Consider the following 109,917-nt stretch of genomic DNA (forward strand, 5'->3'; position numbering starts at 1 on the left):
TGGGATGCAGCAGGCTGATAGTGCTCTCTCCAGGTTGGGTACCAGTCCTAAGGTGGAGATGAATCTGCCCAGGAGCACAGGTGGTTGCCTCCCTTCAGTGAAATCAGCAGGGCAGCTGTGTGAAAAGAAAGACCTGCATTTATATAGTGCCTTTCACGAACCCAGGATGTCCCAAAATGCTTTACTGCCAACTAAGCACTTTTTGAAGTGTAGTCACTGTTGTAATGTAGGAAACGTGGCAGCCAATTTGTGCACAGCAAGGTCCCACAAACAGCAATGTGATAATGATCAGATAATCTGTTTTAGTGATGTTGGTTGAGGGATAAATATTGGCCAGAACACCGGGGAGAACTCCCCTGCTCTTCTTCAAAGTAGGGCCATGGGATCGTTTACGCCCTCCTGAGAAGCCAGACGGGGCCTCGGTTTAACGTCTCATTCCAAAGGCAGCACCTCTGACAGTGCAGCACTCCCTCTGCACTGCACTGAAATGTCAGCCTAGATTATGTGCTCAAGTCTCTGGAGACAGACTTGAACCCATAACCTTCTGACACAGAGGTGAAAGTTTTACCACTGGTGTAGAGAATTAGAGCCAAAATGGTGAGTGTCCATTTGCCAAAAAAAGTAACAGCCATACCTGTGAGTCAATTCCATCCCCACATAAACAGTGAGGAGGAGTTTTGATCTGAAATGACTCCCTCTTGGAGTTTCCCTGATCTTTAAGGCTGAGAAAGAGAAAAGCTGCTTGGAATCTGTTGGTAGGAATTATCATCTTTCAGCTCATTTGAGTAAATAATTCAGTGATAGCTCCCGGCTTGTCTTGTGTTAAGGTTAAACAAAAGTCCTGACGCTCAATGAGAAAACAGGTCCTACTCCGAGCAAACCGAATGCCAGTGTATCGACAATATTCTGTGCTCAGTAAGGTGAGAAATTATTTCCTAGGTACAGGAAACTTCTTACCCATCAAGTACTCCCAGATCAGATAGCAAAGCCAGAAGCTGAGTGAATCTGCCTATACTCTGCCCACCAATGTGTGTTAACCACTACTGCACCAGTGTGATAGCTCAGTTTCCTACATCAGCTGTTGTTGTGACCCCTGAATAAGATTGGCAGTTTGTGCTGATTCATGGGCACTTTTGTAGACCACACCTAGGAAAAACAGGCTTTATATTGCACAAGATCCCCATTAGACCCCCTCCAAGGAGCAGGGAAGAGATTAGAAACTTTTATCCAATCAATCAGGGTTGGATGAAAGCCCAGGACCAAGATCTGAGAGGGGAATCTTCTGATTTGTTACACCACCCAGCCCCTTAATACTGGCTGCTGTGCGTGAAAATCCCACTCAACAACTAAACATCGCCCCTTTAATTAGAAACACAAACAGATGGAAACAATTGAACTTATGCCAACATGATACATATTCAGGTTGTACAGTATTCAGAAAAGGGAAATAAGAACATTTACTTTTTCTGTCTGTTACATAATTAGTCTCAATGAGTGGATAAGAGTGGAGTCAATTACCTCACAGCTGCTAATTGCATATCCTTAGCTCCCTGGCTGCACAATACTTTCTATTGGATAATACAGTAATTGGATTCCATGAAATTATTATTTTTCTTAATGTATTCGTGCCTCTGTGGCTCTGACCAGATCAGGAGCGGCATTGCAATGGAGGCTATTTCTTGGGCCCGTGTAATGCTACGCTTGATCTAGTCAGAGCAAGAGGCCCATCAGAGAGGCATATCGTGATTGTATCTCTAGGAAGGCAATCTGTCCTCCTGTCTGGGAAGGTTGGGAATTCAGGAATGAAATCGTTCCAGTATTTCTCCCCTCTCCACGCCCCCCCCAAGTTTTATCCCCTCATCTTCTGAAAGTATAGGCTGATGCCGTGAGATGGTTCTTTAGGCCATTCTTCATGTGGGAGACTAGACAGGCTATTTCACCATGGGGGACATCACAACGAGTCCCTTCCTGTCCTCACTCGACATCCTCAAACAGACCACTTTGCAACAGGGGCCATGCAGTGAGAGCCCTGGTTGAATTTCCTCCCCCAATCCAGCCCAGTGATGCTAAGGCCAATTGTAACATCCTCACATTATCCCCTTCCCCAAGTCAGTGAACAGCACAGATTTGAACGTGAGATCTGGGCCTAATTTTAACACGGAGCCGGGAAGAGGGCGGGGGGTGGGGGGGATTTTCTGACCAGAAACCCGGAAGAACGGGTTTCCCCGACGACCGTACGATTTTGACATAAGGACGTCCTTTATTTTTTTTTGTCTGTTTCCCACCCGACAGGCCAGCCAGATTGACAGGCTGGCCGTTAATCATACATGAAAGCATCCAGGGAGCGGATGTGAGAAGTTAAGTCTTAGATTGCGGGGGGTCATCGGGGGGATTGGTCATGGGGGGTTGGGGGTCATCGGAGGGCAACGGGGGTTGATCATCGGAGGTCCAGAGTCATCAGGGGAGGGTCCGGAATCATCAGGGGTCTGGAGTCATGGGGGGGTCAGGAGCCATCGGGAGGGTCGGGGGTCATCAGGGAGGCTCAGAGATTGTGTGGGGGGGCGGAGGTCGTTAGTGGGGGGGGGGGTCGGAGATCATTATTGGGGAGGGAGTCACTGCAGGTAGGCTTGTTGGGCCTGGGGGAAGCACTCCTGCTACTCCGGGCCAACAAGCAGTACGATAAAGGCACTTACCTGCTGTTTCGGGCCTTCTCGCCTCCTCTCACGTGGCGTGAAGTGGGCCCGGAATCCCGGTCCCCAGGAGTTAAAAATAAAAAAGCTGTAAAAATGGAGGCTCACAACCTCCTTGAAAGCTTTCGATGACCGACCCGTCCCCTAACAGCGGGTTGGTCGCCCGCCCCTCAACCCGCCTCCGTTAAAACCGGAAGTGGGCGGGTTGAGGTGGGTTGGGGTCGGGTTTTAGATTTTAAAATGTTTTACTGTTCCCTCCACCCCCAACCCGCCCATTCTTCTGGATTAAAATTTAGACCTTGGAGTCTTGTTCTTCTTTTAGTTTATTTTAAGGGCAACAAAAGAAATGCTAAATAAGAAATAATGAACTTATTTAACACCTTATCACATCTTCAGGATGTCCCAAAGGCTTCATCTCCAATGAATTATCTTTGACGTGTAGTCACCAATTTGCAAACAGCAAGATCCCACAAACAGCAAATCAGATGAATGACCAGTTAATTTTGTCCGTGTTGGTTGAGGGATGATAATTGGTCAGGATAACAGATCACCCCATACTCATCTCCGAGTAACTTCTATAAACAGGCAGACAGGGTCTCTGTTTAAAGTATCATTGAAAGACGACACCTCCGACAATGCAACAATTCCTCAGCACTGTATTGAAATGTCAGCATTGTTTATGCGCTCAAATTCTGTAGTGGGGCTTGAAATCACAACCTTCTGACTCAGGCTCATTATTTACTGTTTGAGATACGTTCAGACGATATTGTCATCCTTACTGACAGAAGTCACCAATCAGATCTTCCTGAAATATTGTTGCTTTTGTGCCTCTCAAGTTACCTAACATTAGAACTGAAGTATTTGCTTTTATGTTTACGGCATCTGTTGTGTAGTTTGAATTGAAATAATATTTTAAAGCATTCCTTGGTCAGGTCTAGCATTCTTTGTAATGATTTACTTGAGAGATTTTTGAATTCACATAATAAAAAGTGAAATATGCAGCTGAGCCAAACATTGGGGCTTCTCAATAATTTGCTGCTCCTCTGTTCAAAATAGCCATCAACTGAACAATGATCAGCTGATAGAGTGCCATAGAACATAGAACATAGAGCAATTGACTGTTTAAAAGCCCAGTGGTAGTTGGTGGGGTGGGTGCTTAGTGATGGATAGTACATTCCCTTTCTGGCATCCGATTATTTTACAGTTAATAATTATTATACGGTTAATTATAACAATTGCAGCAAAATCCATGCTAAACAGATCCTCTGCCAACGAGTTTAGCTGCTCAATCATTGAATTAAGTCCAGCTCAGCAGATGAGCTAATTCCTGCTTGGGTATTTTAAATCCCTGCAGCAGAAAACCGTCATATCTTTCTCTGAAATCTCATTAACAGGGGGCTGAATGAACAACAGCACATTTTCGACAAAAAAAACCATCGTCACTGCTGTTACTACTTTTCTTATAGGTCGGTGTCGGATGAGCACTGTTGGTACAGTTCAATTGCACTTGAATTTCTGCAAACCCAGTATTACTTTACACAAACGGCACAATTTGTATTGGTAATTTTTTTATCTGTGGCTTTCTCAGTGATCTTTCGAACAAGGAAAAGGAAACCAGCATGTTAAGCTTAACTTTTGGTTTTGCATCATTTTTTTTTAATTCGTTCACGGGATGTGGGCGTCGCTGGCAAGGCCAGCATTTATTGCCCATCCCTAATTGCCCTTGAGAAGGTGGTGGTGAGCCGCCTTCTTGAACCGCTGCAGTCCGTGTGGTGACGGTTCTCCCATAGTGCTGTTAGGAAGGGAGTTCCAGGATTTTGACCCAGCGACAATGAAGGAACGGCGATATATTTCCAAGTCGGGATGGTGTGTGACTTGGAGGGGAACGTGCAGGTGGTGTTGTTCCCATGCGCCTGCTGCTCTTGTCCTTCTCGGTGGTAGAGGTCGCGGGTTTGGAAGGTGCTGTCGAAGAAGCCTTGGCGAGTTGCTGCAGTGCATCCTGTGGATGGTGCACACTGCAGCCACAGTGCGCCGGTGGTGAAGGGAGTGAATGTTTAGGGTGGTGGATGGGGTGCCAATCAAGCGGGCTGCTTTATCTTGGATGGTGTCGAGCTTCTTGAGTGTTGTTGGAGCTGCACCCATCCAGGCAAGTGGAGAGTATTCCATCACACTCCTGACTTGTGCCTTGTAGATGGTGGAAAGGCTTTGGGGAGTCAGGAGGTGAGTTACTCGCCGCAGAATACCCAGCCTCTGACCTGCTCTCGTAGCCACAGTATTTATATGGCTGGTCCAGTTAAGTTTCTGGTCAATGGTGACCCCCAGGATGTTGATGGTGGGGGATTCGGCGATGGTAATGCCGTTGAATGTCAAGGGGAGGTGGTTAGACTCTCTCTTGTTGGAGATGGTCATTGCCTGGCACTTATCTGGCGCGAATGTTACTTGCCACTTATGAGCCCAAGCCTGGATGTTGTCCAGGTCTTGCTGCATGCGAGCTCGGACTGCTTCATTATCTGAGGGGTTGCGAATGGAACTGAACACTGTGCAGTCATCAGCGAACATCCCCATTTCTGACCTTATGATGGAGGGAAGGTCATTGATGAAGCAGCTGAAGATGGTTGGGCCTAGGACACTGCCCTGAGGAACTCCTGCAGCAATGCTTTTATGCCAGTGTCTGTGCTGCTAACATTAAACAGAGGAAAACATCGGGGGGAAAAATTGGATAGGGCCTGGCAGGACGAGACTTTTGTCAGGCCTGAGGACTTACCTGCAATCTGCGTTGGAAATCAGCGTTGAACGAGGCTTCCATGCAATTTGCACTTTCCACCAGCAGGGGGAAGCTCCAATCTCTTAAAGGCAGGCTGTCTGTTAGAAATCCCTTAAAGGTAGCTGGTACCTGTTATTTGCTGAATATAACAGCCTGCTGTCTGCACAGAGTCTGAACGGAGATCAGACATTGCACATGTAAAGCACAGATGCAGATCCCATCCCTATGTTTACATACTGATGAGTTATGTTAAAACATTGAATAAATGTTGCTCACCACTAAATCCCACATCCACCAATCTGCATCCTAGACCTCACCAATCTGCCGATCTGAGAATTTGTGCACCAAGGTTCTCTGCTGATGCACCAGAGGCCTTGGTGCAAGAGGTGGACAGAGGGAGGGACATCCTATATCCACCGGGGTGGGGGTGGGGGGTGCGGGGGGGGAGCAAGAGGCCCTCCAGTCATATACCCAAAAGGCAGTGGGAGGCAGTAGGGGACGAAGTCAATGCCAGGCACACAACATCATGAACATGGATGTAGAACAGGAAGAAGTTCAATGCTTTGACATGAGTGGTCAAGATGAGTGAGGTCAACTGTCAAGCAGCGTCTCCTATCAACTACACCACTAGCCGCGTCCATTGCTCCACGCACTACACCCCCATCACCCACATACCAACAATCTCTTCCCATCAGTACTCAACCCTCTCATCCTTACACATTACCACCGTTGCAAGCCGCCCACCCACAACTCACAGGCAACACACACTGGCAGCTATTCAACCATGATAGGCACATCACCCAGACACATGTCCCGCTTTCTTGCAGGAGAAGCTGGCACATATCAGGAGGCAGCAAGTGGCGGTGGCATTTTGCCCCTCGAGCCTGTTCCACCATTCGATCAGATCATGGTGGACCTATGACCTAACTCCATATCCCTTCATACCCTCGGTTCACCGAAATCTATCAATCTCCGATTTAGAATTCTCAATTGAGCTAGCATCAACTGCCGTTTGCAGAAGAGCATTCCAAACTTCTCCCACCCTTTGCATGTAGAAGCATTTCCTAACTTCACTCCTGCACGTCCTGGCTCTAAATGTTAGGTTATGTCCCTGTGTCCTAGTATTCAAGTGTAGCAGACTTCCAAAAACAGTTACAAATGTCTCAGTAGCCAGAAGCAATAATCCAGCCACTAATTTGTAAATCCTGCATGGTCTCTTTAAATAGCGCTGGTAGGGGGTCCTCCAGGCACTCTAAGACATGTTCAGATGGTCAGGGTTAAGACTGTGCGTTCAGTTGAGCGTTAAGTCCAAAAATGGTGTCTATCACTTTAAACCAGCGTTGTACACTGATTGAAGCCATTTTCTCCCTACTTTACATGATTCCAGTGTTCGGTATCTGCGCCCTGCGCTAACTCCTATACCAAAATGGCGCCCGGCGCACGTCACGCTGGAAACGTGCGTGCGCATCCAAAATGCCATCTTGGATGTCGAAGAGGCCGTGTAGCGATGAAACAATGGGCGCTACACGGCCCAATTTAGCGCCCATCCCCTTTAATATTATATGGGGACCCAAGGAAAAGAAAATCAGAAGTACTTTAAAGTGATTGACTTACCCTCAAGTAAATAGTAAGTGGAATCAGTTATAACTACAGTTTAGTTACAATTGACTTTATTGTTAAAATCCAATCAGAACTTTAGGTTTTTATTTTTATGATGAGTCAGGAATTAGCAAATATCTCCAAGTCCGATCTATCTCTACAATCACAGCACGAAGCTGGTCGCTGTAGTTGCACTGAACAAAACTAGCTCATTCATTCATCTGAGTTTTTGCAATTGAAGAAAACAGGGGCAGGCTGTGCCACTCACTGGCAGTTAAAGATGGATTGGTAAAGGCGACGCATGTCAGTTGTATGTTTGTGCTGAATCATACAGTCATCAGTTTAGGGAACAGATTGCCGACCAAAGCCGTAAATACTGACTGCATTCAAAAGGGAATTGGATCAATTCCTGATCCATTAGAAAGTGGAGGGATGTGAGTTTGGGGCTAGGAAGAAAATGAATAATTGCATCACAAGACCCAGATGAGCTGAATGATCTGAGGGAGGTTTCACTGCTCCTGCTAGTATATTGTGAATGGGAAGCAGATGCTGTAGGTCCAAACTAACAGCAAGAGTTGGTCAAAATCAGAGCATAACATTGATAGTCAGTCAAGAACTGATGTGGTATCAGCAGAAATGTAATTTCACAAACTTGAGAGAATGTCAGTCACTGTTGAGAATTGACAGCCTGGGCAGCTTCTGGCGTCCAGGTGAGATAAAGTCATTTTTCTCCATTTTATGGTCTATCTTTATTCAAAATTGCAAACAATTTTACAACACCAAGTTATAGTCCAGCAATTTTATTTTAAATTCACAAGCTTTCGGAGGCTACCTCCTTCCTCAGGTGAACGATGTGGAAATGAAATCCTCGAAATGAAGTCGCATTTATAATTCACAGAACAATGCTTGGTGATTACAGACAGTTTTTTCAACTGCCCGTTGCCAAGGCAATCAGTGTGCAGACAGACAGGTGTTACCTGCCAGGTCTCAGAATATACAAATCACCAAAAAAAAACAACAAACAAAAAAAAAAGAGATAGAGAGGTAGAAACATAGAAAAGACAGCAACTGACCCGTTATATTATTCAAAATGTTAGAGAAAATTAATTTCTCAAATCCTGTCTCACAGATTCATGGAAGGGATGGCTGGTTGCATGTCATGTGTTAAGGTTAATATATTCAGTCCCTATGGGGAATTATTTTGATCGATCTCATTGTGGTAATTAAAGGTCTGTTCTCAACAGTTGAGAATGTGAATCAGGAAATTTAACCAATATCTTTTGTGGCCCGAATGGCTCAATAACAACTGGGAATGAGCACCCTGTCAACTGTTGCACAAGGACTGTGGAGTGCCACAATTCAAAGGAAAAATTTGCAGGGCTATGGGGAAAGAATGGGGGAGTGGGACTAATTTGATAGCTCTTCCAAAAAGCCGGCACAGGCATGATGGGCTGAATGGCCTCCTTCTGTGCTGTTAGATTCTACGATTCTAAGATTCTATGATTAGGTACTTAACTCCTGAGTGCCTTTAAAGTAGTAAAACGTCCCGAGACGCTTCACAGGAGCGATAAACAAAAGTTGACACTGAGCCACATAAAGAGATATTAGGACTTGGTCAAAGAGGTAGGTTTTAAGGAGTTTCTTAAAGGAGGAGAGAGAGAGGTAGAGAGGCTGAGAGGTTTAGGGAGGGAATTCCAGATCTTAGGGCAGCTGAAGGCACGGCCGGCACTGGTGGAGCGATTAAAATCGGGTTGCAAAAGAGGCAAGAATTGGAGGAGCGCAGAGATCTCAGAGGGTTGTTGGACTGGAAGAGTTTACAGAGATGGGGAGGGGGCAAGGCCATGGAGAGATTTGAAAAAAAGGATGAGAATTTTAAAATGAGGCGTTCCCGGACCGAGAGCCAATGTAGGTCAGCGACCACAGGTGATGGGTGAACGGGACTTGGTGCGAGCTAGGATACTGGCAGCAAAGTTTTGGATGAGCTCAAGTTTATGGAGGGTGGAAGATGGGAGGCCGGCCAGGACAACATTGGAATTGTCAAGTCTAGAGGTAACAAAGGCCTGGATGAGGATTTCAGCAGCAGATGAGCTGAGGCAGGGATGGTGACGGCTGATGTTACGGAGGTGGAAGTAGGCGGTCTTAGTGATGGAGCAACTATGTGGTCAGAAGCTCATATGTGGTTCGAAAACAATGGCTTCGGTCTTCCCAATATTTAGTTGGAGGAAATTTTGCTGATCCAGTACTGTATGTTGGACAAGCAGTGTGACAAACCAGAGATAGTGGAGGGGTCGAGGGAGGTAGAGGTAGAGGTGAGGTTGAGCTGGGTGTTGTCAGCGTACATGTGGAATCTGACATTGTGTTTTCAGATGATGTCGATGATGGGGCCAAGGATAGAACCTTGGGGGACTCCAGAGGTAATGATGTGGGAGTGGGAAGAGAAGCCATTGCAAGTGATTCTCTGGCTACAACTGGATAGATAAGAATGGAACCAGTTGAACAATGGAGGAGAGGCTTTGAAGGATGATGGTGTGGTTAACCGTGTCAAAGGCTGCAGACAGGTCGAGAAGGATGAGGAGGGATAGTTTACCACGGTCACAGTCACATAGATGTCATTTGTGACTTTGATAAGGGCCGTTTCAGTACTGTGGCAGGGGCCAGTTTGACCTAGGACATGGTTGTGGAGAACCTTTACTGATAATTAGAATCCCAGGAAAAGATACGTGAGGTAGTGTAAATTGTATAAGAAGAAGCTTAATAAGCCAATGGAGGTAATTTAGACTTTGGGAGAGAGTGTAAATCGGGCAATATTGAATTAGTTGCCTGTTTTATATTTCCCCCGATTTTCATTTCTATTTAATTCAATGGAAATTAATATGAGGAGGGATGAATAATGAACAGCTGATGCGATATCAGTAGTTTTACACTATCGCCCAAAGTCAAAATTACCCCCAGGGAGTGTTCTGTTCAGTTGCCATCTAACTCGACAGGTGATTCCTAAACTTTATTTTGCTGAAATTATGCGCTCATCAACATCAGAGGCGTTAGTGCTGGAGAATGGAATACACGTTCCATTTTTACTCCCAGGTGAAGTACACCACAGCCAGATGAAAAGCAAAGTTCCCTTTGTTCTATTCTAACAATTTACTATAGCCCCAAACTCAGAAGAGCAGCTCCTGATGTAACAGGAATTGTTTCACTTCCCACACCGACCATCCTTACTGCATCTAATTGAAAGTGTTGATTAGCATCAAACTACGAGCAACATGTGCTTTGAGCCAGGGTTCATAGGAACATAGGAACAGGAGTAGGCCATTCAGCCCCTCGTGCCTGCTCCGCTATTTGATAAGATCATGGCTGATCTGTGATCTAGCTCCATATACCCGCCTTTGGCCCATATCCCTTAATACCTTTGGTTGCCATAAAGCTATCGATCTCAGATTTAAATTTAGCAATTGAGCTAGTATCAATTGCCGTTTGCGGAAGAGAGTTCCAAACTTCTACAACCCTACAACCCTTTGTGTGTAGACTGGCCAAACTCATTTCATATGGGACTCATATCCCACAGAGAGGGAACACTTTCACCCCATCAGTCTGAACTAGATGTGAACCCAAATCCTTGAGCTAAAAGATCAGTGTGCATCCAACAAGAAGAAGAAGAAGAAGAAGAACAACAACAACTTGCATTTATATAGCAGCTTTAATGTAGTAAAACGTCCCAAGACGTTTCAGAGGAGCGACATCAGAAAAAATTTGATGCCGAGCCACGTACAAACATACAAAATTGACAGGCAGGAAAAGACCATCTGGTCCATCAAGCCTGCCCCACACCATAATGGCCAGACTATCATAACTAAACACTTCTTCCCTCCACCCACCCACCTCCCACCCAGCCCCGCAGCCTTGTAATCTCCTGAGAGAGGCAAAAGAAAGAGAAAAAACCCAGGGCCAATAAGGGGAAAAAAAGGGAAAAAATACATAAGGAGATATTAGGACAGGTGACCGAAAGTTTAGTCAAAGAGGTAGGTTCTGAGGAGCATCTTAAGGAGAAGAGAGAGGTAGAGAGGTGGAGAGGTTTAGGGAGGGAATTCCAGAGCTCAGGGCCTAGAAAGCTGAAGGCATGGCCACCAATGGTGGGGCGGGTGCACAAGAGGCCAGAATTGGAGGAACACCAAGTTCTCGGAGGCTTGTAGTGCTGGAGGAGTTTACAGAAGTAGGGAGGGGTGAGGCCATGGTGAGATTTGAACACATGAATGAGAATTTTCAATTCAAGGCGTTGCTGGACTGCAAGCCAATATAGGTCAGTGAGCAAAGGGGTGTTGGGTGAACAGGACTTGATGCAAGTTAGGATACGGGCAGCAGAGTTTTGAATGGGCTCAAGTTTACGGAGGGAGGAAGGTGGGAGGCTGGCCAAGAGAGCTTTGGAATAGTTGGGTATGGAGGTAACAAAAGCATAGATGAGGGTTTCAGCAACAGATGGGGTGCAGATATTACACAGGTGGAAGTAGGCGATCCTGGTCCAGAATCTAAGAGTAAAAAAATTAGTTATCCGTACCCTTATTGGCACCTCACAGTCATCTTTATGCTTCAATAACTCTAGTTAGAGACAACCCAGGATAAATATTCAGGAGATAACTTTCCACCTTCGTGCTCCCTGTGGGGAGCCTCACCCATCAAGAGCACGTATCAAAATTTCAAGGGTGCATTACCCACTGTTTTCTGATCAAATGTTGCAAAATTGTGGGTAACGCATGTCTAAATTTCCATAAAACTCCCTACCAGGAACACCAGTTTTTTTTTATTCGTTCATGGGATGTGGGCGTCGCTGGCGAGGCCGGCATTTATTGCCCATCCTAATTGCCCTTGAGAAGGTGGTGGTGAGCCGCCTTCTTGAACTGCTGCAGTCCGTGTGGTGAAGGTTCTCCCACAGTGCTGTTAGGAAGGGAGTTCCAGGATGATGAAGGAACGGCGATATATTTCCAAGTCGGGATGGTGTGTGACTTGGAGGGGAACGTGCAGGTCGTGTTGTTCCCATGTGCCTGCTGCTCTTGTCCTTCTAGGTGGTAGAGGTCGCGGGCTTGGGAGGTGCTGTTGAAGAAGCCTTGGCGAGTTGCTGCAGTGCATCCTGTGGATGGTACACACTGCAGCCACAGTGCGCCGGTGGTGAAGGGAGTGAATGTTTAGGGTGGTGGAAGGGGTGCCAATCAAGCGGGCTGCTTTGTCCTGGATGGTGTCAAGCTTCTTGAGTGTTGTTGGTAAATGATTCCTTAGGTGTTAAATTTCCTCGACTGTGACACATGGGTCAAAACTCAGACCCAAACTACACCATCATCTGCACCTGACATTTGCATTAAAACCAAATATCAACACTGAACAATTTTAGTGCCACTGATTCATCAATACAATGTGCTGGAAAGATCAGCGAGGGACCCACAGTCTCCAGCTCCATGGATTATTGCAGGAGACTCTTGAATTTGCAAATTGACACCTGAGCTGATAAGAAAGCTACCACACAGCCCCCAGCTCCTGAATATTTTATATCTGGAAATAATGACATTTTGCAGTGATAAAATTAAATCTTATTAATATTGAATTAAATTGTACTAAAGTAAAAGGGTTGACAGTAAAGACAGATATAGCACAAATGAATAATATTAATAATAGCAATTAATTGAACTGATGTCAGGATTTTTTATTAGAGAAACCTAAGTGAAGAACTAAGGCCCACATTGCAGAATATCACCGCGTAGGAAAAAAATAAGAGAAAAGACAGGACAAATGTGATGTCGAGTCTGGGTTTTAAAAGCCGGCAGATTTTAGACGAAGGGGAAGACTGAAGAAGATCAGCAGTTCCACAGTTTTCTGGTGCTGAAAGAGGATGAGTTAATGTAGGGGGTTTGATTTCAACACAGGATAAAGGGAGGAAGGAAGGGTTCGGGTGGTCACAAGATGAGGAAGGCCATTTGGCCCATCTTAGTTCATCCAGAAAGACCCTAAATTCCCCTCATTTGTGGCATCCAATTGTTTCATAAACGATTTTAGAGATTTTGACTCCACTAGGAAGTCCATTTCATGTATTAATCACTCTTTGGGGGTAATTTTGACTTTAGACAGTAATGTAAAATGTGTGAGATCGGATCAGCCACCCATTAGACACCTCTCTGCATTTCATTGACTTCAATAGAAAAGAAAATCAGGAGAAGTGTTTAATGGGTGGCTGAGCAGATATCACATGTTTTACATTATCAGCCAAAGTCAAAATTACCCCCTCTGTTTGAAGAAATTCCTATCTGTCCTAAATGTGCCCATTACTACTCTTGTCCTACTCTCAGTTTAGTTTGAAGCAATTTTCCAGATTTATCTTTTCTAACCTTATATGTCTTTATAATAACAACAACTTGCATTTAAATAACACCTTTAATGTAGAAAGTCTGTTGTCATATCTCAGATTTCTAACACTACGCATCAGCCACAGGGCTCTTCTGCACTTCTCCCAACGCATGAATGCCTACTTCAATTCTCAGTGGCCAGAACTGGACACAGTATGAATACTGGGTGTGGTCTGACCTGAGAACTATACACTTTGACCATGACTTTCACTCCATTGTTTGGCCAGTGTAGTTCAACATTCTATTTATTTGTTGGACATGTTGAGTATTGCTTCTATTGAGACCCTTTGGTCTCTTCCAGTGTCACCTGTAGCTATTTCAGCACCATTCATGGAGTACATAAGCCACCCATTTCATCTTCCAATGTGCTGTGCTTCACATACTTGCCCATATTAAATTTCATCTGTCACTGTTCCACCCACCTACATATGTTGTCCAGCTTATTTTGTATTTTCCAAGCTGCATCCTCAGAATTAACCATCCTTCCCAGTTTGGTAACACCTGCAAATTTGATCAATTTGCATTGAGTTTCTAGATCTAAGTCGGCCCTCCCCATCTCTGGAACCTCCTCCAGCCCTACATTCCTCCGAGAACCCTGTGCTCGTCCAATTCTGGCCTCTTGCGCATTCCCACTTTCCTTCCCTCCACCACTGGTGGCCGTGCCATCAGCAGTCTAGGCCCTCAGCTCTGGAATTCTAAATCTTTTCGCCTCTCCACTCACTCCTTGTTTAAGACACTGCTTAAAACCTACCTCTTTGACCAAGCTTTTGGTGAAGCGCTTTGGGATGTTTCACTACGTTAAAAATGTTATATAAACGTGAGCTGTTGTTGTTGTTGTTGTTGTGGTGGTGGTGGTGTTGGTGGTGTTGGTGGTGGTGGTGGTGTTGGTGGTGGTGGTGGTGGTGGTGGTGGTGGTGGTGTTGGTAGTGGTGGTGGTGTTGGTGGTGGTGGTGGTGGTGGTGGTGGTGGTGGTGGTGGTGGTGGTGGTGGTGGTGTTGGTGGTGGTGGTGTTGGTGGTGGTGGTGGTGTTGGTGGTGGTGGTGGTGGTGTTGGTGGTGGTGGTGGTGGTGGTGGTGGTGTTGGTGGTGGTGGTGGTGGTGGTGGTGGTGGTGGTGGTGGTGGTGGTGGTGGTGTTGGTGGTGGTGGTGGTGGTGTTGGTGGTGGTGTTGGTGGTGGTGGTGGTGGTGGTGTTGGTAGTGGTGGTGGTGTTGGTGGTGGTGGTGGTGGTGGTGGTGGTGGTGGTGGTGGTGGTGGTGGTGTTGGTGGTGGTGGTGTTGGTGGTGGTGGTGGTGTTGGTGGTGGTGGTGGTGGTGTTGGTGGTGGTGGTGGTGGTGGTGTTGGTGGTGGTGGTGGTGGTGGTGGTGGTGGTGGTGGTGGTGGTGAGTCGATACAAATTAGAAACAGTAGCTATCACAAAATTGATCTATTGGGTAGCCCACTCAGCACTTCCCCGGTGCACTATTATAACTTCTCTAACAGGAATCTGCCTTTTTCTACACTGCAGTGAATTTCTTATTCAATCCAGGTTTGCCCCGAATCCCCACCACTGAGCTTAACTAGTAGCCTTTTGTGTGGAGCTTTGTTCAATGCTTTTTGAAATCTAATCGAGCCTGTTTCCAATCTACTAGTGTCTGCTCAGTGCCCAACGACTCCCTCATAATGATCGTCAATGCCTCACAAATCTCCACCCTCGTATCTCCTAGTGCTCTGGGATAAAGGCCCGGGATTTACTTGTTTTGAGCCCTTTTAAGACTTCCATCTCATTTATATTAAAAGACGTTACTTGTACTTAGTTATTACTACTCACTTTGTAAGGGTGGTTTGAAGGATGAGCAGGCAGTTAGAATTTGATCCTTTGATTAATTCAGTTTTGAAGTTGCAACTTGACAACCATTTCCTGCACAGACTGCTGCAGTTGTGAGGAGTGAGTCCAAATTGCATTAAATGCCTTCTGTTGATGATGGGTGATAAACGCTCCTTGTATTAATAAACATTTTACATGAATTAACAAGAAGCACAGTCCCTGCCATATGTTAAATTCATATGGTTTCTGTGATCTGAGGGTGGTATCGATGTTCTTGAGGTCTCCAGATGTCAGGTTCAACTATGCGGAGATAGCTGAGGTCAGTTGGAAGTTGGACTGTTGATAGGGGTGCTACAATTGGCCTCAGTACCCCCCAGGGTAGGGGGACAAAATGGCCAATTTCCCAATCACGATCGCTATCCAGTGGTTCCTGCTGGGATGTGTATGGGTGCACTCATGGATTTGGTTGTGATCCTTTGCCCAACTCTCCATGAGAAATAGCCAATGTTCACTGTCTAGGGCACTCACCTGGGTACTGGAGGGCTGCAGGCTTCTATGGAACCATAATCTTAGAAGAGCTTTCAGGAGAGGGGTGGAGTAAATCAAAGGGAAAAATAAGTTTTCAGTCTCTCACTCTTTCCCTATCACATTACACTCCTTTGAGTTCATTGTGTCTTTAAGCTGGAAACAAACTTACAGCTTCTTCAACATTTAAGTATCATTTCTTCATGGATTCTTCTGGTCTGAGTGTATCTATTTGCTGAGCCCTGTCTCAGGCTCCTAACATGCTACCTGCTGGATGGCCAGTTGAATTACAATGCATGATTACTAAATAGGAGGATTGGGGACAGTTCAGAATTCAGCAAAGGAGGACAAAGAGATTGATTAAGAGGGGAAAAATAGAGTGTGAGAGTAAACTAGCAGGGAACATAAAAACTGACTGTAAAAGCTTCTATAAATATGTCAAGAGAAAAAGATTAGTGAAGACAAATGTAGGTCCCTCACAGTCAGAAATGGGGGAAATTATAATGAGGAACAAAGAAATGGCAGAACAATTAAACACATACTTTGGTTCTGTCTTCACAAAGGAGGACACAAATAACCTCCCAGAAATGTTAGGGAACCAAGGGTCTAGAGAGAGGGAGGAACTGAAGGAAATCAGTATTGGTAAAAAAATAGTACTAGGGAAATTAATGAGGCTAAAGGCTGACAAATCCCCAGGGTCTGATAACCTACATCCCAGAGTACTAAAGGAAGTGGCCCTGGAAATAATGGGTGCATTGGTGATCATCTTCCAAAATTCTGTAGACTCTGGAACAGTTTGGATTTGCAGAAGCTTTTGATAAGGTCCCACACAAGAGGTTAGTGTGCAAAATTAAAGCACATGGGATTGGGGGGGAATATACTGGCATGGATTGAGAATTGGTTGACAGACAGGAAACAGAGAGTAGGAATAAATGGGTCTTTTTCTGAGTGGCAGGCAGTGACTAGTGGGGTACCACAGGGATCAGTGCTTGGGCTACAACTATTCACAATATATATCAATGATTTGGATGAGGGAACTAAATGTAACATTTCCAAGTTTGCAAACGATACAAAGCTGGGGTGGAATGTGAGCTGTGAGGAGGATGCAAAGAGGCTCCAATGTGATTTAAACAAGTTGGGTGAGTGGGCAAGAACATGGCAGATGCAGTATAACGTGGATAAATGTGAGGTTATCCACTTTGGTTGTAAAAACAAAAAGGCAGATTATTATCTGAATGGTGATAGATTGGGAAAAGAGGAGGTGCAATGAGACCTGAGTGTCCTTGTACAACCAGTCGCTGAAAGCGAGCATTCAGGTGCAGCAAACAGTTAGGAAGGCGAATGTTGGCCTTCATTGAAAGAGGATTTGAGTGTAGGAGCAGGGATGTCTTACTGCAGTTATACAGGGCCTTGGTGAGACCACATCTGGAGTATTGTGTGTAGTTTTGGTCTCCTTATCTGAGGAAGGATGTCCTTGCCATGGAGGGAGTGCAACGGAGGTTTACCAGACTGATTCCTGGGATGGCAGGACTGACGTATGAGGAGAGATTGGGTCGACTAGGCCTATATTCACTAGAGTTTAGAAGAATGAGAGGTGATCTCATCGAAACATATAAAATTCTAACAGGACTAGACTGACTAGATGCAGGGAGGATGTTCCCGATGGCTGACGAGTCCAGAACCAGGGGTCACAGTCTCAGGATACAGGGTATGCCATTTAGAACCGAGATGAGGAGAAATTTCTTCACTCAGAGGGTGGTGAACCTGTGGAATTCTCTACCACAGAATGCAGTGGAGGCCAAGTCATTAGATGTATTCAAGAAGGAGATAGATATATTTCTTAATGCTAAAGGGATCAAGGGATCAAGGGATATGGGGAAAAAGCGGGAACAGGGTACTGAGTAAGACAATCAGCCATGATCATATTGAATGGCGGAGCAGGCCCGAAGGGCCGAATGGCCTACTCTTGCTCCTGTTTTCTATATTTCTATGTTTCTATGTAATTCTACCTTGGATTAAGTCACTTTTCTCACAGTGTTTAGGGTACAACCAAGAGGTACCAAGTCCTGGACAAGAGGAAGAATGTATTTCCTCGCTGGTGCCTTTTATTTGAACCAAATACCTAGCTATCGAGAGTCAATGCTAGCTTCCTTGATACCTTTAATAAAGAGAGTTGTGAAGGAATTATTTTCTAGACTGCATTGTAATGCCGAGTGGTAGGCTATGTGTTTGTGCTGGGGATGTCTTACATGACTGGTTCAGCACTTGTGCTGAACTATATTTTATAAGTAATAATAACAGACATTGGCATGATTTAATGACTTGGACTTGGGTGTACAGGGCACAATTTCAAAATTTGCAGATGACACAAAACTTGGAAGTGTAGTAAACAGTGAAGAGGATAGTAATAGACTTCAAGAGGACATAGACAGGCTGGTGGAATGGGTGGACACATGACAGATGAAATTTAACGCAGAGAAGTGTGAAGTGTGGCAGGAAGAACGAAAAGATGCAATGTAAACTAAATGATACAATTCTAAAGTGGGTGTAGGAACCGAGAGATGTGGGGTCTATGTGCACAAATCTTTGCAGGTGGTAGGACAGGTTGAAAAAGTGGTTAAAAAAGCATATGGTACCCTAGGCTTTATAAGTAGAGGCATAGAGCACAAAAGCAAGGAAGTTATGTTGAACCTTTATAAAACACTGGTTCAGCCACAACTGGATATTATGTCTAGTTCTGGGCACTGCACTTTAGGAAGAATGTGAAGGCCTTAGAGAGGGTGCAGAAAAGATTTACTAGAATGGTTCCAGGGATGAGGGACTTCAATTACGTGGATTGACTGGAGAAGCTGGGGTTGTTCTCCTTACAGCAGAGAAGGTTGAGAGGAGATTTGATAGAAGTGTTCAAAATTGTGAATGGTTTAGATAAAGTAAATAAGGAGAAACTGTTCCCATTCGCGGAAGAGTCGAGGACCAAAGGACGCAGATTTAGGGAGATGGGCAAAAGAACCAAAGGTGACATGAGGAAAACTTTTTTACACAGCGAGCGGTTGTGATCTGGAATGTGCTGCCTGAAAGGGTGGTGGAAGCAGATTCAATCGTGGCTTTCAAAAAGGAATTGGATAAATACTTGAAGTGAAAAAAATTGCAGGGCTGTAAGAATTTTGGACATTGGGTCAAACCCCTTTTTACTCTTTTGAACTACTGGTCAATTCAACATAAAGGGTTAACCAGTCCCCTTAAGGATTTGGACATTCACTTGGACAGTACATTTGAAAGCAAGAGTTAACTTGCCCTGGACATTACAGTGTAAATGCACAAATGCAAAACAGCAAAGTGCAGATCGTTTATACTGGACAGTTGGACATCAGTTTAACACTGCAGGAGCAATACAATACTGAAACTGTAGACAGGCTGCGACTTTCAATAACGACTGATAAGGAGAAGCTGCTAGAAGGTTTTCAATGTCAACAATTGCGAAGGATAAAGAACTGATAGGACACCTGGCTTCACGTAGAAGGGAGGATATAAGGGGTTCATACGGTCCATGAGTGGTCCAACTAGCTGTCCATCTTAATGTTGTGGACAAATTGGGCCTTCTCATAACTTGGTTCACACCTATTTGCTCAAATGCATATAAAGACAAGGCATCGTAGCAGTCAAAACAACAGACAACATCGGAGAAGCTGGAAGAAGCTTCAAGAGTTAACGACTGCAGCATGAGCTCCTCCAACAATGAGCACTTCAACACTTTGCTTCTAAACTTTGAAAAAAGACTTTGATTCTGAGCTTTGACCAAACCACTTTGTCTCTCGACTTTGATGAAAAGACAAACCTTGACGAGAAGAACTTCGACACATCACTCAACACATCTCTCAATGACGCACCTGTTACCACAGCAATCAACTCCCTAAACGACTGCCTTGATGCATAAGGTTGTATTCGATACTTGCTCGCTTTGCTTCATGCCTGCTTTTGTGCTCTTTTAAATCATTAAATAGAGAACGTTGCAAACCCCCACTTGTATTATCGGGTAGAGTAATCTTCGTATTGATTGAGTTGCTTCATGCTTGCTAAGTGCTCTTATTAAATCACGAAATAAAGATTCACTTTGATCCACAAAACTACCGTGTCAGGGCGTCTTTCGTTGTCTGAAATATCGTCCAGATCCATGAATCTCTGGGAAAGACCATAAATTCCTTTCAAGGCTACAGGGAAAGAACGGGGAAATGGGACTAACTGGATTGCTCTTACAAAGAGCAGGCACGGACTTGATGGGCTGAATGGCCTCCTTCTGTGCTGCAACCATGCTATGATTCTATGATTTCAAGATAATAATTTAATGTTAGAGTTTTAAACCATGACCTTGAAGCTCAAGTAGTTTATGATGTCATCTGAAACCTTGTGTAAATTTCTGCCTTGCTTTTAATCCCAGATATTAGGGGGCCGGTTTTAGGATGGCTGAGTGGGTGCATTTGGGGTGGGAGGGCTCCGAAAATGGGGGAATCACGGAGCGAGTCCGGAGCCCGGCTCCAACCCACCCACTTCCGGGTTCCCCAATGACGCGTTTGGGTGCACGCGCAGTTCCACATGCTCCACTGGCAATTAAAGCCGGCGGGATTTAGATACTTACTTACCTAGTTAAGGTCCTTGACAGACCTCATTGACAGGAGATTTTAGCCGGGCTGCAATTCTCATGGATCCTCAGCGTGTTTCGTGTGCTGTGGGAAACACTCCCTGTTGGAGCAGACGTGTTTCAGCCAGCAGCCAGTGGGAGATGCAAAGGATTTTTTGACATTTGGGGGGAATACCTCATTTATTGCAGCAGGGCACTCTGTCACTTCAGACAAAGTTTTGGCTGCAACATATTTGTCTTTCCACTCAAAATTATTAATTTATACCCTAAACTCTGCTGTGCAAACACATTTACCTATTTAGCGGACCCCCTCAAACTCACACCGTCAGGATGGGGGGGGCGCCATAGCTGCACTCATCATTCCATCTGAGGACGAGCAACATCACCAGCCTTGCCAGGCATGTCGTCCACCTCCGCCACATGGAGCTCCACAACACATTACTGCACCACAGGCACCTGCACAAAATAGTCGTGCAACTACACATACACCCACTGTAGGGTGACCTAATGGGTGGCATCAAGTGTGGGTGTTCTTGGAGAACCTCATGAAAGGAACTTATTGCACATGCCAGTCAAGAATGGCCAAGACGTGGCGGTAGTGGTGACAATATAATATTTAATGTGAGTCGAACCAAAATCAATAAAAAACATGACAAACCGTCAAACACCAACGGGAAAACCTGAAGCCAAGGTAAGTGGCTTCAATTTACCCGTGATCGTGTGGGGAATGCACCGATTTGACTGGGCAGGTTACCCACACACCCAGTCACCCCCTCCGCTGCCAACCAGCCTCCCTGGTAATATTGGGGACTAGGTGTCATCACATGGCTTCTTTCCTCCAGCCACCCTGCCCCGCCCTCACACTCCCTCAATTGGTTGCCCGACACGTCCATCCTCACCGCACACCACCTTCCTGTGCCAATTGGAAATGGAGCAGACCGTTTGCTCCCTGATTGGATGATTCTTGACTGTCAGTCCCAGCTCCAATTTTTTCCCAACTGCAATATTTTTATAATTAATAAACCAAAGTGCTCAAAGAAAAGGAGAAAAACACATACATTTTTTTAATGCCCCTATGATTTTTCTCCTGGGTTTGCTCGCAGCAGTGTCCTGGAGATTAATCTTTAATTCCTGGAGACTCCAGGACAATCCTGGAAGGTTGGCGGCCCTATACAGTGATTCCACACTCTCCGCACACACTGGCGACTCGCAGCATGAGTTGGACTTTCCGCAGTAAAGGTACTGTCGGCTCTTGACTTACGTTACCTCTGAGGAATCGCTGCACAACTAATCATTCTGGAGACGGGTGCTTCCTGTATTGTGATTGACCGTTGAGTATTAGCAGAAGTAATTGTTTTACACCGCTGACAAGTTTCCATCAGTGAATGCTGGCAGGAAGCCTTTTTGGTACAGCGTGTCAAAGCACCTTGACTGGTGTGATGAATGCCCTTTGAAATGCAGATGCAGCTTGTTTAAATAGCAATGTGCTGGAATGAGATAACTGCGATCCTTTAAATGCATTGAAATTGGAATTTTACATTCAGTGTTGGTACTGATAATAAAAGATGGCAGAATTTAACCAGGCTTTCAAATATTAATGACATTTCATTATTCTCTCTGTAATGAGACGTTGATGAAGTAAGAGATCCTGATTTTTTTTCTCCCCCCTGTAAAGTAAGGTTTGACTTCTGGAGACCAGAGTGGTTCCACAGAACATTTACCACTGATGTCGTGGAGCTACCATTTTGCCACGGATCAGCATTCCAGTTAATGTTATAGGAGGTCACAAAGGTTGAGAAGCTTCAAAGGGTTTGTTAAATCATATCAGTGAGATATTAGAGAGTATATGGGATTGAGGATGATATGGAGAAGTGCTTGGTGGGTAGTTTCTGAGGTGTTGGTGTGACAAAAGGAAAGAATTGTTGTCCTTCAGACATGTATATCGTTTTTTTTTATTCGTTCACTGGATGTGGGCGTCGCTGGCAAGGCCGGCATTTATTGCCCATCCCTAATTGCCCTCGAGAAGGTGGTGGTGAGCCGCCTTCTTGAACCGCTGCAGTCCGTGTGGTGACTGTTCTCCCACAGTGCTGTTAGGAAGGGAGTTCCAGGATTTTGACCCAGCGACAATGAAGGAACGGCGATATATTTCCAAGTCGGGATGGTGTGTGACTTGGAGGGGAACGTGCAGGTGGTGTTGTTCCCATGTGCCTGCTGCTCTTGCCCTTCTAGGTGGTAGAGGTCACGGGTTTGGGAGGTGCTGTCGAAGAAGCCTTGGCGAGTGGCTGCAGTGCATCCTGTGGATGGTGTACACTGCAGCCACTGTACGCCGGTGGTGAAGGGAGTGAATGTTTAGGGTGGTGGATGGGGTGCCAATCAAGTGGGCTGCTTTATCTTGGATGGTGTCGAGCTTCTTGAGTGTTGTTGGAGCTGCACTCATCCAGGCAAGTGGAGAGTATTCCATCACACTCCTGACTTGTGCCTTGTAGATGGTGGAAAGGCTTTGGGGAGTCAGGAGGTGAGTCACTCGCCGCAGAATACCCAGCCTCTGACCTGCTCTCATAGCCACAGTATTTATATGGCTGGTCCAGTTAAGTTTCTGGTCAATGGTGACCCCCAGGATGTTGATGGTGGGGGATTCGGCGATGGTAATGCCGTTGAATGTCAAGGGGAGGTGGTTAGACTCTCTCTTGTTGGAGATGGTCATTGCCTGGCACTTACCTGGCGCGAATGTTACTTGCCACTTATCAGCCAAAGCCTGGATGTTGTCCAGCTCTTGCTGCATGCGGGCTCGAACTGCTTCATTATCTGAGGGGTTGCGAATGGAACTGAACACTGTGCAGTCATCAGCGAACATCCCCATTTCTGACCTTATGATGGAGGGAAGGTCATTGATGAAGCAGCTGAAGATGGTTGGGCCTAGGACACTGCCCTGAGGAACTCCTGCAGCAATGCCCTGGGGCTGAGATGATTGGCCTCCAACAACCACTACCATCTTCCTTTGTGCTAGGTATGACTCCAGCCACTGGAGAGTTTTCCCCCTGATTCCCATTGACTTCAATTTTACTCGGGCTCCTTGGTGCCACACTCGGTCAAATGCTGCCTTGATGTCAAGGGCAGTCACTCTCACCTCACCTCTGGAATTCAGCTCTTTTGTCCATGTTTGGACCAAGGCTGTAATGCGGTCTGGAGCTGAGTGGTCCTGGCGGAACCCAAACTGAGCATCGGTGAGCAGGTTATTGGTGAGTAAGTGCCGCTTGATAGAGCTGTCGACGACACCTTCCATCACTTTGCTGATGATTGAGAGTAGACTGATGGGGCGGTAATTGGCCGGATTGGACTTGTCCTGCTTTTTGTGGACAGGACATACCTGGGCAATTTTCCACATTGTTGGGTAGATGCCAGTGTTGTAGCTGTACTGGAACAGCTTGGCGAGAGGCGCAGCTAGTTCTGGAGCACAAGTCTTCAGCACTACAGCTGGGATGTTGTCGGGGCCCATAGCATTTGCTGTATCGTGCAAGTCTTTTTAAAGTGGTGGTAACCCAGTTCTAAAATTGACTCAAAACATTTTCTTGGAAAGTGAAATAGCTCTTTGGAAATACTTAGTTTCACAGATAGAGAACTCTCTTTAATCTAACAGGTCTGTTATTTTCATTCCTTTGGGGTGATGGGGCAAATGAAATTGCAGATTCCGATTATTGTCAGGCGTTAAATTAAGCAGGCTGTCCTGTGAGAAAGGACAACTGTTCAGGTCCAACATTTTATTGTTGACTGAAGTATTAGGTCTGTTGACATTTTGATGGATTAACTTGAAAGAAATTGCTTGAACTTCAAGGGGGGGAATATCCTTCTAACAAGAATTTCCTAGTGCTCTTCAGTTTCTGTTCATTATGTATTACAGATGGAGAAGGATAAAGCTCCATAAACTGGGCTTACAAATCAGAAACTGCATCCTTACAGGGCTTGACTGAGAGGAACTGGAAGAACAACGGACTCATTTAAATAGTTGACACAATTAAATAATTAAATAGTTGTACATAATGTAAATTGCTGATTGTGCTGTATATAATCTTACCTTTTTCTTCTTCACTAAATCATTGCACTGTCGGAGGTGCCGTCTTTCGGATGAGATGTTAAACCGAGGCCCTGTCTGCCCTCTCAAGTGGACGTAACAGATCCCATGACACTATTTCGAAGAAGAGCTGGGGAGTTCTTCCTGACCAATATTTATCCCTCAACCAATATCACTAAAAACAGATTATCTGGTCATTATCACATTGCTGTTTGTGGAATCTTGCTGCCGCGTTTCTTACATTACAACAGTGACTACACTTCAAAAAAAAGTACTTCATTGGCTGTAAAGCGCTTTGGGACGTCCTGAGGTCATGAAAGGTGATATATAAATGCAAGTTCTTTTTCTTTTCTTATTTGTAAACAGATCTGTGCAAAGTGTTTTAAGAGTGTGATATTTTCCAACACCCAAAGTAACAGGAGTTGTAGTGGACAATCCAACATGTTTTCCAGTCAACAATTTACAGTGATCAGATCTGGGCTGTGTTAAACCAAACATAGCAGAGACAAAAGGATTAAGCTTTCAATTCCTAAGAGACATGACCTGCTTATGGAAACAATGTCAAGCCCTTCACATCAGAAATAGATGATGAAAAAAGCCCAAATGGTAGGAAGAAACTATCATATCAAAGGCAAGTGACCTAGAATATATGATGCAGGATGGAAAGTTAGATAGGTATTCAGAAGTTTTGCTAGATTTACCTTTGGGGAACAGGGAGACATTTATCCGCAGAAGATTAAATGCATTTGGTAGAATCCATGAAGGAGCAGATTGCACATCAGGCTTGATGAGCTGAATGGTCTTTTCCTGTTTCATACTTTTATAAGTTAAGGAAAAATACCAAAATATTTTTTTTTTCTAAGCATGATATCTAAACCTATTGACTGAATCATGTCTGGTGACCTGAGTCCTTATTGTAAATGGAATTAAATTTTCTCTACCTTACAACAACTTGCATTTATATAGCGTCTTTAAAACAGCCCCAAGGTGCCTCACAGGAATGTAGTCAAACAAAATTTGACACCGAGTCACATAAGGAGGTATTAGGATGTGTAACCAAAAGCTTGGTCAAAGGAGAAGGTTTTAAGGACCATCTTAAAGGAGGAGAGAGAGGGTTTAGGAGAGCAGTTAAAATCGGGGATGTGCAAGAGGCCAGAATTGGGGGTGCGCAGAGATCTCGGAGGGTTGTAGGGCTGGAGGAGGTTACAGAGATAGGGAGGAGCAAGACCATGGAGGGATTTGAAAATCGAGGTGTTCCCAGACCGGGAGCCAGGTCAGCGAGCACATGGGTGATGGGTAAACGGGACTAGGTGTGAGTTAGGATATGAACAGCAGAGTTTTGGATGAGCTCAATTTTGTGGAGGGTGGAAGATGGGAGGCCGGTCAAGAGAGCATTGGAATAGTCAAGTCTAAAGGTAACAAAAGCACGGATGAGGGTTTCAGCAGCAGATGAGCTGAGGCAGGGACAGAGACAGGTGATGTTAGGGAGGAGAAAGTAGATGGTCTTGGTGAAGGACTGGATATGGGGTCGGAACTCATCTCAGGGTCAAACAGGGTGCCAAGGTTGCGAATGGTCTGGTTCAGCCTCAGACAATGACCAGGGAGAGGGATGGAGCCGTTGGCTAGGGAACGGAGTTTGTGGCGGGGACCGAAGACAATGGCTTCGGTCTTCCCAATATTTAGTTGGAGGAAATTTCTGCTCATCCAGTCGGACAAGCAGCGTGACAAATCAGAGACAGTGGAGGGGTTGGGAGAGGTGATGGTGAGGTGTAGCTGGGCATCGTCAGTGTACATGTGGAACCTGACATGTTTTCGGTTGATGTCACCGAGGGGCAGCATGTAGATGAGAAATAGGAGCGGGCCAAGAATAGATCCTCGGGGGACTCCAGAGGTAACGGTGCGGGAGCAGGAAGAGAAGCCATTGCAGGTGACTCTCTGGCTACGACTGGATAGATAAGAACGGAACCAGGCGAGCATTGTCCCACCCAGCTAGATGGAGGAGAGGCGTTGGAGGAGGATGGTGTGGTCAACCATGTCAAAGGCTGCAGACATGCCGAGAAGGATGAGGAGGATTAGTTTACCATGGTCACAGTCGCATAGGATTTCATTTGCTACTATGATTAGGGTTCTTACAGTGCTGTGGCAAGGGTGTAAACCTGATTGGAGCGGTTCAAACATGAAGTTGTGGGAAAGATGGGCAACACTTTCAAAGACTTTGGAGAGCAAAGGGAGTTTGGAGATGGGGCGGTAGTTTGCAAGGACAGAGAGGTCGAGGGTGGGTTTTTTGAGGGGGGGGGGTGATGACAGCAGATTTGAAGGGGAGGGGGACAGTATCTGACTACAACAGTGACTACATTTTAAAAGTACTTTTTAAAATTCGTTCATGGGATGTGGGCATAGCTGGCAAGGCCGGCATTTATTGCCCATCCCTAATTGCCCTTGAGAAGGTGGTGGTGAGCCGCCTTCTTGAACCGCTGCAGTCCATGTGGTGAAGGTTCTCCCACAGTGCTGTTAGGAAAGTAGTTCCAGGATTTTGACCCAGCGACGATGAAGGAACGATGATATATTTCCAAGTTGGGATGGTGTGTGACTTGGAGGGGAACGTGCAGGTGGTGTTGATTCCCATGTACCTGCTGCTCTTGTCCTTCTAGGTGGTAGAGGTTGTGGGTTTGGGAGGTGCTGTCGAAGAAGCCTTGGCGAGTTGCTGCAGTGCATCCTGTGGATGGTACACACTGCAGCCACTGTGCGCTGGAGGTGAAGGGAGTGAAAGTTTAGGGTGGTGGATGGGGTGCCAATCAAGCGAGCTGCTTTGTCCTGGATGGTGTCGAGCTTCTTGAGTGTTGTTGGAGCTGCACTCATCCAGGCAAGTGGAGAGTATTCCAACACACTCCTGACTTGTGCCTTGTAGATTGTGGAAAGGCTTTGGGGAGTCAGGAGGTGAGTCACTCGCCACAGAATACCCAGCCTCTGACCTGCTCTTGTATGTCAAGTGGAGGTGGTTAGACTCTCTCTTGTTGGAGATGGTCATTGTCTGGCACTTGTCTGGTGCGAATGTTACTTGCCACTTTTGAGCCCAAGCCTGGATGTTGTCCAGGTCTTGCTGCATGCGGGCTCGGACTGCTTCATTATTTGAGGGGTTGCGAATGGAAATGAACACTGTGCAATCATCAATGAACATCCCCATTTCTGACCTTATGATGGAGGGAAGGTCATTGATGAAGCAGCTGAAGATGGTTGGGCCTAGGACACTGCCCTGATAACTCCTGCAGCAATGTCCTGGGGCTGAGATGATTGGCCTCCAACAACCACTACCATCTTCCTTTGTGCTAGGTATGACTCCAGCCACTCCCCCTGACTCCCATTGACTTCAATTTTACTCGGGCTCCTTGGTGCCACACTCAGTTAAATGCTGCCTTGATGTCAAGGGCAGTCACTCTCACCTCACCTCTGGAATTCAGCTCTTTTGTCCATGTTGGGACCAATGCTGTAATGAGGTCTGGAGCTGAGTGGTTCTGGCGGAACCCAAACTGAACATCGGTGAGCAGGTTATTGGTGAGTGAGTGCCACTTGATAGCACTGTCGACGACACCTTCCATCACTTTGCTGATGATTGAGAGTAGACTGATGGGGCGGTAATTGGCCGGATTGGATTTGTCCTGCTTTTTGTGGACAGAACATACCTGGGCAATTTTCCACATTGTCTGGTAGATGCCAGTGTTGTAGCTGTACTGGAACAGCTTGGCTAGAGGCGCAGCTAGTTCTGGAGCACAAGACTTCAGCACTATAGCTGGGATGTTGTCGGGGCCCATAGCATTTGCTGTATCCAGTGCACTCAGCCATTTCTTGATATCACGTGGAGTGAATCGAATTGGCTGAAGACTGGCTTCTGTTGGCTGTGAAGCGTTTTCGGATAGCCTGACGATATGATAGGTGTAATAGAAATGCAAGATCTTACTTTATTTGAATGAAAGGTATTAAGTGAATTGCTGCAAAAAAATTCAAACTGCTTTAGGAAGTTTTCATTGTAATTTGCAAGTCTTTCCATTGGTAGAGTTTGTGCCAAATCCAAGATGGCTGCCATAGGTTGATGGAAATGTTTTACAGATCTTAAGAACAAATGAATATTGAAAGAAAAATATTGTGCCAGAAAAGAAATGTTCTACTTAATTTGGATTTTTTATAGACGTCAAGCAAAATAAGGTTACTTGCAAATGCACATATCACAGTTCATTCCACTATTTATCAGTTCATTATAAATAAAAATAGTAACCATTTAAACCTAAAAAGAAAATAATAGAGGAATATCACACAACCCATTATGCGTCCAGGCACCAACACTGATTTCACTATTTTAATGTTTTACAGAAAAGTAATTAGATATAAAAGTGCTGCTGAGCATTCAACAGTAAATAATGGGGAATCACTTTCTGCTTGGAGGTGTTGTGCTGAAGTGTTTCGATTTGGAGACGGGTGGTGTTGGAGGTGACTCAGTGGGTTGTGCATTGTATTTACAGCTCCTGTGCTGTCAGGGTTTTACATGAAATGAGCTTGCTGTAGTCTCGACCCAGTTCCTAATGGGGACCAGTCCTCAGGAACATAGGAATTACTAGACGAAAGAAGACCAAGGCCCATCTAGCTCACCTTCTACCATCCTGGTAGTTCCAGGATACAATGATAATGGAGTTGTTGACTAATCATAGCAGTCAATCTCTAACAATTAGTCTACAACAGATCCAGATATGAGGCGAGGAAAACCTTACCACATGTCATGTCTCAAATTACTCATACTGTATCCCAAAATATCATTTTCTGGAAAGAAATTTGTCCAATTTGTATTTGAATGAATCAATACTAACTCCTTCTTATTGTGATAGCGCATGTTAATCAATGCAGTGATCATAGTTTGCTTCAATTGAACTCATGGAATTCAGTGAGGGAGTTATTGGTCACATCTTGAACCTAGAACCACTGGTGCCCATGTCATGAACCTAGGACCTCTGGTGTCCATGTCATGAACCTAGGACCTCTGGTGCCCATGTCATGAACCTAGGACCTCTGGTGCCCATGTCATGAACCTAGGACCACTGGTGCCCATGTCATGAACCTAGGATCACTGGTGCCCATGTCATGAACCTAGGACCTCTGGTGTCCATGTCATGAACCTAGGACCTCTGGTGCCCATGTCATGAACCTAGGACCTCTGGTGTCCATGTCATGAACCTAGGACCTCTGGTGCCCATGTCATGAACCTAGGACCTCTGGTGTCCATGTCATGAACCTAGGACCTCTGGTGCCCATGTCATGAACCTAGGACCACTGGTGCCCATGTCATGAACCTAGGATCACTGGTGCCCATGTCATGAACCTAGGACCTCTGGTGCCCATGTCATGAACCTAGGACCTCTGGTGCCCATGTCATGAACCTAGGACCACGGGTGCCCATGTCATGAACCTAGGACCACTGGTGCCCATGTCATAAACCTAGGACCACTGGTGCCCATGTCTTGAACCTAGGACCACTGGTGCCCATGTCATGAACCTAGGACCACTGGTGCCCATGTCTTGAACCTAGAACCTCTGGTGCCCATGTCATGAACCTAGGACCACTGGTGCCCATGTCATGAACCTAGGACCTCTGGTGCCCATGTCATGAACCTAGGACCACTGGTGCCCATGTCATGAACCTAGGACCACTGGTGCCCATGTCATGACCCTAGGACCTCTGGTGCCCATGTCATGAACCTAGGACCACTGATGCCCATGTCATGAACCTAGGATCACTGGTGCCCATGTCTTGAATCTAGGACCACTGGTGCCCATGTCTTGAACCTAGGACCTCTGGTGCCCATGTCATGAACCTAGGACCTCTGGTGCCCATGTCTTAAATCTTGGACCGCTGCTGCCCATGTCATGAACCTTGGCCCCTTGGTGCTCATGAGCTATGCCCAAAGTTCCTCATCTGCCTGAAAAATGTTTTGGGGATGGAAGAGTGAGACAGGATCAGAGCCAGGAGTGGAGACAGGATAATCAGCATATGTGTGAGTGAGTATAGTTTCGTGTCAGACACCATTTTTCTGAATTAAATCCTTTCTTATTACACGGGCAATTGCATTCTGGAAAAGGGGCACACGCCTCGATCTGTAGGGCTGTCAGCACTCAGCATCCTTGGTAACCCAGCAATGGGGCAAGTCCATGGCAAGGCTAGGTACTAGGGGATTGTATGTAATATCATACCCTCCTGAACAAGGCAGTTGTAACTTGTAATGCATTTTAACACGATGAACGGGCTAACGTCTGTGAAATCACCAGGAGCTACCTGCAACATAACATTTGAATGCTGCTGTCACTCTAAGGGCTACTAGCAATGCGATGGAAATGACCAAATGGGATTCTAAGTCTCTCCGAATTTATGATTATAGCAACATTTCAGATTAGTTTGCTAACCCTGAATCACATATGAGGCACTGCAGTTTAGTTATAGCCAAGTAATTCTTATGGACCTGTATGCCCATCCCAATTTCATTATAATCATTGACTTTCCCTCGTTCTGCTGCCATCCATTGTTAGAACTGCTTCTAGTTGAACCATTTCTCAATCAGTAGAGACTCTGCCGGCATATGGTGATGAATATTGGAAAACATTTATCTTGAGAATTCAATAAAAAATATAAAGCAACAAATTTATTGTAAAAGTTCACTTGGGACTCCATGTGATTATTAGGGTTAACATTCATTATCAGAGTGAAAATTGCCTTCTGCTGAAGGCAGGTAGCAGCTTGATTAATAATTTAGTAATCAGGGGTTACTAGATTCTTGTGCTTTTCTATCCCTGGTACTATGTAGCTTCAAGGCCTTGTGGCTTACTATAATTACCAGGGATATGGGTATAAAGCATTGCGAACATAAATAGCATTTCTTTTATTTGTAAAACAGTTGCTCTGCGTTTATTACTAAGCCCAATGTAACTTGTATTTGTTAGTGGTTTGAAATGACACTAATGTAGCTACCTCTAAATGGCATTTTGGGTTAGAGTGGAGCCTATTTCATGACTTCATATTTTTATGGTTTCTTACAAAATTAAATCTATCTTCAAAATGGGAGATAGACCTAACCCAGGGAAATACAGACCAGTTAGCTTAATGTCAGTGGTGGGAAAGCAACCTGAACTTTTGCTAACAGATCAGGGAACAAAACATCTAAGATGCTGAATATAATAAAAAATAGTCAGCATGGATTTGTACATGGAAGATCATGTTCAACCAATCTTACTGAATTCTTAGAAGAAGTAACAGAAAGAGCAGACAAGGACAATGCGGTGGATGTGGTTTACATGAACTTTCAGAAGGCCCTCGATAAAGGTGCCACATAAGATTCAGGGGCCAGGTAGCAGAATGGATTGAAAGATGGCTACAAAATAGAGTGGCGGAGTCAAGAGAAGCTTCTGGCAGAAACTGGGAAGAGGTGTCCCGCAGGGATCCTTGCTGAGATCACTGTTGTTCACCATATACATAAATGAGTTGGACTCAGAAATTGGAGGTATGGTGTTGAAATTTGCAGATGATATCGAATTGGAGGGTATAGCTAATAACATGGAGGACTGCATCAAAATACGGGAAGGTATAGACTGGCTTCCAGAGCGGGCGGATAAACGGCAAATGAAAATCATTATAGTGACTGTGCGGTGGTTCATTTTGGTAGGAAATAAGGAGGCCACTTATTCCTTGGAAGGTAAGAAACTAAAGAGAGTAGAGGAGCAAAGAAGTCTGGGAATACAGATACATAAATCACTGAAAGTAGCAACACAAATTGATAAGGCCATAAAGAATGCAAAGTACTGGGATTCATTTCTAGAGGAATAGAATACAAATGCAGGGAGGTAATGTTAAATTCAGTTAGAACCTTGGTTAGGCCACATTTGGAGTACCCTGTTGAAGCAATGGAGAAAGCGCAGTTAAGATTTACAAGGATTTTACCAGAATTGAGAGGATGCAACTATCAGGAAAGATTGAGCAGACTGGGGCTCTTTTTTGCTGGAAAATAGAAGACTAAGAGGAGACCCGATAGAGGTCTTTAAAATTCTGAAGGGGTTTAATAGGGTGGATATGGAGAAACTGTTTCCAGTTGTAGGTGAGTCCAGAACAAGGGGGCATAAATATAAGATAGCAGTGGTGAGCATGTGGGACTCACCAGCACATAAGAGTGGTTGAAGCAGATAGCACTGATGTATTTAAGGGAAGGGTGGGAAGAGGTACTTAGAGTGGGAGGAAGCTTTTGTGAAGTATAATCACCGGCATAGACCAGTTGGGCCGAACGGCCTGTTTCTGTGTTGTAGATTCAATGTAATTTTGGTGGTTATTGATCACGTTGACTAATCAATCCCTACAGATTTTCCCTCCCCTGCCCTCCTGAAAGCGTGGGCTCCTGGATGCAGTGTAACTTTATGGGTGCTGGTTGCTCTCCCGTACCTCTTTGAAATGGGCGTTGATGTGTGAGCCCTGACAGTTTTAGGCTATTCTACCACAGGTGGCCTCCTCCAGAGGCACTGAGACCAATTGTAGTTCTCCTACCTGAGATTGGTTAAATCAGCACAAACTAGAGATAGAACCTGGGACTGCTCTAGTCTGTGCAGGCCAGTTACTCACTGAATAAACTCACTAGTTCATTGGAAGTGGCCACTCATACATTTGTATAATAAAATAGACACCAGGAAACATCTTGTGTAGCAGATTACTTAACAAATTGCTTCATTCCCGACCACTTAGGGTAATTTACTGTTGAGATGCAGGAAGTTATTGTGAAAATAGGTAGCAAGTTTGTAACCTAGCAACAGCAGATGTTTCCCAGCATTTTTATAGAGAGGTGTTCAGTCTCCTGTGTAATTGAGAATGCGATTGAGTTAAAATTGGAAAACAGAAAATGCAAATTTAAATATTCTGTGAGTTGAAGTGTAGTTCCTCATCTCTCTCGTCTGCCACATAACTACATGGCCCAGCTTCAAAATTCTATTGCATTCTAGGGTGTCAAACAATTTCAGGATAATGGAATGCAATCTAATCAAGGTGTTCAGTTTATAACAAATTGAGAGAGTGAAGCCCAAGTGATTTAGAAATCATCCAAATCCTGAGACGATTGCCTTAAATTCTCTATCTGTTCTATGACAATGGCACAGGTTATGTGCATCTACTTTTTCACGTTCATTGCCACTTTCCACTGTTGACTAGGGGGCTGTGAGAAGTTAGGAAGCTGGTGGAGACTGTTACTGTTAATGTTCAGCAACTGTGTTGCTGCTATTCTTGTGCTGATGGATAACAATGTATCTTCACTGGTAATAGATGAGGAGGGGTTAAGTTTGGTTGCTATCTTGTTTGAGATCAGTCAGAATTGCTCCTTGCAGCCGTCATATCTTTGCCAGGAGTGCAGTGGAAATCTCTTCCGCCATATAGCAGCACTGTCTTTGCCAGTGGGTTTGATGATGTGGGAATTAAAACTGAGCAAACTATGTGCTGCCAGAAATGGGGGATATTATAATGGGGAACAAAGAAATGGCAGAACAATTAAACACATACTTTAGTTCTGTCTTCACAAAGGAGGACACAAATAACCTCCCAGAAATGTTAGGCAACCAAGGGTCTAGTGAGAGGGAGGAACTGAAGGAAACCAGTATTAGTATTAGCAAAAAAATTGTGCTAGGGAAATTAATGGGGCTAAAGGCTGACAAATCCCCGGGGCCTGATAACCTACATCCCAGAGTACTAAAGGAAGTGGCCCTGGAAATAATGGATGCATTGGTGATCATCTTCCAAAATTCTATAGACTCTGGAACAGTTCCTGCACATTGGAGGGTAGCAAATGTAACCCCACTTTCCGGCCCTTTCCCCATCTTCACTTTGATCTGTTCCCCTACTCCTCTGGCACCTTCTCTTCCTTTGAGCATCTCACCTTGTTTCAACCCTGTCACCTCTCCTTTAAAAACTTCGTTCTCCAATACCCACTCAAGTACCACAGAGAGTTTCTCACCGAGATATCCTCACTGCTTTCCTCCCTCAACCTCCGCACTGAGCGACTTCTCATCCTCGGTGATTTCAACCTCCATCTCAACTCTCTTCTGAGTTCACTGCCCACCTATCCTCCCTTAATCTCTCCCTCCATATAAACTCCCCAACCCTTATTCACGGCCACCCCCTTGACCTTGCCATCTCACGTGGCCTCTCTACTCCCATCATGTCAATCACGGATAAGGCCATGTCTAATCACTTCCTTGTATCCCTCTCCACTCACGTCCCCCTTCCCCCTCCCAATCCCACTTCCTTCTGCGTCCGCCCCTGAAAAAAGCTCTCCCCCAAGTCACTTACAATTGCAATTTCAAATTCCCAACTGTCTAGCCTTTGGCCCTCCATTCACCATATTTCTGCAGCTACCGATCTGCTCACATACTTACCTCCACCTTTGATGCCCTTGTCCCCATTAAAACCATTACTCTCTCACCCTGGTTGCTCCCCCTGGTACGGCACTCATCTCCACTCCCACAAGTCTAAGGGGCGCAGACTTGAACGTTTATGGCGGACAACTGATTTAGCCATTCACCGCCAGATCTGGCTGGATCACAGAAAGCACTATCGGGTCCTGCTCTCCTCTGCCAAAACTGCTCACTATTCCAGGATCATTCTGGATTGCAAAGATAACCCTCAGCCTCTCCTTCACTACAAACCGTCGTCTTAAACCCCTCTCCCCTACCCCCTCCACTCTCAACTCCAACGAAAAGTGTGAGTTCATGGACTTCTATCACTAAGATTGAGACCATCCATTCAGCTACCTCTGCCGCTTCCCTTCCTTCCCCTAGCCCACCGAGCCAAACGTCCCCTAAAGCTCCCCCATGCCCTAGCCCTGAACTCATCTTTCTCTAGTTTCTCCCCTATCTCCCCTCATGCCCTCTCCAAGCTCATCTTGACCATGAGACCCACCTCCTGCTCCCTCGACCCTATTCTCATCAAACTGCTGACCACCAAACTTCTCTTCCTGGGCCCCATGTTAGCTGATATTGTTAACGGTTCCCCTCCCCTTCAAATCTGCCATCAAACCCCCCTCCTCAAAACAACCCACCCTTGACCACTCTGTCCTTCCAACCTCCCTTTCCTCTCCAAAGTCCTTGAATGTGTTGTCGCCTCCCAAATCCATACTCATCTTTCCAACAACTCTATGCTTGAATCCCTCCAATCAGGTTTCCGCCCCTGCCACAGTACTCCAGCTGGGTGGGACTTCCCTCACCTGGTTCTATTCTTATCTATCCAGTCATAGCCAGAGAATCACCTGCAATGGCTTCTCTTCCTGCTCCCATGCCGTTACCTCTGGAGTCCCCCAAAGATCTGTCCTTAGCCTCCTCCTATTTCTCATCTACATGGTGCCCCTCGACGACATCATTCAAAAATACCTAGATTTTCTTTGGAACAAAGGAGACTAAGGGGAGATTTAATTGTGGCGCATAAAATTATGAGGGGCCGAGATAGACTGGCTAGGGAGGGCCTGTTTCCCTTAACAGAGGGGTCAGTGACCAGGGGGCATAGATTTAAAGTACTTGGTAGAAGGATTGGAGGGGAGTTGAGGAGAATTTTTTTCACCCAGAGGGTGGTGGGGGTCTGGAACTCGCTGCCTGAAAGGGAGGTAGAGGCAAAAACCCTCAACTCATTTAGAAAGTACTTGGATGAGCATTTGAAGTGCCGTAACCTACAGGGCTACGGACTAAGCGCTGGAAAGTGGGATTAAGCTGGATAGCTTTTCTTCGGCCGGCACAGACATGATGGGCTGAATGGCCTCCTTCTGTGCCGTAACTTTCTATGATTCTACATGTATGCTGACGACACCCAGCTCTACCTCACCACCACCTCTCTCGACCCCTCCACTGTCTCTCATTTGTCACACTGCTTGTCTGTCTGCATGTGCAAAAATTTCCTCCAACTAAATATTGGGAAGATTGAAGCCATTGTCTTTGGTTCCCGCTGCAAACTCTGTTCCCTAGCCACCGACTCCATCCCTCTCCCTGGTCACTGTCTGAGGCTGAACCAGACTGTTCGCAACCTTGCCATCCTATTTGACCCCGAGATGAGCTTCCGACCACATATCCGCTCCATCATCAAGACCGTCTACTTCCACCTCCGGAACATCGCCCGTCTCCACAATTGCCTCAGCTCATCTGATGCTGAAACCCTCATCCATGCCTTTGTTACCTCTAGACTTGACTATTCCAATGCTCTCCTGGCTGGCCTCCCATCTTCCACCCTCCATAAAATTGAGCTCATTCAGAACTCTGCTGCCCGTATCTTAACTCGCACCAAGTCCCGTTCTCCCATCACCCCTGTGCTTGCTCACCTACATTGGCTCCCGGTTCAGGAATGCCTCAATTTTAAAATTTGCATCCTTGTTTTCAATCCCTCCTTGGCTTTGCCTCTCCCTATCTCTGTAACCTCCTCCTGCCCTACAACCCTCCGAGGTCTCTGCAATCCTCCAATTCTTGCGTCTTGTGCATCCCCGATTTTAATTGCTCCACTATTGGTAGCTATGCCTTCAGCTGCCTAGGTCCTAAGCTCTGGAATTATCTCCCTAAACCTCTCTATCTCTCTCTCCTCCTTTAAGATGCTCCTTAAAACCTATCTCTTTGGCCAAGCTTTTGGTCACCTATCCTAATATATCCTTATGTGGCATGATTTCAAATTTTGTTTGATAATGCTCCTGCTAAGCGCCTTGGGCCATTTTACTACATTAAAGGTGCTATATAAATGCAAGTTGTTGTAGCTGTCCAATTTACTCTGTAATGAGGTGCCCAAGACGGAACACAGTACTCTGTGGCCTATAATCAGTACCTTGTACAAATTTATTACCCGTTTACTTTTGCATTCTATGACCCTATTTATAAAATGCCTTTGCCTTTTTCATGGCTTTATCTACTGTACTTACACTTTCAGGGAATTATGTATTGGATCCCCTAAGTCTCTTTATTCATCCATGCCCTTCAGCATCTTTCCACTGTGTGTATTCTCCTATTTCTAGCTTCTCTTCCGCACAATTTACCTCCCACTTTTCTCCCACTTAACTTCACCCCTCCATTGGCGGTTGTGCCTTCAGCCACCTGGGCCCTAAGCTCTGGAATTCCCTCCCTAAACTGCTTCACCTCTCTCTGCTCCTTTAAGACGCTGCTTAAAATCTCTCTTTTTGACCAAGTGGTCATCTGTCCTAATGTCTCCTTCTTTGGCTTGGTCTAAATTTTTGTTTGATTATGCTCCTGTGAAGCACCTTGGGATATTTTACTATGTTAAAAGTGGAATATAAATGCAAATTGTTGTTAAATTGCATTTACCAGTTTACCCATTCTGCTGATCTGCCTAAGGCCTCTAAGTATTTCATAGTCCTCCACACGGTTTGCCATACTCCCTGTTTTTGTGTCGTTTCCTCTTGTATCATCTCTGCGGGATCTTGCTGTGCGCAAAATATTTGCTACATTTATGCACAGTAATTGCGCAATCTAGTTCAATTTGTATGAAATTCTTTGGGATATGTGAGAGGGGTGATAAGATGCATCTAACTCATTTAACCCAGGAGTGCTCGATTCCGACACTGAGTGCCAAAAGTTGAAAAATGTTCCGTCCACATGAAAACATTAAACAAATTCAACCATCCCACCCCTACAATAAATTCAGCAATGATGAACCATTGGAGTTCCCCTTTAAGCTCTAGGGAGTAATTGTTCAGCCCTAATTACACAACTTGTATGAATATATGACTCATGATAGCTGACAAACAGAGAGAAAACACTTCTCGAGGGAAGCCAGATTTTAATGGACATATATATGTATCAACTTTACTAAATCTGGAAACATTCAGAAGAGCATATTATTTGTCGGTAACCAGAATTATAATATCTGCACCACAAGAGCGTGTTAACAGTGGAATATTATGGGTAAATTTGGAAAATAATGAATTTTTACACATACCAGTACAGCAAACAAGTAATACAATGTGCTTGGAACGCACTGAGAGAGGACGGAACTTCATTAAGTAAAGTGTACACAGTCTTACTGGAACAGGGGGGACCCAGGATCAAGGTACATTTCAGTCACCTGTTGCAGCAAACGAACAAATCGGGAAAAGGTTCTCATTCTCTCAAAACAATGCTCCACTCAAATGCCTTGTTCTAAAGTCTTTGTTCCACTCTTGTGGCTGGACAGAGAGTCTAAGATGGATTACTCTAAGCTGTGCACCAAGTGGAAAACCTTCCCCCAAGCCTGTATCAATGACTTTCTATAACCATCCTTTAGGAGGTGCACCAGCATGGCCAGGGTTGATCCACCCTCTGATTTACTGGAGCCTCCCATCAGCTTGCTGTGTTCCTCTCCCACCATGATGTGAGACTGAGAATCCACAAGCATCAACCTGCATTCTACCAGTCAGGCAATCCAAACAACTCATATACATTAAAAATCATCCGAAGGAAATAACTCTTAATACAGGGTCCACATTAGCCATTATAGACTGCAGCGTGTGCACTTACGTACTGTTTGGCCTCGCCAGAAAAGATATTTTCATTAGTGAAATGGGTTTTGTTTGGAAAAGCTCCATATCTATGGAATCCTTTATCTTTATAAACTTTCCTCCAGAAAGAGAGATTCTACAGTTTTCAGAGACAGCACATTCATTTCAAGGGATTATAAAAAAAAAATCATTCTTAGGATATGGGCATTGCTGGCAAGGCCGGTATTCACTGCCCATCTCTAGTTGCCCTGAGAAGGTGGAGGTGGTGGGTCGCCTTCTTGGACTGCTGCAGTCTGTATGGCAAAGGTGCTCCCACGATGCTGTTAGGTAAGGATATTTTTTGTAGGTTTGCTAGGCCACTTCAGAGGGCAGTCAACCACATTGGTGAGGGACTGGAGTCACATATAGGGCAGACTAGATAAGGACACCAGGTTTCCTTCTCTAAAAGACATTAGTGAACCAGTTGGGTTTTTATAACAATCCAATAGCTTCATGGTCACTTTTACTGATACCAGCTTTTTATTTCCAGATTTTTTAAAAAAAAACTGACTTCAAATTCTTAAACTGCCATGGTGGGATTTGAACTCTGCTCTCTGGATTACTAGTCCAGTAACATAACCACTACAATACCCATATTCTGCAAAATGTGTGTGGCCGGTTATATATTTGTCACTTAAGGGATTGTAAAACTACCACCAGTTCCCTTAGAATACATGTCTGAACTCAAACATACAGAGCAGTTTGTTCAGCCTCTGGCTAGAATGTAATAATCTCAGTATACAAATAACTTTTTTTTACCTATCCAATTTCTTTCCTTCTCTCCTGAGTGCACTGAGTCTTGCTGGAATACGGTTCCTGGGTGGAGGTACAGTTCCAGCCCTCTTGATTCCTCATACAAGTCACTATTCTTCACATGGGCTTAGACAGTGAATATTGGCAGGCCATTTGAACACAGAGGCATCACAGTCTATCCTCATCACAGCTGAGATCCTCACGTGCATACTTTCCAACAAAAGTCACGGTACAGTGTTTGAAAGCAGGGACCCTGGCTGATTCATTCTTTACTTAGGAGGGCTGCTGCCAATTATGGAACCCCTACTGATGCCCCGGCTGAGATCAGCTAACTCAGCATAATGGATTAGACTCGACCCTATGCCTCTCTAGTCCCTGGGGCTTGGTATCACAGTCACTGAGACGCCTGGAGTGTTCACTGAGAGCTGGTCGACTTGCAAGGTGAGATGTTATTTTCTTCCTATGGTGAAGTGTCTAGCCTCCGTCATTAGCTGTACCTGAGAGATGGAACTATGCGTGTCGTTGTGTCCTGAACCAACAGGATGCTGCTCTTATCTTTCTCTCAACTTTAATTTTTGCTTTTTCCCGAAAAGTTTGGTTGGCATATCCCAAATCACCTGTGGAGTTTCCATTAAGTAATAAACTTGGTTTAAAATTGCAGCCGGATTGTAAACGGGGACACTTCAGATCCCCATGTCTCATTGCAGGGAAATCCACAGCATATGAGCACTAAGTTGCTGTATAGGTACTAATGCTGGTTTAGCCAAAGAAACACTTATGCTTTTCACTATAAATCATCATGGCTGAGCAAATCAACAAACCCATTTAACCCACGATAACAAATAAAATGGGCTGAAAGAAATGTGGAATGTGCGTTCTCATGCAAATAGTACTATGTTTGCATGACACCACCTGTCCTCTCCAAATACTCTAGAAAGTTAGGATATTATTCAGTTTTGCTCATTTGGGGTATGGTGGGGGTGTAATTAGAGAAGAAACTGTTAGAACGATACAGGAAGGTACTTTGTGCTGACAGTATCTTCTCCTGACCTCCCACAATGGGAGATTACCTCACTGGAGATCAGGAAAAGACTTCAGAAGCACTCGACACGTTAAGTGCTCCAATACACCACCTTAAAACAGCATGCAAGCTATGAGAACAGTGGCACTAAGTGATAATATGACCGGTATTTACCCAGCCCCTACTTCACCTGAGTGCTCCATCTGGTGCCAGAAGGAATCCTTGATGATTGTACATTAGAGAACTAAACCACTGCAGTTACAAGGACACAACAAAAATTAAACAGAAAATGGTTTAAAACCACCATGAAACATTTTTACACAGAAATAGGTTAAATGTTCTAGGAGATAAACCTGCTGTGACATTCTCCAGTATGTGGTTTTCTGATTATTGAATACAGTGCATGGTACATGCTTGCACTGCTGAGGGTAAGTAAGGCTCCAATACAACATGCGCCGCAAGTGATCGACAGGGATTACAATCACTATGGTCAAACTGGATTGTGCACAATAGTCATATAATACTTAATGATAATTCTTAAAACAGCCAACATTACGGATATGCAATAAAGACTAACACCCACTTAACAGGGATCAAGGTGCCATGGAAAACAGTCTAGCCTGAAAAAAGAATATACATTCATGGAAACCAAATCAAGAGAAATTCTCTAAAATCTGATCCTCGTTCTTGACTCACACAGCCCAGGCAATCACTGGAGGGGGACACATGCCAAGTCACCACTGACTCAGCCAAAAAAAAATCCAATTGATACTGATGCAATAACCAGCCACAACGATACACCTAAACATTAATTCCACTCACTAGCCCCCCTGGATTGTCAGCAAGACACTATGCAAGGTTCATTCCCCTTTATTCAGTATTATGTACACTTACATCAACAATATATGAACATACGACGTGTTGTATCTGAAAAAATAATTGCAATTAAAAAAAGACTGCCGGCAGTAAGGGTCAGCCAGTCAATGCATCACTAGCAAAATACAGTCAACAGCATTTCAACTAGACCTTACCGTCTGGTTTACCACACCACTGTTATAGTTTTGACAAATAGTTTATTGAGAACGGTGACGCATTAAAAAAAAAATAACGCTTCTGAAAAACTGTAGCAAATACAAATAATCCACTTTAAAAAATTGGGCACCTTGTACGAAGACAGTGCATGGTGAGGGATGTTAAGTGTAACTGCAAATAAAACCCTTAAAATGGGAGATACTTTTCAAGATGCAAACCTCCCACCCCAAAGTGGGAAAGCCCTCAAGTTTCAGCAGCGTTACAACATCGCCTCCTAACAAGTTTCAGGAGAAGTCGGGTGTCAGTGGCACTGGCACTCACCGGACACAACAACTTCCAGTTTCAGCGAGAGACACCAGCCCCTTAAAAAGACAACAGGACTCCGCCAATCACAAATTAGTATGGGTGACTGACACAGGAAATCGCAGCTTCTTCATGGGAATGCCTGTACAATTTTCACATCATAAACATAGGGGTCTCTGAAAGGACATTTTGTGCAGATTTGATTAAGTACAACTTGTGCAATTAAACAAAATCTTTAGCAGGGCTAGTAACTCCAGGGGGTTAAATACTTCATATCTCAGTATTTTCCCCTTGACATACATTCCCTTTTTAAGACACACCCAACATTTTGGCCATTCCCCCACATTTGATGCATCCCATGGAGATTAGCACGGTCCCCGAATTTCCTAGCTCAATTATACATCGAATACAAAGCAATTATTAAACCAGAACAAACTTGGCACAGAACAAATATACCAGATGGAATAACATCACTTTGCGATAGTGGTCTGAACTGTTTTTTTTTAAAAAAAGCAAACAAATGAACATAAATTTCTGGCACTAAAAAGGACCGTGGTTGACATCTTCTATTAAATGTATACAATTGTAGGTTTCACCATTTAATCAGTGCATTTCCATTCAAAAAAAAATATCACCAAAAGTGGATTTTGTTTCTGATCCATTACTTGTACGCACTGATAGTGATATTTGCAGAGTGGAGTGCAGTAAGACGGGTAAACTCCTATTTCGATTGGGGAGCTGGCTCCGATCTTCAGTTTTTCAGAAGAGTGTCGTAGACTTGGTAGACGTAATGTGAGACCTCGGGTGCTCGGCATTTTAGAGACAGCTGGGAGGGAGGAAGGAAACAAAGAATTAATTGAAAGTGAAATATCTACAGCAGGCACTGTTCAGGGAGATCTCTAGGCTCCTTAACAGCCGTATTGATGTATTTCACTGAGGCAGTCACTGAAACACCAGAGGAAAAAAAAATACAATACCAGAAATTCACAGCAGGTCAGTCATTGTCTGAGAAAGAAAGATGGGTTAATGTTTGGGTAGGATTTTTCCATCAGCACTCCATCCTAAACAGTCAGATGCTGACAGGCCAGCTGTGAATTTCCAGCACAGTACAAAAAATATTGGCTGTGACATACATTTACTAGCAATCCCATTTGCTCATCAGCACTTGTGAATTTGACCAATTCTTAAATAAAGTCTGAACTGAAGTCCCTTCTCTCAGGCTGAAATGTGAAAGTATGATTCGATCCCCAGAGTAACAGCAACAATGCCCCCATTAGTTAACGTGCCATGTAAAACCTAGTTGCAATCAGCAAAGTGCTGAAATTTACTCGTTAGTTCATTTCTCTTTCCCCTCCTCTCCTGAAGGATGTACCCTCTCACGCTGATGGTACTGTTCGACAGGTGCCAGCAATCCTCCAACCCAGGAGAAGCCACAACCAGTGCTGCCTCACCGCTTATATACTGCTCCAGTTCTGCTGCTCCAGAGGCACCCCTGGCCAAACGGGTGGGTTTCCGCACCTCCAGAGGCAGTAATGCCGAAGTTGGGGATGTTGATGCTGCCAAATGAGTGCTAGAAGGTAAATGCAGCACAAAGGAACTTCGACGAGTTAGCTGTTCTTTTTTAAGGACCACTCTTCTCATTTCAGGCATATTCCCTTTGTTCTGCAATTATTTTCAGCAACAGACTCAACCTTTTGAATTTTAGAATAATCACCATTAAGCGTTTGAGTGAAAAATGACTGCCCATTTACTGTATATGCAATTGTCAGTGTGTAATTTCATCCAAAGCTGTGCTGTCAAAAAAATTCCTTGCTACTTTCTCCAGTATTATGATCTTAAACTTTCCAGGTAGGAAAATTCTAAAGCAAATTAGATTCAGCTCAGTTTACATCTAATCCATTAGTTTCATTCATCTTAAATCTTGAACCTAGAAGGGAACTTGTGAACTATGGCGCACTACAGAATACTTCATTAGTGAAATTGAGCAAACTCTAATTGACAGCAATCGCTTTTTAAAAAAATTCATTTTGATGCAGAAATTAACAACCATCATCCTCTAAATGGGTTCATTTTGTCAGAGTGGCTTGCTGTATAGGTATAAAACGACAACCACAAACATCAGATACCAGGGTCACAAAATCAAACTGCCTCCATCCAGACTTGAGCAGATTGCTCCACTGGATTTACATAAAAGAGGCTACAGTCCCTTGAACCTGATCCACTGTAACAGGAGATCATAACCTCGCACCACCTGGGGGGGTGTACTCACGACCTGGGCGTGTGGGGGGGGGTGTGGATTCACCACCTGCGGGGTGGGGGTGGGGGGAGACCCACTACCTGCAGGGTGGGGTGGGGGGAGACCCACCACGCTCTGCGAATAACAGCTCGCCGGCTGGCTCACCATTGGAATAAATGAAGGAGCGTGAACTAGCTGCTCAGCTGCAATAAAGTACCCACTGAAATAGACTGAAAACGTTAGGGTTACACTGAACTGGCCAGAGGAGGTCGAAACTAACTTTTAACAGTGTGGTAACTATTAATGATTACCAGAAATTAACTTTTGGACAAATAAAGAAAACATTTTTTGAATTTAAAATTTTAATTTTTAAAACTTTTTCTTTCTGTCTCTTTTAATCGTACCCTCTCTTTATTTCGCTTTCTCTAACTGATTTTATAGTGAATTTACTAATCTATCTGACACTTCCTGGTTCTTAGTCTGCACGGCTTGTTAAGGATGCTTCAAGCTGATTGGTTGAAGGGACAGAAAGCTCCTTTCCCCACTCACACAGCTCAGAGAAGCCCAGGAAAGAACGCTGCACTTGATGAAGCTCACCATTGAAGAAAGTTGCTGCCAAAAAGCCCATGGATACTTGGTGGGTGAGTTTTTTTTTATTCACTCATGGGATGTGGGCATCGCTGGCGAGGCCGGCATTTATTGCCCATCCCTAATTGCCCTTGAGAAGGTGGTGGTGAGCCGCCTTCTTGAACCGCTGCAGTCCGTGTGGTGAAGGTTCTCCCACAGTGCTGTTGGGAAGGGAGTTCCAGGATTTTGACCCAGCGACGATGAAGGAACGGCGATATATTTCCGAGTCAGGATGGTGTGTGACTTGGAGGGGAATGTGCAGGTGGTGTTGTTCCCATGTACCCGCTGCTCTTGTCCTTCTAGGTGGTAGAGGTTGTGAGTTTGGGAGGTGCTGTCGAAGAAGCCTTGGCAACTTGCTGCAGTGCATCCTGTGGGTGGTGCACACTGCAGCCCGTGCGCCGGTGGTGAAGGGAGTGAATGTTTAAGGTGGTGGATGGGGTGCCAATCAAGCGGGCTGCTTTGTCCTGGATGGTGTCGAGCTTCTTGAGTGTTGTTGGAGCTGCACTCATCCAGGCAAGTGGAGAGTATTCCATCACACTCCTGACTTGTGCCTTGTAGATGGTGGAAAGGCTTTGGGGAGTCAGGAGGTGAGTCACTCGCCGCAGAATACCCAGCCTCTGACCTGCTCTTGTAGCCACAGTATTTATATGGCTGGTCCAGTTAAGTTTCTGGACCATGGTGACCCCCAGGATGTTGATGGTGGGGGATTCGGCGATAGTGATGCCGTTGAATGTCAAGGGGAGGTGGTTAGACTCTCTCTTGTTGGAGATGGTCATTGCCTGGCACTTATCTGACGCGAATGTTACTTGCCACTTATGAGCCCAAGCCTGGATGTTGTCCAGGTCTTGCTGCATGCAGGCTAGGACTGCTTCATTATCTGAGGGGTTGCGAATGGAACTGAACACTGTGCAATCATCAGCGAACATCCCCATTTCTGACCATATGATAAAGGGAAGGTCATTGATGAAGCAGCTGAAGACGGTTGGGGCTAGGACCCTGCCCTGAGGAACTACTGCAGCAATGTCCTGGGGCTGAGATGATTGGCCTCCAACAACCACTACCATCTTCCTTTGTGCTAGGTATGACTCCAGCCACTGGAGAGTTTTCCCCCTGATTCCCACTGACTTCAATTTTACTAGGGCTCCTTGGTGCCACACTCGGTCAAATGCTGCCTTGATGTCAAGGGCAGTCACTCTCACCTCACCTCTGGAATTCAGCTTTTTTGTCCATGTTTGGACCAAGGCTGTAATGAGGTCTGGAGCCGAGTTTAAATCTAACGAGTGGTGGGGACTGTTGGCTCACCGCTCAGAGCAATTTCCGAGCCATAATGTCTCTGGTGCTGACCTTGTGTACATGCTTGCATTATTAGCCCTTCATGGAATCATAGAAAGTTACGACACAGAAGGAGCCTTTTTGGCCCAGCCTGTCCATGCCGGCCGAAAAAGAGCTATCCAGCTTAATGCCACTTCCGAGCACTTGGTCCATAGCCCTGTAGGTTACGGCACTTCCAGTGCACATCCAGGTACTTTTCAAATCAGTTGAGGCTTTCTGCCCCTACCACCCTTTCAGGCAGTGAGCTCCAGACCCCCACTATCCTCTGGGTGAAAAAAATCCTCCTCAGCTCCCCACTAATTCTTCTACCAATTACTTTAAATCTATGCCCCCAGTCACTGACCCCTCTGCTAAGGGAAATAGGTCGTCCCTATCCACTCTATCTAGTCCCGTCATAATTTTATATAGCTCAATTAAATCTCCTCTCAGCCTCCTTTGTTTCAAAGAAAACAACCCTCGCCTAGGCAATCTTTTCTCATAGCTAAAATTCTCTAGTCCTGGCAACATCCTCGTAAATCTCCTCTGTACCCTCTCTAGTGCAATCACATCTTTCCTGTAATGTGGTGACCAGAACTGTACGCAGTATTCAAGCTGTGGCCTAACCAGTGTTTTATACAGTTCTAGCATAACCTCCCTGCTCTTATATTCTATGACTTGACTAATAAAGGAAAGTATCCCGTATGCCCTTCCTGCAAACTGGAGAGGTTTGCTGGGATGGCAAGAGGGCTTGTAAGCAAGTTTCACACTTCCCTGCCTGGTTTTTAATACTTTTGCCTGACCCGGTATATAGAGCCATGGAAATTTACAGCACAGGGGGAGGCCATTCGGCCAGCTCTTTGCTAGAATTATAGTGGAAATACATGTACTGGAGGAGAATATTGAACAATTGGCAGAACTAACTGTAGAAAATGAATTGATTCTGAAAGTAACGGCCATTACTAGAGATTAACTTCGATGGGCTTTTCTCATCCCTGTTTTTTTTTTATGTTCTTATAAAACATGTAGAATAATCGAAAATTTATGGCACAGAAGGAGGCCATTTGGCCTAATTCCACTTTCCAGCACTTGGTCCGTAGCCTTATAGGTTATGGCACTTCAAATGCATATCCAGGTACTTTTTAAATGTGATGAGGATTTCTGCCTCTACCACCCTACCAGACAGTGAGTTCCAGGCCTCCACCACCCTCTGGGTGAAAAAAAAAATTCCTTAGCTCCCCTCTAATCCTTCTACCAATCACCTTAAATCTATGCCCCCTGGTTATTGACCTCTCTGCTAAGGGAAATAGGTCCTTCCTATCCACTATCTAGGCCCTTCACAATTTTGTACACCTTAATTAAATCACCCTTTAGCCTCCTTTGTTCCAAAGAAAACAACTCCAGCCTATCCAATCTTTCCTCATAGCTAAAATTCTCCAGTCCTGGCAACATCCTTGTAAATTTGCATAAAATTATGAATGGTTAAGAGGATTCCTGAGTTGCTTTGACCCTATATTTCTCAGAAGCACAAAGTGGGAACAAATTGTAACCACCGTCACCTTTCCAGGTAGGTTATGTTACTTGTGCAGATGCTTAAGTTTTGGAATGCTGTTTTGGTGACTAAAAACAAGCATTTACTGGGAAATGTAATTAGCACTTCAGGAAATAGTATCAGGGTCTTTTATGTTAATTGTACCCATGTGATTTATATCAATTAGTGTTAATTGTATTCAGGTGGTGGGTATCAATTGGGGACTCTCTTGTATCCATTTATAGGAGTGTTTGTAATGTGGATCTCTGTGAATAAAGGCTTGGAAGCAACTGAAGACCATGCTCCAGTATTCGATCCTTCACCACAGGTCTATACAATTTCTAATGGTACAAAGACAAGAGACTGAAAAAATTAGGAATAAAAATCAGAATTAAATTTATACTAGATTTATTAAAAATGACAAAATGCCTGTGCAACTTCAGAAATCTATTTTGCCTCATAGTGATGCTTCTGTTTTTAAATCCCTCCATGGCCTCGCCTCTCTGTCTCTGCAACCTTCTCCAGCTCTACAACCTTCCGAGATCTCTGCGCTCCTCCAATTCTTGCCCCTTGCGCAGCCACGATTTTCTTCGCTCCACTACTGGCGACCTTCAGTTGCCTCGACCCCAAGTTCTGGAATTCCCTCCCTAAACCACTCCTTCCTCCTTTAATACGTTCCTTAAAACCTCTCTCTTTGACCAAGCCTTTGGTCACCTGTCCTAATATCGCATGCCGGTCGGTGTCAAATTTTGTTTAATAATGCTCCTGGGAAGCGCCTTGGGATGTTTTAGCATTAAAGGCGCTATATAAATGCAAGCTGTTGTTTTCAGCCCATGATTTCATATAATGATATAGCACAGAAGGATGCCATACAGCCCATTGTGCCTGTGCCAGCACGATTAATGCGTAGATTCGAATACAGCATTCCGAGTACTCCATTTAGATATATCCAATAGATGGAAGGGTAATTAGTGCAACATCGTCCAAATGTCGAACTTGAGGTACGGTTACCTCAGCCAATCAGAAAAATAGGTGTGGGCAGAATTTTGGTAGTAACTGGAATATAAGGTTATAAACTGACTTTTACTATTAGCAGCCCTAACCTCCTCGGCAAGTTGATGATGTTAAATCAGCGTGCCACATAATCCTCAGCTCATATGATGATTTACTGTCACGCCACCAAGTGTGGGTGGGACTTCTAACAGTATATAAATATGCAGCTGGAACAAGGGTTCAGGATAGAGGAAGACGGGAACTCCGAGCAACAACCAAGTTACGATCCCTATCCAGAGGATAACCGGGTAATATTCCTTATTCTGTGAAAAATTACTGCTTATATACTTGTATGTTTTAATCCCTGCTTGTGCTCAATATAAAAGAACATTCACTGTAACCAATTGGTGTCAGGCCCGAATTTGTCCTACATAATTGGAGATTGGGGCAGGATCTGACAAACAGTGCATTGTATTTGAGCAGAAAGATGCTCTTAGGACTGACCAGGGGATGTACCTAGTTAGTTAAGGAAGAAAACCTATGGGAGTGTAGGAGGGGATACCACCTACAGTAACTATGGAAGTAAAAACAGAGGTAGAAAAAGCCTTACAGAAGAAACTAGAGAGAATTTGCGTTACAGATTTAGTGTCAGTACTGACAAGTGGAGACGGAACATTTGAATCAACAGCACAGTGGATTCAGAGTCAAATAGATGACGAAGTTAAAGTTAGACAAAGGCAGACAGTTGTTAATACATGCAGCTCATTTCAGCACTTGGAGAAATGAGGAAAAATGAAAACAAGTAACACAAGAGTCAAAAAGACAAAGAATAAAAAGAAATGCGAAGAGTTAGAAAGTAGGAATCGAGATCTGACATGTATGATGACTCAGCTGCAGGCAGGAGCTGCTACTATGACTGCACAGGGGATTAGGAGCGCAGCAAATGAAATCTAGAACTGATGAATTAATGAGAGAAAACAATGTCGTGAGACAACAATTAGAAAATGCGCGAGGAGCTCTTAGAGTAATGGTGATCAGACCTGCCAGGGAGAAAGATCACACCAAGTGTCAGCTGAAAATATATGAGCTGCAGAGCAAATAGGACAACAGGCAGCCCTTGTATCACCGCAGGAAGACCAAATTGTGGGATAGGAGAAGGAAATGGAGGAGATGATGTAAACTGGGATTTTTTGGGTAGAGAGGCAGCATGTCAAAATAATCCTGACTATGGAGATTGGGGAAGCCAGCCCATAAATGTGATAACAACTAATGTCAGACTTAACCCTCAAGAAGCAGTCACAGCACAACACACTGAAAATAGACCCCTGAGGCTGGATGAAACGGTTGCCCTGGCTAGAGAATCAGGGTCCATTAAAGATGGGAATGATCCTATTGTACTCACTAGAGCCTGGGGAGATTTTAAAAAGAGTACACGGGGAATTGGAGGATTCAGACCTAAAAACTGTTCTGTTTGCAGCCCTTAATGGAGGCTTTAAACAGTGTCTCAGCCCCGCGGTTTATCAGCTGCGAATGGGTCTGACGTATTGTTCGGAGAGATGGTGGACTTATTGGGAATAAACAATCTAAATTTAATGCAAATTTGTAGGCAGACCATACAGGGAATAAACAGAACATCCCACTGCTTTTGGGAACTGACTGTTTTACGTGTGTGAAATGACACAACCTGATGCACCACCCACCGTGGCAGGCGATCAGCCACCTAATAGGCGCGATGGACCCTTCTTTAAACAAATGTTCATAAGTCAGTTACAGCCCTTAGTAAAAACTGCATTGGGAGTGGCTGTAAATAAAGGTGATAAATGGGCTGCTATCGCGAGACTTACTATCCAGGCATGGGGACATGTAAAAGGACACACTATTAGACCAACTCTAGGGTCACAAAACTCTAGAACCGGGGGATAAACCCGTAGTGGAAGGACCACAAAAAGGAAAGAACAACTGTGGCAAAATGAGACATTTTGCTAAGGAGGGTAGACACGGAAGGATTCGCTATCCTGCTGTTCTTTCAGCCTGATACTCAGAAAGGCCAATGTACGATCGACCGCGTAGTATCACGGAGGATAAATTGGACAAATTACTGGCACTAATGACACCCTGTAACATTATGGGAGATTCTAAATAAATGGCGGCAATTGCCACAGCTCCCACCCCGTCTGCACCAATTGAACGAGAAGGGCAAATTCAGAGTCAAAAGTGAAGGGAATCGGTCCCCCTGATACCGTCGGTAGTGGAGTTCTGACGTGATGGCCATTAGACCTATTGTCTCTGTCATCATTGATGGGGGCCAATGGTAGGTGATGTTAGTAGACACTGGGGCAGCAGCGACCATCATTCATACTCCACATCCTGAACGCACGCATGCTTTTAAAAGGCTTTGATGGATCATCGCAATATGCCTATCAGTTGAGCTCCACTCGAATATCTTTACAGGGTGCTGAGTGTCAACTACACACTGCAGTAGCTATGTAAACTAATGACAGGCATGGTATATTAGGAATTAATGCTTTAGATCAATACGGTATCGTTATTGATTATTCTAATGAATGTTTATGGTTTGGGACGAGTGATAGTAAGTCAGTTGTGAAAATTTCAGATATGCATTCGGTGTTTGCGATTAAGAAAGTTGAAGTATACCAACTTCCGTCCACATGGGCCCGGAGGTACAAGAGTTGATGCGACGAAAGACATCCACATTTGCCCAGAGTAAACATGATTGTAGGTGGATGAAAGGAGAGGAGTCCGTGAACAGACCCCCACGTCCGTTTGCAAAACAATACTCAATTCCAAAGGAAATTCATCCATATGTGGAGGCTACTATACAGTCGCTAGTACAGCGGGATGTTGTTAGTGCTGGCACGCTTACCACAAATTCTCCTATTTGGCCAGTTAAGAAGCCAGACGCTAGTTGGCGACTGACTATCGATTATTGCAAGTTAAATTCAGTAACTCCCGCTTGCTCACCGGTGGTAAGGGAAACACCAACGCTGTTGTCCCAAGTCCCACCCGGAGCCAAATGGTTTTTGACCCTAGACGTAGCTAATGGATTCTGGAGCATACTCATAAGAAAGGAAGATCAGCACAAATTCACCGTTACCTTTGAAGACCAGAGTCCGACATGGACTTGTCTGCCCCAGGGGTGCCATAACGCTCCAACTACCAAAGGCCATTAAAGGTTTCGCTAGACCAGGGTGCCTATTGCAGTACGTAGATGATTTGCTACTAGTGACAAAGACAAAAGAGCAACGTCTCCAGTTGTTGGACGAACTGCTCGAAATGTTAAAAGGAGCCGATTAAAATTAAATCCGTGAAAGGCTCAGCTGTTACAGGGACAAGTTACTTTTCTGGGCGTGTCCATCTCTGCTGCTGGACAGACTCGAGATCTGCACAAAGTGCAAATCATACAGCGATTACCTTTGCCAGAGTGTAAGACAGCACTTTGCTTATTTTTGGGCTTAGTGGGATACCAGAGAGCTTTTACACCACGGTTCGCCCCACTCAAACCATGCAGCACAAGTGCGTGCCACACTCAGCACAGTATGCTGAAATCTCTGCACTTTTGACAGCTGTAATTGAAACCTCCAACCATTAATATTTGGTCAGACAGTGCCTGTGCTAGCAACATCATGTTGTCACTTCCTTTGTATCATAGGAATAATTATCATATGACCGACGGTAAATTGTTATCGCATGCTTGGTTGTTTAAATTGTTATGGCAGGCATTGAAAGATAGGAAACAGCCATGTGTTATAGGTAAAGTTACGGTTCATTCTAAGGGAACTGCCCCACACTCCAAGGCTGATAGAGCAGCAAAAGAGGCCACCCACACAGGGTCGCCATGGCAGGTACCAACTCTTCCAGTTGGTGCCATAACCGTGGAATCACAAGAGTGTGATATGCACACTCTACAAGTCTCTTGGCCACCGTATGAACAAACAATAAGCTTGGCATCAAGATAACAAACCCCTACCTCAACCCACACCATGGGCTAACGAGACTATACTTATCAATACTGAACAGCCTTTGTTAATGTATCAACCTGATCCAGACTTGTTTCCGATCATTTGTGTACCCTAGTATGGCTGAGGAATTTTTCCATATGTTTCACGACCATGCTGTAGGCGGTCATTATTCTGCAGAAACCACAGCGGCCAAGATTCGAAAGATTGCATGGTGGCCCGAATGTAAAGATGACATCATTCGGAGAGTTGGGCCTTGTTTAGTCTGTTTACAGCACAACCCAGCTTTGCAAAGCATCTGTTCCTTCTTACGTAGCACTCCACCCCGGGGAGGACCATGGACTCATTTGCAAATTGATTTTATTGGGCCTTTGCACCATCAGGGTATCTGCATTGCCTAGTTATTATTGACAAATTCACAAAATGGATGGAAGCTTTCCCTTGTAAAGCTAACACAGCCACAGTTGCAGTTAGATTGTTATTGAGTGAGGTGATTTGCAGGTGATCAAAGGTCACATTTTACAGAAACATTTTTCACCTAATTACAAGAGCTTATGAAAATAGAGCATGAATTGCACATTTCTCACCATGCACACTCGGCAGGAGTGGTAGAAAAGGGGAAATAGGACATTGAAAACTATGCTAAGGAAGTCTTGTGCAGATAACCCAACTCAATGGGCAAACATGCTTCTCGTGTCTTATGACAATTAAATCAACCCCTTATGCCACCACAGGTATCTCACCATACCAAGCAACGATGGGAAGATTGATGTGTACCCCAGGACACCTTTGTGTCCACAATGACGCCTTTATTGTTGGGAGCAATTGGAAACAAATGGCTTACTCAAATGGTGGAATATGCAAATGAAACGAACAGATTTGCAGCACGGAATAGTGGAAAATCTAATAATCAGTTCTAAAAATATTGAAACAAAAAAGGTGAAACCTTCTGAGTATGAAGTAGGAGATGTAGTTCTGGTCTTAAATTATGGGAAATGAACCCACATGTTTAAACCAAAATGGAAAGGACCTTTTCCAATAGTGGACAGAGCTTGGCCAGCGATATATTTAATAGTGCACAGCAAAGGGAAAGAAAAAGGTCACGAGATGGTACCACATTAATCAGCTTAAGTCAGCAAAGGTCAGAGGTGAAACTGGTAATTAACACATAATATGCTTGGTCTTTAGGTTACGCCGATGATAATAAGATGTTCGGGGGAATTACTGCCAAAAAGGGTACAGTCAATCAGGGAATATGACATCACAGTGGAAGAAGGAATCAAGACATTGGGCCCCTCCCTCACCGGGGCTCATGACCATGGGATATCGACACAATGCAATGTAAAAGTGACAATTACCACATACCATGACGCGGAAGGAAAAGGGGTATGTCTCAAGTGTACCTGCCCGGATTGTGGGATGCCAGTCATATGGCCAGTCATAAATGGGAGTAAGGTAACCAAGCTCAAGGGAGGACATCTCATCCTGATCTTCTTCGAGGCAAAGACCTGGTCATCGGAATGGCAGCAAGTGGGAGACATTGAGGTTCCACATCAAGAAGAGCATAAGTTTTGTTGGCCCAGGTTCTGGCCCTTCAACAACAGGACATATATCTGTCACTGTTCACGAAGATGGATTCTGGCTTTACACCTGCAGCAACGACCACAATGGTGTAAGATCAAGATAAAATACACTCCTGCTTGTGAAGCAAACAGGTCCCAAGGAGCGGTAAGGCTGGAAAGCGTTAAGAAACTAAAGAGCCGCAGTCAATCTTAGGTCTTCTCCCAGGAACCACATGGAAAATCAGCTACCTCCCTGAGATCTAGACTTTTGTTTGTTTGAGAGGTGTCAGTAATAGGTTATAGAATTATTTGAAAAAGGGAATAAAAAAGGCAAATGAACAAAGGCCGTTAACCTGTTATCTAGGTAACCCCAGTTACTAGTTCTTTGGCTTTTACTTAGGCAACCTCAGAAATCAATTGGGGTGACCTAGGTAACAGTTTACAGGGGTTTGATAATTTGCAATTTATTACACCAGTAACTGTTTGGCTGTTCTATCTTGTGCTGTCATTTAATAGCTTACTTTAATAGTTTTTATATTCGTATTTAGTACCTTTTAACCTTTGCTGTTCTCTTTTGAAAACAATTTTGTAATTGAAGGAATCCATTTTAATGTGTCTCGAACAATAATTTCCAAGAAACCTTTAATTATCATTTTTCGTGTTCCTCCAACTTAATTGCATTACGTGTTGACTGACGCTCCAGTTGTTTCCACCAGCAACCCTCCTAAATGTCCATTCTTCACACCTGATCCAGGTCAAGAGAGTGTCAGCAAACTATTTGCCCACAGAGGGCATCACAGCTGAACCTGATGTACATTTTCCACCAAGAGCCACTGGATAGAGATCAGGAGTGGGAACTATGGCTGATTTACCCCGTCTTTCATAGCCCAGGGACCCTGAGGCCAAACGTAGTCGCTCCGCTGCCACTCTGACTGAGATAAGCAAATTCAGTACAACCTAGGGCTTGATGCTGAGATTTTCCTGTTCTACATGGCTCACAGACTCCTATAATTTAGCTCTAACACAGCAAGTCAAAGTGATCTTTAGTCGCAGTGAGGTGAGGTGCTCCTGTGGAACGATACTATAATTTGAGAAGTACATGGAGGTGCTTACCTTCATGTTGAGAATTCCTTCCTCCCATGCAGTCATTAGTGGGTCAATTCTGGCACGAGAAGGAGTTTGGAGAAAGTAGTTTCTACATGAACACTGGCAACTTTATGTATCATAGTAGGTACAGCACAAGAGATGACCATTCGGCCCATCGTGCCTGTGCTGGCTCTTTGAAAGAGCTATCCAATTAGTTCCAATCCCCTGCTCTTGCCCCATAGCCCTGTAAATGTTTTCCCTTTTGTATGGTCATAAATTGGCACTAAATCGCTTTTCGCTATTAACAGTTTTTTTGGCAACACTTCCCTGACAATTTTAAATACTGATTTTTAAATCATAAGTGCTAGAATCCAGTCCCGAATACTTGCAAGTAAGAGTTGCCATGGAAACCAACACCCTCTGGTTGACTGTGTACATTTCAGGCATCTCTCTGCCTCTTGAGCATCTTCTTTGCTCTGTTGTTTGAAAATGACACTCCTGATCAGGCACAAATGTGCGATGATTTATAAACAGCCAAGCCAAGGCCAGAAAAGGAAATCTAATTAGGTTTTTTTTCTTTTAAAAAGCTAATCAAATTTAGGACTGATCACACATATCAGAATGTACTCAATGCTGCTACTCTTCGAATACTAAGACCAATGAATAAAACAGCAACTCATGTGAGTACTTCAATCAATTTAATGCCAGCTCACCCTATGACCGAGTGGGTAAAGGCATACAGGCCCACGGTTCGATGCCTGGCCAGTGCTGATTCAACTGATCGCAGCGGTGCTAAAGTGGGCCTCAGTATCCCTAGGTTCGTAACCTGGGAATGGGGTGGCAGAATCAGCCAGGGGTCCAGTTCCTAATCTTTATCCAATGAACTACATGGAAAGGGCTTGTGTTTGTCAGTGAGGACAGGGTTGAGCTTGGATCTACATGGCCTTCATGGTGGGATGGCCAGCTGAGAGTCACCATCTAGACTCTCACATGAGGAATGGTCAGTTTCCTGAAAAAAGTGGAGGACGTACAGTGCTGATCATTATACTCCAGCAATAATGTGCATCTGCAGGACAGCAGCGAAGAAAATGCTGCTGGTAATCAAAGTAATTGCATCATTTTAACACTTTCACAAAGATAGAGAGAAGTTTCGTAATGTTCACAGAGATCGCGCAGAGGTGCTGGCTTGAATACAAGTGAAAGGAAAGAAAGATGGAAGCTTACAGTATGTGGAATATTAAGAGCTCGTGTGTAAAAGAAGCCTTCCATGATCAACAATAGAGTACGAGCTTCTGTATTTAAAATGCATCTTTTTGACTGACAGGATGCTCATGGTACTCAAAAAGGGAGGTTCACATTGCAACCTACTCACGAGTGCAGCAGGCCCACAGATGCATTTAATATCACTTGGATCTTCATAATAAACATACAGTATAAACAGAGTTAATTATGTAACCAATTGGGTAAAGTTGTGGGGGAGCCCAAAACTAGGGGCCATAAATACAAGATAGTCACCAAGAAATCCAATAAGGAATTCAGGAGAAATGAGAGTGGTTAGGACGTGGAGCTTGCTAGCACGTGGAATAGTTGAGACAAATAGCGTAGATGCATCATCCAAAAACACATCGGTTCCACAAGTATGCTGACGACACCCAGCTCTACCTCACCACCACCTCCCTCGACCCCTCCACTGTCTCTGATTTGTCACACTGCTTGTCTGACATCCAGTACTGGATGAGCAAAAATTTGCTCCAACTAAATATTGGGAAGACCAAAACCATTGTCTTCAGTCCCCGCCACAAAGTCAGTTCCCTAGCCACCGACTCCGTCCCTCTCCCTGGCCACTGTCTGAAGCTGAACCACAGTTTGCAATCTTGGTGACCTATCTGACCCGGAGATGAACTTCCGATCACATACCTGCTCCATCACCAAGACCGCCTACTTCCACCTATGTAACATCGCCCGTCTCCGCTCATGCCTCAGGTCATCTAATGCTGAAACCCTCATCCATACCGTTGTTACCTCCAGATTGCTCTCCTGGCCGGCCTTCCATCTTCCACCCTCCATAAACTTGAGCTCATCCAATACTCTGCTGCCTGTATCTTAACTCACACCAAGTCCTGTTCACCCATCACCCTTGTGCTTGTTGACCTACCGGTCTGGGTACGCCTCGACTTAAAAATTCTCATCCTTGTTTTCAAATCCCTCCAAGACCTCGACCCTCCCTATCACCATAGCCTCCTCCAGCCGTACAACCTTCTGAGATCTCTGCGCTCCTCAAATTCTTGCCTCGTTCTCATCCTCGATTTTAATCTCTCCACCATTGACAGCCAAACCTTCAGCTGCCTAGGCCTTAAGCTCTGGAATTCCCTCCCTAAACCTCTCCGCTCTCTACCTCTCTTTCCTCCTTTAAGATGCTCCTTAAAATCTACCTCTTTGACCAAGTTTTTGGTCATCTGTCCCAATAACTCCTTAACGTGGCTTGGTGTCAAATTTTGTTTGGTATGCTCCTGTGAAGTGGCTTGGGACGTTTTACTACATCAAAGGTGCTATGTAAATGCAAGTTGTTGTTGTAGTTAGATAAGTATACGGGGGAGAAAGGAATAGATGGATATGTTGCTAGGGTGAGACAAAGTAAGGTGGGAAGAGACTCGTGTGGAGCATAAACACCGGCATAGACCTGTTGGGCCGAATGGTTTGTTTCTGTGCTGTAAATACTATGTAATATGTAAGTTGACTAAGTGGAAGTTGGGTGGATTTAATGGCCCACTATGTCCTCTGTGGACTTGTTCCAGTGCAGCTGGAGTCAGTGAGAGTGCTAATCACGCTGTCATTGTGTGATGTGGGTTTACAATGCTTAGGCTTTGAACATTCTCTTTGAATGAGGTTTCGGAAAAGAAACAGTTCCAGTAATTAGAATGTGATGTAATGATATCTCTAGCGTACCAAAAATACTCCCGAAATCATCACGAATGGCATTAATAGTAAAAAAAAAAGCTGATAACTGCAGGCAAAAAAAAAATACCAAGCACAAAATATAATTCCCAGCCATCCTGTGATGTGAACACTGAAAGATTCTGACAGGAAGGAACGTAAATCTTTCAAACCATCACAGTTTAGTCAGTAGCAATGCAGCAACAACAACTTGCATTTATATAGAGCCTTTAATGTAGTAAAATGTCCCATGGCGCTTCACCGTGCAGCCAGTATTCCAGTACTTCGAAATAACAATCTTAGTAAGTAAGTATTGGAATCCTCAATGGCAGTCGGAGGGTCCCAGGCTTGATCCTCAGTCCGTGCTAAAATAACCGATCTCAGTAAGTGCAATGGCAGCAGTGCTATAATTGATCAAAGAGTGCCTGGGCTAGGAAGGGCAGGGAGGGGGTGGAGAATCAGCCAACGTTTCCACTCCTAATCACTACCCAGTGACCCGTACTGGACATTATAAATTAGAGGACAGGTTAGGGCTTGGCTATAATGGTCCTGACTGTTGAACAGTCTGCAAACACTTACCATCTAAGCTCACACGTACAGAATGGGAACTTGGGCAGGCCACTTGAGAGTGGGCAGCGTCCTTGGGATCATATTCCAGCAAGAGTCCAGTTCTGGGCACCGCACTTCAGGAAAGATGTGAAGGCCTTAGAGAGGGTGCAGAAGAGATTTACTAGAATGATTCCAGGGATGAGGGACTTTAGTTACGTGGATAGACTGGAGAAGCTGGGGTTGTTCTCCTTGGAACAGAGACAGTTGCAAGGAGATTTGATAGAGGTATTTAAAATCATGAAGGGTCTAGACAGAGTAGAGAGAGAAAAACTGTTCCCATCGGTGGAAGGGTCAAGAACCAGAGGACATAGATTTAAGGTGATTGGCAGAAGAACCAGTTGACATGAGGAAAAACTTTTTTTTTAAACACAGCGAGTGGTTAGGATCTGGAATACACTGCCCGAGGAGGTGGTGCAGGCAGATTCAATCATGGCCTTCAAAAGGGAACTGGATTAGTACTTGAAAGGAAAAAAATTTGCAGGGCTACAGGGAAAGGGTTGGGGGAGTGGGACTAGCTGGATTGCTCTTTCATAGGGCTGGCTCGGACTCGATGGGCCGAATGGTCTCCTTCCGTGCTGTAACCTTTCTATGATTCTAAGAGCCAATCACAGAGGAGGAAGGGAGGGGGGGGGGGGAAGAGGGAATGATATAATGAGAGGGCTATGCTCTTACAGTCTCTTGCCTAGAATTTCACTGAGATTCTCCCAATTATCCACCATAATTTCAGTGGAAACCCTGGAGAAATTGCATAAACGGGCGTTAACACTGTTTCTCCAGGATTTCCATCAAACTCACTCGGATGATTGGGAGAACCCCCGTGGAAATTCTATCTCTGTGTCTTCATCTCAGCCCTTAAACTGGGTAAAGTGCTTCCTGCCTACGTATCTATTTTAAAATTAGAATTGGCGCATTCTGCCATAATCAAATTAAAATTGTTGCTAACATTTACTTCAAATCAATTCTACCTAACACGCTGAAAACTAAAATTACATAGCGCCACAGTTCAATTGCTTATTATAGATTCTGAGTTAAGTGATGTATGGCTGATGTGAATTTTAAATTAAGTGCATTTCGTCCAAAGCACAGCATCTCGAAGAGCTCATCAGAGTAGCGAATGTTTAACAAGGGTAGTTTTGCACAGTGCAGCCTAATTAAATTATAGCCTCATGACATGCCTTATTCTTAAAATGCAGAACATCCTTCAAGCCTGGCTCTGCAGTTTGTTTGACAAGCCCCATTAAGTATTCAGTATGACATGTAAAATTATATAATTAAAGGCTGGTATTTTTGCCTCAGCCTATCAGTTTCTAACGTCTTCCAGAGGTATGCAGCAGTACTTAAAACATACTGTGAAGTCTGTTCCCTTAAACACTGTAGAAGTTGACGTTTATATGCGAGTAAACCCGACTTGCTTGTTTATTAATCCAGTCAGGCCATGGCTGAGAGAATCTTAAATTCTGTCTGGAGAATAACCTGCACAAATTCCAGGGATCCCTCACTTGTGGGTGTAACCTTTGGTACAAACCACAGATGGGTCGAGTAAGAGCTGATGTGGCCTCTCATGCTTTGGACAGAATGTAAGGGGACAAACTCTACTCTGCCTGCACACGGTTTCTGTGTTTATCTTGTAGCTAACATTAAAATAGTATAATTTTTTAAAAAAAGAGACTGGAGTTAAATTTGATCTCAAATTCACTTTTAATGGTCTAATAATTTTCATCCATATAGGTGAAATTTTGTATTCCCTCGAGTAGAAGATTAAGGGGTGATATAATTGAGGTGTTTAAGGTGATTAAAGGATTTGATAGTTTCTCTCTATCTACCCTATTTCCTTGGTGGGAGAATCCAGAATAAGGGGGTAATCTTACAATTAGAGCTTGGCTGTTCAGAGCTGATGTCAGGAAGCACTTCTTCACACAAAGGGTAGTGGAAATCTGGAACACTCTCCCCCCAAAAAGCTGTTGAGGCTGGGGGGGGTCAATTGAAAATTGAGATTGATAGATTTTTGTTAGGCAAGGGTATTAAGAACTACGGAACCAAGGCAGGCGGATGGAGTTAAGATACAGATCAGTCATGATCTAATTGAATGTCGGAACAGGCTCTAGAGGCAGAATGGCCTACTCCTGTTGCTACGTTCCTTCCTAAATACTATGGCAATCATTTCAATCAACTGGAGGGAACCATTTTACGCCTCTATCCAGGATATGAAAGGGTCTGTGATGAGGATGATCAGTTTTAGTTTTTCTCATTAAGTTTTGACACGAAGAGCTGGGACCCTGGGAAGCCCAAGGTGAGTCCTTGTACTGAAGTCAGGGTCAGACAGGCCTCCCTACACAGCCTTGGAACACAGCCACATTCTTCTCCCTCACTACCACCAGGTAACACAAGCACATAGACACCACTCAACTGCATAAATTCAGCACATAATTAACACCCAAGCTGCCAAGGCCAGCCAAAGAACAAAGATTCTAAGCAGCATTTTTATCCTCTTGCTTCTTTGACAATTTTGCCCTTATCGGAAGGCATTAACCCCTTGTTGGAGATGCTAGTCACCCTGCAGGGCCTTAAATACGAGTCAAGTTAGTGAGTGCCTGCAGGCTATTCAACAATAGGGGACATCACTGCTAAATCTGACCCAATCCACCCCTAACTTCATCAGGGGTTACTGGATATCGATCAAAAGCAGGAATCCTTGCTGGTTTACCCTCATAAACCACCTGTTGCCATTTATAGCACCCCAATCATGATGCCTGTTCAAATCAGGTAACTCAGCACATACTGGGGATTGGATCTGGGAGCTTCCTGGTCTGTATTGCTTATTGCTAATCACTACTTTAACCATCTGAGGCATAGGGGAAACCATTAACCACTCCTAAAATAGAGAAAAGCTTTCTGTTTTTTTTCTAAACGTGCTCAGCTAGGTGAGGGATGTTACTGCAGGGGAATGGAGCTCTTCCTATTTCAATCACCCAGCATCAAGCACTCCCAGGTCAGGTATAACACAACCTGACACACAGCAAAGCTCCTTCTTCTCTACACTAACAATGTACCTTGGAAGAGTGCCCCACACTGCACAAATCTGACCATTTCCCACACTGCTTCTTGGAGTGATATTGCCACAGTGCCAAACTAGGGATAGTTTAGTTCTGTAGCCTCATGCCCACTAGAAACTGGACCTTGCCAGCCAACAGATGGAGGAGATTTTCATCTCGTCAGTCTCAGCTGGATTGAGCAGAGCTCCCAGAGGTTGAAGACCAGTGTCTAACCGCATTGTACCACCCAGTTCTCCCTTCTTCCTTTGTTTTAAAAGAAACAATGAGGCAGCAAGTAAAGTGCTATGAATTGGATGTTGGGTAGTATTTTATAACAGGTCACCAGTTGCAGAAAAACAAAATGTGCTTTACAGAGAGGAAAAATATAGCAGGATACCAACTATATGTACAGCGACATTCAATAAGTGTGTGTGTGTGTGTGTGTGTGTGTGTGTGTGTGTGTGTGTGGCAAGGCAGAACATTGCAAATGGATACTCCATGCGAGCAGCTTTTTTTTTTATATAAGGGGGCTAATGGGAAGTTTCCAAAATTGCACGAGTCTTCGGAAATAAACTCTAAATGGCCACTTCAGTCTGCTCTGAATTTTAAGTCTGCTCCTGTTACACTTCACATATGCTGGGGCACAAAGCCACAAAATTCACTCTACAAAGCATTGACTACATGAGAACTTCCCCCCCTTCAACTGAGCTATTGGTATCTCCTGCAGAAAAGGTTCACGGCTGCACAGAGAAGCACGATACCATCAACCGATTACAGAGCCTAATTTTAAATCTGAAGCAATTTTTTTTTTACTTGTCAAGTTTGACTTCCTGGCATAGAGTATGATTTGTAGAGATTCAAAGATTTATGGCACAGAAGGAGGCCATTCAGCCCATCGTGTCCGTACCGGCCAAAATAAGAGCGATCCAGCTTAATCCCACTTTCCAGCACTTGTTCTGTAGCCCTATGGGTTACGGCACTTCAGGTGCACATCCAAGTACTTTTTAAATGAGTTGAGGGTTTCTGCCTCTACCACCCTTTCAGGCAGTGAGCTCCAGACCTCCACCACCCTCTGGGTGAAAAAAATTCTCCTCAGTTCCCCTCTAATCCTTCTACCAATTACTTTAAATCTATGCCCCCAGTCACTGACCCCTCTGCTAAGGGAAATAGATTCTCCCTATCCACTCTATCCAGTCCTGCCATAATTTTATATACATCAATTAAATCTCCCCTCAGCCTCCTTTGTTCCAAAGAAAACAACCCCAGCCTGTCCAATCTTTTCTCATAGCTAAAATTCTCCAGCCCTGGCAACATCCTCGTAAATCTACTCTGTACCCTCTCTAGTGCAATCACCTCTTTCCTGTAATGTGGTGACCAGAACTGTACGCAGTACTCAAGCTGTGGCCTAACCCTTGTTTCATACAGTTCTAGTATAACCTCCCTGCTCTTATATTCTATGCCTCGGCTAATAAAGTATCCTGTATGCTTTTTAAACACCTTAACTACCCTGTCCTGCTACCTTCAGGGTAGCATGGTCTTGTATCATGGAAATGAAAGCCTGAGGTTCCCTGGCGCTCTCCTGGTTATTATTCCAGAAGATGTACAGCAGTGACACGAGTGGCAGCTATGTAGAAGCCTAGCTCCTTCCCTAGTCTCTTTTTTAAATCATATACAGGTGAACTCTTACCTGACATTCATCCATTTCCTTTTTAATCAGTCAGACGGATAAGATGTTCCTCTTATTCACATCGGTCAGTCTATTCAATAAGGACTGCAACCAATTCAAACTCATTCCTATGCTTTTTTTCCTCCTCAAGGCATTTTACTCTTGATATTGTTTCTAATTTGGCAATCTCACTCAATGATAAATGGAAAAAGTCACAGATTTTTCTGAGGTTCTGATTTGGACTCATTGTTGGGTGGTATAATGCTACACTACATTTAACTCCAATGTCACTGATTGTGAAATGCAAACACCTTTCACCAGTGAGCAAGATAGATGGTCCACCTTATAGAATCTATTCTGTAAGAGTAAACCTTGACTCGATTGATTCTGAGACATCATGTGCTTTGCAGGCACACAAAAGTGTTGTCATGACATTGTAGATAGGCATTGCCACACGTTGTTCCCTCCTCATCCCACATCATATAAATCCCCAGGACTCTGTGCCATTGCCCCAGTTGATTCTGGCCTGAAGTTGAAGTTAAACTTAAACTAGAACCATTACTATTCTCCTAACCTTGAAACCTACACCTAGGATTGTGATTTTTGGATCGTGCACATAATTTGAAGAATGAAGACAGCTTTATAAGGTAGGCAGTCTTTCTTCATTTAAGCATCCACACACACTATAGGAACATGCAACAGTAGTATAATTTGGAGAGATGAGGGGGACAGGCCCCTGCAGAGAAGCTGTACCATTAGTTGTGAAGACAGACTTTGGGTACAGCAGTCAAATCTACAGTAATGATTAAAATGTGAGGATCATTTCAATAACAGCTTTGCAAATACTATTAATCGGAAGCAGATGCAGAGGTGAGCAGGTTAAACCATAAACTGGTAAACTGACTTTTACCCGGCCTCCTCCCTGTCAGATAGTAGCAGTGCAGAATACATTCAATCACCCCCTTAGCTACCTATTGTTTGTCCATCAGTTAGCCGTAGGAATCGAGACAATCGAGGCTTCCAAAGCTGCTTCATATGATGCCCGTAGTAACTTGAAGCATCTAGACCATCTACATAGTGGAAATGACTGTCCACTTTCGATTCATGTGGTGGTAGGTAAAACAATGGGAGAACAATATCAACCTAAATGAATAAGGGAAGCAATGTTTGGTAGGAACTGGGTGATTCTAGGGACCTACTTGATCAGAATGTCAAATTAGATATGATTGGTCTACAATAGGCACTTGCAATTCATTAACTTGGAGTTGAAACTAAAGCTAACACTGTAGTTTTCCATGTAAGAAACTTAAGTCCACTCAATCCAAGAGGATTGAATAGTTGGTACATTGAGTAGTGAAGAACTAAATTAAGGTCCCAACTGGGAAGCAGTGAAGTGGACATGATTTCCAAATAGATTGCATGAAAGAGGACACCGAATGGTCTGCTAATAAACCAAACATGAACAGGCCATAATATGAACTCTATTTATAAAATGCAACTGAACAAATGCATCATATGAAATAGCATTTTGTGGAATGCCATTGCACAAAACTTCTTCCACTTTGTATCATTGTATTGTTAGAAGACATCCATCAGGAACTGATCACAGTGTCCAAAGTTGGGAAACCCTGTTCTCACAGTTGCTGCCTTTCAATCACCAGGCCCTCAATTGCAAGGTTTTTGAGTTTGATCATTTTCTCCCCCCCACCCCAGCTCATTGAGATCCACAGTTTGGTAAGGCCACTGGACAAGATAACTTTCACTCTTCCTGCATCTTTTTTATTGTACATAAAATTTGGGAGAATGGAGGAAATTAATCTAGAAATCTTTGCCTCCTGCATTGGGGAAACCGTCCAGCCAGTTCACTGACAGGAACAGGAACAGGAAGGCTAATCAGCCCCTTGTGTCTATCCCGTCATTCTATTAGATCATGACTGACTTGGTTCCATATCCCTTGATATCCTTATTCAACAAAAATCTATCGATCTCAATCTTGAAAATTTCAATTGACCCTCTGCATCCACGGCCTTTTGGAGAGCGAGTTCAAGATTTCAACCACCATTTGTGTGAAAAAGTGCTTCCTGATTTCACTCCTAAATGGCCTAGCTCTAATTTTAAGATTGTGTCATCTTGTCCTGGATTCCCCTACCAGAGGAAATAGTTTCTCTGAATCTACATTATCCAATCCCTTTATCATCTTAAACACTTCAATTAGATCACCCCTCCACCTTCTAAACTCAAGGGAATACAAACCAAGTTTATGCAACCTGAACTCATGTTAAGCCCTGGTATCATTCTGGTGAATCTGCTCTGTACCCCTTTCAAGGGCAATATATCTTTCCCGAAGTTTGGTGCCCAAAACTGAATTCAAACAAGTCCGTCTCCCCAGATGGATCTTCCATGAGGATGAATCACGAGGCCGTAGAGTCTGCCCTGATGTTGTCTATCCCGGTTAGATATTGGGCAAGATCCATGTCCGCATTTGCCAAGGGGATGCCAGGGGACGTCAAATCTTTTACTACTGGGAACCAGTCTAGAAGCAGAAAGACTTTCTGCTGGGTAGTTTGGAATACTAGGTTTTGCATGCTATGGTCCAGAATTCTCAATTATCTCAGGTCCTGAACTCTATGGAGTTATCTGTTGGCCAAGCAAGGGACTCAGATGAGTCAATCATGCAGGTACTGATAAATGTGAAGGCGCTGCCTCTTGAGATGACTGCAGCTACAAATAGACTGTTTTACCTCTTTACTCGAGGTAAAAGCCTCGACTGCTGAGGAGAAGTCAAATTACAGAACTTTGTATGAATAACTTTTCCCTTTGAAGCAGGAACTTTTATTGATGCTCCTATGTAGTGACATAGAAAAAGGCATCTTTTGGTCTATGACATCCCCTGGGCACACCATTCCATAATCGGACATATTGTTACCCATACTGATCCTTTCCTACATGAGGAACCTGTTCAAAACCCTGAGGTCTAGAACTGTGTAATAGATTATGAAGTACCTGGAGCACTCCCCTGCTCGGGGGGATCCCTTTCGATTATGCCTGAAATTAATAATTTGTTAATCTCTGTGAATTTTACAATATCACGATAAAGTCCCATAAATAATCTCATCGGATTACCCTGCACAACTTCAAGAATGTGCTCATAAAGTGGAGAGAATAGCATTCTAGGGCTACAGTGCAAAACGGCTCTTAATTTGGTATTAATTGGCAATTTCAGATGGACCGTAGAATAGCTGGAGTGAGAAATGGAAAAAATGTCAAACTGGTAGTCATTGGTATAAGAAAGACTTGCATTTATATAGCACCTTTCACGATCTCAGGTCGCCCCAAAGCACTTTACATCCAATGAAGTACTTTTGGTGTAGTCACTGTTGTAATGTAGGAAATGCGGCAGCCAATTTGCACACAGCAAGATCCCACAAACAGCAATGAGATAATGACCAGAAAATTTGTTTTAGTGATGTTGGCTGACGGATAAATATTGGCCAGGTCACCAGAGAGAACACCCCTGCTCTCTTCGAAATAGTACCATGGGATCTTATACATCCTGAGAGGTCAGACTCAGTTTAACGTCTCATCTGAAAGATGGCATCTCCAACAGTGCAGCACTCCCCTCAGTGCTGTACTGGAGTGTCAGCCTAGAGTATGTACTCAAGTCTCTGGAGTGGGAGTTGAACCCACAATCATTTATAGTGTATTCTTTAACTGCTCACTAATGTATCCTCTCAATGACACTTAACTGAAAATGAAAAACCATGAGTACTTTATTACTGATCTCCACAGCACATTGCCATAATGGTTAAGTGAATTAAGTAATTAGAAAATAATGAACAAGTTCCATTTAGTGCAGAGGAAAAATAAAAGGTGATCCTTCAGTATTTTGTAATGGGAATAAATGCACATGCCCTTGTTCATTATCACTGTTACACATTGGATGTGTTTGTGTGTGGTATCTGATTCTCAGCAGGCCTGAACTGAGTGTATTTGACATTGAGGAAACTGTAGCAACTCACAAGAAAATCCATTATGGGCCAAATTCCTTCACCATCGAGGTAGACAATTAGGCAAAGATAAATGAGTGAGGTACAACTTCAGTACAGGGCACGTTTCCACCATCAACAACCACCCCCCACCCCACCCCTGCAATTTTCTTCCTTGTGTTTGGGTGCGTTTCAATGAGTGTCTGGCCACTTTCTAAAACGTTGCACACAAGTGGCCATTTTTCATGTTCAGATCTAGAGGTGGAGTGTCTTAGCATGCTATTCAATCTTGGGAGCCATCACATCCAAGCTAAATCCCTGCCTTCACTCAACTTTCCAGCAAGGGGTTACTGGGGAATGATGAGGTGCACGAATCGTAGCTAATTTCCTCTCTCCAGCCCAGAGGCACTGAAGCCAACTGTGGAGCCCTTATCCCACCCTGAGTATTCTGGATTTTAGATCCCTACTTTAGGTACATTGTTACCTAATAATAATCTCTCGTCTGCAATGCACACTCTTACCGTGTAGTTGGGGTTTCCAGGTTGAATGCGCAGTTCGGCCAGCATCCAGATCCCATTGGTCAGCTTCAAGGATTGGTACAACATGTCCTGCCCCTCCACATTCCGCTTTGCGATGGTGAACACGTTGCTATTCTGCAATTTATTGGACACCATGTCTGGAAAGAGAAATGACATTACACCGGTGAGCACAGAAGGGATTTCACTGGCTAACCTTTCTTTTCTCGACTGATCATTGTTGATTGGCCGTTGGTCAGGGACTCCCTGTGGAGCAGTGGTATAATCAGGCAATTGAGGTAATTGTAGAGGATTCTAAGTTCTTGGGGTCAGTTAAAAGGCAGGAGTAATGGTGTGTAAATTTTCACTGTGACTAGTGCCAGGGACTAGCGTATGCACTCGGGCCCAGAGTGTGTTGGGCCACGCGTGTGCACTGTAGGCCACCAACCACGCGTGTGCACTGTAGGCCACCAACCACGCATGTGCACTGTAGGCCACCAACCACGCGTGTGCACTGTAGGCCACCAACCACGCGTGTGCACTGTAGGCCACCAACCACGCGTGTGCACTGTAGGCCATCTTATTTGGTGGGAGTTGTTAAATCAGATCATGCTGATAGCATTCCACAAGTTTCCACATAAGATGATAGTTAACAAAAATGAGAGCACATGGAATTGGAGGTGACCTATTGGCTTGTCCTCCACACCTGTCTCTGAACCTGGACATCAGTTTGTTGAAGCTCCAAGCTGACTCCACCCTATCCACGTTAACCTTATCCCACTATGGGACCTCTGACTTTAACTTTGGATTCCCTCCTATTGTCTCCTCTCTATTCCCTGTTTATTACCAGGAAATATCTATCCTAATCTTGCTATGTAACCACACCTATGTAACTTGAGTTTCCCTGTGTCCATTTACACGGGTGTTTTGGCTGCCGCTCCAGACCCGAGCCCATCGCTTCTATTTCCCCTTTTTTCTTCTTGTGGGGTCCCCACCACAAACTCTGTTCCCTAATCACCGACTCCATCCCTCCCCCTGGCCACTGTCTGGGCCTAACTAGACCATTCGCAACCTTAGCGTCCTATTTGACCCTGAGATGAGCTTCCAACCACATATCTGCTCCGTCACCAAGATCACCTACTTCCACCTCTAACATCGCGCGTCCCTGTCCCTGTCTCAGCTCATCTGCTGCTGAAACCCTCATCCATGCCTTTGTTACCTCTAGACTTGACTATTCCAATGCTCTCCTGGCCGGCCTCCCATCTTCCACCCTCAATATACTTGAGCCCATCCAAAACTCTGCTGCCCGTATCCTAACTTGCAACAAGTCTCGTTCACCCATTACCGCTGACCTACATTGGCTCCCGGTCCATCAACACCTTGATTTTAAAATTCTCATGTTGAAATCCCTCCATGGCCTCACAGCTTCCTCCCTGAACTCGCAAGCGTCAGCGCTGTGCGTTCTCGGAAATCAGTCATGTTAGCACTGTGCCTTGTCTGAACTCTAGCCTGCCTGACAATCACTGGATCAAATTACACATTCAAGAGAACTTGAATTACTCTGCTGCAGACTGTGCAGACTGTTTCAAATTACATATACCAGACAAAGGATTGGGTGAGTATTGTCCTCCCACATCCTGTCGGTGGCAATACCAGAGTGTGCTTAGCGGTGGCAGTAGACGCAACCGTAAATTTTAGGCTCCAGGGCAATGACCGTCTTTCTTTTCTATTTTTAGAAGATTATTTTGCATCTATAACAAAGAGTGGCATTTTGAAAGTGTATTAGAGTGTGACAGATGTAGGACTTATAATAATTTGAACCTACATACTAACGAAGCATCTTTAAATTGAACCTTCATGCTAAAGCAAATCCAAAAAACATAAATGCCCCATTTGAAAAAAGACTTGCCGTGCACTATTACTTGAATAAGCTCCTAGGCATCTGCCAGTTTTTGCACCGTTCAATACAAGGTGTGGCAGAAGCCAGAGTTGACTCTATTCCTCTTCCCTACTTGGAGGGTACAGCTGAACTCTGCGCTCTCAGTATTTCAGCTGAGATCAGAAAGGCAGAGGAAGAGAACCTTTGTCCTAAGAGCTCACAACATAGTGTATTAGTGTACTATGGCATAATGCCAATGGATTAAATACTTCAGTTCTCATTCCCTTTTGAAATCCTGATACTTGCAACACCTATCATGGAAATGTGGCTGCTGTACAACACGATTATGCTCAAATCTACGTTTTTTTTTAGAAAACACACTGGCATTTTGGCTGTTACAATAAGTGACAAATGGTTGGTGTGAAATCAAGCGTTCCTGTACTTAAATTGTGACATGAACTGGGTAGCAAGACTACATTTCTTAGTAAAACCATGATCATTAGAAGTTATGTCAACATCACAGGTTATGGCAGATAGTGCTTCTATGATGCCATCCCAAATATATTTAAATTCTCCTTCATATCTTCCAGCTCTATTGCAATTTAATACAAACCTCTCCTGCTTGGTTTTCATCTTTCCTTCACCCTTAACCACTCCAGCTATCCTGCAATTGACTGTGAGCGTGCTGTGGATGCATTAAACCTATTCAGTTATGTTCTGAGCTACTTCTAGTTATCTGGTGTATTGCAGATTTAAGCACTTTGTTTCACAATACACGCTGCCATTTTAACCAAGGTATCACAGCCCTGCTGTCATTTCAGAGACCCATGTGTATAAATGTACAAGCAGCATACTGTATAAAGAAAACTGGAGTGTGACAAAAATAGAACTTTTGTCCTGTGGGACATGCAATCTTGTGTAAATATCACTTTGAAGTTATGGTAATCACAAGAATCGGAAAAAAAAGTCTCAGATGTTCGGACATTTTGTCTGACTCGTAGCAACAGAACTCTCTCAATTACTGGGATGCGACTTAAATCCCTCCTCTGTGACTACGGCTCATTATTTCCCCTCGTTCTCCCAGATCTCTCTGCAATAACTGAAACGGCCAATCATGCCATCCTTATCCACCGCCTCTCTTTTGTGGGACGATCATTGTTTGGTTCCCCTCCTACCAGTTAATGCAGCCATGGCATCTCCAGTCTCTGAAATTCCCCAATGATCTATCCTTGGCCCCCTCATCTACATGATACCTCTCAGCTGCATCATCCACAGCCACAGGGTCAACTTTCAAAAGGTATGCTGATCATACACAGCTTTACCTCTCTACCACTTCCCTCAACACCACAATCTCCCCCATTTCCAACATTAACTTGTAGAAGAGCCAGATTTCCTCCAGATGAACACTGGGAAGACCAAAGCCATCATTTTTGACCCCCCCCCCCCCCCGCCAAAAATTCAGCTCCTTTGGTACTGACTCCATCCTTTTCCCTAGATGCTCAGCTCAGGCTGATCCAGACTTGTCTATAATCTCAGCATCCTGTTTGACAGAGCTGAGCATCAAAACCTGTATCTTACCCATTATCAAAAACATTTATTTCCACCCTCACACCATCTGCCTCCGCCCCATCTCATTCTCACCACTGGCAAAAGCCCTTATGCACACCTTCATCCTCTCCAGACTCAATTTGTCCAATGCTCTCCTTCTCCACTCTCTACCCTCCACGAAGTCCAACTTGTCCGAAATTCTGCCACCCATATCCTATCCCGCCACCACTTCTGTCCTCACTGACAAACTAATTTAACTGAACTTAAAATCCTCATCGAGTTCCTCCATGGCCTCGTTCCACCCTACCTCTGTAACCTACAAAACCCTTACATCCCCTCCAGTTCTCCATCTCTGATCATCTGTGCATCCCCCCTTCCTCGTTTCTGGTGGCAGACCTTCAAATGATTGAGCACAACCCTTTGAAACTCTTTCCCCAAAAACGTCCCCATCTCCCCTTTCTACCTATTTAACAAGCCACTTCCTCTATTCCTCCACTAGACTAGATGTCTGCTGCTTTCTACCTCTTTCAAGCACCTTGGGACATTTTTTTCTACAATAAAGGTGTTTTCATAAATGTAAGTTGTTTCTGTCGTTATATACCTGCACATGGCCTCATCTAAGGCATTAAGGTTGAAGAGCCCTAAGCTCATCGAAACATACCACTAATTTCTCTGACACTGGGATAAGCCTTGTTACTGTTCTCTGTATTGCCTCTCAGGCAGAATTGTAAGCAGTACTCAGCAATCTGAGAGTTTTGGGGATTTGAATACAACTGACCTGGCAATATAATCCAGCATCCTGTTTGCTCTTATTGTCACTTCACACTATTTAGACATGGTGAATGACAAGTGAACCTATACCGCAGAGGTCACTTTGAAGTTCCCACTTGCAATAATTAAATTGTTGGGTTTAAACTGTGAAAGTGAAGCTAGTTTTCAGAATGAGGCAGAAAAAAAACAAATCCACCTCTCTGGGACTTGGTGGTACAGCGGTGGGGGCTCAGAAACATTTCATCTCTGGAAATTGGTTTTGAATCAAGCCCAGATTGATGTGATAAATGTTCCCCCCCCCCGCCGCTGGGTGAAAGGGTTCTTTGTGAAACAGATTTTTGGTACTTTCTGCCCAATTGCTAATAGTCTCGGGCCAACACACAAGCAGCAAACAATTCAGCGTTGAACTGGTAACTTCACTCAGAGGGCACAGGAATGGCTGGTGTAAAATGGATAAATTCACACTCGTGTCCCTCTGAGGTGGTTAGTGAAAGCAGGGGAGCTTCACTCTGTACTTGTCCCATCCTTTAGTTCAAAGCTTGTTCTAGCAATCCTAGTTCAGGTGAACACTGCAAAATTATTTCTTAATAAATCAACATCACAAAGTTGCTGCAAATATCACAACCCTTGAAGTGAATTCAAAAAATACGAGATCCCCTGATGGATCAGTAAGTGGGCACACCTGCAAGTGTGGTTCTGAGCCATATGTATTAGGAAACTCTGAGGTTGGATCTCTGATCTGTGCTGAGATAGCTGATCTCAGCAGGGTTGCATTGCAACTGGCTTCAGTGCTTCTGGGGTAGCAGGGGGAAATCTGCTAGGCTTCTCATCGCTATCCAATGACTTCCTGCTAGATGATGTTTGGGCAGCAAAGATCAGGTTCAGTGCTAATGCCCTCCGTGACTGAATAGCCTGCTGATGCTCACTGTCTAGGCTCACAGACGGAGAACAGCCACTTGGGGTGAGGTACCAGAGGGCTGTCAGCCCCCCTGAAACCGCACCAGAAAAGGGGAAAAAATATTTTCATTCAGAACTTGCAAGAATTTTAAAGACAAATCGCACAAAGAATTGTCCATTATATAATTACAAGAGTAGGGAATGATTTCAAGGTAACTCGGGGAGTATGTGACATTCATAAGCCACTTAAAGCCATCAGAGCCCCTCAATTACATTACAATGGGTATCCATTGTTCTCCCAATACTGAACTTTCTCAGGCAAAAAATAAATAGCAATTCATAACCGAAATAATACATTTCAAAAGTCTTTTGATGCTGCCTACTCTTGATCTCTTATCCTGCTTTCAACGAAATGAACAGGCCTCTCAGGAAAGAAAAGCCAAAATGATGACACTAATGCAGGTTTTGATGCTTTCGGATTGCGAGCATATTAAAAACATCCCCGCAGAGATGAAAAGAGCCCGTTTGTAATGAAGCAGATGTCTGGAGATAATGGTGGCAAGTGCTGGGACTATCACAGACATAGAGGAAAACACACAGAGCTAATTCACCGCATACTTGAATTAAAGAGAAAGGAAAATTCCCACTATATCCAATGCACTTGTCATTGCTGAAGATACTGAAAGAGGTATATGCTAGCTACACATCACCTATGTGATGGATTGGAGGAGAAAATGCACAGTGTGGTGTAGTACTAAGCCACACAGATCAAAAAGCTCCAGGCTTGACTCCCAATCTGTGCTGAGTAAGCTGGTCTCAGTCGGGACAGTGGATGGAGCACTGCAATCGGCCTCTGTACCTGGGCCAGAGAGGGGGAATTAAGAGAGAGCCAGGATTCCCAGTCCTGCGTCTCGCAGAGTAGACACAACCCACCTCAGCCTTTAGGCTCCTCAACCAGCCCAAAGCCACCTTTCAGTTACACATGTGCTTTAGTACATGTCATCGTGATGACAGCTGGCAGGTGCAGTATAGAAGTGTACCTGGCACAGCATACGAGTTTTGAGCTAAGAACTTGTTCGACTATCCCCCATTAGGGAGGAGATGCTAACGTAAGAAGCAAGTAGGGGCAGGCCAGGGTAGGCTGGTGCAGCCACAACAGGCAGGATTTTAAATGGACAGGTATGGGCTGTTTGCCGGTATGCTTTTAAATGGGCGGGTATGGGCTGTTTGCCGGTCTGATTTTAAATGGGCGGGTATGGGCTGTTTGCCGGTCTGATTTTAAATGGGCGGGTATGGGCTGTTTGCAGGTATGATTTTAAATGGGCGGGTATGGGCTGTTTGCAGGTATGATTTTAAATGGGCGGGTATGGGCTGTTTGCCGGTCTGATTTTAAATGGGCGGGTATGGGCTGTTTGCCAGTATGATTTTAAATGGGCGGGTATGGGCTGTTTGCCAGTATGATTTTAAATGGGCGGGTATGGGAATGATCAGTCAGTGTTCCTGTTTCCCAATTGCTATCTAGCAACCCTTGTTGGAAACGATATGCGTGGACGTGGGGCCAGGAAACATCAGGCTCAACTGTGATGCCCTTCATGGGCAAACAGCCTTCTAGAACTTACTTTGTAAACTCACATCAACAGTGGCCATTTGGACAAGATATTGGAAGGTAATTAGTACCCACAGGCTCTGCAAGAAGCAGAACCTTCAGGAGAGAAAACTGGACAGAATAAAGGTGTTCATCCCCAAAGTAAGCTAATAGCTATTTTAGTAAAGAAATAAACTGAATAATACCACCATAGGGACCTATAATTTATGTAAAGTCACTCTTTGCAGCATTGTGGCCTCCCTCTCTCCGTGTCAACAAGTTGTTTACAACTCAGTGACCCGAGAAAGCGTGCAGCAGTTCGTTCAAATTTCTCTCACACTCATCCCACCACGCTTTCTGCAGTGCCGCAACAAAGCTGGTATGTGATCGCCATGGTAATGCCCAGCCTGCTGCCACCATCGGCCTTTAGCTAAGGAGAGAGGCGGCCATCTCCAGCTGTGACTGAGCTCTGCAGCAAATTGTTTTTTTTTCCCGGAGGTTACTTGGGTCCCTCAGGCTTAACCAGACTGGCTGGATGCTCAATTTTTCTTGCTACTCAGTTGCTATGGCAACAGCAAATTGTTTAACAGTAACCACATTTGGGGTCCTGAGTTTTGCAAGAAAAGCCATCATACACATCATTTTTCATTCACTCACCGGCTTGATATGAAACCTGTAAAACAAAATCCTAATCTGCCACTGGAAACCAAGACAAATTATTCCATACGAGTTTCCGTTATCGTGGAGCTAGTGCATTGCAACTGGCTCAAAGGAAAATTAATCGGGAACGAGTTACAGGTCATACCAAAACTGCCTAGAAAACATTTTTAAGCAGCAATAAACATTTGGAAAATCCTTTTTGTAAGAGTAGCCATTAAGCACTGAATACTTGGAATCCATTTTGTATTCATGAGTTACGTTGCCCGAACAATGTGGCTTTCCTAACTCTCCCCCCTCGCCCACACCCACCACCCCCACCCCGCCCACACCCACCACCGCCGGGCTCTGGGGCACCTCCCCAAGTTTGTCAGATTTCGGTCAGTCTGTCTGTCTGTCATCAAATTTCAAATGTTTTCTGTTTTTGACAATTTACTCGCATATTATTTGTTACTGTGCACAACAACAACTTGCATTTATTTAGCGCCTTTAACATTGTAAAATGTCCCAAGGTGCTTCACAGGAGTGTTATCAAAACAATTTGACACCGAGCCACATAAGGAAATATTAGGACAGGTGGCCAAAAGCTTGATCAAAGAGGTAAGTTTTAAGGAGCGTCCTAAAGGAGGAGAGAGTATTAGAGAGGTTTAGGGAGGGAATTCCAGAGAGCCTAGGCAGCAGAAGGCACGGCGTTAATGGTGGGCTGACGAAAATTTGGGATGCTGAAGAGGCCAGAACTGGAGGAGTGCAGAGATCTTGGAGGTTTTTAGGACTGGAGGGGGTTACAGAGATGGGGAGGGGCGAAGGATGAGAATTTTAAAATCGAGTCGTTGCAGGACCGGGAGCCAATGTAGGTTAGTGAACACACGGTTGAATGGGACTTGGTGTACAAATAAAAATATTTTCTGCAATGATGGCACTGCTTTCCTTGGATAGTTGACACGATCTTTCAAAAATTAGGTTTGGGGTCTGCATTTTATTAGGGTTAACTCCCCCCCCCCCCCCCCAAACAAAAAAAGTTTGAAAACCACAGCTATTCAGCTTAAACCCAGCTTTAAGCTCTTTGCTCAAAATTTGGCCCTGGCAGTTCAGACGTGCAGCTCCTTTAAACGTGGGGTAGAAAGGGGAGAGGGAGAAAAAGAGGGATATCAGTACTCCGACTGTCAGCATGTTTGTGGAATGTAGCTGTCCTATATTTGTCTTCTGCTGGATCTATCCTCCCTTGTGAAATTTCTAATTGACATCTGGGCTGTCAATAGGTTTTCTGCCTTCACTGTCACAGAATGGGTCCTTCAACAACTCGCTACTATAAACGGCAACTGCACAAAGTGACAGCCAATGGATCACATAAATGTGTGTCGGCGGTGGCCAATCTTTCAAAACTCATGGGCTGGAAAAAGAAACAGCATACAGACAAAGAGCCACTGATACTCACTGTATCAGCACGGAAGTCTGAAACCCAGCCTATCAATGTGACTTTTGAAACGTTTTGGTTCCAAATATTTTCTTCAAATCTGGATTGTATGCTCATATTCCTCTTTTTCTCACACACATACCTCTTCACTCTCCTCTCTAATTACCCCGTCATTTCCTTTTTCAGTGCCTGACATCCCTTGCTGCTTCTCATTACCGTTCACATAATTTAACCTCTCTTTCCTCCTCTCCTCATGTTTCATATTCCCTCTTCCTTTAATTCCCTGTATCATTCTCCTCCCCCCCCCCATTGCACCCCTCCTCTACAATTCCACCTTTCCCCCTCATTTCCTCTCTTCAGGTCTCCCTCATTCACTTCCCCTTATTATGTGGCTCCTCTGTAATTCCCCTTTGCCCCTTCTGTATCCCACACAGTTACCAGCAATGTCACTCTGCCTCATCCTAGCTAACACCATCTGGTCCTTTTTTCTGGAGCAGAGGTCAATAACGTTGAAGGGTTCTACATGTGGTGTAATTCTTTGTTTCAGGGTTGTGTGGTGCCCACTGGATATAGTGCTGTATTCAGTTTAAAACTAGATGAATCAGTCCTTAAGTATATGAAGAGATATTAACTAATGATTTTGGAATGGACCCAAGTAAAACCAGGATTCGTGTGAACTAGTTTTCGAATGGTCCATATTCAACAACAAATTGCATTTATATAGCACCCTTAATGTAGAAATGCTCCACGATGCTTTACAGAGGGAAAGGAGAAAAAAAGATAAGAGGGATAAAGGAATGGATGCTGGCCAGTGAGAGAGTTATGAGAGGTGACCAAAAGCTTGGTCGAAAAGTGGTCTTTCAGAAGGTTTTTTACAGGTGAAGAGAGAAGTGGAGGGGTGGAGAGGCTTAGGAAGGGAGTTCCAGACAGTATGGTCAAGGTGGATGAAGGTCTGCCACCAATAGTGAGGCGAAGGGTGGAGGAAACGCAAAGGACTCGAGGAGGAGATGGAATCAGTGGTCTGGAGCTTATTGCGGGGATTGATGTTAAGGCAGTCGGGCACTCTGGTACTTTCAACTGTCAAAATTCAAGAACATTTCACCTCTGAATGCTATGGTTTAAAAAAAAATTCCACTTCTTTTTTCCCCCTACAAAACGTATTTAATGTTCTTTTGGTCCCAAAAGTACAGATTCTAAAGTATTCACAAAATTTGACAGGTTGCATCTCTTAGGTTGCAATCTTCTTCCATCTTCCATTAAAAAAAGACAAAAATTCAAAGCTTCAAAACTCCTTTTCTGTGATGTCTTCACAATACTGTTTCCAAGGCTTCAAGAATAATGAGATGTCTTCACTATACTTTCTAAGGCTTCTAGGTTTCCTCTAATAACCACCATGCCAATGTTATTCTGCTGTCCACCTGGTGCCATCTCCACAGATTCATCCACTACAAGATTCATGAAGGGATCAAACTCTTGCAGAATTCCTTACACATGCCTTCCACCCTTCAGTTTTAGTGACCATTTTCTATCATGGTATGGAACATCCTACAATTTTCAGTCTTAATGAAGTGAAAATATTTGTAATGCAACAACTCGACATTAAACCTTCCCCCATACTCACGACTAATTCTGCTATTTGTTATGAAGGTCCTAAGTTTCCAAAAATGCTTCTAATTTCTGAAAAAGACAGACCCAATTCAAGTTTTAGCTACCCTCAGAGGCATAAAACTGTTTTCTATTCTAGTTTCCTTTCCCACCCCACTCCAAAAAAACAAACTCTTCCTTAAAAAAAATTCTTTAATTCCACATTAACATTCAGCCTGGGAAGGGGAGAAGTCATAAAGCCTAATGATACAATCATTGTGAGAAGAATAAAAGCTTCATTTTTCCAGAAAGGTGAACCCAACTTTAGGATCTTAATCTTCATTTGTGTTGCAACATATCTGAGAAGGCACTAAGTTCTTATTATAAATAGTTAACATACTCCACTTCGTTCAAAACATTGCTTGGGAGCGTCAGAATGGATGGAAAGTTGCCTTGCTGTAGCTAATTGTACCCTTTGCTATCTGTACTTCATAGAATAGAACAGAGTTTAAATGCAGTTAAACAAAGTATTGAAAGAGCCACAGAAGAGATGCATGCAGCTCGTGAGATGCCGGTTGACCATTCCCAATATATGTTGGGTAAAACCTGCCTTCTGTTAGAGTTGCAGCCAGAAATTTGCAACAAGCACTCATCAGAACTCTAATAATCAAAGCACTTACTTTACTCCGTAATGAACAACAACAATTTGCATTAATATAGCGCCTTTAACGTTGTAAAATGTTCCAAGGCGCTTCATGGGAGCATTATCAAACAAAATTTGACAGAGAGCCACACAGACATTAGGACAGGTGACCAAAAGCTTGGTCAAAGAGGCGGGATTTAAGGAGCATCTTAAAAGGAGGAGAGATAGAGAGGTGGAGAGGTTTAGGGAGGGGATTCTGGAACTTAGGGCCCTGGCAGCAGATGGCACGGCTGTCAACGGCGGGGCGATGAAAATTAGGGATGCGCAAGAGGCCAGAATTAGAGAAGCGCAGAGATCGGAGGGTTGTAGGGCTGGAGAAGGTTACACAGATAGGGGAGATGGAGCGATTTGAACACGTGGATGAGAATTTTAAATTCGAGGCGTTGTTGGACCGGGAGCCAATGTAGGTCACCGAGCACAGGGGTGATGGGTGAACGGAACTTGGTGTGAGTTAGGATATGGGTGAACATACAAAGCAATAAGGAAGAAATATTTAGCAAGGCTTTGCTAATGGTGTAGTTGACAAGTGCACTGCTCAGTGTGGCAATACGACAGCACGACTAAGTAATCCTTAATCATTTTAATCCTGGTTTATATTTTGATTTAGTGCAGTCACAGAACCTACCCTGGATGCAGGTCTCATTTAGCTTGGCACTGATTAGACGTGTATAACTCAGGTGCCTTGTATTGACAACTGGAGCTCGATTTTGTGTCTGCTATAGCCTATGAAATGCAATACAAACAGGGCTCATCAGTCTAAGTAATTCTCAGCAGACTTAAAGCTGCAACACTACGTGGCCATCAGTCTTAAACTGGGACTGGAATGAATGGCAAACTCACCTTGTGATGGCAAATCATTCTGGAGCCACATTTTCAACTAAATTAGCAACACCATGTTGGCAAGTGTCTACTGAACCACTAGCTATGGGGTGCTGCCAATGGGAGAAGATTCATTCAGCAGCACATTTGACCTACACATTGCCACATAGGAAATAAAAAACAACTGGGTTTAATACCACATTAAAGGCCATCAGACATTTGCTTGAATAATGAAAGTGCAGTGGATTGTCATGCAGTAACCCACAAAAATATGGAGGCTGATCTGTGGAACCAACTAACACACACTTCCTCAAGCCAATGATAGAAATTCCACAAAAAACAAAATACTGGTGATACTGGAAATCCACAGCTGTCTGATTCAGTTCTTATTCTACTGCTGTTCTGCAGTCTGCACACAACTCAATTGCTCTTTGGGCACAGAGTCAGTAAACCTTATTTATTCTAGTGACATTTCTGCAGGGAGGAAAAAGCTGAATAACTGAGTAAAATAACCACTTGGGCTAGAAAGCAAAAGGCAGATTATGCAATCTATGCAGCCTGCAAAATAGGACACCTGTCCATTATGACTGTTTTAGCCATAATAGCAAGGAAACAGAGAAAAGCTACTGGAAAACTTGAGATACAGAGTAAATACAGGCTTAACACCAAAAAGCATAATATATTCTGCACATTTCTGGCATCAGGTACATTAACAGATCCAATTGTAGTGTGTGAATCACAATTCTAACAATAATTTTGTGATAAATGTGGTTGCCGAGAACAATATGGTGGGATTCCTGGCAACAGTCCTGGATTTTATAAATAAAAAAGAATCAAAAATGTCTGGGCTCTTTTTGTAAAGTCTGATATAAGATTTATATTTTAGAAAAAAGTGCAGCAGCTAATAAAATAAAAAGCACATGTACTGCAGACATCAAACTTTCATCGAGTCTTTTATTGTGGTTTCACTTCCCATGGGCAGTTGGGTTTGTTTTGTTCAAATGAAATATGGGCAAACTATAGGATGAGGAGGCCTGGTTTTATTGTCTGTCTGCCATTGTCTATGGTCGGAATTGGAAGTTTACCTTTCTGTGTACTGGGTACGTATTTTATGATGTGCCTGGGGCTGTTAAGCCAGCACTCTAGCAGCACATTGGAGGAATTGCATAACGACCAGCAGTAAATTACGGTGCTTTTCTTACAATCATTTTATGTCTATCGTCATCTTTGGACTGTTGTTAAAAGTACAAATAAATATTCTGTTGCATGGTTTGCTATGGAATGAGCCATAGCAGTCTCCAAACACTGCTGCAAGGAGTGTTTTATCAATTTCCTTTTTTATTAGTGCTGGTCCAAACTTCATTTGCTCTGGTACAAAAAGTACAACGTGTACTTCTGTTTCAGAAGATAACACAGGGAGTTTGGTTAATTAGGTAACACTTGCAAAAGAAAAACTGGTCACGTTTGGTCAAAAGATTCCGTACAACTCTGGGACTTGGACCTGAATCTAGAATGAAGAGATTAAATTGCTACTCTTTCCGGGCTGGGCCATAAGATTCCTATCAAGTTTTACGCGAGGCCAGAACGCATGAATTCAGCTCCTTCCACACAACATGCAGAATATGCCCTCTCGTGAATCCTATCTCACTTATTTAATTGGAAAGTTCTGCAAGTATTTTCCCCCAATGCCCAGAGTTGTGCAAATTGCCATGCCTATCTCCACTTAGGCCTGAGATAATCAAACACCCCACAGACAGCACATCCAGTATCTCAGCAGTAAGGAATTGCAGTCAATGATGTAGTTGATCATCTCTTGTTTACCCCCATAACCTTCAATCACATTTAACCGGATTTCTTCATGGCTCTTTGTTTGAAGGAGTTAATCAACACATCATTAACTGCTCTTGCTGCCCAGTTCCATATATTCACTACTGAGACTCATTAATTTCGAACTTCTGCCCTCCAGTTCCGCATAAACAGTGTAAACTTTGTTTGCTTTCATCTACGTTATCTATGCCTCCCAGCATTCTAATGAGCTATGACAAGTAGCCTTTTAATCTTCTTTCCAGCAAAGGGAGGTTCAGTTTTGAGAATCTATCTTCATAGTAGGTACAGCAGAGGAGGAGGTCATTAGGCCCATTGTGCCTGTGCCGGCTCCTTAAAATAGGTATCCAATTAGTCCTATTCCCCTGCTCTTTCCCTATAGCCCTGTAAATTTTTTCCCTTCAAGTATTTATCAAATTCCCTTTTGAAAGTTGCTACTGAATCTCTTTCCACCACCCTTTCAGGCAGTGCATTCCAGATCATTACAACTTGCTGCGTTAAAAAAAATGTTTCCTCATGTTGCCCCTGGCTATTTTGCCGATCACCTTAAATCTGTGTCCTCCGGTTACCGACCTCTCTGTCACTGGAAACAGTTTGTTCTTATTTACTCCGTCAAAACTGTTCACGATTTTGAACACCTCTATCAAATCTTCCCTTAACCTTCTCTGTTCTAAGGAGAACAACCCCAGCGTCTCCAATCTCTCCATATGACTGAAGTCCCTCATCCCCGGTACCATTCCAGTAAATTTCTTCTGCACCCTCTCTAAGGACTTGACATCCTTCCTAAAGTGTGGTGCCCAGAATTGAACAAAATACTCCAGCTGCAGCCTATACAGTGTTTTATAAAGATTTAGCATTACTTCCTTGCTTTTGTACTCCATGCCTCTATTAATTAAAGCCCAGGATCTGATATGCTTTTTTTCCCCAAAACAACCTTCTCAACTTGTCCTGCCACCTTCAAAGATCTGTGTATGTGCACGCCCAGGTCTCTCTGTTCCTGCATCCCCTTTAAAATTGTACTATTTAGTTTATATTGCCTCTCTTCATTTTTCCTATCAAAATGCAGTGTTAAATTTCATCTGCCATGTGTCTGCTCATTTCACCAGTCTGTCAATAACCTCCTGAAGTCTGTTACTGTCCTTCACATTGCTTACATTTCCGAGTTTCGTGTCATCTGCAAACTTTGAAATTATACCCTCTATGCCCAAGTGCAGGTCTTTAATATACATCAAAAAAAGCAGTGGTCCTAATACTGGGGAACACCACTGTATACTACCCTCCAGTTTGAAAAACACCATTCACCACTACTCTCTGCTTTCTGTCCCCAAGCCAATTTTGTAACCAGACTGCCACTGTCCCTTTAATCCCATGGGCTTTAATTTTGCTAACATTTCTATTATGTGGTACTTTATCAAATGCCTTTTGAAAGTCCATATACACGACATCAACCACACTACCCTCATCAACCCTCTCCTATATTTCATCGAAGAACTCAATCAAGTTAGTCAGCATCGCATAGTACTCTATACCTCTATTAATTAAAGCAGGACAAGTTGAGAAGGCTTGCATATCGGATCCTGGGCTTTAATTAATAGAGGTATAGAGTACAAAAGCAAAGAAGTAATGCTAAACCGTTATAAAACACTGGTTAGTCTGCTGCAAAACAAGAGAACGAAGTGGGATTTGTATCAACTCGATCTGTAACCTTGGGGATTGTTACATTCAGCGGCCGAAAAGCTACAACATATCATTTTTACTCCTGCACTCGCGAGCTTTTTTTTTTAAAACCTTGGATTTAATTACTGCAACATGACTCGAAGATATCACTGGAACTGACAACATGAGCAAAAAGATGCAGACGATCGATGAAGCTTTGGAAGACATACTGGTTGCTGCTCAGCACCACGGCTGATCAACCGTTGGCGTTTACGAGTCCGCGAAACTAATGAATGTCGTCCAATTCTGGGCACCACACTTTAGGAAGGATGTCAAGGCCTTAGAAGAGATTTACTAGAACGGTAGCATTCAGCACGGATTTTCCTTTAACAAATCCATGCTGATTTTCATTTATTAGCCTATACTTTTCCAAGTGCCAATTAATTTTGTCCCGGATTATTGTCTTTAAAAGTTTCCCCACTACCGACGTTAGGCTGACTGGCCTGCAGTTGCTGGGTTTATCACACTCCCCGTTTTTGAACGTTGTGTAACATTTGCAATCTTCCAGTCTTCCGGCGCTGTCCCATATCTAAAGAGGATTGGAAGATTGTGGCCAAAGCCTCCGCAATTTCCACCTTTACCTCAGCAACCTAGGATGCATCCCATCTGGACCGGGTGACTTTTCTACTTTAAATACTGCCAATCTTTTAAGTATCTCCTCTTTATTTTTATCTTATTGAATATCGCTACTACCTCCTCCTTTTCTGCTACAACGGCAGCATCCTCTTCTCTAGTGAAGACTGATGCGAAGTATTCATTTAGTGCTTCAGCCATGCCCTCTGCCTCCACAAGAAGATCCCCTTTTTTGTCCCTAATTGGTCCCACACTTCCTTTGACTACCCTTTTACTATTTATATGTTTATAAAAGATTTTGGGGTTACCTTTTATGCTAGCCGCTAATCTATTCTCATATGTCCTAGAATCTTCCTGCTCGCTGTCGTGCCAACTTTTTCTTGTTGGTCAGTACTGCTTCCGTGGAAGGAACCAGAAAGACCTTGACAACTGACACAAAATCAGCAGTATTACTAGATTCAGGTCTTCGTTTACACTACAAGAGTGACAATCGGACTATGATAAATATAGAAAATGCTGGAAATACTCAGCAAGTGAGGCAGCATCTGTGGAGAAAGAAACAGAGTTAACGTTTCAGGTCGATAAACCTTTGTCAGAACTGGAAGTAGTTGAAAATTAAACAGTTTTTAAGCAAGAACAGAGCCAGGGAAAGTGGGGTGGGGGGAGGAAGGGGAGGGGAGGAAAGAACAAAAGAGAAGGTCTCTGATAGGGTGGAGGGCAGGAGTGATTAAATGACAAAAATGGTAATGGTGCAAGACAAGGAGGGTGGTAATGGGACAAGTAAAGATGGGTCTACAGGAGCTGTGAATGGCAAAATCAGAGCCGTTATCAGTACCTACTGTCCGAAAAAAAATGGGAGCAGTGATTATGATCTGAAGTTATTGAAATCAATGTTGAGTCCGGAAGTCGTAAAGTGCCTAAACGAAAGATGAGGTGCTGTTCCTCGAGCTTCCGTTGAACTTCATTGGAACAGTGTAAGAGGCCGAGGACAGAGAGGTCAGAGTGGGAGTGGGTCGGGGAATTAAAATGGCAAGTGACCGGCAGGTCAGGGTCACGCTTGCGGACAGAGCGGAGGTGTTCAGCAAAGCGATCATCCAGTCTGCGTTTGATCTCCCCAGTGTAGAGGAGTCTGCATTGTGAGCAGCGAATACAGTATACTAAAGTGAAAGAAGTACAAGTAAATCGCTGTTTCACCTGGAAAGTGTGTTTGGGGCCCTGGACGGTGGGAAGGCAGGAGGTGATAGGGCAGGTGTTGCATCTCCTGCACTCGCGTGGGAAGGTGCTGTGGGGAGGAGAGCGGGTGTTGGGGTGATGGAAGTGTGGGCCAGGGTGTCGTGGAGGGAGCATTCCCTTCGGAGTGCTGAAAGGGGTGGGGAGGGGAGGGGAAGATGTGTTTGGGGGTGGGATCGTGCTGGAAGTGGCAGAAAGGGCGGAGGATGATACCTTGAATGTGGAGGCTGGTGGGGTGAAAGGTGAGGACAAGGGGGACTCTATCATGGTTCTGGGAGGGCAGGGAAGGGGTGAGGGCAGAAATGCGGGAAATAGGATGGACACGGTCGAGGGCCCTGTCAACTAGAGTGGAGTGGAATCCTCAGTTGAGGAAAAAGGAAGCCTTTTTGGAAGCACTGGTGTGGAAGGTGTCATCGTCAGTACAGCACCTCTGCGGGAAATTTCCTATTTCCCACACTTCTGTCCTCACCCCTTCCCCTCCCTCCCAGAACCATGATAGGGTCCCCTTTGTCTTTTACTGCCTGACTTGCTGAGTATTTCCAGCATTTTCTGTTTTTATTTGAGATTTCCTGCATCCGCAATATTTTGCTTTTGAATCGGACTATGATGTCGGCTAGGGTTCCACATTTTGTGCAGTGTATTCTTTGCAGGTCGTGAAGCTCTGTAAAGTTGGGAGGGGGCAGCTGGTATATTTCATGGAAGAAATTTACATAAACTGTAGAACACTGAAATATATTGGGAGCTTCAGAGATTCAACTGAAAAAAAAATGGACTCCCTGCAAATGCACAGCAAAATAAACATTCAAGATGGCCATTGAGAGTATACTTAAATAGCTTCAGGGAGAGATCAGATGATTCTACCAAAACAGAATCGCAAAAGACACAGTCAATACAATTCCCCACAACATTTCCTAACTGCATAGGTGACCTACTCAGGTAAATGTAGGATTTTTGGATAAGGCAGTAAGGCATTACAATTGGCCTCAGTGGTCCTGGCTAAGAAGGGGAGATAACAGGAAATATACTTGAAAGGGAAAAATTTGCAGGGCTATGGGGAAAAAGCAGGGGAGTAATCGAATAGCTCTTTCAAAGAGTTGGCACAGGCACGATGGCCTCCTTTTATGCTGCATGATTCTAACAACTTGACTTCCTGCTCCTGACTGATAGTCAGTGACTTCTGCTGGAAAGGGCAGGTGCATGGGGAACAATTAAAGATGGGATCTTGCTCAATGGAGCAAAGTGGCATAAAATGGAGTTGAGGTGCAGGTCAGCCATGATCTAACCGAATTGCGGAGCAGGCTTGAGGGGCTGATGGCCTACTCCTGTTCCAACGTTCCAAACAATGATGCCTTCCCCCTGCCTCACCCTCACAAATGGCCGCCCAACATTCAATCTTTCAACTCACAGTTCAGGAGAGGTGGGGAGAAGACTGGAATTGGAAATTTTAAAAAACAATATTGAAGACAGCGCTTGCCAAAGCTGATATGGATCAAATAATTTTTTCCCTCATGAATACAGGAAGATACAAAAACAAGCCAAGCGATTTCAACCTGGGATGACAAGGCTGCCTGATCACACAGCGGGTGAAGAGCCCGTGTCTGACAGGTTACTCGCTCTGTGTGCTACAGCAGCATCTCTCTCGTAGATGATACTCAGTATAAAAGGGATTTTCTGTGTGGGCTTTGACAATGTTCCTACTTATACAATCGTGCAACTTGGCTATGAAAGAGAGACAGCTCCAGTACTTGTTTGCCAGGATATGAAAATATATTTCAAAGTTCGCCATGCTATGTTTGATCATTATTACTGAAACCCTCAAGGAAAGGCCTAAAAAAGTGCAAACAAAGAGTTGAGGGAAATGTGTCGAGTGGCGGAACTTGCAAGCTTTGTCTTCCAGATTTCCTGGAGAAATTGAAACTTTAAAAAAAATATAACTGAAACACCAATCACATTGAACATGCTTTTTGTTTCATTATTAAAATAAACTAATTTATCAGCCTCCTATTTAAAAAACTGCTCTCGGGACTGCAGACAGGCCAGCCTGAGAAAAACACATACTCTGAAGTTTTAAAAACTCTAGTCCCTGGTCCAGGCCTACTGTAGCAGTTGGTGAGCACATTGGTGACACGTGGCACATAACACCAAGGGGGTAATTTTAACCTAAACTCGCCACACGAGAAACCCACGGGTGTAACGCCGGTTTTACACCCCGCCCAATATGACTCTCCATTTACTTCAGCGGAGAGTGTGGAGAGTAAAATCGGGCAGGGTGTAAAAGCAGAGTTGCACCTGATCCCATCAGTTCCCTAACCCTAGCCCTAACCCTCCATGTTTGAGGATACGTTCCACCCCACCTAAATACAGTATCTGACAAAGATGTGACAGCACATCCAAAACCCAGCAGACTCTGGCCCAGTGAGCAACCACAGCGCACCTAGCTGCTACTGCAACACTAGGGCGGTCTGCAACCTAAGCCATTGCACTAGGCTAATTCACTAGCACACTGCACTAGGCCCACCGAATATAATGTGTGACAATGTATTAAGGCCAAAAAACAACCTACAAATACAGCAACCAGTGATAACATTCGTAGAGGTTACACAGCTGGTTTGCAAGAATGTAGTCTTCACAGAATACTAGAGCAGAGGGAGTTTGAGAAGCAGAAAGTATGCTGTTATTAACCCCTCCAACATTCACAATTGGGTAGCAAATCAGATAAATACAATTCTTTTTAATGATTAAATCTCTAAAGAACGATCTTTCTGCTGCTAAAGAACAACTGATTTAATGAATTGTAAACAATTTTACAACACCAAGTTATAGTCCAGCAATTTTATTTTAAATTCACAAGCTTTCGGAGGCTACCTCCTTCCTCAGGTGAACGATGTGGAAATCGTTCACCTGAGGAAGGAGGTAGCCTCCGAAAGCTTGTGAATTTAAAATAAAATTGCTGGACTATAACTTGGTGTTGTAAAATTGTTTACAATTGTCAACCCCAGTCCATCACCGGCATCTCCACATCATGATTTAATGAAGGCATTGTTACAGAGTAAACCTGGACCATGTTTTAACACAGATATAATACTTTTCGGGCAACAAATCTGAGCAGATGTAAAAGCTATTGCAGGGAATGAATCTACAAGCTAAAAATTAATTACTGATGGGTATATTCCCCTCACATACATGACATGATCTCCTGGAGTTAGATGCATGGAACTTGCTCGTATTAAAGATACGCGAAAATGATTACCACCACAGCGAATGCTGTTAAGAGTTGATAGTTTCTTGCCCCCAGCCCAGGAGGCTGGTGTAATGCCTTGCGCTGATGCTATCCCCATACTTTCTCCTTTTAGTAATTTTTCTCAAAACTCAAGTAGAAATTTTAAATTTGTAATTCTGCACCATTCCTATTAGCAGCAAGCTACTCTGCAAGTAGCATTTTTGAAATACCTGTATCTACTTCAACCTAGGGGCAACCCTGAATTCTTTTAATTTGGTACTGCTCACAGTAATGTTATTACACAAGGCCAGGGGGGGGGGGGAAGTGAGGTATGGAAGTAACAGAGGAGCGCACATCTCCACTCAAAGAATTTAAAAAGAAGTTTGTAAGGGATCGCGCCAGAGTCAGTGCTGTTTTGAGCGATTGTTCAAAAATAAATAGTGTTTTCATTACCCTCGGCAGGTAGATAAATGAATTTGTTCCCTCACATATCACATTTACATAAAATAAATAAATCTTTGCATGATAATACAAGGGAAGCAGCTCTTTGTCTTTACTGTCAATCTGTTCAAGGTGTGGGTTTTTATAGCAAAGGCCAAGAAATAGATAACATTTAAGAAAGGATTAAGATAATTTGCAACTTTTTTTTACCAATAGTACTTTGTTACCAAAAGGTCCTTCTTAAACAAACATTCATATTCAGAACTGCTGTTCAGCAGGTTTCCAGCGCCAAGGTGCGAAGTGTCTCTCTGAATGACTAGACATGGCTAATGGATCGAATACTGTTTGGGTCTCAGACAGAACTTCCCATCTTGCATTGTAATTACCATCTGTCTGCCTGCTAATCCACAACTCCGTATGGGACTGCCTGGGAAGCTAACCCCTTTTATGCAAACATTTTGCTTTCAAAAACAAAATCACATCTTAACATAGCTCATCTCCAAGCCCTTTCCACGAAAAAGTAGCCAAAGAATCTGCAACTGTGATACTCTATCTAATCTAAACCATAATCAAAACGGGAGACCTTGGGGGTAATTGCATATTTGGAAAACTGTGGGTAGTGCACAGTCTGAATTTCTGATGCGTGCTCACTGGGCAGTGGAGCACAAAGTCAGACAATTACCCTTTTTACTCCAAACTCTGGAGACGAGAGATCAGGCACCAGGAGCAAACCACCATTAGTTGGTGCATGGAGCACATCCAATGCTGTATACAACATGCAAGTGCAGGACCACATATGGCATCACTCCTCTAATGTCATGGCAACATTTTCATCTGTGTCCTTAGCATGTGGTTTCCCAAAAACCTATTAAGCTACAGTGTGCAGAACATCCCTTATTGTTAGCGCAAAAAAATTGCACTCGGTATCTTGAAGAGGCAAGAGGACTCCCAGACATTTCACAGATTTCTTTGTTGTTGAAGGCTTTACATAGCAAGCCTCATTTCACCAGAGGCAATTTGTGCCTTAAGTAAGAGCCATTAGTAATTATACCGCTGCCAGTTCAATTCAATAGAATATAGAGATGTGAAAGCCTATCCTTTAATTATATTTGAACACAGTTGTAAATAAATGGTCTTCTTAAAGTAATCATAAGCATTACAGCAAATACTGCTGCAGGAATTTCTGGGTAATTCATTTTGCAGCAGTCATGTTCAGCGATTGTGGCTGCTGTAATACACTGATCAAGGGATAGTTCCTGTCAAATTGTCAACATGCCTGTCTTTTTCAGATGCTGACTAACCTGCTGTGCATTTCAAGGATGCTCCATTTTCACTGCTAAAACACTTAGCTTCTGAAGGTCAAGCATAACCAGAAAGGCTTCATCTTTGGTCCTAACATCAACAATGCAATTGTTGTGATATTCCAAAGTGACTTCATACTGATAGACCAGTCCTTTGTTACAGTGAACATAGTTGAGAGTCTAATTGACTCCTTGTGGTGTGCAGTGATTATTCAGGGTCGCTGCGATTTCCCCCTTCCCTCTCGAATGGATAGTAATTTGGCTATTTTCTTGCCAATTTTCTCCCCTCCCCCCTGAAGTGATTGACTCCTTGTTGGGTTCTGGTTCTACAGGCACGGGTACCTTGCCTAAGTGGACATTATTCATGTGAGAGACTTGACTGCAAATGTCAAGAGGCTGTTCCACTGCTTTGTGGGGGGGTTAAACAACTTTCTCCAATTATCTGGGAGAGGATGCAGCCAGAAATGAAAACAGTGATTTGTCTGTTGCCACAGGTGCTGTGGAGAATGCCCTACAATGCAAGAGGTACAGGCTTCACTGCAGCTGGACCTCCAGTATGTTACAGAACCACTCCTACTTGAAACAGTTCTACAATATAAAAAGGGGGCATAAGGTTATGCCACAATGTTCCTACAATGAGAAAGCTTTATTTGCATTACTTAGCAGCTGTGATTCTGAATTGGAACTAAATGGAATCACAGATGATGATTGAAGATGAAGAATATTTCCTTTCAATATAGTTAGGCCTCCTGGTTGTTTAGCTCAACAAACCCTTGCTATAATGCAGCAATTGGAAGCAACCCAAAACGGAGATGTATTGAGGGTTTTTACTGAGGTCTGGCATTCACAGTCTCCATTTTGCAACAAAGTGCGAACACTGCGGAGGGGAGGCACAGCATTTTGGAATCACAGATTAGTACATCGCTGACTCAATTCCCAGTTCGCTGAGGTCCAGCCTGATGTGTGCTGCTCTGAGCAAAGGCTGAGCACCTCGATGCAGAGAGACGCGGGCAGATTGGAAGGGAATCATACTGGGGAAGGTGAGATAGCTGATTCGCGATGGCGACTGGCTACAGGGCACTGGGGACATTGTATGAACCACCATAAGAACATAAGAAATAGGAGCAGGAGTAGGCCAATCGGCCCCTCGAGCCTGCTCCGCCATTCAATAAGATCATGGCTGATCTGATCCTAACCTCAAATCTAAATTCATGTCCAATTTCCTGCCTGCTCCCCGTAACTCCTAATTCCCTTTACTTCTAGGAAACTGTCTATTTCTGTTTTAAATTTATTTAATGATGTAGCTTTCACAGCTTCCTGGGGCAGCAAATTCCACAGACCTACTACCCTCTGAGTGAAGAAGTTTCTCCTCATCTCAGTTTTGAAAGAGCAGCCCCTTATTCTAAGATTATGTCCCCTAGTTCTAGTTTCACCCATCCTTGGGAACATCCTTACCGCATCCACCCGATCAAGCCCCTTCACAATCTTATATGTTTCAATAAGATCGCCTCTCATTCTTCTGAACTCCAATGAGTAGAGTCCCAATCTACTCAACCTCTCCTCATATGTCCACCCCCTCATCCCCGGGATTAACCGAGTGAACCTTCTTTGTACTGCCTCGAGAGCAAGTATGTCTTTTCTTAAGTATGGACACCAAAACTGTATGCAGTATTCCAGGTGCGGTCTCACCAATACCTCCCTGTTTTTATATTCTATCCCCCGAGCAATAAAAGCCAACATTCCGTTGGCCTTCTTGATCACCTGCTGCACCTGCAAACTAACTTTGATTTTCTTGCACTAGGACCCCCAGATCCCTTTGTACTGCAGTACTTTCCAGTTTCTCGCTATTAAGATAATAACTTGCTCTCTGATTTTTCCTGCCAAAGTGCATAACCTCACATTTTCCAATATTGTATTGCATCTGCCAAATCTCCGCCCACTCACCCAGCCTGTCTATATCCCCTTGTAGGTTTTTTATGACCTCCTCACTCTCTACTTTCCCTCCCATCTTTGTATCATCTGCAAACTTTGATATGTTACACTCGGTCCCCTCCTCCAAATCGTTAATATAGATTGTAAAGAGTTGGGGACCCAGCACCGACCCCTGCGGAACACCACTGGCTACAGGCTGCCAGTCCGAGAATGTACCATTTATCCCAACTCTCTGCTTCCTGTTAGATAACCAATCCTCCACCCATGCCAGAATATTACCCCCAATCCAGTGATTCTTTATCTTGAGCAATAATCTTTTATGTGGCACCTTGTCGAATGCCTTCTGGAAGTCCAAATACACTACGTCCACTGGTTCCCCTTTATCCACCCTGTACGTTATATCCTCAAAGAACTCAAGCAAATTTGTCAGACATGACTTCCCCTTTGTAAAGCCATGCTGACTTTGTCCTATTAAATTATGTTTATCCAAATGTTCTGCTACTGTCTCCTTAATAAAATGTGACGATAAATCAACAAGAATAATAAATTTAAAAATACAGATAATAAAAATTGCAATGCTAAAATGAATACTGATATTTTAACATCTAAAATTATTTGCTAAAAGGTTCACAAATGCAGATACTATAAATGCAAAGTAGAAACAAAATGTACAATAGCTCAATCTGTATCTGAGAACAGACAGGCTAAAGCTTCAGATACTGATTAATCCTGATGTGCATTTCTAGCAGTTTCTGATTTTTATCTCATATTTTTAACACTTCTTACTTTGTTACAGACAAATTCTGGTACCCACGTTTTACAACACGATACAGTTGTTAAAGTTTGTATTTACCATGCCAACAGATTTAGACCCATAAGTAGCTTATAGATTTTTGCTGCACTTGAGAAATTACAGCCCTTTTTTATTATTCAAAGCTCCAATCCACAAATGCCAATTTTCCATTTATAATGTTGCCACTGGGTTTACTAACTGTGAGCTACAAAATTGCAATCAATACTCTCATTCTGAAGCTTCCCCATGTTCTATTGACCAGTTCCGGTGGTCAAATGGAGAATTGGTCAATTCACTGATGTACTGTCATCCATCAGTCAGCACGTACAGCGGCCAGATTCTCATTAACTTACATTGTTCGTGTGGGTGGAGGTGAGTTGCTGGGGTGAAGAGGATGTCAGTGAAATAGCAAAAGCAAACCCTTAAAACTCATTTAAGCTGTAATAAGTTCTTCTGTCTTCATTCACTTCACAGTGCACCACCGTGGCTGCTGCACACAACCCAATCCATCATTTGTTCTGTCCGTAACCTTTCACTGGCACAAGCCTATAATTCACACCTGTACGAGCTCTGCAGGCCGGCATGCACCTTTATGCGCTGTTAACTTTTTTTAATCTGTGAGATTAAGTAACATTTGGGGGGTGATTATAAACCCCAAGAACGGGTGGGTGGGGGACAGGTGGGAGTTGAAATTAGTCGTTTTTTTGGGTTGCGACCGCAAAATTTTTGGACTTGGCATTCCCAGTGGGAAGCCTGTACTTTTCTGCGCCGGAAATAAAGCCCAAAAAACAATTATTTCAACCCCCAGCCGCCCCCAACTCACCCGTTCTTGGGGTTTAAAATCACCCCCTTGGCATCTGTTGGGAAGAGGGGTTAGGTAGGATAGTGAAGTGGGTGAGCGCAGCCCTCTCACCATTTAGACCTCAAACTCACAGGTGATGTTAAAAAAGAACATTTGCTCTGACAGAGGTCCAGGGTTCTACTGTACAATTTGGGATATAAGTCACATCTTCGTTATAATCTGGGGATCTTGTAAGTATGGGGGTGCAGCTTGTGCAACTTGGTTTCTGCTTAATTAATCTCCGTCCCTGTAACTGATAGTGTGCAGGTAACCGGCCTGATGATGGGCACAATTTGGGAAAGGGAAGGAAAAACGTATTGAGGAAAGACGGGACACAAACAAGTTCCTCCTTTGCGCAATGCTCAAATAATGCAAAAACATTTGTTTCCAATTATTCTCCAAATGCATCTATATAGGACATTGTATTTAAGGATCTAATATACTAGTTAGCAGGTTTAATTATAGTGTGATTGTAATAGAAGCATCCAATATGATAGTATTTAGCAGGCTCTATAATTATAGTATGATTATTATGGCTATAATTAGAGATTTTGCAAAAAATCATGACATTAATTGCGTTCCAGAACAAATATACCTTCAATTTTTTTTACTCTACCTTTATATTTCACACAGGGCACAGCACAACATTTATTTATGTGGGGTAGAATATGCAGAAGTAAAAAGGGCACAGCAAGATACCAAAAGGAGTGCAATAACCATTTTAGCACAATATATGACCTGCCTTTAGAAACAGAAAAGTCCGACAACTTTTCAGGAACTTACTGAAAAGAACTGCAAAGAGTTTCTGGTGGTTAATTTGGGGTGGGATTAATTCCTCATGGAGCCTCTACTGAAACATGAAGCAGTGAGGTGAATAAGTAACTGAAGCCCCTGAGAAAGTTTGTTGGGTATAAAATGCCTTTGCCTTTGAAAAACAATCCATCTTTTTCCTCAATAGCCAGGTAATCAAAATCTTCAACATTTTTTAAACACTTAAGTGGACAAGGTGCACACTGAGGATTCTGGGCAGATACATAGTCCACTTGGCTGACACCTCACAACAGTTTGAAAACACAACTGAATGTGAGGTTCAAATGAAAAGACCAAATCCTTCAAAGAATCTATAGTTTCACAAACTTGGGATCAAAGGCATGGTGAGGCTTTGACTCAGATTGTGCCAATCATTAGTGTTTCAAGGGGGCGGGCGGCGTCAGAGGCCGCGGGGGGGGGGGGGGGGGGGAGGGGGGGCATCGGAGATCAGGGGTCTGATCGCGGGGTTTGTAAAGAGGTTGGCTTGGGGGGGCTGGATTAAGTACTCCTGACCCTCCTGGCCCACAAGCAGTGCTGGACCTCATGGATCAAGCCCGCCTTGCCTCCTTTTACCTGCCAGAATTCCCACAGCCCAGGAAACCTGGCCTCCATCGGCTAAAAATAAAAATTTAGGTAAAATGGAGGCGCACAGCCTCCTTAAAAGATTTCACTGACTTACTCGCTTCCTGGGAGCGGGTTGGTCGCTCGCCGCCCGACTGTTAAAACCCAAAGTGGGCGGGTTGCGGTCAGGTTTGAGAAATTAAAAATTTTAAATCTTCCACCCACCCCCAACCCACCCGTTCTTGGGGGTTAAAATTTCCCATTCGTCACTAACTACCTTATTTGTTCACTTCAATAGCTACAAGTCAGTGCCAAATTGCAAAATTTCCATTATCAATTACATATCCTGTGGCTTTCATTTTTAAAACAGGGTTAGATTTGATATCACATTTAATTTAAGTTTTAGTCGGCATACCCCAAAGGTACCAAAGCGGTATTTTTAGCAACTGAACCAGGGAGAGGAAAAAAAGTGTGCACGTGCGAGAACGAAAGAGGGGAGAAAGAGGGGAGAAAGAGAAAGAGTGACAGGAAGCATGGGGGGGGGCTGCCGAGAGAGAGGAAAAAAAGTGTGCGAAGAGAAAGCGGAAGTGGGGAGAAAGAGGGAGAGGGAGATAAAGTGAAAGAGATAGAATGGAAGAGGGCTAGAGATAAAAAGAGAGAAGAAACACCTGAGGAAAAACATGTAGTGAGAGAAAGGGCAAAAGAAAGTAGAAAACAAACAAAAAAAGACAGACAGAAAGAAAGAAAGAGTGGCAGGCAAGCATGAATAGAGATACAAACAAACTAGTGACCTAACTTTATGTAACCAGAACACATAAATGGCTCTGCACTTCCATCTTTAGCATCGAGGAAGAAAAGCATATTCAAGATGAACCCACCTGTCTGACAAGGGGAAAAGCACTTTGAAGTCTGGCCCAAAGGATGCAGTTAAACCATGGAACTGCTTCGTACCAGCATCACTCGTTTTTTTTTTAAGATAAAAGAAGTAACAAGCTAGGTATTTACAGATGGACATTACTTTTAACATAAATCCCTCACAAACTTGTAAAAGATTCTGAAATTCCAGGGAAAAAGGATGGGACACGTCCATACAAATCTCTCCTATCCACATACAGAGTGGATGCTTGGCTTTTGTAGGAACAACTCCATTTTGTGCCAGATAGATGCAGCTACAGCTAAATAATACAGTATTGTCTGGCTTCCAATTGCACTCTCACCCTGCTTCTTCTAAATAGCATTGGGGCTATTGCTCTTTTCAACTTTCTTCTCATTTTTCTCAATCTCTAGATAGTCTTTCATACCCTTCCTCCTCCCTGTATCCACACTGAATTGAAACTTAGGCTCATCATATTGTTTCTTCCTCTAACATATTTTTCCCAAAAGCTTAACGCTCTGGAACTTGTCTTTCTCAGTCTTTCATAATTATTAGAAAGAGAGAATTTTTCAGGACATAGATTGCAGATCTACTAAAATTGAAAGTATTTTTTCAATTGACAATAAGATGCACATGAACAAGAAAGGTGAGAATTTATCTTTCTGAATTACATTTGATAGTGTTCAAAAGCATTTGATAGAGGTGTTTGAAATCATGAAGGGTTTTGACAGAATAAATAAGGAGAAACTGTTTCCAGTGGCAGAAGGGTCGGTAACCAGAGGACACAGATTTAAGGTAATTGGCAAAAAAGTCAGAGGCGACATGAGGAAAAATACTTTTACGCAGTCATGATCTGGAGTGCACTGCCTGAAAGGGTGGTGGAAGCAGATTCAGTAGTAGCTTTCAAAAGGGAACTGGATAAATACCTGAAGGGGAAGAAATTGCAGGGCTACAGGAAAAGAGCAGGGGAATGATGGGACTAATTGGATAGCTCTTTGAAAGAGTTGGCATAGGCACGATGGTCCAAATGGTCTCCTTCTGTGCTCTATCATTCTACGAGTCTACATGTAGCTCCTAGTTTCCTTCCCCCAACCAAACACTTCAATTGGAAGTGGCACTGTAATATAATCCAGTTTCAATGGTGACGAATTTGGCATATTTACTGCAAGGCAGATTGTCAACACCACAACTGTGAAGGTACAAGATTTGCACACAGATAGTTTCTGTATGATTGAGACCATCATTCGGACAGTGGACCTTCCCCAGCGTACAGACATTAGTTCATTTGCTCTTTGTTCTTTTCTTTTCTACTACTTATTTGTATCAATAGTACGGTTTGTACATTCTGGTTAATTTATATTCCCTGTCCATGAAATCACTGTTACATTTGTCTAAACACCCAATCCATCAAATTTTGCAAAAGAGCACCCAATAAACTGCGTTCATTCTGCACATATTATTCTTTACCTTTGCTGACTTGTGAAGTACTGAAAGTGAATATTCAAGCCTCTCTTACTGTCAAGTGCATCCATATAACAGAGTAGGTAATGCGAATAATGAGTTGAGTTACTGGGATGCCAATAAGGTGGTGCAAGTTAAAAGACTTTCAGACACCGTCGTTCCAATCAGGTGAGAGGCTTGATATATTTAACTGTTCATATTACACTCGGTAATAGAAATAACTGAATGACCAGCTTCTTTTGGAAACCTATTTTAATAAAAGAGAACAGCAAATGTGCACGATAGCTTATTTGGTTTCCCTTGTCCAATCTAATCCACATGCATCTGTGTTCAGCTTTACTTGTGCTGATCTGCTGTCAGTCCGCTACATTGCCTGCACCATCAGTGAGATGAAAACTGCATCAGTGATTATTGAAACCGACAACAGCCTACGAGCCAGGATTAATGAAATACTGCATGTGACTACATAGACCTCACCACATCCATCGGCCTTTATGAGTCTGCGACAAACACCAAGGCCTATTTTTGGGAGACATTCTACCAGCATTTCTAAAAAATATAGGTTTACTAATTTCCCAATCCCGAGGTATTTATTATTGGAAAAAGCTTTGAGTAGCTTTTTGAAGCACAAATAATCAGACACCATTCTATGCCGAAAGCAATCAAAGTATTCTGACCCTCTGCGACTGCAGCATTGGGTTCTTTCAGCTAACATAGAGGATTTAAGGTAGAAGCTAGTTTTCTATTTTTTTTTAAAAGATCTAGTGCCAAAGTGGAATCAAGCCCACTTCAAGGCATAGCATCAAGTGTGCAGGACTGCAAATAAAAATCTCAGAGTCTTCTTGGGGCAGATAACTACCAACTTTTCCAGTATCTCATTAGCCATCTCAGCTGTATTTTCATTTAATGCTCTGTCCTCTATAATTCAGTGCTAGCTAACATGCAGAAAATTGCAGAGGCCAGAAAGTAATTTCGTCAATGTACTGAGACCCTTACCTATGCCTTGCATTCTATTATAAGTCGCAAATAATCCAGCAATTTCGTTTTTATAAAAGTAATTGAAAAATTGAGTGGGTATTTTAAGGCTGGCCTTAGATCACAATATGAAATGAGATTCATTTCATTATTTTACTTTTTAAAAAAAAAGTGACCCTGTTGCAAAATTTACTTAAAAATTATTTTCAATTGAATGAAAAGGACAAATCTGGTAAAATGATAATGGGCCAGATTTAGCTCATGGTGTGCGTTTCTGGCCTACCATTTTACATGGCACAGAACTTCGCAATGTAAACTGTCCAACTAGTGATGGAAAAATGCAATTACCATCCTTTATTAATAAAAAAACAACTTTGAGTCTCTTAAAAGGAGTGAGTAAAGTGTTCATTTTACCCATTCTGTTTTATGAAACAAAGGCTGTAGAAATTTACAGGGAATTAATTCCTCAAGTGAATGTGACTATTAAAGCAGCAAACCAACTGCATTCTAATTAGTGGAACCACTGCTACACAAATTATATACAGGTGTGACAAGCAGAAGAGGCTCCTAACGGTTACGTCTGAAGAGATTATTTTAAGCAATATAATACTAGGGCAAAATAAAGAAGAATTTGCATTTATATAGCGTCTTTCACAACCTCAGGATGTCCCAAAGCGGATTACAGCCAATTTCTGAAGTGCAGTCACTGTTGTAATGTAGGAAACACGGCAGCCAATTTGCATACAGCGAGGTCCCATAAATAGCAATTCGGTAATCTGCTATGTTGGTTGAGGGATAAATTTGGTCAGGACAACGGGAGAACTCCACTGCTCTTCTTCGAATAGTGCCATGGGATCTTTTACATCCACCTGAGGGGGCAGACAGGGCTTCAGTTGAATGTCACAACTGAAAGAGGGCACCTGCGACAGTGCAGCAGTCTCTCGGTACTGCACTGAGGTGTCAGCCTGGAGCATGTGCTCAAGTCCCTGGAGTGGGACATGAACTCACAACCCTCTGACAGAGGAGAGAGTGCTACCACTGAGCCAAGGCTGATAACTACTGATTGTTACAGGTCTGTCACTGGCAGTGGTAGTGATGGGAGCAAACTACAGTGATAAACTAAAAAAAAAAAATCACAGAAGAATTATATCACATATTAAACAGGCTTTGGTCCACATGCGATTTTTCCTACTGAGTGTTGATACAATGCACTAAATATGTCCAGTGGCAACACTGACACAGTGCAGCTTCAATGCTGGTACCCTAGACACCACAAACGAGAACACTCATTATGTACAAGCAGCTGTGAGGTTATAATGAACGGATGCAATACTCAAAAGGCACTATCAGAAATTATATATCCATAATCATCTGCTCTGAAATGTGCACCTGAACAAAAAGCTGAAAAACAGACTAACACAACAGTTGACATTTACATATCATAAATTCAGCCGAGAAATTAAATTTTGATGCAAACCTCAGGGCAGCTGTGTTCTTAACACAAAACAGTTTGCCAAGAAGTATTGCTCAAAGATTCAGAAATTGCAGCAGTGACTAAAGAGTGCATCAGAATTCTATAAACAGATTGTGTACAACCTTATCCCAACACAACTATCTGGGGAATTCATACCGTAGCTAATCCCTGACAAATGTGTAACGAGTTGGTGCGCGTGGTATGATTTTCTACATTACGCTAACCCAGCTTTTAATATTTCTAGTGCATTTAAAATCACATTATACCTACTGACAGGTCTGTCTTCTATTATAATTCTGCATGAAGAAATTAATTCCTGTTTGTCTTTTCATTAATGGTTTTGCAAGTTAACTAAAATCGAGGAGCATAGTAAAAGTTTCAGGAATATGACAAAAAAAGAACTTCCACTTATATGGTGCTTTATCATGTGTCTCAGAACATAAAAACAGAAGTAGGCCATTCAGCCTCTCGGGTCAGTTCTGCCATTCAATGAGATCATATCTGATCGGCACCTCAACTCCGTTAACCTGCCTTTGATCCATATCCCTTGATAGCCTTACCCTTCAAAAATCCATCTCATTCTCGAAAATTTTGAATTGATCCAGCATCCACAAACTTTTGGGGGACAGTTCCAGATTTCCACTACCCCTTGTGTGGAAAAAGTGCTCCTTGATTTCACTCCTAAATGGCCTAGCTCTAATTTTAAGATTATGCCCCCTCATTGCGAATTCACCCACCAGAGGAAATAGTTTCTCTGTATCTACCTTATCTAATTTCATTAAACACCGTAATTAGATCACCTCTCAACATTATAAACTCAAGGGAATACAAACCAAATTTATGCAACCAGTCCCCATAACTTAACCCTTTATGGCCTGATATCATTCTGGTGAATCTGCGCTGTACCCTATCAAAGGCCAATATATCCCTCTTGGGGTTCGGTGCCCAAAACTGAACACAGTAGTCCATGAGGTCTGACCGAGGCTCTGTACACTGAAACATTAGTTCCTCCCCTTTGTATTCTCGCCTGCTTGAATAAAAAGGCCAACATTCCAATAGCCATTTTGATTACTTATTGTATCTATAAACAGCTTTTATGATTTGTGTACATGGACACCCAAATCCCTTTGCTCCTCCACAGCTCCTAGTTTCTTACCATTAAGAAAATATTCTGATTTGTCTTCTTGGCTCCAAAGTCGATAACCTTAAACGTTCCCACATTGAACTCTATCTACCACAGTTCTGTCCATTCACTTAGTCTGTCCACGTCCCTTTGCAACTTCCTGCTCCTATCTACATAACTTACTGTGCCTCTTAACTTTGTGTCATCTGCAAACTTGAACATACAACTCTCTATTCCTTCATCCAAGTCCCTGATATATATGGTGAAAAACTGAGCTCCCAGCACAGATCCCTGGGGAACACCACTTGTCACATCCTAATCAGAGAATGTTCCCTTTATCCCTGCTCTCTGTCTCCTACCTCCCAACCAATCACCATGTCACAAGGTTACCTCCAAAATCCTAAAATGCTTCACATACAAATGCAGTCACTGTTGTTCATGTCGGCAAATGCAGCAGCCATTCTGAGCACAGCAAGATCCTAGAAACAGGAATAAGATGGATGACTAGTGAACCTTTTTTTTGGGCAGGCTTGGTTGAGGGAGGACTGTTGACTAGGGCATGGAGGATACTGTGATCTTTGAATAATGCCATGGGATCTTAACATCCACTTGACCACCGGAACAAGCAGTTGGGGCTTCAATTTAATGTCTCACCCAAAGGATAACATCCCCATAGCACAGCATCCCTCAGCACTGCACTGAAATGTCAGGCTAGATAATGAACTCAAATCCTGGAGTGGGGCCTGAATCCATAACCTTCTGACTCAGAGGTGAGAGTGCTACTAACAGAGCCAAGCGGTCACTCCAGCTGACTGCAGTAGAATGATAAATTTTAAGCTGTGAGAAAGGTCTTGCAGTATTTTTACTGTAACTGAATCTGAATTCGAACACTTCATTTCACAAAATTGATCATCTAGCCGCTGGCGTATCCACAGTGACCGACATATGTCAAACGGGTAACACTTCAAACCTTAAAAACTCATCTTTTTACGCTTTCGTTAGGGGAGTATACTGTTAGCTGTGTGACTGGGGCATTTCTGGACCGAATTTTGAGAACGGAAAGAGATTTGGTGCACTTGAATTAGATGTTTGTATCAGCACCTTGTAGAAACTCAGCATTTTGTCCCAGAAGTTATCCACCTACCTGCATTTAAGTGGCAGTCTTTAACTTGAAACTGAAGTTCATTTTCGTTGGGGATGTCCTTCCACGTAGCGAGGAAGACCTGACGCTCTAGATAAGAGAAAGAGAAAAAGTAAGTCATGAGAAGCAAACGTTCCTTGACAAACACAGAGATAGTTAGAATATAAGCTTTAAATGAAGATACGTTTTTACATTTTTTTTGGCGTATATTGCATTCAAGGTGAAGTAGAAGTGACTGAGTTTGTTTCCATTTTTGACACCCAGGGCCAGCAACAAGCATTCCTTGGACAGAGATGTAGGCGGATTGTCCTAATATGCCAACAATAAATTTCTACGATCCTAATGTGCCTTCAAGGCCAGCTTCAGAAGAATACCCCAAAGCAACATTCCCATTTTGTACACGAGGCATTCTAATGATCTCTGAGACTGAGAAATCTACATAGGCTTTTTTGCGAAACAGTAACATCCACTAGGAAATCAGGCAAGGTGCCCCTAAACTTATTTAACAAGCTTCTTATTTCCACCATCTGAAAGCGCCCTTTTGTCTAGTCAGTCAGATCGATTCAAATTCAAATCAAAAAGGTGAAAGGACAGTGTGCTAACCAACTACATAATTCAATTTCCCCACTCCCAAATTAAAATCACTCTGTATCCCAGTCATTCTTCTTTTAAACATTAAACAGCTGGAATTAATTAAGAGTACATGTTTGAAGTATTTTTTGTTAAACAGTGTAGACTGGCATTACCTTTGGGGACTGGGGTTGGAGAGGTCATTAAGCCTGATGTATGAGGGAGCTGAATTAACATTGAATTAAAATAACAATTGCTGAAGCATCCTGAGCTTAATTTCTACTGATGATAATACAGTTTCCTCATGCAACTGCTTCTAGTTTCCACAATGTCATCACCAATCACTCGGTGATTACAAAAAAGCAAGAATCAACAACAATGAGAAAAAGAGAGCAAAATTAAAAAGGGCATTGAAGTTAATCAGTTTGATGAGTCAAGGTGTACAGAGTCAATATCTGTCATTAGAACAATTTAATTTGTTAATGGGGAATGGTTGACAAGAATTCCTCTTCAATTAGATTTTATGCCACCGTGTGAGGGGATGGGAGGGAGAGATGAGAGCGGAGCAGGGGGAGGGGGGGGGGAGGAGCGGGGGGGAGGAGGGGGGGGGAGGAGCGGGGGGGGGAGGAGGGGGGGGGAGGAGCGGGGGGGGGGAGGAGCGGGGGGGGGGAGGAGCGGGGGGGAGGAGCGGGGGGGGGGGAGGAGGGGGGGGGGGAGGAGGGGGGGGGGGAGGAGGGGGGGGGAGGAGGAGGGTGGGGAGGAGGAGGGTGGGGAGGAGGAGGGTGGGGAGGAGGAGGAGGGGGGGGGGAGGGGGGAGGAGGGGGGGAGGAGCGGGGGGGGGAGCGGGGGGGAGGAGGAGGGGGGAGGAGCGGGGAGGAGGAGCGGGGAGGAGCGGGGGGGGGGAGGAGCGGGGGGGGGAGGAGCGGGGGGGGGGGAGGAGCGGGGGGGGGGGAGGAGCGGGGGGGGGGAGGAGCGGGGGGGGGGAGGAGCGGGGGGGGGGGAGCGGGGGGGGGGGAGGGGGGGGAGGAGGGGGGGGAGGAGGGGGGGGGGGGGAGGAGGGGGGGGAGGAGGGGGGGGGGGAGGAGGAGGGGGGGGAGGAGGAGGGGGGGGAGGGGGAGGGGGGGGAGGAGGGGAGGAGGGGGGGGGGGAGGAGAGGGGGGGGAGGAGGAGGGGGGGAGGAGGGAGGGGGGGAGGAGGAGGGGGGAGGAGGAGGGGGGAGGAGGGGGGGGAGGAGGGGGGGGGGAGGAGCGGGGGGGGGGAGGGGGGGGGGGGGAGGGGGGGGGGAGGAGGGGGGGGAGGAGGGGGGTGAGGAGGGGGGTGGGGAGGGGGGGAGGGGGGGAGGAAGAGGGGCGGGGAGGAGGGGGGGGGAGGAGGGAGGGGGAGGAGGGGGGGGAGGAGCGGGGGGGAGGAGGAGGGGGGAGGAGCGGGGGGGAGGAGCGGGGGGGAGGAGCGGGGAGGAGGAGCGGGGGAGGAGGGGGGGGAGGAGCGGGGGGGGGAGCGGGGGGGGGGGAGCGGGGGGGGGGGAGCGGGGGGGGGGAGCGGGGGGGGGGGGGGGGGGGAGCGGGGGGGGGGAGCGGGGGGGGGAGCGGGGGGGGAGGAGGAGGGGGGGAGGAGGAGGGGGAGGAGGAGGGGGGAGGAGCGGGGAGGAGGAGGGGGGAGGAGCGGGGGGGGGAGGAGCGGGGGGGGGGGAGGAGCGGGGGGGGGAGGAGCGGGGGGGGGGAGGAGCGGGGGGGGGAGGAGCGGGGGGGGGGAGGAGCGGGGGGGGGGAGGAGCGGGGGGGGAGGAGGGGGGGAGGAGCGGGGGGGAGGAGCGGGGGGGAGGAGCGGGGGGAGGAGCGGGGGGGAGGAGCGGGGGGGAGGAGCGGGGGGGAGGAGCGGGGGGGAGGAGCGGGGGGGGAGGAGCGGGGGGGAGGAGCGGGGGGGAGGAGCGGGGGGGAGGGGGGAGGGGGGAGGAGGGGGGGGAGGAGCGGGGGGGAGGAGCGGGGGGGGGGAGGAGCGGGGGGGGGAGGAGCGGGGGGGGGAGGAGCGGGGGGGGGAGGAGCGGGGGGGGGAGGAGGGGGAGGAGGGGGAGGAGGGGGGGGAGGAGGAGGGGGGGGAGGAGGGGGGGGAGGGGGGAGGAGGAGGGGGGAGGGAGCGGGGGGGAGGAGCGGGGGGGGAGGAGGAGGGGGGAGGAGCGGGGGGGAGGAGGAGGGGGGAGGAGCGGGGGGGAGGAGGAGGGGGGGAGGAGCGGGGGGGAGGAGGAGGGGGGGAGGAGCGGGGGGGAGGAGGAGGGGGGAGGAGCGGGGGGGGAGGAGGAGGGGGGAGGAGGAGGGGGGAGGAGCGGGGGGGAGGAGCGGGGGGGAGGGGGGAGGAGGGGGGAGGAGCGGGGGGGAGGAGCGGGGGGGAGGAGCGGGGGGGAGGAGCGGGGGGGAGGAGCGGGGGGGGGGGAGCGGGGGGGGGGGGAGCGGGGGGGGGGAGGAGCGGGGGGGGGGAGGAGCGGGGGGGGGGAGGAGGGGGGGGGAGGAGCGGGGGGGGGAGGAGGGGGGGGGGAGGAGGGGGGGGGGAGGAGGGGGGGGGGAGGAGGGGGGGGAGGAGGGGGAGGAGGGGGGGGAGGAGCGGGGGGAGGAGGGGGGGGGGAGGAGGAGGGGGAGGAGGAGCGGGGGGGAGGAGGAGGGGGGAGGAGGTGGGGGGAGGAGCGGGGGGGAGGAGCGGGGGGGAGGAGCGGGGGGGGAGGAGCGGGGGGGGGGGGGAGGAGGGGGGGGGGGGAGGAGGGGGGGAGGAGGGGGGAGCGGGGGGGGGGAGGCGGCGGGGGGGAGGAGGAGGGGAGGGGGAGGAGGGGGTGAGGGGGGAGGAGGGGTGGGGAGGGGGGGGAGGGGGGAGAAGAGGGGAGGGGGAGGAGGGGGGGGAGGAGCGGGGGGGAGGAGGAGGGGGGAGGAGGAGGGGGGAGGAGGAGGGGGGAGGAGCGGGGGGGAGGAGCGGGGGGGAGGAGCGGGGGGGAGGAGCGGGGGGGAGGAGCGGGGGGGAGGAGCGGGGGGGGGGAGGAGCGGGGGGGAGGAGCGGGGAGGAGGAGCGGGGAGGAGGGGGGGGGGGGAGCGGGGGGGGGGAGCGGGGGGGAGGAGGAGGGGGGAGGAGGAGGGGGGAGGAGCGGGGAGGAGGAGGGGGGAGGAGGAGGGGGAGGAGGGGGGAGGAGGAGGGGGGAGGAGGAGGGGGGAGGAGGAGGGGGAGGAGGAGCGGGGAGGAGGGGGGGGGGGAGCGGGGGGGGGAGCGGGGGGGAGGAGGAGGGGGGAGGAGGAGGGGGGAGGAGCGGGGAGGAGGAGGGGGGAGGAGGAGGGGGGAGGAGGAGGGGGGAGGAGGAGGGGGGAGGAGCGGGGGGGGGGAGGAGCGGGGGGGGGGGAGGAGCGGGGGGGGGAGGAGCGGGGGGGGGGAGCGGGGGGGAGGAGCGGGGGGGAGGAGCGGGGGGGGGAGGAGGAGGGGGGGAGGAGGGGGGGAGGAGGGGGGGAGGAGGGGGGGGGGGGCGGAGGGGGGGCGGGGGGGGGGGGAGGAGAAAAGAGAGCGGGGGGGGGAGGAGAAAAGAGAGCGGGGGGGGGGGGGGGGAGGAGAAAAGAGAGCGGGGGGGGGGGGGGGGAGGAGAAAAGAGAGCGGGGGGGGGGGGAGGAGAAAAGAGAGCGGGGGGGGGAGGAGAAAAGAGAGCGGGGGGGGGGGGGGAGGAGAAAAGAGAGCGGGGGGGGGGGAGGAGAAAGAGAGCGGGGGGGGGAGGAGAAAAGAGAGCGGGGGGGGGGAGGAGAAAAGAGAGCGGGGGGGGGAGGAGAAAAGAGAGCGGGGGGGGGGGGGAGGAGAAAAGAGAGCGGGGGGGGGGGAGGAGAAAAGAGAGCGGGGGGGGGAGGAGAAAAGAGAGCGGGGGGGGGAGGAGAAAAGAGAGCGGGGGGGGGGAGGAGAAAAGAGAGCGGGGGGGGGGGAGGAGAAAAGAGAGCGGGGGTGGGAGGAGAAAAGAGAGCGGGGGGGGGGAGGAGAAAAGAGAGCGGGGGGGGGGAGGGAGAAAAGAGAGCGGGGGGGGGAGGAGAAAAGAGAGCGGGGGGGGGGGGGGGGGGGAGGAGAAAAGAGAGCGGGGGGGGGGGGGGAGAAAAGAGAACGGGGGGGGGGAGAGAAAAGAGAGCGGGGGGGGGGGGGAGAAAAGAGAGCGGGGGGGGGGGGAGGAGAAAAGAGAGCGGGGGGGGGGGGGGGGGGGGGGAGAAAAGAGAGCGGGGGGGGGGGGGGGGGAGAAAAGAGAGCGGGGGGGGGGAGGAGAAAAGAGAGCGGGGGGGGGGAGGAGAAAAGAGAGCGGGGGGGGGGGGGGGAGAAAAGAGCGGGGGGGGGGGGGGAGAAAAGAGAGCGGGGGGGGGGGGGGAGATAAGAGAGCGGGGGGGGGGGGGGGGGGGGGGGGGGAGAAAAGAGAGCGGGGGGGGGGGGGGGGAGAGGAGAAAAGAGAGCGCGGGGGGGGGGGGAGGAGAAAAGAGAGCGGGGGGGGGGGGAGGAGAAAAGAGAGCGGGGGGGGGGGAGGAGAAAAGAGAGCGGGGGGGGGGGGAGGAGAAAAGAGAGCGGGGGGGGGGGGGAGGAGAAAAGAGAGCGGGGGGGGGGGAGGAGAAAAGAGAGCGGGGGGGGGGAGGAGAAAAGAGAGCGAAGGGGGTGGGGGGGGGGGGAGAGAAAAGAGAGCGGGGGGGGGGGGGGGGAGAGAGGAGAAAAGAGAGCGGGGGGGGGGGGGGGGGGGAGGAGAAAAGAGAGGGGGGGAGGAGTAAAGAGAGCGGGGGGGGGGGGGGGGGGGGGAGAAAAGAGAACGGGGGGGGGGGAGAGAAAAGAGAGCGGGGGGGGGGGGAGAATAGAGAGCGGGGGGGGGGGAGGAGAAAAGAGAGCGGGGGGGGGGGGGGAGAAAAGAGAGCGGGGGGGGGGAGAAAAGAGAGCGGGGGGGGGGGAGAGAAAGAGAGCGGGGGGGGGGGGGGGAGAAAGAGAGCGGGGGGGGGGGGGGGGAGGAGAAAAGAGAGCGCGGGGGGGGGGGGGGGGAGGAGAAAAGAGAGCGGGGGGGGGGAGGAGAAAAGAGAGCGGGGGGGGGGAGAAAAGAGAGCGGGGGGGGGGAGAAAAGAGAGCGGGGGGGGGGGAGAAAAGAGAGCGGGGGGGGGAGAAAAGAGAGCGGGGGGGGGAGAAAAGAGAGCGGGGGGGGGGAGAAAAGAGAGCGGGGGGGGGGGAGAAAGAGAGCGGGGGGGGGGGGAGAAAAGAGAGCGGGGGGGGGGAGAAAAGAGAGCGGGGGGGGGGGAGAAAAGAGAGCGGGGGGGGGGGGAGAAAAGAGAGCGGGGGGGGGGGGGAGAGAAAAGAGAGCGGGGGGGGGGGGAGAAAAGAGAGCAGGGGGGGGGGGAGAAAAGAGAGCGGGGGGGGGGGGAGAAAGGAGAGCGGGGGGGGGGAGAAAGGAGAGCGGGGGGAGAACAGAGAGCGGGGGGGGGGGGGGGAGGAGAAAAGAGAGGGGGGGGAGGAGTAAAGAGTGCGGGGGGGGGGGGGGGGGGGGGGGGGGGAGAAAAGAGAGCGGGGGGGGGGGGGGGGGGGGAGGAAAGAGAGCGGGGGGGGGGGGGGGGGAGAAAAGAGAGCGGGGGGGGGAGGGAGAAAAGAGAGCGGGGGGGGAGGGAGAAAAGAGAGCGGGGGGGGGGGGGGGAGAAAAGAGAGCGGGGGGGGGGGGGGAGAAAAGAGAGCGGGGGGGCGGGGAGAGAAAAGAGAGCGGGGGGGGGGGGGGGGGGGAGAAAAGAGAGCGGGGGGGGGGGGGGGGAGAAAAGAGAGCGGGGGGGGGGGGGGGGGGGAGAAAAGAGAGCGGGGGGGGGGGGGGGGGGGGGAGAAAGAGAGAAGGCGGGGGGGGGGAGAACAGAGAGCGGGGGGGGGAGAACAGAGAGCGGGGGGGGGGGGGGGGGGGGGGGGGGAGGGAGCGGGGGGGGAGAAAAGGGAGCGGGGGGGGAGAAAAGGGAGCGGGGGGGAGAAAAGGGAGCGGGGGGGGAGAAAAGGGAGCGGGGGGGGAGGGAGCGGGGGGGAGGGAGCGGGGGGGGAGGGAGCGGGGGGGGAGGGAGCGGGGGGGGAGGGAGCGGGGGGGGGAGGGAGCGGGGGGGGAGGGAGCGGGGGGGGGGGGAGAGCAGGGGGGGGGGAGCGGGAGCGGGGGGGCAAAGGAGAGAGCGGGGGGGGCAAAGGAGAGAGCGGGGGGGCAAAGGAGAGAGCGGGGGGGCAGAGGAGAGAGCGGGGGGGGGCAAAGGAGAGAGCGGGGGGGGGCAAAGGAGAGGGCGGGGGGGGGCAAAGGAGAGGGCGGGGGGGGGGGGCAAAGGAGAGAGCGGGGGGGGGTGCAAGGGGAGAGAGCGGGGGGGAGAGGAAGGAGTGGGCGGGGGGGGGGAGGAGAGAGCGGGGGGGGGGGGGGGGAGGAGAGAGCGGGGGGGGGGGGGAGGAGAGAGCGGGGGGGGGGGGGGGAGGAGAGAGCGGGGGGGGGGGGGGAGGAGAGAGCGGGGGGGGGGGGGGGGGAGGAGAGAGCGGGGGGGGGGGGGAGGAGAGAGCGGGGGGGGGGGGGGAGGAGAGAGCGGGGGGGGGGGAGGAGAGAGCGGGGGGGGGGGGGAGGAGAGGCGGGGGGGGGGGGGGGAGGAGAGAGCGGGGGGGGGGGGGGGGGAGAGAGCGGGGGGGGGGGGGGGGGGGGAGGAGATAGCGGGGGGGGGGGGAGTAAGGAGAGAGCGGGGGGGGGGGAGTAAGGAGAGAGCGGGGGGGGGGGGAGAGAGCGGGGGGGGGGGGGGGGAGAGAGCGGGGGGGGGGGGGAGAGAGCGGGGGGGGGGAGAGAGCGGGGGGGGGGGGAGGAGAGCGGGGGGGGGGGGGAGGAGATAGCGGGGGGGGGGGGGGAGGAGATAGCGGGGGGGGGGGGGAGGGAGATAGCGGGGGGGGGGGGGAGGAGATAGCGGGGGGGGGGGGGAGGAGATAGCGGGGGGGGGGGGGGGGTGGGGAGGAGATAGCGGGGGGGGGGGGGGGGGGGGAGATAGA

The 109,917-nt window shown here is 45.7% G+C and overlaps 1 protein-coding gene across 1 annotated transcript; it reads right to left on the minus strand.

The window, feature by feature from the left end:
* Positions 1–38,275: 38,275 nt before the first annotated feature.
* On the minus strand, positions 38,276–102,439 carry LOC137318247 (AP-2 complex subunit beta-like; the record flags this gene model as incomplete). Its single annotated transcript, XM_067981176.1, has 3 exons — positions 38,276–42,966; positions 68,209–68,363; positions 102,353–102,439. Coding segments are annotated over 3 exons (317 nt in total), but the record flags the coding sequence as incomplete, so codon positions are not given.
* Between the last annotated feature and the right edge of the window lie 7,478 nt (positions 102,440–109,917).

Source organism: Heptranchias perlo, unplaced genomic scaffold, assembly GCF_035084215.1.
Source record: "Heptranchias perlo isolate sHepPer1 unplaced genomic scaffold, sHepPer1.hap1 HAP1_SCAFFOLD_682, whole genome shotgun sequence".
Taxonomy (NCBI): domain Eukaryota; kingdom Metazoa; phylum Chordata; class Chondrichthyes; order Hexanchiformes; family Hexanchidae; genus Heptranchias; species Heptranchias perlo.